This window comes from Centroberyx gerrardi, chromosome 1 (assembly GCF_048128805.1).
Source record: "Centroberyx gerrardi isolate f3 chromosome 1, fCenGer3.hap1.cur.20231027, whole genome shotgun sequence".
Lineage (NCBI taxonomy): Eukaryota > Metazoa > Chordata > Actinopteri > Beryciformes > Berycidae > Centroberyx > Centroberyx gerrardi.
In genome coordinates, this window is record NC_135997.1 from 11,217,269 (window position 1) to 11,339,164 (window position 121,896).

A 121,896-nucleotide genomic window follows, 5' to 3' on the forward strand; every position below is an offset into this window, starting at 1 on the left:
AACTCAGAGATCACGGCCCATCCTAATGTTTGACAGCAAGGTTAGAGTTTTGAGACCTCTGCTGGCAGGTTTTCATCTTGCCAACTTATTGATATTCAACAGCGGCAATGCTGTTTCTCACCATTGTTTTCATGAGTCACAGTTAATAACACTTAAACTGCAAAGAAAATCATTAGAAATATTTAGCACATGTAATGAATCAAGAATTGGCAGCAGGAATAAGGTCCCTCCTTTAATGTCATCAAATTTAAATCGTCAGAACTTAAAACCAAAATGACCAAAGTCTTCCTAATGTCTGTCTGATGTAAACTAATAAGTGCAACAGGATAATCAACTCTGCATAATGATGAGAATCATGTCCTTTTTAGCCTCTAAGAGACAGCCAAAGGATACGGTGTGGAAAAATTAGCATGTCACTGTTGTGAGATGGGAGGGGGGACATAATTTAGGCAGTTGAGTTGATTCATTTTTGAAAGATGACACTAGGCCCCTCAAGAGGAATGCAGCCAGGGAGTATAAGTGATATCTGCTCCATGGTTAATTCAGTGCGATTTTCCAAGCACAAGGTCACTCATTGTCAGTATCTGACAGAGGCCCATTCAGAAGAGTGAGATGAGCTCAGAGAGCTTTCTCATTCTCAGGCCGCTGCTCTCGACTCATAATTATCTGGATGGCGCAGGCCTGCGTGACATTGTCAAGGAATACAAAGCTGTGATCTCTGCCTGGTCCTTCTGTAATGAATTAATGCCAATAGCGGTGAAACAGTAATGCATCACAGGCACAGATAGATTTCATTTCAGAGTGTTATCAGCGGTTCTATCATCAGACTGGTTCCAGCAACATTGACTATTTAGCGTGGAATGACATTTTTACCATTAAGGTGTGTGTGTCTCGTGAATAGTTAACCTTTCATTCAAACCCACAGGTGCACTGTCAGATTCTCTCACACAGGGTCTGACATCCATGGCATCTTGATGAGTTCACCTTAGATCCCGAAGCCATAGGCCAGATGAGACTGAAAGCAACGGATGTTGTTTCCGCATAGCAGGACAGTAGTAAAGTACAGACTCTACCTACCTGTATAACCTGGAATCCAGAGGGGGAGTTTTTCTGCAAAAGATGAGCATAAAAGCCTGTAAAAAGTAAACAACACCATTTTCTTGGCTCAATAATGTTCTGACCAGAGGCATTTGCCCTGGGGAAAAAAAGTGTAAGAACCTTTTCGTTTTTTGTCATGTCAGTTTAATGGTTAATATCACTGTGTTATGCACATTGTTATAATGATGCGTTTTCTGCAGAGTAAGACCTACATGGCAATACTGAAGTAGACTCCTGACTGCTCCTGCTGTGGCTCCACACTCCAGCAGAGTTTCTACTGTCTTCCAGGCGAGGGTTTAGGAATTATTTCTCGGTCCCAGGGTAAATTTCATGCGCTAATTTCAATGCGCTCTTCCTTTCCCTGCACATATAAAAATCTACAAGATCTCAGCCAATCATTGTACATGCAGTATTTAGCTGCCAGAGGATCTGGATTTTCTTGTTTTCAAATGCTGCGAAGGGGATGTTCTGTGTTTTAGAAATGTATAATATAAATGTGTGTGTGTGTGTGTGTGAGTGGAGTAAAGAGAGATGGATGGGGGATGACAGAGAGCTTCTCTGCAGCATATTACCGACCCTTGTGATTATTGAATAAAACACAAAAGCTTTTACTTCTTTCCAGGGATTACTGTTTAGTTATAGCTCATTAAAATAACACATTGGCTGCAGCTTTTGTTTTTTTCCTGATTACTTTAAACCATTAATTCACTTCGGTAAAAGAGATCTGGGATGTCAGGTCATTTTAATTATTCAAACAAAAACATGAGACCTTGCGTTGGGTCTGTGATGGCACTTAGTGATATCAAACACATTGCACACTACGCTGAACTGTTTTATTGATAGCGGTGGACAAAACCAGAGAAGATTTGGTTATATAGTGTCAAGAGTTAGTTTGCTCAGAACGCGACTCAAAAGAAAACTGACTCTCCTCTCTCCAGAGCGCTGACCTTTTTTATTGCAAGGTTTTTCTTTTTGTTGTTTTGTTGGTGTGTCTCTTTGAAGACCCACACATAAGACACGCTTTGAGTCTACAATAAATTTTGCACAAATATTACAACAACAATAGGCATTGTACTTCAAGTGGCGTTATGAAAGTTAATGTCGGGTTGCCATTTCACGTTACACTACAGCAACGAAAATGGAGAGGGCGTTCTTTCATCTTTACCATGATCATCTGCATGACAGTGATGCGGCGATGTACGAGGCGTTTGTGCTGAGCACCATCAGAATCACAGTCGCAGTGAGGAACATCCTCTTGGGTATTATGGCTTTCATGTAGTGGTTGCCAATGCACGTGTGCTGTCTGAAAAGTTTTGTTTAAAGTGTTGCACATGCAGATGAGTCAAAAACCAGCAAAAAGCAAGAAACATGGCTATCTCCCTAGCCAGTACACGGGTTAGTATAGAAACCAATTTAATTTCATCATGGTTACAGCTGTGCTTTATAGGAATATTACCATGGCTGGAACGCCTCTCAGACAAATTGCTTGGACAGAACTACTTAAAATATGATGTATTCTATCGGATATAAGGTACATGAGGTCACACAATTATATAAATATGTTAGTCTTTCAACAACTAAAGTATAATGTAATTCAAAGTTTTACCAAAATCCCTTAGAAGTGAATTTATCTACTGCCTTAAATTGATGGCTCTGAGCTCATATCTACACCGAAAACCCTCACACCTCATTCCAGCTCCTTGTCTGAAACTACCTTCCTTCCTGATGTATAATTCATATGGGAAGATGTTCAGGGGACACAACTCTGGTAATTAAGTTGTGTAAATGACAAGGTCATTAACAAAGTTTATATGGTAATGCTGTGCCCCAAATGGAGATCGGCAGCAGGACCTGTCGTGTCGCGGATGCTGACCTCAGCAGGCTGCCCAACAGGGGCTGACGAGGCTTCCAGTGTTGCATTAGTAAGGGAAATGTTAAACAGCGGTATGGAGATATTTACATAGACGCCATCAAGTCATGATGACTCGGACTGTGATCTCTAATGTATTTATGAAGCATCTTTATTTTGAATAGGAATGATGTAGTGATCGTTTTTAATTTATTATTAATGGACGGATTGGACTATTACAAGACACTGGTTTGATGCTCTTTTTCCCGTCTCCCTTCACTCTTCTCTCTCTCTTTTTGAATAGTGAGACACATCCAGCCAGGAGACGACGTCTGGGCTATAAGACTGTGTTTTCAACAGTGACCAAGTCAAGGGTAGTAACAAAAAATAACAGACTTTAAAAATGTCAGCAATACACCAGGAAGAGCCTTTTTTTTGTTGAAGTACAACCAGCAAGGCTCTTTCTCACAACTTCAGTCAAAACGACATGAGAATGCACACCTTGCGAACCGTCCCTTGATGTACAAACACAATTCGATACAGAGAAACACTAGCTGTGCAGCTCACAGAGAGAGGTAATGCTCCTGGATATTGATGATTACACTCTTAATTCACAGGTCTAGTTCCCTCATCCCTTTCCTTCTTCCTGGCACTGATGGCCTCGCTTTGACAAATCTGGAGCAACAGAGGGGCGACAGAAGAGCAGATACTGCAGTTAAGTGGATGTAAGTCAACCTGCCAATGAAGGACGTCCCTTAATTGCAGCACTTGTGCGACAAATCAACATAAATGGCCCCGGAAATGTGGCCTTGGAAATCAAAGTGGCGTCATTGAATCACACCTCTAAACACAGGTTCAACAAATGAGAACTGTGCTGTGTGTATTTAACTTGACTTGATTTTGTCACTTTGATCACTGAGGCTTTGGAACAAACTGTAGGTCTCAGGGTGTAGAAGTATATAGAAGACTTCTGATGCCCTTACTCTATCCGACTTCTAGCTTCTATCGTACTTCTTGTGAATATTCATTTTTATTATCATGCATATTTTTAAACAAGCAGCTCAATTCTCTTCTCAAGCTCAAAGGACTGGGAACATGGGCAGGTTTGTGTCATAGGAAAATGTGCTTGGTGCTTGGCGGAGCCTCCTAAATCGAGTTCTATCCATTCTTGCAATTGTTTTCGGTTAATGTAACAAAATGAGACATTAATGAAGACTAATGGTTTACCTCATTTGGTTAAATATGAAATTCATTTTGATTACTCTCCCGCTCTGCAAAGATTTTATAATCTCTCTAAATTAGCCATTGCCTGTAATGTTCCTAATGATGAAAATATCAGTCAAAGCCCACACCTTTGTTGCATAAATTGGGTTAAGTGTGACTAACCACATTTCTTCAATTATTTCACATTGGGAAGAAAAAAAAACTGTGATACGTTATCAAAAAGGACTTTATTTTTTTTTTCTCACAATTTCTGTGGCATTTAATTTACCAAGTTTTTCTATATTTTTTTCTGACCTAGGATTTGTAAACTCATTGGCGAATTAAAAAAATAAATAAAACACTTCATGCTGAAGGCACATAAGCAGTTTTAACTATTTCATATTGCATATTGAGAATTTGCTTTGTTGACTCGTAAGTACTCTCCCTTTGCATTGAAGATCATTGTTTGTCCCAGTCTTTGATTGTGTCCATCTTGCACAACCTTTTAGTGAATACTAATTACTAGTATTTACACTTGTCAGATTTATGCTAAAACCCCTTTAATCCCTGCCTCCTTTCTGACAAGCTCTACACAACTCAGAGAGAGAGAGAGAGAGAGAGAGACACGCTTCTAAATGTGTCCACACACATATGCAACCTCACACACACACACACACATGCACACACAGTCAGTCTATGGTTTAACCAGCATAGGTTAAAATGAGTCAAGGACAACTAGATCAAAGCCTTAGTCATGCTTGACCAAGTATTATCAATCTGTCTGTGGGATCAAGATGAGCCGATTATTTTGGTATCTGAATCTTTGGGGGGACAAAATTCAATAATGTTCAGACATCTTTAAACCCCCTTTTTGTTAATTCTGTTTTCAAGCCTGTGCCTCCCGTAACACAGTCATGAAGCATCATGGGAATCAGCAGAACTGATTCTATACAGTATCAACCCCAGAATGCCATTTCCCCGCTCCTACTCCCTGAACGCCTAGCAGTAGGTCTTATAGTAGCAGTTATAGGGAGAGAAAGTGTCAACTTACGCCACCTGGTGGTTGCATCCAAAGGAAAAAAAAAATCACCATTAATTTTCCCATTGGACAATTTTTTATAATTGATTATACATTAGTAACAGCTTCAACTTTCATACAGTATATCAAACATTTTGTGACACTAAAGGCACATCAGCTATGAGATGAAACAACCTGATTGTATGATTGCGTCGCATCTCTAAAATGAATGAGAGCAATCAAGATGGTGCAGTGCATAAACTCCTCTACATGCCCTGCCTCATGGAGGTTTTCACCACACTGGACGCTTTTTTGATCAAATCCACAGTATTGATCAGCCAGCTAATGGATATAGGCATCTTTGCCAATTGGAATTTGTAAATGCCTGGAGCGGACTGTGGCAGCGACATCATCAGTGTGTCAGGCTTTGTGGTCCATTTTGGAAAAAACTCAATGAAAACTACTGCATTTTAATGCAACCAGAGCATTGGAAACACCGAGGTAACAATCAATTTCACAGAAAAGGAGGTGTCTCTTGGTATGCAATATGAAACGTGCAAACCATCCAATTCATTTTGATGGACAGTTTTGAATGCAAACAGCAGGGGGCGACATGATGACTTTCTCTCCCTGTAAAGTGCGGAAAAAATTGGGGAATTGTGGAAAAAAATAAATTTCATGGTAACAAAGTATTAACTCTTATGCACAGCATGTGTGCGCATGATATATAAAACATGCACTCGAATTGAATAAAAAAAAGTGCAAATAGGTATAAAACGTGCGCATGTAATAAATTGATATTGTAGCGTCCCGGGGAATAAGGGCGGGGAGAAGCCTCCCAGCATGCCCCGGGGGGCATTAGAATTGTTAGTTTGTTGTCACGTTGTTGTGTTGCCACATTACTTAGTGTTGCTAGTTATTCCTTGTTATTCCTTGTTCCTTTTCTTGTCGGCTGAAACTTTTATGTTGTATTTCATTTCACACATTGTTAAACCATGACGAAGGGTGTGTGTGAGTTTAGTGACCTGCCCTCAGTACGAGGATGGAGGTGCTCTGTTCTAAATGGTGAATTGTGTGTAGCTCGCCAATGAAGTCACATGTTTGAGTGACGACGACATCTCTACGCCCGTTCTTTTAAGTAGCAACCCACGGTTTGCTACAATGGTGTTAGAAGTGGGATCGCGATGGCGTCTACCATCACTGATATAGAAGAGCCCTTCTCACGTGTTGAAGCGAGGGAGATCATCACGCGCCTCGAAGCAAGAGAGAGCAGCGGTGAGAGAAGTCGCTAGAGCCAGTGCAACCGTGCCAACCTCTTTTCTGAGACTTTGTGTTGGAGGACTTGGTGACTCACAGGCTTATTGCATATTGACAATGGCATCGCCCATCAGCTCTCAATATCCTTATCAGTTGTTGACACCTTGCATGGCATGCAGTGTCAGTAGGTAATGCCTTGATAACTCAAGTAAAACTTAATCAACAAATCAATGCAAAATAGGCTACCTTATACCTCATTCAACTAAATATGTCTTTATTCAACTAATATCATGCTAATTGAACAAAATAAATCAATACAATCATGTAAATTCAACTAATTATGGCTTGAAACCATTTGAATCTTGCTGAAGGTGATAAATTGAGCACACACTTTAAAAAAAAATGCATATTTTATTAACTTGTGGGCAGGAAATTGGAAATAAGGAAATTGTGCACACAAAATAATGAAAACGAGGGTATGAATTAACCAAAATGAGAGAACGATATGTATCTTGTGCACTCAAAATATTCAAAACAAGGGGCATGAGGTCTGTCTAATGAGCATGCAATACCGTCTTGTACCTTTGAAATTGTATTCTTCTGCAGCCACACCCAGGCTTCAGACCTTTTAAAAAAATAAACTTTGCTGTCATCACAGTCAGTGAGCAAACCCCTGGTTCTGTAGACGGGAAGGATTCCTTCTCCCTGAATTACTGCCAGATATAAAGTCATCATTAGGACTGAGAATGAAAAAACTCACATACATAGCTCTCCTGGCACACTCTGTGTCTGTCTGTGCGTACGTGCGTGTTTGAATGATAAGTCTTGGAAAAGTGTTGATGGTGCCACACAATATCTTAATTGTTGTAGAAATTATTATTGATTAAATAAGAAAGCAAGAAAGAAAGAAAGAAACAGAAAACTAGTTTTTCATTCATACTTTCTTGGCTTCTTTGTTTCTTCTGGATTTAAGACAGAAGAAAACCGGTCTTCACTTGAAAAATACTTCAATAGCAGCAATTAAAAGTTGTTTGCACTCTCAGCCTGCTTGCATTTGTAATGCTTGTCTAGTATGAATTTTCAAACTAGCAAGTCCTTTTGGCTTTTGGGTATGTGCTGTCTGTGAGAGGGTAAGGGCGAGAGAGAGAGAGAGAGAGAGAGAGAGTGAGAGAGAGATGATGAGCTGTGAATAGAGTTCAACAGAGCAAACATCAGCAGGAGACACTCTGTCCCCTAGTGGACATCAGTGGTCATTTTCTCCTTTAGTCACTGAGGAGCAGAATTTATCACATTTATCAAGGGAAATATATTTTGAAGAACAGGTGTGAGTCATATCAGCTCTGTACAGGAATTACATAATTTAATTACATAATTTGTTACACCTCTTGCACATTACACATGTGCTGTGTAGGACTGTCTGTGCAACCAGACATTTCAGTTTGCACTAGCATTTGTCACTCATTCGGTTGTTGACATTTATTTATCATGTGTTATATCATTATACACTGTATAAAAGTTGTTAATCACAGAAATGAATGATGAAACAACGACAGGCAAGAGGTAAAATCCTCAGTGAATTTAGAGGTTGAACAGATATTCTATTGTTCGTTTTACTGTCTTCAATCTATTGCACAGACCATTGGTTCTAAATCTATGTGCTGTGTTGATATTTTGCTCACATGTAAGGAAAATAAATGTAAAAAACATTACATTAGTGTCATTACTATTCATGAATTCACAAGCATGTAAGCAAGGGACAGAGGCAAGGTTGTAGCGTGGAGGGAGTGAAATCAGAAAGCCTCGCTCAGCCAGACCATTCTCCACACCCATTTTTGAGCTCAGATAGGGCAAAAAAAAACAGTTGGGCACTCAGCCCATGACACAGTGATGGTGCCCTTCCAAAATAGTGTTGGGGGAAATGTGGTTGTGGAACTATGGACACTATTAATGGTAGTGCACAGGCAAGTGAGCAATGGAGAAAGCTCCACAAAAAAACTACAAAAGTCTAAGTTTGTCGTCTCTGTGACATCAGTTATACCAATAAAAGAAATAACCACAATCTATTTCCATCGTAAACTTGCTGGCGTTCTGCTGCTAGCTGGACGGCTAGCTTCCTCGTTGTTGCGCAATGTAGTGGGATTTTGAAAGAGCGATTTTGAACATTGAAAGAGAGAGAGAGAGAGAGAGAGAGAGAGAGAGAGAGAGAGAGAGAGCTGTGTTTAAAATTGATTTTGAACACAGCGCAGAGTGGAAGGGGAGAGAGCCAGCCAACAATCACCGGAGCCAATGGGAGGATTAACTAATCGGCCAATTAAATGCGTCACAACAACTGGTATCAACAACAAATTTCATAATGAATGAATGAAAATGAACATTTGCAAAAGGGACTCTACAAGACACATTGCTCCTCCCCATTGCCCTACGAACCCCCAACTCCAATAACAAAATAAACTCAGAATCACACAAATTTCTGCCAGGTTAGGCTTTTTACATATGACCCCATGCCAATAAAGCATGGGATTACTGTACATCAGAGTCTATAGATAATCAATATCTGGGGTTAGGGTTAATCTTAGGTTAGGCTAAAGTCAGAGTTAGGGTTACAAAAAAGCATGTGACATTTTATTGAATATCTACTTTTTGTCACCTGCTGACAGCTAAAGGAAAAATCCACCCTAAAACATTTTAACACTGTTGAAAAAAACAGATAGGCCTACTGGCAATGTACCTTGCATTTTTGGGTCCATTTCAGTGGTATATTTTTCTTATTCCTATAGATAACTGGCCAAATGTAGACAACATGACATCACATCCAGATATTTCCAGCGCAGCTACAATGGAATTCAATATGAGAAAAATTGTCAAAAATCCAAAATATTAACAGTAAATGTCAAGTTTTGCGGTCAGACCCTCAGAATTAATGATAAAGGGCTTCATTGTAGACTCACCATTTTGCACCGACGTTCAACAATCATACAGGGAGAAATCCATTGTAGAAGAGATACCAAATCCATTGTAGAAGAGATACCAAATCCATTGTAGAAGAGATACCAAATTCTCCACCAACAGTAGCCTCAATAATCCATAATGCAACGCAGCTGTAAGACATGTTGTATTCGCCTTCTCTCGTTCTGTTGCCATTACGAACACTATAACCATCGTTATTCCTCTACCCACCTACAGTAAAACCAATGACTGGATGCAACAAGTCCATAATAACAGTGTAAGGTGGGTAAGTATATACAGTATACATATATAGCATATATAACATTGGACTATCCAAATAAAGTGTTTCCAATTCCTTTTTGCAAAGCCTGCTTCAATTTTGACATTAAGAAATCACCCACATAGATAACACTGAACAAAGCAGTGGGAAGGCTGCAACAACCCAAAGTGCCTGCAAATACCACCTTGAGTTATAAGCCATTATTTGATAGGCTACAACACCAATCAAAACCAAACTTTAGATTTTGACTCATAAATAACTTCAGACCCATCTCCAAACTGCCATTTCTGTCCAAAGTAGATTTGTACCCAGTTATTCCCGTTCCTGAACAAAAACAATATTTTTGAGAGTTTTCAGTCTTGTTTTGGGCCACTCTACATTACTGAGTCTGCCCTTCTGAAGGTGACCTCCTTCTAGCAGCAGATGCGGGAGACTGCTCAATTTTAATTCTTTTAGACCTCAGTGCCGCTTTTTATACAGTCAACCACACTGTTCTGATTTACCTTGTCTAAAGGAGGAGTGTCAAACTCCAGTCCTCCAGGGCCGGCGTCCTGCAGGTTTTTGATCCTCCTTGACAGTTAATGAGCCACACCTGGTCTGTTTGAGGATACCCCCCCCACACACACACACACTCTCTCTCACACACACACACACACACACACACACATACACACACTGTGACCAGACTCTTATCCTGATCCAAAAAAAAACTTCTACACACAGAACTTCAATGGATAGAACAGTCCTTCCACTGTTTGACATGTAATTTGGCTAGTATAGCATAAAATGGGGACTGTAGAATTTTAAGGGTTAGTTGCTATGGTGACAACGCAAGCCTGGGCATTAAGGCCGTAAACTGTGTCACTGGCCTAAGAACTGTGCAGATGTGTTTGTTACACGAGTGCTTATTTATTTCTTTATTGCAAGAAAAGTTAGCATTTTCTAACTTCAAAACAGCTAACGAACATCAACTGAAACAGATTAACTGAACTAACAACTTCCACTAATTGTGCACAGATGTCAAAACTTTTGAGCTACTTAAAAAGAAAGCAGCAACTGGTAAAAGTCCATCACCTAGTGTTGACTATCCAGTTTTCCACTGCTTTGGTCCTTGCTGCAAAACCTCTCACCTCAGTGACTTGCTGTAAGTCGGTTTATATGGACGCTAGCCCAATGGTACACACAAAAATGTCCGCCGCTCCAACCATCCAGCAACATTGATTTGAATGGGAAAGACCATTCTATCCATTCAAGTTCTGTGTTCCACATTACTCCTGCTCTGGCATTTTTGCACTGTCTTCATGTCAGTTACAGAATTGACTTCAAAATCCCTCTGTTTTGCATGGTGTTGCTCCTGGGTGTATTTCTGAACTTCTGTCACCACACACTGCCAGATCCCTCAGGTCCTCTAATCAGGGGCTTCTGGCAGTCCCAAGGCCCCAGTGAATGACCAATGGGTGGGAAGACTGATGGGTGATAGGACTTCTGCCAGAGCTGCACTGGGACTGTGGAATAGCCCTCCCCAAGGCATCAGATCAGCCAAATCAGTCAGAATTTTTAAAACTCGTCTTGAAGCCTATTTTTATTCATTGACTTTTCACTGTGTCTGACATGTTCTTTTATGCTCTATTGCTCTTATCCATGCTTATAACCATGTTCTTATTTCCCTTATGTCTTAATTTTGGTGATGTTCCATGCTCTGCCTTTTTCCCTGTTTTTCAACCCCTCTATTTTGTAAAGCGTTTTGGTACATATACTGTTTTTTTTGTTTTTTTAAAGCGTTACATAAATAAGCATGTGTACCAGTGTTAGAGATAAAAATGTGCTTTTTATCATTTATAATTTGCCTTTTACTTTGCTGAAATGGTTCCTTACCTCTGTGTACCATATAAATACAGGGGGTGGACAAAATAACGGAAATGCCAAGTGAGGAGTAGGATCACTGTTTTTCAAGAAGAAAAGCTTCCAGTTCTTTGAGGGATGAAGGAGGTGGGAATCTACTTCTCCCTCTATAGAGGGAGAAGTAGATTATGAATAGTATCTTCCTAGTATCTCCCTAGTATAGGGAGATACTATGAATACAGAATATTCATAATATTCTGTTACAACACCACGCAGCCATCTTGGTAGGAAAATAACAGGTGATTGTAATAAATTAACAGGTGATTATAATCAAATGACAGTCACAGCCAATGAGCTATCTATACTGTAAGGCACTAAAATGCATGTGACATCATGAGAATACAATTCAATTAATGGGAACGATGTTTGCACCTGATCTTGTAAAATGGCCTCATGATCCCTTATTAGCCATTATTTTAGTTTTAGGTTTTAGTGAAGACTTGCACTAAATGCTAGTGTAAATATAGGTCTTTTGGACTCACAGTGCAATCATGTGGCTCACAGTGCAAACACTTGGATTATTCTGTTTGGAGTAATTCTATGGTCATTTTTGCCCTTTTTGGAACTCTAAAGAACCAATTCCCATTAGTTTAAATTGTTTTGGAGGCTGCCATGGAGCTGCTAACTACCTCGCTTTGTGTTGTGTGGACACAAACGTCTCCGGTGTTTTGACATGACGAAGAGTAAATAATGACAAAATGTAAATTTTGGGGTGAACTATTTCTTTTAGGCCCTTCAGCCATCCCTTCAAGCCAGTTGAGGTAAAGTCATGGATTGATTTTTGACCCAAAGCCTCATTGCGCATTCTGTTTGTTGATATACAGTCAGACGCAATCAAGATGTGGGATTTGATAATGAAACAAAGCTCATGCTAGTACTGGATGAACACTAGGAAATACATATCGGTATGCTACCCTCCTTATTTATGTGACATTTGTGAACAATCAGTGATTTGGTGAGTCATGAGTTTTTTGTGTTTGGTTGAATGTTGCAGCCCCAGAAAGGGGGAAGGGAAGGGAACTATCTCAGACCTATTCATATTTAAATGTGACAGATTAAAACATACATCCAACAAGCCTTGGAGGAAGTAACTCTTTTCACGTTAACATTCAACATGCTCTGTATTCTCTTCAGGATTCCTCTCCCATGTAGATCGCCCACAACCCTAACAAATAATTTATGAGAAGTAAACTCCATCAATTTGTTATTGTCATAGCATATGTATATCTAGAGAGCATAGTGTTTCTATTTTACCTCAGGCTATAGTAAGCACGCTTGTCAGTGTATCTTGGATGTTTTTGTCTGTGTGTGTGTGTGTGTGTGTGTGTCTGTGTGTGTGTGTGTGTGTGTGTGTGTGTGTGTGTGTGTACAGTGTGCTTTGCAGGAGGTGTATGGGTGAGCATGGGCGTATGTGTGTATGATGATACGTTTTAAAAATGCATGTACAGTAGAGATTCTATGTGATACCTACTCCCACACGTGCACTTTTACCATTTGGAGAATTTGTACAGGGTGCAGAAAACAGATTCTTAAAACGCAATTTGCATGGAAATCTGCATGGCTTAAGGATGGTAACAACTTGTGTGTGACTTTGAAAAGCAACGCTAAAACGGCAAAATCCATCCACTTAATTCACTCACGAGGAATGGTCTCATTCCATGGGCAAAGCTGTTCTGGTCCATTATGGTAGATGTGCCGCGCTTTCAGCAGCGCATAAAATAAACAGCAGCACCAGCACAGCCATAGTGTTTTGCTGAGGGAGTTTTCATTTTTGGCAAGTCCTCTGGCATACTGGCAATGCCACACATCGGCAAGCAGAATCTTTCCTCATTTGCTAGGAGATGGCGAGGGATCTGGAGAGATGTGGAAATAAGCCTCGACTTCCCTATGAGTATTCCACTCACAGCTCCCTGACCTTGAGGTGAGCTTATCCCTGGCCGCCGTGCAAAGCTGCATGAATTATAATATCCACCTATAGCTCCAGCCCCAGCCCCCCGCCCTGACCAAACAGCACCAGGCCTCGCTCAGCCTTCCCTCGCCTGAGACCAGCACAGGGAGCTTTCCACCGCAGTAAAACTCTGCCCAGTCAAGTATGAAGTCCTGGCCAGTCAGGACCACTTCCAGAATACAGAGCGAGCGCTAGGACTGTAGAACAGCTGGAAGAGACTTTCTTTATATACTCATGAAGAATATTATTTATCTAGAATATATAGCTCTATAATATTTATATAAATAGTTAGATATAATAGAGCTCTAGATGTCCAGGAGGAATTAATGATGCAAGATGGATATTGGATATTATTTTATTTATTTGTGCAGAGACTTGCTGAATGTTTACTCAGAGGTTAAGTGACATCAAACAATCTGATAATATTGCCTGCGGACGTGATGTGTAATAAGTTGTACAGTGTTTCAGCCATAATTTTTATCACCACCTTGGTAATTGTATCAAGATATTAGAAGAGACAACCTGCTGTACTGCTTCACTACAATACGTGTGTTCCAGTATTGTTTTAGAGAACCCCCAGTAGCATTTTATAATGGCCTTATTCCAGTGTTGTGTATTAGCCAAGTGCACACTGATATTGTGTAAGTACTTAATCAAAATCTCCCTAATATGTCATGTACTTATAAGGGTGCATGAACAAACTCAATGTTAGTACGAAGAGTACAAATATAATTGTTTGTACAATTTGCTGTACGGAAATGTAGCGTAGCTGTGTTGTTACACCCTGGTAAGTAAGTACATTGTGTATTTTCAAAACCCATGATTCATACCTTAGTCATCAGATAGTGCTGACTGAGACACACACACACACACACCAACACACACACACACAAACAGTCAATCACCTCATAATCTATTCTTGTGCTAGAACATACGTACGTACATATACAGAGAACACAACCTCAGCCCATACCAAATTAGTCATCCTCTGTCAAGGGTATAAACTCATTTGGGGGTCCACACTCTGGTGGCTCCACAGCTGTGTTCTAATTAAGTATAAATGATGACCCGCTGATATCAGAGAGCATCAAAAAATGGCCTCCACACAAATGTGAGTGGAGCACTTCTAATGCCTATGCACCTCATGCGGCCTGAGCAGCACTTTGTAATGGTCTGACTGTTGAGCCAACTTTTGTCCCGCTAAGACTGTCTCTACACCCCGCGCTTGGTGTAGCAGACCTAAATCCCGGGGCATTTGCCCATCCAACATAATCTCCGTTATGTCCCTCCCTCCTGTTATTTAAACTTGTAAATATAATCAAATTTGGAGTATTGAACATTTGATATCTCTCTGTTGGGCCAGGCCATGTGGTCAAACAAAGGAAAGGCCTACATGTAAGATTGAAAGCCTAAAACACCGGCCTAACAAGGGAATCAGAAACCTGAACTCTAGCCCACCCGCTGGGCTAGGACCTTAAACAAAGGAAAGCAGCGCTAAAATTCCAACAGGCCCTGAAGTTCACACCTAGGTGCGAACTGGCTGAAACCCAACCTCTGGTCTCTCATTGGACGAGACTCGGGAGAACCCCGGGATGTCCCCATGACGTCACCAAGAGTATAAATTCCAGAGATACCTTTCCTCATGGCCCCTTATTGCGACCCCGTTGCTAAACAAGGTGGTACCTGAAACGTTCGAACTATTCTTTTGTTTAGCCGAGGCGCAGTCTTCAACTCGCGGGACGAGACCAGACTGTTTAGTGTTAGCCATAACACTGTTGGATCCAGAAGGATTAGATTAGCTGTTTGTGCATCCGGCATTCTAACTCCTTACACGCACTGCCGTGTGTAGCAGACCTGCAGAAGTGGACTGGAAGAGAATACAGCTAAGGACACTCCTTCCCTCCAAGAAGACAACGTAAGGATACGTTTCTTCAACCAGGTCGACTCCTGGCTGACATCTTCGCTGCCTACGAGGAAAGCCAGCTGGCCGTTGTTCCGTGCACGGAGAGATAACGGTCCCGCAGATATCCTGGGAAACCCCCTGGAATCGATAAGACGGACTCAAACACACACCAATCACTCGAGAGTGAATCCCAAGTAAGAGGCTTTGGTTCTGGGCAGAGACTAGAATAGGTGTGTTGAATAAGCTTACTGATCAGAAGCTGTATTTGTGCGTATTGGGAAGCACATCGGACCGCCGCGTCCATATTATGCTGTATGAATAATACCTCAATCATTATGCTTGCTGCTTAATTTGATTGTGTTAATGTGAAGCTGATTTGTGTTCAATTGCATGCCGCTGAGCTTGCATCCATGTTGGTAGCCACCGTATAAAGCCAATATACTGCCTTTTACCAGTTCAAAGACCAGTAACCCGGCGTACTATTTCCAAGTCGTACCCCGAGTTCCTGTGTGGTAAAAGGCTATTGTTGTGTCTCTAGACGGCGAGTAGAACCTCTAGGTTTACCCTGAGTGTTTCCCCCTTTCTCTCTCTCTCTCTCTCTCTCTCTCTCCCTTACTAACCCACACACACACACACCCACATCTCATTACACATTCATTGCTACTTTAGAATTAGATGGTGTTGGTTTAGCTGCCTAACTCCAACTCCATCTTGGTTCCAAAACCCCCTTTGTTCAAACTGCGCGGTCACAGCCGCCATCTTGAACTCTCGCGAGACGTCCCACTCACGTGGTCACGTCCGCCATCTTGCGCTCTCTCTCTCTCTCTCTCTCTCTCTCTCTCTCTCTCTCTCTCTCTCTCTCTCTCTCTCTCTCTCTCTCTCTCTCTCTCTCTCTCTCTCTCACACACACACACACACACACACACACACACACACACACACGCACGCCTCCATACGTGCCATATGCTGTTTGTGCCTTTATGCTTGTTAGTTAGACTGATAGTTATAGTTGTGTAATAAGTTGTTGATTAACTGCAGTGTTATTGATTATTGATTGATATTGCTAAAGTTAAATAAAACTCCATTATACTTTTAAAGAGAAGTTGTCTGTGATTCCTTGTGCATATGTGTTGCAATAACTGCTGGTTGTGAGGGCCTGTGTACGAATTCACCCTTCACTGTTCACTCATAAATGTACAGTGGTCCTTAAAAACTGTCATTTGGGGGTGAACAGCCATTCTGAGACTGTATTGAAGGTTCGGTTATTGGTCCCTGATTCCAGGGTGGTGCCCCGTTTATATTGACTCCCGTCAATAATTTTATGAATATTAATAATTTCACAATTATTAATTATTAATTGCTAATAACCAAACCTGCCCCTATCAAAGCCCAACAAATGGTGCCCCGTGTGAGGTTTTCTAATACCAGTATTATTGCAATATTTATGCATAATAATCCAGAATTTTGAATTTTGAAATTTTAATTTTTTGGAATTTTAAAAATTTTTGAAATTTTTGAAATTTTAATTTTTTGGAATTTTAAAAAATTTTGAAATTTTTATTTTTGGAAATTAACATTTTGTGTGACTTGCCAAGCATATAGCCAGTTGTGGTTTGTGGATTGCTTCAGTGTGTACAAGTGGTTGGTAATTGATAAATTACTTGATAATTATTGAGTTGTCAGATTGAGCTTGAGTTGGACATACTCTAACACTAACATAGCTGTTACTTATCAGAGCTACTGAGGTCACCTCATTAACGTCCTAATAGGATAGACAGCAGAGAGTAACTAGCTTTAACATTTCAGCTTACAAACCACAGGTCTAAAGCCTCTCCCCTGTGTGTTTGTTGGTATCACAGCGACACTCCTTGTCATAACAAAGGAGTGGGCTACTAAACGTGTTGATCAGGAAAGATAACAATGAGTAGCCAAGACCCCTCCGCGTCTGGAGCTGCAGCTCCCTGGGAGGTAGACAATCCAGAACTGCTGGATGTGGTCACCGGTCTTATTTCCCTCACCCTTGAGGAAAGGAACAACCTCAAGAGCTATACGCTTAGCGAGTGTGAGGAGGAGCTAAAGAAGCTCATAGGTTATGTTAACCACCCAACAGCGAGGTCACCTCCGCTCACCAAGCAGGAAGTGCTTGGGCGGATAAACCTCCTTCACCAGCGTAAAGTACAGCTACAGGCTGTAGCGCGTGAAGAGATGTTTGCCCACATAAGGCAAGACTATCATCACCTGCGTCAACGATTAGAAAACACAAAATCAGATAACTCTCGGATGAGGAGGCACAGTGAGGATCTGGTCAAGCAGCTCCAGGCTGCCCTACGGCCAGCAGAGACCAGAAGCGAAGAACCTCAGGTCGGTCAAGTAAGTACATTTGCCGACGCCCCTGGTCAGGAAACACCTGTCACCACCTCTGGTTCCCCAACGGGTTCTCTCTTCGACCCACCTGGTCCAAACCCGGTCAGAGGAAACCCAGACGACCCAGCTGAGACCAGCCGGCTGCGTCAAGAACCTCAGGCCGCTCAAAAACGAGAAATGGTTCTTACCCAACGGCTTGAAAGTGGCCAACCAAGCAACCAGGCCACCCCCGCCAATCCGGAGACCATGCCCAAGAGCCTGGGAGCTCCTGAAAGCGCAGTCTCTGAGTTCATCACATTGGATAACTATAGAGCACCTCCACCGGCAAGCCGCCAGGTGGAGCTAAGCGCCATACCCCCCTGGGACGTACCCCGGCCCAGCCTCTGCCATGCCGTTCCGTGCCTTGACCGGACTCCTTCCCCACCGCGAAGGGGGGAGGAACGCACTCAACTCCTGAGTGGACAAAGTGGTTTCGAGCCCTTGCCCACTAGTGAGCCCTACGTGTCACGCAGTTTGCGACTGCGCCGTGATCAAACTCCATCCCCCCCGCGGAGGGAGGAGGAGTACATGCGACTACCGAGTGGTCGAAGGGACTTGGAGTCCCCGACAACCGGTGAGCCTTACGCGTCGCACCTTTCACGCCCACACCGTGACCGAGCTCCCTCCCCACCAAGAAGGGGAAGAATTAGTCCTCATCGCTATGGCGACCTGAGTGACTCGGGAGCTCCGGATGACTCGGACGGCCGACGGCCGCCCCGAGAACCAGAACCAAAGCCCAGGGCTCTCCCCAGTGCAACCACTCCAAACGTCCCTCATCCACCTTTCTTAACCTTCTTGGGCGACCTTGTCCGCAAGGGCAACGCCCGACACATATACACCTCCGTGGAAATAGAAAGGTGTGTAAGCACCCTCGCCTTGCTCGATTCCGGTTCCGAGATCAGCTTGATGTGTTCCAACACCTTTGCGAAGGTCGCCAGAGCGATGTGTTCCCTCGGCAAACCACTCCCAGTCGAGTCCTGCAACGTTAGCATCACCAGCTACACTCAGAACAAGTCGCCCATCACCAAAGGCTTGCCGATGCTCATGCCTCTTTCGGAGCCTGATCCTGGCTCCGAGTCTTCTAGGCCGCCCGTGAGCCCACGTCCGCCGCAGGCTGGCAACCTGAACCTGTTTCACAATCACAGGTCTTTCTTGTGCTCGTTGAAGAACACTAATGCAGCACTGTACAGCCCCCGTGTGGTCGGAGGTGTACACCTCAACGGTCTCACGACCCCGGACGCGCTCCTAGCGCCCTGGTCCGAGAAATCCGCCATCAGTCAGGACCTGCACAATGACCTGTGCCGACCGAACCCTCCGCCAGCCTTCGCACCGCAAAGCCACCGCCTCCTTTCAGCAGAGTCACCACAGACTCTCTGTAAGGCGATTGGAGTATGCGCCCTCTCTATCCAGATTGGGAGAAAACAGGTCGAATGCTTTGTGAGCGTGGTTCCTCAGCTCCGTCCCCCATTCTTCTTAGGGGCGGACCCTCTTGTCAGGTTCGGCGCCCAGCGGGACACAGTCAACCAGGTCCTGTGGTCCCAAGCTGACGCTGTAAGCTATCCCCTGACCACTGAACCAGAACATATAACATCAGGGCAGACCATTCCCCAGGTGTGTCAAGTTGCCAGCGAGCTTGATGTGATGATCCCCGCGCGAACAGCAGGTGTCCCCATCCGCCTCGTGACTCTTAAAGGGCAGAAGATGCCTGGCACACAGGCATTCTTTCAACCTTTGCCCCATTTCTGGGAACTCCACTTGACAGTCTGCGGCACGCCCCTTCTTGAGTTGAACAGTCGTTCAACCTACCTTCTGGTCCAGATCCTGGTCAAACCCTACAAGCCGTTCTTACTCCCAGGAGGAGGGGCAGGCTCTACACCTGAAAGGGGGGAGCTGGCTCCACTCCAATAGGAGGAGGCCGCACCCCAGTAGGACCACAAGGGGGAGTCGCATGCCCCAACTCACTCCGCCGGCATGCACTAGCTCCTAACCTTATCCCCCTCCCCCTGGTAATAATCTTTGGTAAAACCCTGCAGGGTACCATAGTCGCGGCGAACCTCCACTCCGCTCTCCTCAACAACACCTTGCATGCCTTAGAGACTCTGTCAAAAGTTGTCCAGGAAGACATAACCTATTGGTAGTTAGAGATTTGATGCAGGACCTCACTAGGGAAGTAAGCTCCTCAGCCAACAGTCTGAGTGGTGGAAGGATTCCATCCTATCTGGTCTCCCTAGACCTTGTTGAACAAATCTTAAAATCAGCTACTACCACTGTTGTGCAACCCTCACAGGTACATCTGGCATATAGTCTTGGCAGTGCAATTTCCTATTTTTCATAGGCCCTAGGAACTTCAACGGCAATCAACAACGCCCTTCAGCAGCAGCTTCTGGCTGAAGGGACTAAATTGGTGCAGTTCAGTCTCAAACCGACTGGACTCACTACCACATCCTCCTTAGTGGTTGAATCATCACTGCTATTGTCGCACACTTCATGTATAAATACATCCGGAAGCTACAAGCCAGACTGGACTGTTCGTGTCACCACGATTCGCACACCAGTCTGAGACCATCACACTGGCCAGCTCCAATACTTTCAAGGAGTAAGCCTACTAACCACTAACCACCTTTCCTTTTTCCTTTTCCTCCCTTTTCTTAGAATTCCTTACAGGGATCAAAAGCAGCAAAGGATTGTGTTGGGGTTAATATATATTGCTTACTTAGGATGTGGATGCCTGTGTTTGATGTGTTTGTTCATTGTAGTTAGAAAAGTAAAAACTCTGCCCAGACCTTGCCTCACTGTCTGCCCAGACACCAGAGCCCTCTGTGAACTTGTGAACTCTATGAACTGTATGGACTGTTCCCATTTTCTCCTATCCTCAGGAACATATGGATTGCGTAACCCTCAGGATTACACCTATATGAACTGTCCGGCCCTTGAGTTGCTCTAAAGACTGCGGCCAGCACCCCACTCTTCAGACCAAAGGGGGGATGTTGGGTCAGGCCATGTGGTCAAACAAAGGAAAGGCCTACATGTAAGATTGAAAGCCTAAAACACCGGCCTAACAAGGGAATCAGAAACCTGAACTCTAGCCCACCCGCTGGGCTAGGACCTTAAACAAAGGAAAGCAGCGCTAAAATTCCAACAGGCCCTGAAGTTCACACCTAGGTGCGAACTGGCTGAAACCCAACCTCTGGTCTCTCATTGGACGAGACTCGGGAGAACCCCGGGATGTCCCCATGACGTCACCAAGAGTATAAATTCCAGAGATACCTTTCCTCATGGCCCCTTATTGCGACCCCGTTGCTAAACAAGGTGGTACCTGAAACGTTCGAACTATTCTTTTGTTTAGCCGAGGCGCAGTCTTCAACTCGCGGGACGAGACCAGACTGTTTAGTGTTAGCCATAACACTGTTGGATCCAGAAGGATTAGATTAGCTGTTTGTGCATCCGGCATTCTAACTCCTTACACGCACTGCCGTGTGTAGCAGACCTGCAGAAGTGGACTGGAAGAGAATACAGCTAAGGACACTCCTTCCCTCCAAGAAGACAACGTAAGGATACGTTTCTTCAACCAGGTCGACTCCTGGCTGACATCTTCGCTGCCTACGAGGAAAGCCAGCTGGCCGTTGTTCCATGCACGGAGAGATAACGGTCCCGCAGATATCCTGGGAAACCCCCTGGAATCGATAAGACGGACTCAAACACACACCAATCACTCGAGAGTGAATCCCAAGTAAGAGGCTTTGGTTCTGGGCAGAGACTAGAATAGGTGTGTTGAATAAGCTTACTGATCAGAAGCTGTATTTGTGCGTATTGGGAAGCACATCGGACCGCCGCGTCCATATTATGCTGTATGAATAATACCTCAATCATTATGCTTGCTGCTTAATTTGATTGTGTTAATGTGAAGCTGATTTGTGTTCAATTGCATGCCGCTGAGCTTGCATCCATGTTGGTAGCCACCGTATAAAGCCAATATACTGCCTTTTACCAGTTCAAAGACCAGTAACCCGGCGTACTATTTCCAAGTCGTACCCCGAGTTCCTGTGTGGTAAAAGGCTATTGTTGTGTCTCTAGACGGCGAGTAGAACCTCTAGGTTTACCCTGAGTGTTTCCCCCTTTCTCTCTCTCTCTCTCTCTCTCTCTCTCCCTTACTAACCCACACACACACACACCCACATCTCATTACACATTCATTGCTACTTTAGAATTAGATGGTGTTGGTTTAGCTGCCTAACTCCAACTCCATCTTGGTTCCAAAACCCCCTTTGTTCAAACTGCGCGGTCACAGCCGCCATCTTGAACTCTCGCGAGACGTCCCACTCACGTGGTCACGTCCGCCATCTTGCGCTCTCTCTCTCTCTCTCTCTCTCTCTCTCTCTCTCTCTCTCTCTCTCTCTCTCTCTCTCTCTCTCTCTCTCTCTCTCTCTCTCTCTCTCTCTCACACACACACACACACACACACACACACACACACACACGCACGCCTCCATACGTGCCATATGCTGTTTGTGCCTTTATGCTTGTTAGTTAGACTGATAGTTATAGTTGTGTAATAAGTTGTTGATTAACTGCAGTGTTATTGATTATTGATTGATATTGCTAAAGTTAAATAAAACTCCATTATACTTTTAAAGAGAAGTTGTCTGTGATTCCTTGTGCATATGTGTTGCAATAACTGCTGGTTGTGAGGGCCTGTGTACGAATTCACCCTTCACTGTTCACTCATAAATGTACAGTGGTCCTTAAAAACTGTCATTTGGGGGTGAACAGCCATTCTGAGACTGTATTGAAGGTTCGGTTATTGGTCCCTGATTCCAGGGTGGTGCCCCGTTTATATTGACTCCCGTCAATAATTTTATGAATATTAATAATTTCACAATTATTAATTATTAATTGCTAATAACCAAACCTGCCCCTATCAAAGCCCAACATCTCTCATGTGGCTGTCAATAAATTAATGACCCCATAACCTAACTGAATCATCCCATAACCTCACGCCTCATAATCTTGATCTCCTTGGTTCACCTGAAACATGGCTCAAACCTGATGACTACATTGCAGTATACAGTAGGAATTCACTGCAGCTTTTTTTTTTTTTTTTTACACAGGAACTCATGTTCCTGCACCTCAGGTAGGGGAGGGGGCGTAGTTGTCATTCACAACTCAGCACTCGCCTTCCACATCCTATATAGGAAATAAATTTAAAGTTCTGGTCTGTGTAGACTTGGTGAAATCAGTCCATCTACAAGCTCCTCCCTCTTACAAATCAATCTGCCCACAACCAGTTGATTTCCTAAATCCTATCACCTTAGAATAACTGTCCAAGCTTGTATCATCCAATATTTGACACCCAAACCCAATTAGTAAAGGAAATCCACCTTGTACTGACTGTAAAATGATTTCCTCTGACTACATCTGAGACAAACATTGACTTGGCTTTAGAGGTTTCCTCTAATGTGGATTTCTTTATTTGTTGAGGTGGATGAGATGGATTATGATCAGTTTTTTTTTCAGCTGCAATGAAAAAAAGCAAAACTTGCTAGCCATAACCTAGTTTATCATTCCAGCATTTGTCCATAACATCACCTGTTGCTGTGTGTGCATGACACCAGCATCTGTTTCACCGCATATATTCTCTCCTAGTTTGCTAGCAGTGAGCGAGAAGGCTGTATCTATTGTTGACCAGACATGTTTTATTAAAAGATCTAAAATTTAAATTATTTTTATTTTATTTTTTTGGCAGACAGCTGCAAACCCAAAGTGCAGAATGCACGCTTTCGTAGCTGTGTGACGTGAATAATGCAACATCCACACCATAGTTGTTAGAGCATTTTTTTAAGAAATAGATTAAGTCGATAAAACATCTTTGTCCTGTGTCATTTCTATTGACATGATTTCACTCATTTCAAAGATGGAACTCTTGGTAAACGGGAACCAGTAAATAAAAAAAAGTCTGTTTTTTGCTCTTCCTGTCCTGCGCTGCCTCTGTATCGCTCCATCCTCATCTCTACTGCCAACTACAGTGCTTCAGCTTAACACTTTGAGTCAAGTCAGCACTGTACCTGAAAGCTTTTGAACAAGCTTTCACAGACTCCAGGTATGTCCCTACTACCACTGCTGCACAAATAACCCAGTGCATAATGCAGACTTTGGTCAATTATAGACTATTTACAGATGGACTGTACACATGTTCACATTCACAGTGTGCCCAATCACTCACAAGCATGTGCACACACACTTTGCACACACACTGCACTGTTGTGTCGGATGTTGCTACCTGTTTTGTTCCGTTGTCTGTCCTGTATTGTGCTGGTATTTGTTCTGTTTGTGCGCTCTATTGGTTTGTGATGGTGTGTATTACTTTAACCTCTTTGCTTGCCCCCTTTATTGTTTTCTGTCTGTGTAAAGTGTATTGTGATACTTCTCAGTAAGGTGTACTTAATAAATCTGATTGGATTGGTTGGAGGACAGGAGGAATAGACAGTGAATGACAGAAAGGCAAAATGAAAGCGAGAGAGATAGACAAACTCAGATGGGGCAATATGTTGAATCACGCTGCAATGAGCAATCGTTGCCATGTCTATTTGGTATTTGGAAATCTCTCTCCATCTTTCTCTCTCTGTCCATCTCTTTCCATCCTGCCTTCCCCTTCTACCTTAACTCCCCCTTGTAACCCAACTCTCTCTCTCTCTCTCTCTCTCTCTCTCCCTCTCTCTCTTATCTCTATTCCCAGACAAGGCTCCCTGTTTGAGCTGTCATTATAACCACTTTGAATAGCCTAACTTCATGGTGAACGAGGAAAGCCATGCTGTGCCCAATCACACAACACTTTCTCCCTGTCCAATAGAAGCATCTCGTATTCCATAGTGGGCAATCTAATAGGTATTGAAGGTATTTGATTCCAAAAACCTGGAGTGGCTGAACACAGCTCAGAGTTTTTGTGGTTAACGCTCCCAGTCAAGGCCGGCGACAGACTTTCAGCGGCCCTAAGCAAGATTTGTTTGGATGCCCGCCTCTTCCCCAAAGGTGCAGCAATTTCTGAGCCCTCAAGGAAGGTAATCAGGTAAGTACCTTAGGTAAGTGCATACTGCATTGGTAATCTTGCAGTAATTCACAGGGGGAGGTAGTGTAGGCATACATTATTTCATCAACCATGACTCATATCTTAGAGCAGTGGTTCTCAAAACAATGGCAATTCGCGACGCACATCACATTACTTCATTTGATTTGATTATCAGAGGGTTAGAGGCTGAAAACTATTCAGTATTTCACAAGAAAAAAGAAAAAATTTGAGAAAAATCCTAAAAAATACACATAATAATACATTTGCATAGTAGAATTTTTTCCGATTCCATAAGTCATCTCGCGACCCCCCAAAATTACCTTGTGACCCTCTGGGGAGTCCCGACCCCCAGTTTGAGAACCACTGAGAACACCTCACCAGACAACCACTAGGCAGTGTAACAGACATATTATACTATACCATATTATATGACTGAACACTTGAACAAAAATACAAAAATAAATAAATAATGTACAGTCCTGCTCTGATATTACCAAACAATTTAACAAAATGACAAAAGTAATTATTAACACCATAAACATCCTTCTACAAAATAAATATATACACATCATAAAATAAAGTGTTAAATACTGTGCAGTCAGCACTGTTATTGAATTTAATCATCATAAATGAACAAATTAAAATAAAGTACAGGCTACATCACAATTTAAGTTAGCCTAAATATCCATTATTTTCTACTGCCTATGTTTCTGATGGGATAATGATTGTTTAATATTGTGAAAAATGCGGGACTTGATAAGCCGTTGCAAGACCCGGAGTAAATTGTTAATTAAGAAATATTAACAAAAATAATAATGTTATTGTCGCATGTGGAATTGCCAATTTTGTACAGATTGATATCCAGCAGAGAGCCTGGCTGTCTGAGCTACACTACTGTAGAAATTATTCCCTTCTTGGCAGCCAGCATCAGCTGTCTGGTAAACATTACACACATTCAAAGGAAAGGCTTTTTTCAACAGCTTATCAATATGACCAAAATCAAACCAAAGTGATGCATGAAGAAGAGAGTTTTTGAGGTGCCCACGGGGGAAAAACTACACATCTTTATTGCTACCATGCATTTGCTGGAAAAAAAAAACACACAAGGCAGAGCTTCAGTTGCTATATTTGTCGAGTTTTTCAGCTGCGAGGTTTCAACTTGTTTCCTTGTGTAAATATAATTTACACTCTCCCCATAAGCACCATCAACCTCCCAGTACGCGTTCACCTCATAGTGATAATACAAATAAGACTCTGAGCATTAGGAAATGTCACATTAAAGTTATGCCACTGTCACTCCTTTGATGTTTTTAAGATAGAATTATCGATTGGTGTAAAGTGCGATAATAAATCAGGGCACATCTTCTTCCATTGGCTTCTGTCGTCATCTCCTCATACACACACACACTAATACTGAAGCCACATCTTCTCTGTCCTACTGCCACTGCTGCTTTTAACCCATGATTGCTGGCTGATGAATTAACATAAAAGCCTAGTTACTTCCCTGGCAACATCAAATCTACCCCCTCCAACCCCCCACTCCACACCCACACCCACACACACACACACACACACACACACACACACCACCACCACCACCACCACCTCTCATCCGGTTTTGCAGAACAGACGCCATTCTGATGAGGGATGTTTGTCTAGCAGATGAACACACAGAAGGCACAAACAGCCATTCAGCATAATGATCTATGGATGGCCATACCAGTGTGATTTGCTTCTAGTTAAAATGCTACATCCAACCGGGAGACAGAAAGGAGGTATTTAGAGTCACAGACAAAACAACAATGTGTGTTGAGGAAAAAGTTCTGGAGTCAGAGGTTCGTCTTACTTGAGTATATATTTATTAAAAGGAGTCTCATGAGAGGAAGAGATGCACACAGCACATAGGCTACATACACTTCTTCAAAGGAGAATAGATTTGAGCTGGTCTTTATGTATCTTCCAAGGACGCACAGAATGTGCTGACATGGGAACAGGTCACAGAAAAGGGTTACAGCATCATATGTTATGTCTTAGTTTAGAGAATCTACAGATAGTCTGGGACATCCAGGAGCCACTTGTGACAAGAGACCTCTGGCCTAGTAAGTTATGGCCCAAAGGTTACAGTGAGGTAACCATTCATCATGAAACAGTGCATTCCCCTAGGGAGACCAGTTAAGTTGTTACATGTATGTTAAATTTTCTTCCACAACGTGTGACATGAGACAGAAGATGAGACAAAACGAGAGTGCACATATTAGATCTTTTAATGAAGAAGTTTTGCAAATTTTAGTGTATATTGATCGATAATTAGAGTGTGAAGTAACTAACAGCCCTTTTCAACCTATACAGGCCTTTTGACAGGGAGAGTAAACATGTTTTTTATGGAAATGTTTCACACGTGGACAGAATGGAGAACTCGATCGCAGTTTGCAGGCTCCATGACGCATCGTTAAGCATATACCTTGTACAGCGTGAGCGTACACCATGCCAGCAGACACACAGTAGATATGGAGAGAGCATTAGAGCTGCAAATCTCCTTCATACTTTCCACGCATACATAAACATAAACCCAGAAGTTTTCAGATACTGAATATTCCTCGGAAACTAACATTTAGCCTGTCACATTTTTTTGGCCCTCTGCTGAAAAAAAAGAAGACCAGATCACATAGTATCTGCTGATCAGTACGCTGTTTTAGAATTAAAGTTGCTTTGTTTTCAGGGGTTTTCAACATCATTATACTGGAAATTCCAGGATTTTATGCTATTTCCCAGGTTTGATTAAGTAGGAAAAATAATACTAAAAAAAATTATATGAATGATGGAAAATTAACCAATCAAGGTGGTAAAATGAACCAATAACAGAAAAAACAATAAGGCACCTGACACACATTAGTATTTGAGCTTCAGTAGAGTTTGAATGTAGTATGTTGAAAATCAAATGCATTGTGATATATGATATTGATATTTTTTACACACTCAATACTTCAGTATACAGCTCAGATAGTAGGGGTAGTGCCTCCTGTTAGAATTGTGTATGTAGTCAATGATTTTATGACACAACTGTGTTATGAAGCATTGTTGCAGAATTGCAAGTATTGAGTGAGACATTACATATAAACACATGGTAAAAAATGGATCTGGTTCAGGAAAAGCCAAAAAAAAAAAAAAACAGAAAAGACAGAGAAAAAAAGAGAAAACATACATGTGTACGTATTAAACTCCACTGGATTTGACTTTTTAGTCCGTTTTTACCCAGAAAGTATTTGATCATTCTTTAAAGCTTAATGTAGCATAATAAATAATAAATAAAACTTATTGTAGTATAATAAATTATATACAAGCACCATATCATTATATACATGTATCATATACAAAGGGCATGCTAGCCGAATACATGATAACATTTTAGAAATAATTATCATTGTATGTAATCATTTCTCCAGTTGCTGAAACAAACATATCCTGAAGGCCATTGAAAGTGGCATAGCTTTGATGTACAAAGCACAAAAATGCAATGGAGCCAAATTGCTTTGCACCAGGCCCAGAAAAAATGTGTTTTAGGGACAACGCTGGAATCAAATACAAGGTCAGCTCAGTGATTGACTCAGTGTCCAGGACATGAGCACGCAAAGTGGCCCATAATCATTGACCTAGATGCTTCATGTTCATAATGGGTCATTCATCAGTTGTAATTTGCTAAGCTAATCTTCCCATTGAGTTCTGTGAGAAAATTAACCTAGCCAATTCACACTGATGAATGACCCATTATCACCATTAATGATAGGTTGAGAGGTCAAATTAAGGTGGCGGCTGGAGGATCGAGGACCCTCCCATAAGTGAAAAGTGACACCCCTTACGACATGGTCCCATCAACTCCATCAAAATATATTAATAAGCGTTATTACACGGCTTTGTTGAAAATTATAGTCTAATTGGCCAATGAACACATTCTGAAGAGTGTTATTTCTAAATAACAGGCCACTGTTTCACATCTAATATTCTGCAGTCAAGAAGTCCGGTCTGTGTTGTTTATTATTAACTAGCAACACCTTATGACAAAAAGATGTTAACCTGGTTTAAGGCTACGGTTAAGGTTAGGGTTAGGCAACTGAAACAATTTGGTTAAGGTTAGGGAAAGGCTTTGGTTGTGGTCAAATAAGAAAAATGTTTAGCTAAAATGAAACTTTCAGTCACAGTAGAAATCTTCTTGGTATGAGTTGGGAATCAAACCCGGGTCATTGGAGTTGAAAGCAAATGTTTATGCCAATCCACTGCGCTATTTCTATATCAGACTACTACCTGTATCCAGCCGTGACTCCTTCATGTAATCCTTTCTTGGCAGGAAAATGTCTCTCATTTTTTGTGCAAGGAGCACGTATTTGCATTTTAAGACAAACATGTTCATTTCATGAAATTTCAGTAGACCAGGCTCATGTTGCTATGGTTGCAGTTCAGTTAGCAGTGTATGGTAGGCATCCATGCTAGCTACAGACGTTTCTATGGTTGCAGTCTTGCTGCGCTCGTAAAGCTTGTAAATTACTTCCGCTTGAAATAAAATCATTTTAAATCAATATTTCATGTCAAATGATTAATGTCTTTGGTAAGTAGCTGTGTATTAAGCGTGATAATGTTCAGGGCGATCAAGACCCCCTCCACTTTGCACCAAGGTCCTGATTCATCCTGTCGCGGCTTATTTTGCAGTAATGACCGGCTTGCTGTACTTCATCCCTTACATGATGACTAGTCTACTATTATGGCCTTAAAATTCCATTCTCATGACAGTTCTCAGTGTAGGATATTTGTTATGGGAAATACATTTCTGCAGTGCATAATTATGCTGTAAGCCATAAATTGGAGGCTATCTGGTGCATCACTTAATGCAAGGTCTTGCCACATGACAGCAGCGATAATGCAGACAATACTCAGCCAGCTGGACTCAACTCAGTTTCCAAAACTTCAAACTTGGTTTACAAACACACTTCACACTCAAAAATCCAAATCAAATTCATAAATAGGTGCTCTATGTAAACAAAATAATTGGACATTGTTCCATCTGTGAGAAATATCCATCATAACAAGTCATTTAACCTAGTACTGAGTCTTAAAATCGTATCTTTATTAAAACAAATGAAAAAACTGACATTTTCTTGATAACAAGCCATATTCTGCCTTGTTTGAACATATTGTATCTCAAAAATTCCTGAAAGACATGAAGTTGTAATGGAAATAAATGAAATCCCACCCCATGCTTTAAAAAACATCATATTTAAAGACTTCATATGAGACTAAATGACTTCTTGCAGTGTTGCACTTGAGGTGGATGCTTAAGAACGTCTTAAAACCGGTCCAGCACAGAGAAAGCCCAACACTATCCCAGCTAAAGCCAGCGAGTGGCTGTAGATAAGCAGTAAAATTATAGCACACTCTGGCACATGCACTGTGGAGAATAGGCTATAGGCTTCACGCTTCATGTACCCCGGCTTACACATCATCTATGTGATCATATAGCAATCCAGTGAGTGTCTGGTCCAAGTGTCTGGTCGATATGTTATTGTAACATGTCCAAGGTACAAAGTACAGAAAAGGGCTTACAGAGATATTAATAGACAGGATTTTTTATTGAATGATATGAAGCAGAAGGACAGCGTTCATATTATTGTCTTATACTGGCAGAGGTATTTATTTATTGTTGAATGTCGGTGACTGAACTTAACTACGTATCAGTGTTTTTAACATTCTAGAGCAAGTGTCAAACTGTAGTTTTAAAAAAATTGGAGAGAAAAAATGAGACTGGCTTGTTTCTAAAGTATCCTTCTGATCTACCCAACTGAGCTGCCATTCTCAGCACTCCACAAGAGTAAACACTCATAATCAGTGAACCACCGTCATTGACCTGCATCCACCCCAGCATAACAAAGACACTTCCCTCACTTGCTTGTTCAGACTAGGCTATTGATCCTGACAAACAACCCATCTGGGGTGTGTTGCAGTCATTCGACACATCTTCTCTCCTCTTGTCTCAGCCGTGTGTTACCTCTATCAACAGCTCCCTCCTTTGCGCTGCAATACAAACACACACCTGAGTTTACCTTCAATGAGCGCAGCCATAACAACTCGCTAAGTGTTTGTTCAAGCAGAAGGTAGGGAGTGGGAGGGAGGGAGGGAGGCAGCGAGGCTGAGGAAATGATAAATCACGAGCAAGGACTATGTGGAGCTGACAGTATTACATCCTTGGACTGTTCTTCAGTAGGCAAGGTTAGGCTGTCTATCGGTGGGCTGTGGCTCCCTCTGAGCCCGCAGGAAAGGCAAAATTAGGCAATTACAGGCAAATAAATCTTGTATCCCTTGACAGCAGCTTTCAGAGTCTGAGTGTAAAATGGTGTTAGGATTCAGACAGAGTGCCTCTGTGCACCAGGACTTATGAGTGTGTGATGTACTCTACACATTATGAAGAAAGGTGCTATTCTGGATACCAGGAGCTGGTGCAAATAGATTCCTAATGTAGCGTACGCATTTCAATGGAGCGTGGATTTGGAAAGCATATGGGTGCACAATCACAATCGTGGTCACTCAGTGTAGTTTATTCTGTGGTATGATGTTGCAGATTTTACATGCAGAAATCGGTGTGAGGTATGTTAATATATACATGGAACAAAGTGTTCTGCAAGCAACACAATCAGATCTCTACTGTATGTTTTCTCACCTGTTTCAGACAAGTTTAATGAGCCAAGCTGTGTGAAATCTGATTTTTTCCAAGTCAGGGTGTTAATCACACGTGTGGGGATTTAAATTCACTCCTTGGTCTAGAGAAGTATTACTGTAGTGAAGATGTACCAGTTGATATTTACTACGGGAAAAACACACCTAAGTGCCCCTGACTTTACTGGCAGGAGAGGTGCTACTAGAAATAGTAAAGATACATTTAATAATGGTGCAACAGTGGTATAGTTAGTATTCATGAAGAGACACGCCACTTCGCTGCCCATGCTGCTGTGGAGGGACATGGCTGGCCAAACACAGCAGCTTGAGGTAAATGCACGGAGGTAGTTTATTATGTTTGGGAGCAATAAACATTCTGCCCTTGGCTCTTCCCTAGCAGACGGACCATGGAGAATTTTACTACTGCCATAAAGCATGTTCATCTTCTGCCTCTCCTCTTGCCTCACCTCAGTCATACACACTTTGTGGCGCTCTCGCCCCAGCTACACACACACAAACAAGCATGCATACACAAACACACTCGCACACCTGTCTCTCTCACGTTTCACATGCACCTTATGCATTAAAAAGCAGGAGATTAAAGGAAATGCCCTCCGTAAACAGAACGGTCCACAGCATTCCTCAGTCATTACTACACTACCTGTCTCATTACAGTCTCAATGGAGAGCTTTCTAGATAGCACCAAAAAGTGGTTCTTTGCTCATAATGACTTAGATACTGCCTTTTTGATGTCTTTTTGGTTCTAGTACTTTAAAGTGTTCCCACCATGATTATGAGCAAAGGACCAATTATTGATGGTATGTAGCCATTTTAGTGAAGTCTCTTTTATATGTCATACAACTAAATGAAGGATTAGTAATAGAGGGAGCCCCACTCCCCCTCATCTACACGTACTAAACTGCTAATGCTAAATACCAACAATACTGACATACAACATATAATATGAAGGAATACGTGCATAATAAAAATCATCTAGACCTTTTGACCAGGTCAAAACATCTGTATCTAACTCAACAGGCCTTATCTACATTCGAGGAGAAAAGCTAGTTAGCTTTACAACACTCTAACTCCATGTAATGTTATAGCTAACTAGGTACATTGACTTTTTATATGTATATATATATATATATATATATGTATATATATATATATATATATATATAATGAACATGAATATAAATAATTTGGACAGAAGGATTTCTGTCCAAATTATTTATATTAAGTTTGAGTAATGAATGACAAACTTTCCAGCTGAATATAATATGCATGCTGAATAAAAGAAGCTACATGCCCTGCATTTTCAGCATATGATTTGTATTACCACAGTTTTCTGTGCACTGCATTATCATTTATTAGAAGAGTTAGAAGGAATATATTTACAAGAAATGTGATTGGGAACTTGAGCTATAATTTGGGCAAAAAAATTGGGCCCTGTTACTGGATAACAGCACATCTATATGTATAGAGCCGCTGCTTGTTTGTAAACACAGGCGGTCCGGTGGCCACGCAACCCCGGGGCACAAAGTGTGTGTGCTCAGTGTCTCCGTCTGTGAGAAGCTGAAACTACGTTTCACATTGTTTTGTGTCCAACGGTATAATGTAACTGCATTCAATTATTTTCCTGAGGCTTACTATGCCGGTGTTATCGTTCTACCTTCATGTTTGCAAAGATAAGTTAAGTTAAGATACGTTTTACAACCTTTACGTTAGCATTGCTAGCTGATAGCAACTACAGTACAGTAACATTAGTAGCTTAAAATGTCAACATTGGCTTACTGTCTTAACTTAGCTATCTCTTTTATTATCTTTTGACTGATTTATCTCATTGTCATTGTGCTCAGATACTTACAAAGACGTTTATGGTAAATGGTAACTGCCTCTGATGACAGTCATGTTTGGAAACAAAATTTGATCAGTATTGTGATCTGATTGTTGTTACATAACGTATTGACTCACCCTTGGTTGAGCACTTGCTCACAGTCTAGTTTGGTCTATTTAGTACATATTAGGCATTTATAAGGAGGTTGGGGTGGGCAAGAGGGACTGGAACAGAAAATAGCTTAGTCCTTTGCTTTCCTCTGCCAATGAAAAAGCTTCACTGCTGATTCCCTTGTGTGATTACATAGAATAAAAACTCTACATCTGTAATACATATTTGTTGTTTATTTCATGTACACATGTTTACTTTATGATAATGTTAAGCTGGCAAGCATAAATCATGTCATAAAAAAGCCTAGATGTGAAATGACTAACACAAAGACAGTGAACATTGGGAACATCAATGAACATACTAAAATAATTTTGCCGTATGGCGCATATGATGAAAAACCAGGGGAGAAGAAATAAATATTTGATTATATTTCTGCTTTGAATCTCCTGCCCCAGGTCTGCGCGTGTACTTCGGCTGTGACGTTGCAGAGAAACCTATAGAATTGCAATAAAATCAATAGAATGTGATAGCTAAGGAAATAATTCTACATCTGTGTTAAAACGTGTTTATGTAGCCAGAGTGAGGTAAACCCCATGTCGGTATATTCAAGCTAATGTTAGCTGTTGGGAAGAAAAACAGAATAAACTGCTGATTATTTAATTTAATTTATTCATTACCTTTGTAATTCACCAAATTGTAACAATTCTTCATTTCAGTTGTAGTGATTGTGAAATGAATTGATAAATGTTAAATGAGACATTCTGTTTAGCAGCAGACAGCTGCTAGCACACAGACGAAGCGCCTTCTGGACTCCTGTGGTAACTATGGTGACGATGCACTTCTGATATCACTTCCTGAAGTCTTCTGTATCCCTTCTAGTCACAACCCTGCAATAATGATTTGGGTGCAACTCTGCATCAAAGAATAAGGCCTGTACAAAAGGTGTAATTTACCCACACCTGATCACATGCACTTGTAAAATCACTTTGCCACCTTGTGTCAAGTAAGTGATGAGAGGGATTTCTTGCACTTGATTAGAACAACATTATTTTGTATAACAAAATATAAGCCTTTTAGCTTTTACTTTCGGCAAAATGTTTCCTTCAAGGACAGTGTAAACATGTATGGGAGGATACTTGTTTGAAATTTGCTTTGATATAGCTAAATATACTGTATGTGCGATTCTTTAGAATCTCATTAGACTTGGCCTGATTCAGCTTAAGTCATATCAAACAGTTCTTCATTTGAACTTTTGAACTCCCTCAATTCTCCACTTCCTACGCTCTTAGAAATAACAGTTCTAACTAAAACCATATAAGGTTCTTCAACTTGTCTTCATAGAACCCTTCGTGGTTCTAGGTCAGCATACCTTCAACCAGAGAGGAGGATCTAACCAGTGAAATTAGTTGGTGTAGCATCCCCACATATTTTAAAGGTTTTTTGTATTTTTTGTAATCCCATTTTGCTGTATTTTTGTTGTTTTTTTGTTTTTACATTATCTATGTAGCAATTACCAATAATATAGTCAAAATCGGTTTTATTTGAGAAATTCTGTGAGCAGTGACAGAGAACGTGGAGAGGCTCGCTGAAGACGAGCCAGCTGGATCAGAATGGCTCTGTAGAGCTTTTGGAAACTTCTGACGCTCCTCACTGTGTCATAAGCACAGGAGCAGCTGAAGCAGCAGCATAACTGAGTCCACTAAAGCTCAGCAGGTTGTCCTCATCTGGAGACTTCATGTCGTCTCCTGCTTTGGTGACGTAGCAAACAGCGAGACAAACAGATGGCTAATGGCTGCATATCAAGGTTTACATCAGGTCAATAAATTAAATTAACTATGTTGCTCTGTATGAAAGTTCTCTATATTAATTTAAGTGGTGGAAATTCACAAAAAGTAAGTCCTATTACTATGCAAATGTCCCTCGGTAATTGCTGTTGCTCTCAGATTATTTAATAATGCCTGGCGTTGACATTTATGTTGTTTTAAAACAATGCTCTTTCAAAATAAATTCAGCAAAGAGTAGAAAATAATTAAGACCCAAATTGTTGCTGTCTATCTCGCCTTGCATGAACTCTATTAAAGGATACCTGAAAAAAAGGGTTCTTCAAATGAAAAAAGGTTCTGTCTGACAAAGAACTGGTTCCAGATCATCGCCCCTCCAAGAAGAACCCCTCTGGAACCCTGATTTCTAAGAGTGTACCGCCATCCAACATAACAATCCTCTCTTTGCTCAGAGTGACTGACCCCATCCTATCACACATTCACATCCCATTGGAAGGCACACTGTGGCTGCTGGCCATTAATGTCCCTGTTTGTAGCGGCTTCTGAGGCTCGGGCCGATGCTTTGTAGAGACGTCCCACCCTTTGAAGCCCGCTTATTCTGCCACTGTTCTGAGGGCGGCGTCCGCGGCGGCGACTTGGCTGCAGGGCCGCTGCAGTTAGGCTAGCTGAGAAAGGTTAATGCCAGTTCAACTACTGGCAGACCATAATGGCAATCTAAAGAGACTCCTTCAGTACCGTCATACTTTTACAAAAGATGCTGGAAATAATGAAGTTATTCCTATATGAATATGTTAAATATTATTTTTGGATTAATGACTTACCAATGTATTTTGTCAGTCACTTGCCACACATCCACATCTTGCAAGAGTTTTTTTAAAACTCTTGCTTTTTTTAAACTAAATATTTATTCACTCTTCCCTTAACCTTAAAAGGAAAATCCATCTTAAAGTGGAACTCACCTATTATTCTTATGTTATATTGCCTGGGAGAAATTAATTCAGATCAGCTGCAGGATGTCTATTGAATTCATTGTTGAATTTGATGTACAGCACAACTGGACACCGCTGATGCAACTATTTCAGCATTCAACTTAAGCCATAAACTTGTTCTCAATGGCATGAATGAGTATGTTTTCAAATTTCAGTCAGCCATAAAGTATCGTGCAAACAGTAGTTTCAAAATTAACATTGTTCAATCCATATTAGGGATGCCGCGATCAATCGGCCAGCAATCGGAATCGGCCGATAATCAGTATAAATATCGGAGAATTCCGATAATGCTTTATAGTCGCCGATTGCAAAAACCGATCGATGACGCAAAACACGTGAGCCATGTGCGTTTGTTTACATAATGGTCTGCACTCTGCACCGCTGTCCGCGGCACTGAACTGGACGACGGTCGAGACCAGAGGTTTGATTCTCTGCCCGAACCTGGCCGGGTCGGTCTTGTGGTCAGAGATATAGCGTCTTTTTTTTCTTTTTTTTATAATTGGGGTGGCGAGTAAGCTATTTGGTGTGATAATTAGAATGTTATATGTATTATAACATTGTAACCTTAAACCTTATGTATCAATCACTGTGATCGATACATATTCACATCTCAGTCAGCAGCGGCACAGCGTCTCCTCCTCTCCTCTGGCGCCGTGCGCATGCAGGCAGGTTGATTTCCATGGATCCCGTGCGTAATTCTGAACAGATTTCTGTCATTCAAATTTCTCTGTAATCCGTAAAGTCTGATTGTTAATTCCTTGTGTCAATTATGTTTTTATCACCAGTCAATCAAAGGTTATGATTTGAAATGTAAGTGTCGGGTTTTCGCTGCCTACGGCACCACACTCGCTTTGCGAGTCCTTTGCGAGAGGAAGTAGCCTATAGGCTATTCAGTAAGATCCCGCACGTAATTCTGAACAGATTTTTGTCATTCAAACAACTCGGAATTAGTTTACTTATAAACAGCCAATTTACTAAACCGGGCTCGGGCCCATAAATGCAGCCAATGGGACGGGCCGTGCCGGGCTCAGACAGAGCGTGCACGGGCTCGGGTAGGGTCGGGCTTGTTTTTTTGGGCCTGATCTAAGGTCTGGTCGAGATCCTAACAGCGGAGAGGCAACTGAAGAGTCTAATTTCTCTCCCTCTTAAGAACATTCACTTATACAAAAACGAAGACTGAAAAGGATATATATCTTCGGAGGGTGCCTCCATTTATTTAACTTGACTCAACAACACAGGCAAGTGGCAACAGTCTTGTGCTTCGTTATCTCACTAAATCATGTTGCACTACCTAGAACCACATGGTTTTGTTTACATAATGATCAAGTAAATATTGAGGTAGAAAAAAAGAAAATGTGGATACTTTTTAACCAGGACTCAATTTGATGGATGAAATGTATGTAAAATGGAAACTGTTAGACCTATAATACTGCTATACCAGCTGCTATAACAAAACAAAAAAACTATCGGCATGGCCGATCGGTATCGGCAGATATGGCTCATAGACGATCGGCAATCGGCGATCGGCGGCAAAAAACGTTATCGGGGCATCCCTAATCCATATGTTACAATATAACATATGACATCATCACTCTCCCAGCTCACTGTGTCGCCGCTAGCTTGAAATTCATGTAAAGTTCACAACTGTGACTAAATGTCTGTATGGATTTTTTTTTCCAGCAAATATCAGCAAGAAAGAGCTAACAGAGCCGTTTTAAGTTTAGATGTGTGGCATTGTGTATGGGAAGGCCCACGGTATTTGGGCTGTAAAAAGCATTAACTCATCAGTAGGAAGGCTGTAGACAGCAGCAGGTATGTGTCTGTTGCTAAGCAGCCACAGAAACTTTCAAATGGACTATCTTTGTCAACAAAGCCCAAATAGCATTTCACTATATGACAATAACACTATAACAATGATCACTTTTACTGGTTGGCAAGTGTCCACGGTATAAAAGGGATAATGCCCTTTGAGGTGTATGTTAAAGAGTAACTCCACACTAAAACACTTTTTTTAGTTGTACTGGTACTTACTGGTATTTAGTATTGTGTAGTTATAGAAAGAACGCTGGTCTTATTGTCAACATTTGAGCCCAAATGTGCCGGTGCCGTATTTTTCTCACTAAACCTGGTTCAGTTCGCCCTCCAGTGGTTAAAATGAGCAGCCGGTGTTCAGCGGGAGGTACAGCCGTGACAATTGTCCCAAGATGTTACCGCCTCCAGTATAAAAGTAGATTTGAGCCCCTCCATCCCGTTCCTCTTCTCACCAACCTGGCCAAACCCCAAACTGCCTCTCCTCTCCCGAGCTCTTCACACCCACTTTTTTGCATTTTTCAAAATCACGCAGTAGGCAGAGAGAAGCTCAAACTGGGTGCAAAATTACTCTTTAAAACATTTTGAATGGACAACACAGAGGCGAAGAACCACCCGATGCAAAGCAGCTGTAATCCCTTAAATTCTAGGACAGTTCAGTGTTAGATTTGTGAAAATGAACCAGGCCCTCCTGTGGTTAGAATCAAGGTCATGTTTGTATCCTTTCCTTCATTCTAGCACTTATTTACCGCCAACAGATGCTGAAAATTTAGTCTTTCTGGCCTGCCAGCTCACCGAGAGCAATGACGCAGTTAATTACGTTAGACTGTTTGTGAAACCAGCAATGGCTTAGCTTTAGTTAACTGTCAGCCAATTAGTACTCCACATTTTAAAATTGAGCTAAATATTAATGGCATTATCTTGTATTTTTATGACAATATTGCTCAATTAGAATGTGCACAATGAAGAGTGGCAGCAAACAAGAAAGAGAGAGAGAAAATATGCAACAGATTTTGTGAACCAGATACAAATTAAGGCACAACACCACAAGTAAATTGGCATCTTAGTTCACTGAGCCACGAGGATGCCCAGATACTTGTTAATTTTATTCTTTCACTCTTTCTCCTAATATACTTTCAGCCTATGAAGAAAAATGTGCCCTTTTTTGTGGGGTACAAAACATAAAAAAGGCCAGTTCATCAAAAATGGCCACACAGTGCCAATACCAATATATACAGTAACTCAGGGATGACTCATGTCCAATGGAGGGTTTTTGAAATGCAGGACTGATTATCAAATTCAAGAACGCCAAGTCGATACTTGTGTCCTTGGGGAGAACAATCTTCTCATGAAAGTAAAGACAGAGAAGCTTCCTTACAGTTTGAGATGGACTGTGTGCTTCACGTCGAACGCGTGATTAATTAAGACTACAGCGCTGCTCGGATGTGGTGCGTCATTGTCGCAATGAATCTTGGGGCTTTCCATTCGTTCTCGTCGGTCAAGTCATCATCCGATGCATCCTCGGTATTTTGAGGTTGGCAAGGAAACTTCCAGGTTTTCTGTCCGTCCTCCGTCTGGTCGTTCTTATGTTTTGGAATTGTGCTTCGGCGGTTAGATATTATGTAAAACGCGTCATGGGGGACACAAGACACACATATTGATAGTCAGCCCAGGTTTTCATTTCAACTAAACACTACACCAGGTGATTTCATTAATTAGTTCCCCTCTCTAATCAGTGAAATCAGCTGCTGTACTGTTAGGCTGGAATGAAAACCTGCAGTCTCTCCTCCATAGAACATAATTGCCTATACCTGCTGTAACTGAATGGCAGCATGGTAAACATTATATGACTAATATGGACTAAAACAAAATAATACTTGATTAGAGATAAAAGATTAAAAGTGAAAATGCATGTTTTGTGTTGTTAAGCAATGCACCTAACCACCAGGTGCTACGATGAAATGATACAGGGCCAAAAAACAGAAAAGAAAAAAAAAACTATGAAATTATAACAACCAGAAATTTGCACTGAAAACAGCCCAATCATTCTTGCTGTGAATTACTGGATGCTCAGCCTGCACTCGGAGGTCTCACATTTTGATTGACATCTCTTAGAGAGCTCTGTGCTGGGGGCTCGTTTCCAAGATAAAGTATAAAGTTCTGTTAGTTTGTCCTTACAACAGATTAGCACTCTATCTCTTTCAAACAAGTCACAGTGATCCCCGTGAGTTACAGCATGTACGGTGATGAGATCTAACTGCAATTATGTTTAATCACTACATTTTTTATCGCCACCTCCTCAAACACCATGTAATCAGTTGCTGCCATTGAGCATTTGGCTAGCGTAGTCACAAACACAATGCTCACTCCAACTGTTCGCTGCAGACCTAACTCCCATATTAACTTTTTTTTTTTTTTTCAGAGCCACACTTAATGAATTTCGCTCTGATCATTCTGTGATTAAAGTAATTCTTTCATTTATTTGGCTCCGATTCATTTGTATTGACTGAGTTAGAGGGTTAGGCTACAGATATTGAAATATTGCAGATACACCATGTCGGTTTGGATTCCATGTCAAGTGAAAATGGGCCACAGTGAGGGTAAAGCCAGCAAATCAAATGATACTTATCAAATCAAATCTGGCTGTTGCTGATGACTAGAATAGTTACAGTGATAGCAATATATGAATACTCTCAGATTCATATATTGTGCTGCCAGCTAAATGCTTAAAATGCATTCAGATCACAGTGAGTTCAGTTCACCCTACTACAACGTGTTCGCACTGCACACCTGCCAAGAACAAATCAAATACACACCTATGTACACACACACACACACACACACACACACACACACACACACACACACACACAGCAGCAGTAACAGAAGTGGTCCAAGTGAACAACAGATGACTATCGGTGTGTGTCCCGCAACCCCTTTCTCTACCTGCTGTGGCTTCTCACTTCATCATATAGTGCTCAACTTTGTGGGAATATTGCTTTTTTGATATCTCGCAAACTGTGACCTTGCTCACAAACACACTTACTCACCCACTCTGAACCAGTGATGGCAATCAAACACACACACACACACATACACACACAGATGAATACAGACCACAAACACACTTACTCACCCACTCTGAACCAGTGATGGCAATCAAACACACACACACACACACATACACACACAGATGAATACAGATATCTGCCTGCCATGTCAGATATACTGTATGCCCTCGATGGGCCTCTAGTCTAACTCAAAAATCCATTATCAGTTTCATTTTGTCATCAGTCATAATAGGCCTAAAACTGAGATCAATGTATCAGTCATTTACATGGTGAGTTAATAAATGACTGGAGCTATAAAAATTGGCTGATGGCTATTATCATGATTATGTAATATTCTCACTCAACAAGGATCTTTTTTATGATACTGACTCTGCTGGCGTTCCAGGATCGCATTCGCCACTCGAAGAGCCAGCGCACGATGACACTCACGATTGTTTTGCCTGAACGCATTGTTACTGATGCAGCATTTCAAAATGCAAAGAGCCCTCCATTCGTTCAGATCCTCCTCTAAGTAAGAGGATCTTACTGCCATCTTTGGTGGATTCAGTGCCCCTTAACAGTGCCTCTAGGTACGTATCTAGTACCAAAACGGATTATGCAAAGGTGTGATATCAGAGAAGGTGCAGAACGCACTGTAACAGTTGAGAGCAAGATATAGTTTAAAAACTTGCGGCTGTTTTTTTTTTTTTTCATCAGACAGAGGGGTCAGGTGAAGTTTGACATGTTTTCCTCAGTTTTTGTTCACCTCTGTTTGGACTTTGTTTCTGGTTTCTACCACTTTCAGTATTTTTGCTTCCCTTTAATTCATCACTTGAAAAGGTGCAGCACAGCAGCACTGTCATATCTTACCTGCACTGCCCATTTATACTACAGTGTCAACCAGGAGTAAATCTTCAGAAAGCTTATTGCCCCACCATATCTCCCAGTGTATTATACACCGTGGACAAAGTAGGATCCGCTGTATGTGCAACAGACATTGATAAACTTGATGAATCCTCTGAAACGACCCAGCTGTTGTGTGTATTTTAAGACTATTATTATCTAGAGTTTATGTTCAATCCCATTAAACTGAACACGCTGTTAGAGATTTGACCTTCAGTTCCTCTGGCATGAGCTGGAAATCCAAAGTTAAAGTGACATCTTGTTGGCATTCGCTGACAGCAGATGAGGAGGAGGTTGAGATGTGCGCATAGGAAAGAGATATTAAACCCTAAGAACCCCTGGTGTGACTGACAGCTCATCCACTTCTCTTGTTCCCTGTTCTTCCTCGTAGCCCTCCTCTCCTCCCTTGTTGTTTTTCGTTTCTCACTCTGTCATCTGACAGTTAACTGCACAACAGCAGGCTTTTCACAGTGGAGGTTATGCTTAAAGTGCTTTTTTTTTCACCAACTGTCTGTGGTCTGTGGAATGAAAGTATGCAAATTGAAATTAAACTGGCCTCATATTAGTTTCTTACAAAACTTATAGTTGATCACAGACAGGGATGTAGTGGAGGGTAAACCCCCTTAAATCCAGTTTGCCTACCTTTTTATTTGCAGAACAGAGTTTAAACACCTTTTTAGGTTTTTTTGGTTTTTTTGACATATTTTTTTATGAGGTGAATTCATAGTATATATTATAGTAAGTAGTATAAAACTGATATTAAGTTATGTAATGTATTGAGAGTCGCTGGGTTATAGTATATGAATGGCCCAGTTGCTGGATCTGTTCATTTTGCGGCTGTTCTTTTTGCTGGGTTATTTTTAATGTGGTGGAAACATTCTGCCTGTGATGGGACAGTGAGGTGACGGGATGAACCCAGAGCCTGTCATCAGTTCTTTGGGTCAATACTCTCCTCTCACCGCTGACAGGACCGCAGACAGGAAGGAAGTAAGACTAGCACAATGTCTCGCTTCCTTCCTGTAAGTGACAAACATCTAGTTATCTTCAAACGATAATTTTGTCCTGTCCTGTCTTGTCCTGTCATGTTATGTCTTGTGTTGGTTTGTCCTCTCTTGTCCTGTCCTGTCATATATTGCTTTATATTGCTTGTTTGGATGGTCTACCACTGCACATACCACAGTCCTGTGTTATATGGCGTTGGTGTAGTTTCAACAAAAAACACTCATTTTATGTTCCCTCACATTATTGTCGACTTTTTAAATTCAATCAATTACACTAGCTGACACCTGGAATTTTAGTCCTGTTTTCCTGTGTTTTCCTTGTATGTGTGCGGTTAACATTAGCTTAGCTATTCAAACATGCTAGCTCTAATTAGCTAAACTTTATGCTACATTAGCTTCCATAATTTATTACCAAAACTCTGTCTGTGGTGATGTTCGATATGGTTTACTAGACATCTTCTCCATCAATTGGATAATGTTAGCCTTCTCCCCCGGTTACCGAACATCATATTCGATGCTTAGCCTGTGACTGGGCAGAATAATACTTGACTAGCTACGACAGTGTGTTCAATCTGAAACAAAACCTACATCCAGCAATAATTTAAATGAAAGCAATCCAACAAACAATATGCACCTCGCTACTATAAAAAACCTACATCAAGCAAACTAATGTTGCAGAATCAATTCAGTTACATTCTCCCATTGTTGCCAACTTGGTGACATTGTTGCTAGATTTAGCGACTTTTCAGACCCCATTGGTGACTTTATTTCTAAAAAGAGACTAGCGACAAATCTGGCAACTTTTTTCCGACCATGGGGAACAATGTTAATGTGTTGAATCCTAAAATATTTTGCAACAAATTATCACAGCTGATGCTGATTTGTGCTGCTGGTTTGTCTAAACCAAAGAGCTCTAATGACCACAGCACTGTTCATACACTGTGCAGCCCCCGCCCCCGCCCCCTCAACTGAGAGTGGGGACTGTGGGTAATATATTGATATGCAAATTATTATATGACATCATCTGCCAACTTCTAGTGACTTTTTGAGCAGCCAATAGCTACTTTCCTTGGAAAAGAGTTGGCAACTTGGCATTCTCCAAGAACACTTCCACCTGGAAAAATGTCCTGGTATAGTGAAGTTTACACTTGCACAGGACCTTAAGAAAAGGAGAGAAAAAGTGTAACAAACCACAAAACCTGTTTCTAGAAGCTTGCCGCAGTAGTGCCATCTGATAAAATGAAACTTCACATTGCCATTTAAGATGGTCAAAGAAAAGAAAGAGGTCTGACGTACAATTTTGAAGACATATAGGTGATAGAGACAGTTTCCCGTTAAGTTTCCCATTTGTGTGGGTGTCAGTGTGTGTGCATGCGCGTGAACGTGCACGGATGTTTGTGTGTGCACATGTGTGTGTGTGTGTGTGTGTGTGTGTGTGTGTGTGTGAGTGACTGATCACATCACTCCCATACAGGGGTTTTCACACACCCCTATTTGGCCCTTCACAAAGGCATACACTTCAAAGGCGAGGGGTTTGGATCAAACGCAGTTGACGGTGCGGGTAGGTGGTGAATGTAGCCTACACAACTCTCCATGGCACCGCTCCCTTCATCCACAGCTCTTTTCATGTCTATGCTTGCAGCAGCCATATTCAGTACAACACTTGAATCTTAATGTGAATAAATGAACTAGAATCAAATAAAATAGAGGTTCAATTAAAACAGACGTTGGAACCCAAGTTAAAACAGCGCAGTATTATCACTCCTGGCAGTGTATAGCACCATCCTCCCTCAGTGTAGTCTGTCCCTCTACCTTCTGTTACAAAATCAATTGATTTCAAGGACTGAGCCGGACAAACTATGCAAAAACTCTGCAGACCTTCGAAGCTGGCAGCCTTTCGATGCTGTACAATGACAGCAGTCTTTATTCAGCACCATGAATCTGTTTTCTTGACATCACAAGACAGAAATTGTAGTTGAGCGTGCCGCGGCCACACTGATCCGTTGTGTCTGTCCGTCTCCATTCATTTCAATTTATTTTCAATGAGAGCTGTCTGTTGTCCAGACAGAGATGATGGCGCGTCCGTCTCCGTCAGATTTCCATCCGTTTTGACGGACAGAAAGTTCAACCTAGTTGTTGTATTTCTCGACAGACGGATTCGTCACCGTCCGTTTAGCCAATCAGAGGCGTTCCTACGTTTGTTTTGGAAAAATTAGCGGCAAACACAGAGACGGAGAAAGCCGGTATAACGTTGGGGTGACTGTAGGTTTTCCAGGTCAGTTTCTTATTTAATTTATACTGTATAGTCTGTTTCTTCTGTTTTTCTATGAAGTAGCTCCATTTTAAGAAAAGATTTACTTTCCTGTACTTCTGCCTCTCCCATCATGTTGACGTTCCAAAACAGCCCAACGGACAGAAATCTATCCGTCAATAATTCTGTCCGTTGTTTGATGGATCAGTGTGGCCGCCGCCTGAGTCTTCATTAATGATGGCTTGTGATTCGGTAAAACTTTGTAGTTAACCTGTCAAGAAAACCTTTCTGTAAACATTGTTCTGGCAAGGAACATTTTGAAGTTAACCAAAGCTCATGCTACATCTGATTCTTATTCAGCAAGAAATTATCCACATCTGGTACTTGACCATCAGTTCAAGATAGGCCTGAGACCGGCGAGTGAAGTGCTTCCTAAGACCCTGTGTGAAGTGCCCACTTATAGACTCCTACTTAAGGCTGTTGCTGGCTATCACCGGGGCTGCTCTCTTACCCAAGTCACACACCTCTCCTCCTCCAACTTTATTCCCGAAGTTTGACTCGTGTCCCTTTGGGACCTCAAGGTCGTGGGCAGTAAGGTGAGCGTCTCCTCTCCTGTCCTTCTCTTCCTTCCCCTCCTCCACCTCACCACCGCTCCTCTCCCCCTTCTGTCTTCTGACTCTGCCCATGGGACACAGGGAAGGTGAAGGAGGGTCACACAACTCAAACGCATGGCCAACTCTATGTCCATTCACAAGGACCCATGGTGCTCCAGTGTGCATATCAAGAGCCTTTCTCCTCAACTCAACTTTAGCTCCATGACCACCGGTTGAATGGTGAATGAAAGCAATAATTATGTTGAAATTGAGCCCTTAACAAAGAAATTATGTTTTCTGTGGTCTTTTGAGGTGATACTGATTAAAGTCACAATGAAACAGCATCTTGCTTCCTTAATTTGATATATTTCCTGTTTAAACAGGATATTAGTGGCGGGACATAACGCAGAGAGGGATCAATCAAAAGTGTAAACCAATGGGATATCAATTAGGGAGAGAAAGGCAGTTTTATTTGATGGGAGGGGCAGAGGGGCCGGTCTGTTCAAAAATCTGTGATGGTTTTATTGGTTGGAATTTTTATGAACTCCTCCTGGTACACAATGAGGTCATCATTAAAGATGCACTGTTTTCCAGGAAATAAAAATAATGGAATTTTTTACACAAAAATACAAGAAAATATATTTTTTAAACATGTATATATTATGACATGGAAAATTAGGTAACAAGGTGAAACAGTTTTCATTTCATTGTGCCTTTAAATTCTCAATGTGTTTCCTCACTACAGATGTGTACATGCGTCTTTCAAAAAGTAATACTGCATGTAAATTACTTAATTTCTTTTTTTGTTGACATTTTTATTGAGTTTGGTTTCATTATAATCTGTAACACTAAGATGTATTAGTGTATATTGAGATGAGACAGTTGAAAGTCAGGAAGTTTATGGTGACATCTTAATAACCAAAACAACATTAATCGCTGTTACCTGATAACATTCATAAAACTCCCTGCCCGACCCTGCAGATTCCTCCCCATCATCTCCTCAGATTCTGTCTTTATCTTATTAAAGGCTTGATGGAATGTGATTGATGACAAAATTTACAGTGATTAAAAAAGAGCTGTTACAGAGATGGTTATGTTTTAGGGAGAATGGGAAAGCGTCGTGATGACGCCTTTAATGGGTTATTTTCAAATCGCCTCCGTGATTTACAGGATTGCAAATAATTTAATATGCCAGGCCAGTAACGTTGTTGTAATAAGCCATCTAAAACAATTTATTGGATGTTCTCTCACAATAATTCATGAGGGTCATGCATGTTTTATGGGCAATCAATCAAACTCAAACACCAGCAGGCTGTATAATGAGGAACTATTGAGAGGAATAAGGCCTATTCAACCTCAGAGATGGAGTAGGACAAACACTGTCCTCTACGGACTGCGTCTAAGACTGCATAGTCGTCATTTTGACTCTGTGTGTATGTGTGTGTGTGTGAGAGAGAGAGAGAGGGAGAGAGAGAGACCATTTGCATGTATTCATTTCCTAAAAACATATACCCTGACATTGGTGGCATTTGTGACGAGGTCTTCAATTCAAGATGTCTTCATGTATCCTGTATGTGTGAGGTTACTCTTGGGCTACTTTCAAAATTAAATCCATCACAGTTTATTGAATACATCCTGAAATCTAGTAATAAGTAATGTAAACCATTAGACTATTCATACTGCCTCTAAAATTCATTGAATGGGATGTTGAATTGGCAATGTAGTACGATTTACATAATCATCATCCACAACCACAATCAATTCAAATCAAAATTTCATGAAGTTCTGTATTCTTAATCTTGCAATATGAATGCCTTTGTCTGTCCAACAAGCCACTTCTGTCATTTTTCAACTGAAAAGTATCTAAAACTGTTGAGTAACTAAAGAATTACAGTTACATTTTGTCTCAGAAGTGTAATTCTATTACATGTAATCTGTTACTCCCCGGCCTTGTACTTAATATGGGACATGGGACACTAATCTTCCCCTGGGACATTGTACAGGCACTTGCTCTATTACCTGCCCATTATTGGGCAAGCTTCCAGATGTATGTGGCTCTGTGTGGCCGAGCTATAGGTACAGCTAATCCTATAGTGACACAGACAGTTAATTGATTACAGCCTGATTTCTATCCACTATCCTGTCCTGCAAGGTAGAAATGGTGGAGTGTGAAAAGAGAACATTAGCTCCTATCAGTCAAGTGACTGAGAGAGAGACTGAGCAAGAAACATTCAAATCCCTGCTAGCTCCTGAAAGGATAAAGAGCTGGAGGCAGTTAGTGACATGAAACTTTGTCATGGACACTGCACTGTTGAACCGTCATCCCAGTGAAGATCATGCCCTTTAGAGAACATGCAGCGAGGCAGCGAGACTTTTCAAGAAATGCACTCCTGTCACGAAACAAATGAATCGCCATTCGCATGAGAAATCCATTCTCAATTTCTGTTTTATATTCATTTTTAGTTTCATGTAGCAATGCTTATGATGCAAGGTTGTGCAACTCCTTGCTTTAAGGTAGTAAATCTAATTCCTGATCATTTGTTAAAGCCGCACTAGACACCATTTTTAAGTCAAGGAATTCTGTGAGTGATGTGGATCACTTACAGAATTTTTTTGCTTTTGACTGTCTGTCGAATAGTCAAGAGGCGGGACGGGATGCCCTAAAATGATTCAGTTGGACAGAAGGAACATCATCTATCAAGCGAAGGCAAAGACACTCAATTTGCACTGCTCAAAAACACAAAGTTCAAGTGATTAATGTTTGATAAAGGTAGAAATTAATAGGTCAGAAATCATTTGGATCCAGCCATAAGATACATCAGGAACATGAGACTAGACTAGGCACTCCAACAGAAGCTGATGTGAGTAGAATTGAATCTAATGACATATTACCCATTTATAAACTCATGCAGAAGGGAAGATTTGAAAACATGAGGTGCACCACTTGGGAGCGTGAGCTGCTGAACAGACTTTCTACCTAGTGTTGCTATGCTACCACAGGAAACCCAGTCACATTTTGAGCACTGGTACACATTGAACATGATGACTGGAAGAGCAAGCTTTTAACCAGAACATCACGAGAATAAATCCCCAATCATCTGGGGAAATCTTGGTTAGATTGAAACACTCTTTCCCCTGTACTAAGTACCATAAACACCAACATTATAATGGAGCTGCTCGGTGACCAATAGTCGAACACTCTTAAATATAATGTGTGTTGTGCCACCTATCTTCTTTGTTATGGGAAAATGGGAATCCAAACTGCTCCACATCAGTTTAAAAGGCATTCATTCTATTGACTTGTCTTGGAGAATTGGAGAATCTCCAAGACTATATTTAAATTTTAATGAATTTATTTATAGGTGATACACCAGTAACATACAAGCTAAAACTGACTCTGGATTCCCATTTTTTTCAGATCGTTTATCAGCCAATAGATGTTTCTTGGGCTGTGCTGTGATTAACAATGGGTCCACCATGGGTTAGTTCAAGAATAACAGATGAGAGATGTTGGTTTACTCCAATGTAAACTGTGAGGGTTCAAAAGGAGACTAATTAACACTGAACCAAGCCTCCCTAGGTTGCTATGCTGCTATGAACATGATTGACAGATGGGTGAGCAATAGAAAGGTTAGAAGGGCTTTGGAGATAGTGGGGAATGATGGGGTGGGAGAGGCGGCGGTGGTTGGAAGGGGATGGGCGCAGATCAGATCATGTTATCCATACAAATAGGCTCATGCACTGACATCACCATACTACACTTCAGTTCAATAATTCAGTAAACACATGGACACACTCACACGGGCGCATTTACACACGCACGCACACATCAACGCATGTACAAGAGGAAAAACGTTCTGCTATTATTTTCCCTTCTGCACATAGAGAATAAGCAAACACATGCATACACACGTATACTCAAACGCACACAGGCACACACACACACACATGCAGGATCATAGGTTAGAGGAGCCGAGTGTGTCCCTAGCTAGAGAGCAGCTGGACAGGGTCATTATCATCTGTGAACCGCGGCTCATGCTGACATTGTCTGGATGGTCAACTATGATGGGGTAGCATGCTGCGACAAGCTCCAGGTGAGAGAGAAACTAGAATGGCAGGGGATGGGTGTTTATAAGAAAAGGAGAGGGGAAAAGGAGGAAATTGGGGAGAGCAAACAAGATCGTCTAAGAATTAGGGAAAGCCAAGATATTGCAAAAGAGATGAGGACAGCGGGTGCAGAATTTAGAGAAAGAAGAGAGGCAGCAGAAAGAAACAGTAGGAAAGATGAGATACTGTGGAAAAAATAGAGACTAAGGTGGAGCAACAGAGAGAGCGAGAGAGAGAGAGACTGAGGAGAAAAAGGTAGAAGGAACTATTCATTCTGAATAAGAATGTCAAGATGGGTTGAATAGTGAGCCGCAGTCTTGTCATCATGTCCTTTTTTCCTCCGAGAACAACTTGTTTGATGTGCACAGAGTAATATGGTGAACAGTGGGGGGTGTCCACAGCATCAAAGAGAATTTATACCACACACTGGCCCATTACAGTCTGCTTGTGTGTGTGGGTGGGTGTGTTCATGTCTGTGTGTGTGTGTGTGTCTGTGTGTGTTTGAATGGACACAATAATGCATGTGTGTCAATGTATGCAGGCAGCACGTCACACCATACGATTGCATTGTCATATTTTGACAATTATCACCCAGCATGTGTTCTTAGCATGATATGTCTTGCCTACCAATTACAACCAACCTGTTTGTTGTTCCATCATCGAGCGCAACATTGGAAGTAATAACAATGAACTCCTCTTTATGATCCATGACAGAATAGTCCAGGCTGGGGACACCAATGATTTCCTATGGGGTTCGATCATGGCTACTACATACATGCATCAGTAAACATGCTCTGCTCTCTGGTGGAAGGAAGAGGTGTTGAACAGTGGCAAATAATGCTCCCGAATGCACATAGTAAGGGACATGATTTTCTCTTGAGAAGAAAGTCAATTCCATTTGGAGTGTGTTGATTGATGGTCCACTTGGTTTGGCTGAGAGCTCACATAAATAAACATGCAGGGCCAGTGTTTTGGGTAGTTACTCCAAACCTGCAAACTGCAAACCTTTGATTATGTAATCAGATAACAAAAAAAAGTAATTGAAAAACTGTGTAATCTGATTATGGCTACTGCTAGAAGGGGTTTCAGTCATATCTGAATTATTAATATGAATTTTTGAAGGTTACAATTCTGAACCATAGATTTTTTGCCTGAACTTCCCTAAAGGGAGCTTTTGAAAGAGCAAAAGCAACTGAAAGCCACATACGACTATCCCCTATTCGCTTTCTTAAAGCACAAAAAGCCTGTCGTGTATTGTGGGGATTGTGGGGATTAAATAGGTATGAAATATATGTAATCACCTAGTCAATAGTTACAACTGTCGTCTCTGCAATACCTTCTCTGACCTTGTTACAATTTCTTGCAGCTATGCTCAGTGAATCATTAACATGAATTTTCAGTTATAATTATGAAACATAGATTTGTTGGTTTAGCCTCTCTCAGTCTCCCTAAGGCAAGGCACATGCTGTAACCCTCATTTGCTCAAGTATAGCTACTCATTGGCCAACAGTAAAAGACTGTGGTTGTGCTGGGCAGCTTTCAAGGGTGGATTTGTATAAGTGTATGAATGTGAAGCATTGCTGCAAATGAGCATATGGGCATGGTAATATTCCATGGATAAATAAAAGTTAATAAAGTCCTCTGAGACAGCATACAAATTGAATATCACATGTGGCTGCCCTCTTGTTCCCTTTGAAGCCATACATGCCAAATTGGGCATGTATTGCAGGGGCTGAATGGGCATGAAAAGTATATTATCACCTATTTAAAAAGAACAATAGCTTGGATTCACTTCCTTTAGCTTTTCTGACCTTATTACCATTTCTTGCTGCTACTAACAGTCATGTAGAGAAAAGAGACTTGTGCAGCACTTTTGTTTTTGCCATGTGTGCTGGGATTTTTTTCTGTAAACCGCACTATTTTTGCAAATTGTGCGTTTTCATTTTGATTTATCTATTTATTTCCTTTTTTATATCCCGCCACCCTGGTACATGGTATGCGGACTGTCTGTCTGTTTGTTTGTCTGTCTGTCTGTCTGTCTGTTGGACTGTCTGTCTGTCTGTCTGTGTGTCTATCTGTCTGTATGTCTGTCTGTCTGTCTGTCTGTAGACACATTCTTGTGAACACAATAACTCAAGAACAATACAGGATAGAAACGTCATACTTACACCACAGTATAGAGTAGATGATTGGATTAGAATTTGGAGCACCTTGCTGCACACATTTGTATACTAATGAGGAAAAATTGATTCTCTTGAAACTGCTATAACTCCTTAATGCTTTAAGCGTTGCTACTTGGTCGCATGCCAGCAGGGTTAAAGGTAGGGGACCCATCCTAATCTCTAGGCTAAGGGCGAAACATATTTTTGCCTGGTTAGCTAGACTGAATCGATTTTAAAATCATAAGCATTTGCATTTAGGTAGGCCCTTACCTAACTCACTTTGCTTGCATCAGCCCTACAGTGATCTAAAAAGTAATCACTAAGCAGTAACTCACTGCGCTCAAATTTTAGTAATCAGTGACCGATTGCTTTTCATTGACAGATAATCTGTCCAGATTACAGTTTCAGAATAACCCAGTCAACACTGCGTAGGGCTAATGCAATATTACACAATGTTCATTTTGAGAGGTGTAACACCACCCCTTAACTACATATTGATCCTGTCTGCAATTTAGTACTGCCTCTCTTCCCTCCAGCTCTTATCCCTGGAGGATAAGCAACACAGCCTTATCATACACACAGAGACACACACACATAAACAATAACACTGACACACACACACAAACAAAACACATGCATATGTACTGCATGTGGGTGGAGGATAGGGAAGCGTGTGTGTGTGTGTGTGTGTGTGTGTGTGTGTGTGTGGAGGGAGGGAGGGTCACACTCGAATACATGACTAATAGACTGTCGACATAGATAAATGACTTTTTAAGTAACAGAAAATTGCTCTGTATTCAATTCACTGAACGGGTAGCTTCCTCTTTTCTCTCTATCTGTCTTTCCCTCTTCCTTCCCTTGTCCTCCACTCATTCTTTCTCTTCATCATGTCTCCATCCTACCGCCCTCTCATTCACCCACTTGCACCACTGAGTGTTTTCCCTGCTTCCTTTTCTCTTGTTCGTGCCCTACATCTCTTGCCTTTCCGCTCCTGTTCTCCAAAGCAACAAGTAGCGCTGGTTTGAGATTTCTTGCCGTGCGATGATGCCGGGCAAAGGAGGAGACAGGAAAAGATCTGGGACTCCACAATAGTGGAATTATGCAAATTAATCCACCCAGTGACAATGGATTAGAGCAAGCTCTCTCACAGCTGACAGAAGGGGCTTAGAATGAGCTGTGAGAGTCACTTTAAATGATTCATGCCTCACAAATCAGATCCTTATTCACACCAGCTCTGTGTCCACCCACTGCCTTTCTCCAGCCTGGTGGTTTGAATAGTTAGTGTATGCACCAAGTAAACAGACCTGACATCAACTTTTTTTTTTTTTTTTATCAGCTTCTACAGTGAAAACAAAGTAGATTAAAAAATTACACTGGATAAGAAGAGTTTGCTATTACATCTTGATGCCTCAGCAATCAGTAGATATATCTTAATTAAATATGTGTGTTTTGGTGCATGGTGTGTGTGAAGATGTGAGGGAGCGAATGACACATGGATCACTCCTGCATGTCATAATACTCCAAGGCCTCTTTACACCTTGCATTAACATGTGTCTCGCATCTGGATATTATCGATGTATGAATTATCCATATTTATCTTACACCACGCACTAAAAATGCATCTCACCTATCCGGAGTCAGATTACTCTTTCCTTTGCCAAATGTAAATGCGCATAATTGCCAACCTGTCAACTTTTTCTGACAGCAATTGCAAAATGATTAATTTTGTGTTAAACATAATCTTGCAGGCTCTAGGGAGGTTATAACACTGCCAGCATTTTTTCTTTTACTTCAAAACTTGTCTTTGTCAGTTAACACAATGCAGCCACCAGCTATTTCAATCAAGCTAATCACAAGTTGACATTATTGTTGTTCTCTGCAAGTCTGAATATCTTTTTATTGCAACAAGGACAAACACAAAACAAGTGAAAACTAACTTAGTGCTAGTTTCAGGCTCGCAACAATAAAAGCAAGACGTGCTGCAAGCCTGCTGTGTGGATTTGAGAAGCATTTTTATTTAGGGCGGGGACTCACATGAACAATGGTGAGCGGTGTCTATAAGCTAGGCTAACGTTAGTTAAGTTAGCCTAGGTTGTAGACACCGTTCAGTGTTTACACTGCTTCGAATCATTGAAATCACACTTGAAATCATTCACCAGCCCACCGCCATGCTTACAGTCTGCCAGGCTCACCTTTTTACATTCGGGTTGTAATAGACTAATCCTTGTGACAAACCGCAAGGATGAGCTTTTCCTATGTTTGTTTTGCAGTCACTCTGTTTATCATCGATGTTGATTGGTCCGACGTTCCACGCTCCCAACACTCACTCTGTGCGTAAGTAGAAGCAGTTACTATGGTGCGCACATAAAAACGCGCCCACTTTGGCAGAGAAGAGTGCCTATCCTGTGCAGCTTCATAGAAAACAATGACAAGGAGCAAGCTTAAATATGTGCAAAAGGCGTTGTCTGAACACAGCATAATACATTTTCACTGGGGCGTCATTGGCCGTTTGACGGGCATGCCACTTAAATAACATAGGCAGTGTGCCGATATGATTGACAAGTACACTCTTTCCCTGAAACATAAACACATGCATTTACCTAGCCTAGTTACTTTAATAGGTAATTATTATAATAATTATTTTATCATTTTATTTATAATTATTTTAATCTGCCATGGACCTAACACTGCACTTGATTGGACGAACGCACCACTTTGAAACAAACGTAACTTTCTCTTCACCTGAACAGTCCACCGAAATTTGTTTCTGAAAATATATGCAGTGAGAAATAGGCCATGCAGTTGCTGAATCTTGATTCATTTTAGGTACAACAACTAGTTTAAAAGTTTGTTCACGAAGTTTGTGAGTTTTGAGAGGAGTTGGATGCCCCTGATTTGCATGAAGTAGACTAGACCAAAACGTATCATAACGCTTCCACCTTCCATGCCACAGTATCAACACAGTAACAATAATAGCTTGCTAGCTAACATTGCACCTTAAGCAAACGCAACGCTTGCATTAGATGCAGATTGTGGAAATAAGCTCTTACACTAAACCAGGCGTAACCGTAACAATACAGTCACCATGCTGCATAGACAGTCATGTTGTTGAGTTAAAACTAAAAGGTCAAACTCTGAGTAACCTTGAAATTAAACAAAGGTGAACCGAAAACAATAGCTAGCAGACCAATCAACAAATCACAAGGCAAACAACAAGAAAAGAGAATAGGCACATACCAAGTTTTGATTAACAACCTAAATTATAGTGAAATTAATTGCTCAGAAGCGTCAGCCAATTTACACAAAATCAGAAAATATATCAAAGTACACAACAACAGAATATACAGAATTATGTGAGCATTTATTTCAGCTTACATATTAGCAGGTAACATTGTGGCCCGATGCATCTCTGACCACCTCCTGAGGTGATTTGGGCAATTGGATCACTATCTCCTTTATGCATATCAGAGGCATTTGCACCTTGGCTTTTATGTGGTTAAGCTCTATAAAGATAAAAATCCAAATACCCAAGACGCATGGTAATGACAGGTGCAAAGAGGTTCTAATTCACAAAACTCCTGTGCGTTTTAAAATGAAACGCCATCTAACAAAGGCATACACATGAAAGTGAAGTAACTTGAATGCTTGTCTTTTGTTGCTGTACACTGTGGATACACTCAAGAGAAGATCAATGATTTTTTTCGCTGCAATAAACCTGAGCATTTTTATTTGATCTCTGGCTTCTGTTTATATTATAGGTGCATATATACCCATACTAGACAAATTCCTGTTACCATTCTAATGCTTGACCACTTTATCTGAATGTGTGTTTGAATGTGTTTGTGTGTTTGCACAAAGGTAAAATGTGTTGTCATTGATTTCATGGAATGATTAGTGGCTGTGGATCCTAAAGCTTTCCCACTACTCCGCCTTTCGTCCCTTCCCTCACTACCACTCCTCTCCTACCAGAAAGTAACTTGGAGGAGATGAGGGGAGGAATGGAGTGGAGGATAGGAGGGAGCGAAGGAAAGTGGAGGCCATTTAGTTCAGTTTATTTGCTACTCCATCATCAAAAATAGATGTCTGCTCTTGATGAAGTGGCCCTATCATAACTGATGTAGCGCAAGCTCACAATATGTCTTATAGCCAATCAAAGTAAAATATGGATGTCATACTCATATTATTCTGACAATGTTCATTTGATGATTAACATACAGTACAGCTATATATGGGGCTATACAGTAGGTCTGTGTAGTCTTAACATGCATTCATGGATGAACCTTTGTCCACAGCCTATATTGGTGAATGAATTTTCTTAGTGGGCCCAATTCCACAAATTTGACTCAAGCAATATTGCTTTTGTGAGATATTGGAATTAAAATAGCCCCATCCCACATATAATAATGCTGCTGTCGGGTGTAAATGTCATATCTCCAAAATGTCAACTTTTCACAAACTAAGAAAATCAGCCTTGTTTTTAGTTTGAATGGCTTTGAAAAGGTTTCATCAGCCTAAGGGTTGCAGAATTTTCTCATCCAATAGAGGACCATGTGATCCTTCAACTGAATTTAAAACATGAAAATCCCTGAAATTCAAGAGACGAGGTCTTACACTCTTGTGTATTGTTTCCTTATGTTTTTCAGGGTTTTTCAAAGACAATATTCTGGACATGGTCACAGTGAGGTCAGTTCCCCCCAAAACACCTGTGCATCCTCCGCTTAAGGAGATATCAGGAGCGGCTCCTCTTGTCTCCTCCACTATTGGGACGGCAAGCAAATGGCGGCACCAACATCAATTTCCGCCTCACGGAGGCAAGGAGGCGGTAGTGGAGGAAAGGAGTGATTTTTGGAGCTTTGGGATGCAGCCAGACATAGTGTGAAAAATTTGAGAGCTTTCTGACACCAAGTTATGGTGTCATGATGTAGTGCATTCTGCTTGCCTTGAGGTGTACGTGTTCATGAAATAAAAGACAAACAAGATTAGTGTCCTTTCTGATCTGATAAAGCAATTCCTTCTTGCAAGCATGCAGGGAGACCGTAGGCTGTGTGTTGACTGAAAAATAGGTGGTACGATACTGAAGGGGGTGTGTGTGTTTGTGTGTTAGAGAGGGGGGGAAAGGGAGAGGGTTGATGAGCGGAAGCTATAGGAAGGCAGAAGAGAGTCAACATGTATTTTGCATTGCATCTGGCTATTTCACCCCCACCCCTCCCACCCCTCCTCGCCTTGGCGAAGGTCTGATGGGGAGCAGATTTCATAGCAGCCTAATAACAACCTCCAGGGGTTCCCAGGATGCTGCTCTAGTATCTCTGCAAGAGCTGTCATCATCTTTACCTCAACAATCCAGCCCCCGCCAACCCCTACAACCCCTGAGCCGGCTGATATTGACAATAAAACAGGAAGCGGAATAAGCCGGTTGGTGTGTGCGTGTGTGTGTGTGTGTGTGTGTGTGTGTGTGTGTATGTGTGTGCAGGCCTGCACGTTTGTGTGTTGGTGAAGGGTCCAAGGGTGGATATACTGTCCAACAACACCACCCAGAGCAAAAATGGGTGGGCACCTGTATTCAGCCGTGGCAGTTACACTACTACATTGTGGACCATTTTGAATGACAAGGACATTTGCCTGAGTGCAAGGATTTTATGGAAACACGGAGAGGAATACAGAGAACCGGTCACATAGAAAGAAAAATGTATATTGATCTCCATTGTCACAGCCATGACTTTTGGACAGCTCTGGTTACTTGCAGCATGCTGCAGAGGAGATGGAAAATTGTATGCCTTGTCATGCATCATAAATGCAATACCATATGGGAATGTACCTCACACACAGTGGAGAATATGAAAATTGGTGCTCACCATAAAGAAGAATGTATAGGTTTTTACGAGGTAGCGCAGGGCATATTGTATGGCAGGCGCCATAAACACACACACGTTTCCCATATGAGGTTTGCTAGGATCTGAGGGAAGGTTGTACAGAATGAGAGAGGAGGATTAAATAGAGGCAGATAAGCATAGACACTATTTACATTGAAATGGCTGGACTGCTTCTGAAGGAAGAGGATGAAGAGGAGTTGAAATGAAAAAAGATGAGAATGAGGCGCCGTGATCTGGGATGCATGTGAATAGGAAGGAGGGTGAAAGTGGAGAGAAAAAATAATCATGTATAGGATGTTTGTGCTGATAGATACAAGATCAGCATGCATACCATTTCATTCACCCATGCCCCAGAAGGGCTCTTCCTCGGCAATCTCATATCTGCTATTTTTCTTATATTCGCTACAGTGGTGTCAGACAAAGAGAGGATCTTGAGAGCGTGGTCGGGTTTTCATCTCCCTGCCTGTGATGGCATTGTTAAAGCAGAGAACGTCTACAGATCTTTGGGGGTCACAGCATTCAGAAACCTCCATTTGGTGGTGCCATCATCCCCTTGGTAACTATAAAGGACAATCAGTGTGTGTGAATCAGCTCGTGGCAAGGATCTGGACCCCTGCACCTCAGGGGTGGAGATTCTATCATCATCTTTGCTTGCAGCACAGCTCAGCCGAGGGAGCAGCAGAGCTTAAGACATCATGTCCAGATGTGGCGGTGGTAACATACAGTATTTCTGGCAGTTTCTCTGTCCTTTCCCTGTGACCTAGCTGTATCAGCTATGTGCCTGATCAATACAATGGACCAACAAGAGGTCTCTTGGCCAATTAGGCCAGGCAGGCTGGGCCGGAGCCAAGTTGGTGTCAGGCTACATGTCAATACTGAAGCTTGTCTGCCCTTAGGAACAACGGATAAGGAATAGAGGCAGATAGATATGTTATTGGTTTGTGTGTGTGTGTGTGTGTCTACCTGTGTCTGAGTCAGTGCATATGTGTCTGAATTGTTGTGTGTGGTTGTTTGCCTTTACCACAAATTCCCTGTGACAGCCACTGTGACATTCACTTATGACAATCCTCTCCTATCAGTTGCTGATTTACACCAAATGTTCATCAGCCCATTCCCAAAAGTTCTAGCGCCTCTAAAGCCCTCGACCGCACCCCATTTTTATTCTCCGCACTCTGGCAACACTGAGTATCATCTTCACTGACACAGTAAATGCCTCCTCCACTGTTTGCTCCTACATACCAAATAGAGCAGAGAAGTGTGATGAAGGGTGGATGATCAAATGTCATTGTCCTGCTTTCATCCACGATGCTTTAGCACCCTCTGTTGTTGTATTGGATTACAGCACGGTTTTCCAAGCATTTCACATCATCTGGGTCATATTTATTTGTTATTTGAGGGTTGCACAGGGACTTGTTTATGCACCACATTTAAGGCTGACGATCTTAAGTGCGCAAGATAGCTTGGACATGTACAATCTTTTCCTGACACAAAACGATTGTCATTCCTTACAACTAACATCTTACAATGTCAGTTTAATTTCCCCTTGCCTTTAGCAATTTTCACAGCCAGAGCCAATCCTGAAATATAATTAATCAAATCTGTGTTTGATACCTATCTTGCATTAATCATGAAGGTGAATTCATTAACCTTAATTGCAAGCTTTATATGGTGAAAGGGCAAGGTGTGGTAAGGGGTTCATGGACAGGGGGATCCAATCCAATTCATTTTGTATTGATTTGCAAAAGATCTCTGGCCGAGCAATAACTGAGGATAAGTATTCTCTCTATACCTCGCTCTCCCTCGCTCTCTCTCCCCACGACAATCAAGTTAATTAAAGTAGTTGAACAATCAGGTACTCCAAGTAAAGACAGAATTAGTCGCCCTCAGGCCAAGCACTTTAAATCTTAATCAGACATACACTAATTAAACTTCATTTCAGCAACTACCCCGAAAATGTAGTGGTATTTTTAGTCACAAATGCTTGTATATGAGGTTGGATATTAACATCAAATGTTCGGTTATAATTATGCACAAAAAAGAAAATTCCCACATTCAGAGTGCACGGACACTGTGACCTGTGTGTGTCCGTGCATGTGTTTCTTTGCATATGTCTATGTATGTATGCATGTTTGTGTCCGTGTGTGTGTGTGTGTGTGTGTGTGTGTGTGTGTGTCTGTGTCTTATATGTGTTAGGAGCCATAATTTCAGATCAGTCTACAAAAAACCTACAAACACATCCTCTTGCCTTAGCGACCAGTTGCGGCTTGCGACTAGTAATTCTATATGCACAAATGAGCTGTGTACACAATTTTCAATGCAAATTTTGGGATTTATGAAAAGCCAACTTGACATGAGTTATTGCACGAAGCATATGCATATTTTGTAGAGGATTTCTGTGAGGAGATATAGTGACACCAATTGATAAAGGTAGGAGGCAAGAAAAAGCAAATATGACAAATAGTGATGGCATCAGTAAAAAAAAGAAAGTTCTGAAGTGCGCACATCATAAGGGCCAGAAAATCAGCATGACCTGTTAACACACTTTTTACCAAAGCACAAAAGAGCAGCGGGGCAACCTAGTTGTTAGCGAGACTGTCCTGTAACCAAAAGGTCACAGGTTTGATCTCTGCAATAGCCAATATTTCAGTCAACTTCCATCTATCTGCCTTAGGTGTCCTGCATGGAGTAATGTGGCTATTGGTCATACTCTGCTTAAATTATCATTCGAGTTACGCTGTTGACATGCGCCTTTGATACCCTGAAATTGAGGATCCCTGTAGCCATGAATAAATCAATGAACAGAATATTCCTGTCAACTTGTTGTGTCCCATCCACAGATTGAACAGTCTGCCCGCAAAAACGTTTGAAAAGATGTCAGCTACCCTCTTACTTCTAATACAGGGGAAAGAAATGACGATCCCAGTAGTAATAGCAATAGTAAAAACTGCTTGCTGCCATGTTTTTTGTTGACATCAAAATGTACCCATAACACAATGTGAGTTTGCACAGATAGCGAAAAACCAAAAGTAAAAGGAGTAAGATGTTTACATGGCACAGTTACCTATTTAATATCGGAGTAAGCCAGGCATTTTAACTGGGTTTCTCAATTCTGAGTTGTGATGTTTACATGCATCAACCCAAAAGCAGGTTACTTGAGTGAGAACAGAACAGCCACTGTAGGCCACTGGTGTTCACTAAATGTTAATCTAATCAATCATAACCTACAATCTCATCCACTAGCACCAAATTAGTCACTGTGCATCACTCTGCACCAACATAATGCACCATGCTAACAGCAATTTCAGTGTTGTCATCACAATTCAATGAGGAAAAGTAGCTAAGTCATAATTCAAGGACTGACATCTCTACATACAGGATTACAACACTGAATGACTAATAAATTAAAGCCCGTCTCAAACACGTTATGCAACAGCCAAGAATTTGTCAGAGTTTGCAACGGGCAAAGACATATAATAAATCATTTTCTAATTCATTTTACCCCTTCCTGGTTAGTGTCTGCTTTGAATTTTAAGGCAGACCTGAAATACAATGGTTAGGGTGTGTTGACAAACTACAGAACACCTATTTCAAACCTCAAACATTATAATCACGAAACTCTTTCAACCAGTTATAATGACAACTCTAAATGAGATGTAATTATGTGTAGGCTACCATGAAATGAAAAGAGAGGGACATTATATGGACAAGATTTTTCTTTGCATTACACTATCTTTACTATTCAATTCACCTTTAAAACGAGCATGCATAGAGGCATGCACATCAAGATTGTTTCACTGCAAAACAAACTTGCATGCAAAGATGAGTACACCCATGCCTGAGGCGTATAGATGGTATGCCAAAGCTTGACTAGCAAACAGTCATGTTGTAATCAATCCTGCAGGATTGCTGCTGTGGCATCCTAACTGCTACGCATGTCAGTACAGGCCAGTCAGAGCAATCCAACCACTCTCCACCTGAGGGATTCCTAACTAGGAGCTCAGCTTTCTTCTTCGCGAGTCATGCAGACCCCGGGCTCTACCACGAAATTGCTCATTTGTTCCATTTTCCAAGGACTGAAAAAGTTGGACGGTTATGCCGGAAGCTGTTGGGGATTTTTCTACATCGTAATGCTTTCAGGAACTATCCACCTCACTCAGATTCTGTGAATAGAGAGGAGACTGCAACCAGGAGTATGAGGGAAAGGACTAGAATATGAATATGGAAGCAAAGTACAGTCCACCCCCTTAGAAATAGTTTTACGTTCTATGTGACCTCACTTCCTGGAGAGAGCCCGGCTCACAGACCTCTGGTAACCAGGTGCTTTTCTGTGTTATCAGCGTTGTAAAGTTTTACAGCATCTAGGTCCTGGGGGTATAAAGTTCACCACACCTTCACTATTGTTGCAAAGCCTTCTCTATTTTTGGATATTTTACCAATTACAAGGCAAGATTCCATTCCCATGAGTCACATTAAAGATCAGGAGTGACAATTTGAACTTAACCAGGTAAGCCTCTATGATCAGTAATGCATATCTACCCAGGGATAACGTCATTCACTATCATAGCTCACAACATAGTTAAAGAAGAAGTTTTATGGTTATAGTTTAGTATTCTTTAATGCATGCTCTGTCGGCTCTTTTGATCTAGACACACAACAGACACACATCGATCAGAGGCTTTACCCTTGATCAAAATTAACTATTTTTTCTGTCTGTCGACCGGTCTGCCAATCTTTTCTCTGTCAGTCAACCTGTGTGTCAGTCTAGTAAGTGTGTGCAGGAAATTATTTAAATACTAGGAGACATGTTAACGGCAGAAACAGGGACAGGGTAATGCCATGGGATTTTGCTGGCACAGCAAAGATGTCGGCATTTCTGTGCACACGACAAAAAAAGAGAGCTCAAACTCCTGGAAGGCACGTGCGCATGTGGGAATATCAGGATATCTCCTTAAAAAATGTCTCTACATGCCTGCCGAACGACTCTTTACTCAAACGATCACATATTGCAGAGCGGAAACTTCATAACTAAGAAACAAGATAAAAAACAACCACAGTAGATTTTGAATTTCTGAGTTTTTGCAGGATAAGCATTCTTAGGGAAGTTCCCAATGAGAAGCCATTCATTTTCCTTTTCTCTGAGCTGTGATCAGGCAGAAACACTCCTTCACTGTCTCCTCCATAACTTGTTGCATGATTTCATAGAGAGTGAATGACATGTACAGCAGTGCCACGATCCTTTTTCTAAGTTCTACCAAAGTGTCTTTTTTTCTCCTGTTGCTATCTGAATGTTGACTTAGGCAAATATATTGCTGGGTGAACTTCACTGCAATAGGATGCACTGTGTAGGCTAAGCCATTATGAGATTGACCAGTTAGAGAAAACAAATAGACCAATACAGGAACTAAATGGATCAGCATCTCCCTTGTGTCAAGAGGCTGCTGTGACTGTCTGACTTAAACTTTGCATTCACAGCTAGGCAATGCCAGATACTAAGTCTAGGCTAAATGAGTGCAGGGTTTTTTATTGCAAAGACAAAATATAAAACATATTACAAGAATAGTGCAATTACAAATGTAGATCTGAATTGACAATATAAGGCAGTATAGAGGTAAAATAATAAAGATAATGAACAAAACAGAATGGTAATAAACTTAAAGGTAAACAGATAGGAAATAATAAATAATATTAAATAAATAAATAAAATGACGGATCATGTTGTGTTAAAAATTTCATTGAAGTACGCTACTTCACAGTCAACAGACCTTTTGTGTTACTATGTAGTTTCAAAGAGTCTATAAATGAGGAAAATTCACACTTAAAAGCATGGAATTCAGATAAAGCCTCTGAAAATGTACATTTGTGTATGTCAACTTTACTAATTAGTGTCATTGCAATGAATGAACAATGAATTCCAAGCTCTTGTTTTTGCTATCAAAATAAAAAATGATATCTTTGGAGTTCAGCATGAACTGATGACTAGTACTGTATGTCTTACAAAGTGACCTTTAAAGTCTTCCCAAAATGTTGTGGTCAAACTTATTTATTTAATAAACCTCAGTTTTATTCAATACTTATTTTACTTAACTGATGGATGGTGAATGTTTTTCCTGAAGCAAAAAATGCATTTGGTCGTATTTTGAACACCAACATTGGTGAGCCCCTCTTGTGGCTGAAAACATGAATGGATGATCAAACTGCATCAGGATACAAACACAGAACTGGTAGAATTTAGAAAAAGAATTGTGGCAAAAAAAGAACTCATTTGTTGCTAGGTCAATATATTGACCTAGCAACAGGGGGGAAAAAAACATTTTGGTAAAACTTCACCTGTTTTCACCAATTTTTCTTCACCTGTTGGTAAGTCAATATATTGAGATAAACATAGGAGAAAAAACTAATTAGACAAACCTTTGGGATTTAGATCTATAGATATTGAACAGGGGGGTAGGCTATTTCACAAAGCAGGATTAGAAAGTTAGCCAGGTAACTGTGAAAATCATTATGCTATCCTGGTGAAAAGATATTGATTTGAATACGTGTAAAACAAAAGTTGAATATCAGGTTTAGGTTTAGGATTATGATTCAGTCATGCATGTTGATAATTGCTAATAATATAGATATTACATAACATGTTTTGAAGTTATCTGGTTAACTTGCTAAACCTGCTTAGCTGTTTGGATCCACCAAAAGACTCTGCACTTGTTTTTATCTTGCCTATCTGAGCTTCCGAACTGAACAAGTGCTCTGATGCATCCTCATATGCACATACACACACACACACACACACACACACACACACACACACACACACACACACACACACACAAAATAAAGACGCACACACACCTCCACTACTTGACTGTAATGTAGTTTTTCCTATTCTTCACAGGTAAAAAGGAGGGATTTCCATTTCTTCTGAAGGCTGCCCGACACAGTCATCATGGTTGCAAAAGGTGAGATATCTGCAGTAAGATAATAATGGCAGACAGGAATGCAATGCTTTCTCCGTTCATATTCAGAATGGCTCCATTTTCACTTTCGATTTTCCGCTCTAAATCATAGTTGGGGGTAATCACATTACAATGTAATGCATAATCGCATTACTTTTTTCTGTAATGGAGAAAGGCATTACTGTTCCAATTTCAGTAATCAAACTGAAATGATGAAACAGGTCGTTACTTGCATTACATTAAGCATTTTAACCTCTTCCTTCCTTCAAGTCATGTCGGAAATATAGTGCACATGAAGGAGCCAATTACTTACTACTACAATTATTTGCCATGTTAAATACGACGGAAAGTCAGAATTTAATGCTGCAGGCTTTATCTTTATTAAAAACCTTAAAAGACATATTTTGTGTCTGTCATTAGACTAGACTACTTCTGCTGCTGTGGGCTTATGGACAATATTTCTTGGTCCAATGAATGCAAGTAAGCCTAGCACAATAGTTTAGGGTGTAACGCAGTAATGTAATGAGTAGTGTAACTAATTACTCTTCTGGGGGAGTAAAAAGGAAAGTACTTCAATACTCTCAAGAAAAGTAGTGAATAATGTGTAATTTATTACTTTTTTTCCAGTAGGCTAACGACCCAACACTGACACTCACAGTCTCTGTCTTCTGTTACTTTACATTTTCTTGAACTAGTGTAACTGCACACCTGTGTTGAATGAGCCCCTGTCATGTAAAGGCACTTAAAGGTTACATAACTGTACACTTCAGTTCAGCATTATTGAGCTGAAATAAGACAAACACTGCTTTTAATCAAGGACCTTGTTGGTAACAATTAATCCTGTGAATAGGTCTACCTGAGGTCCTGAAACTGTTTCTTTTCTCTGTTTGGAATTGCAATAATCATTTGAATAGCTTGCACAATTAATTGTGTCAATTAATCCATATGGTTGCTTGTAATGTTTTAGATCTAGGAACTGAGGTTTATTAAGACAGAAAGTAAAATGAGTAGGCTAATCCATGCCATTTTTTTGTGTTGTAAATCTTCTTTCAGATGATATTTGTGCTTATGCCCTGTCCAAGACCCTTACCAAAGTTTCATCACCTGCAACTGTGGGACTCTACTCCTCATGTCAGAATCGAATGCACATGATCCTCCAAAAAATAGAGGGTATGTTTATAGTCTGTCCATCTGCCTCCCTGCCTGTCAGTCTGTGTGTCTGCTGTATGACTCTTACATTTAGTTAACCTCTTAAAGCCTGGTCACAGTGTCCAGAGTCTGTGCATAGGAAGGACTCTGGAGATATGCTTTGGGGTCTTGCCGATTGTTTAGTCTGCACCAAACGTAAACTAAGCACAAGGTAAAGTATGTGCCACCAGTGCCTAAGTCACTGTTTCTCCTTTTAGGGTTGAGTCCACAGCCTTTAAAAAGGGCGCTAGTGCTTTGTAGGTGCTCAGGTGGAGGGGCGGCAGGGTATGCATGATTGGAGTGAGTGAAACTACGTTGACTTAAAAAACTGGAGGTTATGGATATAACCAATGTTCCCTAAAGGAGGGAAATGCGGCACAACACATTAGTATGGGGATTGCATCCTCGCGAGGCCAACCTGAAGAACCTTTTTAATCACACCTGTCAAGGCCAATGAGACCGTAGCAGGCAAGGGAGGTCCTGCCCCCTCCTATGAGTATAATTGCCCCTGCACGGTCTCATCTCCTCAATCTAAAACTGCACTTCACCGAGCCTCATAGGCGGTGAGGGGCTGCCTAGTGTTGTACCTCGTTTTCCTCCTTTAGGGAACATTGGTTATATCCATAACCACCAGTTCCCTTTCAGTCGGTACACTCGGTACAACACAGTATGGGGATATAGAATCACGCCCCGAGACGCCCTAGCAGATATTAGATGACTATTCCAGCCTTGTCTGACTTCCTCTATTGCTGTTGGCATAACTACTATGATTTACTGCCCCGCTGATAGAACAGCATGAGTCACATTATGAGCCGTCACATCCAGATAGTAAAAACTCACAAAAGTGTGTGGTGATGCCCAGCTAGCAGCTGAGCAAACATCTTCCACCGAGGCCCCTTTAAACAGTGCCCATGAAGTGGCTATGCCCCTCGTGGAATGAGCGCGCACACCGTCGGGCATGTCAACGCCTTTGCTGGCATAAGCGGGTGAGATAGCCTCTACAATCCAACGCGAGAGGCGCTGCTTTGAAAGTGCCCGTCCCCTTACTGGTTTGGCGAAGCAGACAAAGAGCTGGTCAGACAAGCACACAGCGCAAGTTCTATCAATATAGATGTGTAAAGCTCATACTGGGCACAGGCTGTGTAAACGCCGTTACTCGTCAGATACAGACGGAGGGGGCGAGTAGGAAGTCAGTTCAAATGTCAATGCCTTGTAGGACAATGTAGGCTGGGTTAGGGCGCAAAGTCACCTTGGACCTGTCCAGCGCAAACTGGGTGCAGGCGGGATGAACCGACAATGCATGGATGTCTCTTATGCGCTTCGCCGAACACAGGGCCAGCAATAGCGTTGTTTTGTAGGAGAGAACATCAAGCCCAATGGACTCCATCGGTTCAAATGGCGCACTGCAAAAAGCATCCAAAACCAATGAAAGGTCCCATTGTGGAACTGTGGTTTTACGCATTGGTCTCTTACGTAGCACACCTTTTATAAAATGCACAACCAAAGAATGTGAGCCTGGTGTTTTCCCGTCAAACCCAACGTGATATGCCGATATAGCTGACAGATAAACTTTTATTGTGGAAAAAGAGAGAGACCCCTCTCTAATAAGTCCTGCAGGAACATTAAAATATCCACAACAGAGCTCTGAAAAGGAATAATCATCCTTTCCTTGCACATCGCATAGGGAGACACCAGGGCTTCCTGTTCAACAGTGCTACAATTTCTGTGAACCACGCCTTCTTGGGCCAGCGGGGAGCCACCAGAATCATGGCCAGTCCCTCTAGACGTATTCGCTGTAGCGTGGACTGAATCAGCTCCACGGGGGGAATGCGTAAAGCAGTGTCAAGGATGAGCCAATGCGTCTAGTCCGAGGGGTGCGCTCCTGTACGTTTCTGTGTAAATCCAGAAGCATCTCTGCCTGGTAGGTCTGAAGCAACAACGCAGTGTTAAGTGCACGAGCAGTCAGCCCCTGCGTGATACACAAAAACGGCACTGTTTACTCGGCAGAGTAGGCTTATTAGCCCTGGGTGCTAAATGGCTGGTGAGACCAGCAGAGTCTATGCCCTCCAGGTCCAGGAACTGGGTGAGTGGAAGGGAAAGCGAAGCCTTGGGGGATGGCCAAGTGCGCGTAAGTTCCATCACAAAGTCGGAAAACACCAGTAGTTTGTGTCTCACCGTGGTGTGTTGCTGCGGGAGGAAATAATGCCCTGTCAGCCTGGTCTGCTGTTGGCACGGAGGAGGAGCAGACCACGGCATCTCCAAACGGCTTGCTGCACGGTGCCGCAGGTCGAAAAGTGCCGGGGTGGTACTGTCAGGCTCCATAGGGACATCCAGGGTATAAGGGCTTGAGGTGTCTCTTACCCCTCCTTATCATCTGACACGGAAATAGACATCCCGTTGTCAGACAACAACACATTGCTCGCCCCATGACAGCCCTCCTCCCACGTTGTCCTCGGGCTCAGCCTCTGCTGAAGCCATGGTGTCGGAGTGAAGGGGGTCCTGCTGTATTGCGGAGCTTCCTAGAACCTGTCACGACCTGGCTCTGGAGCCATGACAAAAGAGAGGAAATCAAAATAATGAGTAATTTATTTAAATAAAGTGTATAACAATAAACACAAACTAAACTAAGGATACGATGAGGTGTGATCGTCAGTAAAATCAGTGGTGAGGGTGCGTGTGTGCATGTGTGCAATGTGTCGTGTGAGGAAAAGATGTTGGATGGCTGCAAACAAAACAACAATGCGCGATCGAGGAAGAAAGAGAAGGACCTCTCGGCCAGAAAGGCGGGGTCTTATAGTATGAGAGCACCGGGCCCAGGTGCTTCCAACTAGAATGATCAGCACTCCACCCTCCAGGTACCTGCTGCATTATAGAAACAAGAGACATAGAATGTGAAAACAAGCCAGGGGACCGTCACAAACCTTCAACAAAAATGCCACACGCCTCTCCAGGGCCGACCTACGGAGCCGGCTACAGTGCGCATATATCTCCAGGTTAGCAAGTGCCGCTTTGGCGTGCAACATGCTAAGACACACTGGGCAGGCCTCGTGAGTGTCCATCTCGGAAAAGAAAAATCCGCATGCACTGGGGCATGGGCGAGATTTGGCTTGGCTAGCTTTGCTAGACCCATCGGTTGTCTTCTTCCTCTCAGTAGCCATCCCACTGCAGGTTAGCCTACCTAAAAAGTTAGCAAAGCTAAACAAAAAAACACACATTAGCGGAGCTAAACAGTAGAGCAAAAAAAAATGCAGCTAGTTAGCGAGGCTAAACAAGTGCAAATGCAGAAACAGCTCAGATAACAACGCCCTAGGTAGGTAGCTCACTCACCTCCGGTTGGACGGTTAAATCGCTAGCTAAGTGTTCTGCAAAATTCTGATTGAGGAGATGAGACCGTGCAGGGGCAATTATACTCATAGAAGGGGGCGGAACCTCCCTTGCCTGCTACAGTCTCATTGGCCTTGACAGGCGTGATTAAAAAGGTTCTTCAGGTTGGTCTCACGAGCACGCAATCCCCATACTAATGTGTTGTACCGAGTGTACCGACTGAAAGGGAACTCCACTTGTTAACACCAAAGTGCTGTGGTAGCACAGTGTTGCTGCAACTAAGAATTGCTGAACAAAATATTTAATTAATGCGGTGACTTAGCCACAGTTAGAAAATCAACAAGCAACCTCCTGGTATGTGAATGTGCCGCGCACCAACATAGAGCCGGCTCACACTTGTGTGAACTCTAACGTACCACTGGGTGTACATGCACTCAGCGACATGCGCGAGGGCGCTTCAGCAGAGTTGGTGAGAACCGAAGATGTAGTAACCAGTGTTGGGAATAACGCGTTACAAAGTAACGCATTACTGTAATTCCACTACTTTTGGCAGTAACTAGTAATGTAACTAATTACTTTTTCAAATTAAATAGTGCAATTACAATTACTGAAATTTAAATAGGCTTGTTACTCGTTACTGGATTATCCGGTTTATGACCATCCGACTTTACGGTGGCGTAAGTGAATCAAAAGACTACCAACCTCCCTGGCGACTTTATTTCTCAAAAGCAACTAGCGACAAATCTGCCGACTTTTTCTGACCATGGGAAGCAATGTCAATGTGTTGAATCCCAAAGCATTTGGCAATAAATTGGTACGGCTGATGCCGGTTTTCTCTACTTGCTTGTCTCATCCAGAGAGGTCTGATGATCACAGCGCTTCCCACACACAGTGTAGCCCCCTCCCTCTGCTGAGAGCAGGGACTGTAGGATAGGGTCCACTTGTAATTGTTACCGGCGTATGCCGAATCTGGCCCGGGTGGGCGGAGTCAGCATTTATATTAAAACGGGCTACGCCGCGGCATTATATATTGATATGCAAATTATCGTATGACATCATCTGGTGACTTCTAGCGACTTTCTGAGCAGCCAATAGCTACTTTCCTTGGAAAAGAGTTGGCAACACTGTTACTGGTCCGGTAACTTAGTCCACACAGTGTACTTGCTTGATTTGAAGGCCTGTCGAGGCTACAATAAATACGCCTATCAAAACATATCTATTGTGTTTTATTGTTCCACTATTTACTTTTCATCATAGTGATAATGGGTACAATGACAGATAAAATTTGACAGTTGTCTTGTCCCACACTGTGCCACAGCAACACTAAAATAATATAGCTATGTGTAATAAGAGAATTGAAGCAGACTTAAAAGTAATGCAAAAGTTACTTTCCCTAGTAACTAATTACTTTTATTATGCAGTAAAGTAAATCAATTACTTTTTGAGAGAAGTAACTAGTAACTGTAACTAATTACTAATTTTCAGTAACTTGCCCAACACTGGTAGTAACAGACACTCTCAGCTAAAAGTGGCCAACTCTCAGCTAAAATACTCCCACATATCAGTTTCAGGGATCCAACTAACATCCTTTTTGTTAGCCTGAACCTCTGTGCCAGCCAGCCAACTCAGGTTGCTTTATCTTCTCATCTGCCCTGATTTATATTCATTCCATTCATCCTTATGTGTGTCCCAGACAGTTAGCTTTCTCATCCTAAATGTAAATATTATCAATGTCTTTATTCAGAGCACATGGAGGTGGAAGCTGGGAAGATGGAGCAGGATTATAGGAGAAGACCCAGGCCTCGCTCAGTTAAGCCCTCCCTCACTGGCTTTCTAGCACTCCTTGGCCGACTACTCTTCTACAGACCTGTTTGGACTGTGAAGAACCAGCAGCACCATAATATCAGGTTCATTTATGTGCATTTCAGTGCCTGGCATTTTGCAGGCAGTGACCTGCTGTGGGCAGGGCTGGCAATACGCCTGTTTCAGGCCATGCAGGTGAACTTTGGGAAATTCCCACTAGTACTCTACCGCGTGGCACAGCATGATGAAGAGGACGAAATTAGGAAGAAGGTAGTTGATTTCCCTTTACTTGAGATCTTTTATCTTCCTAACAATTCTCTCAGTTACCAGAGAGATGGATGGGGTTTTGGTGTCTGACCTGCTTCTCTTTTGTTCTATTGTTTTTTTTTTTTATGGAAATGTATCAGATAATAGAGGATCATCCAAATGACTGGAGGTCCAAGAAGCTTTGCTGCTGCCCTCTGTGGCTTCTCTTCCTGTCCATTCTTCTGGCAGCAGTGATCATCGTGGTATTCCTGGTAACATTTGGCTTTCCCAAGACAGAGGTGAAACCAAGTCAGGGAGGAAATGGAACAAGTGCAGCCCAGGTAGGTGTGATAGAGGGCCTGGCCATTGCTGCATTAGGAGTCCCTGCAGCAGGCGCAGTGAGGTTTATCTTTCTGATGGGTAAAAACCTCATCTTCAATCAGGATCTGAACATCACGAGGGGGATGGACAACGAGCGGGTCAGCAACCAGCTGGGCTTCATGAACGAGGTGAGAAAGGAGATGTGGCTTCTGTCCAGCTTCATCCATTTTATGGAGGTGTTTGAGAGGAGAAGGATTCGTGTGGTGCTGAAGATCACCAACCTGGATCGCTGCTCCCCCAAGAAAATTGTTGCGGTCCTAGATGCCATCAACATTCTGCTTTCAGACGTGGAAAGTCCCTTTATTTCCATTCTGGCAGTCAACCCAGAAGTTCTTGTACAGAAAGTGAACTTTGCAGACGGCTGCTTCAGTAAAGAGGACAGAGCTTATGCATTTCTGAACCGCATTGTTACTTTGGCTTTCACAATCCCACCGCTGTGTGATGAATGGAAGTCCAATTTATTTCTCAGCCTCAGTGGACAATCAAAAGTCACTGACAGGAACATGAAGAGAGGTAAACAAAGAACTGAGAACTGCGACAAGACATCTCTTGCCCTAGATGAATCTTCAATGGAGAATGCATGGGAAGAGTCCAATATCCCACTGATGGCTAAAACTACAGCAGTACTGGAGCTGAGAGAGGAGGAAATAGAGAATTTGATCAACTCTGCTTTTAAGAGCATCTGCCAGGAAGGGAAACTAAAAAACTACATCTTAGATGATGCCATGTCTATGAGGAGGGTGATCAACTCCATTCGAGTGACTGTGATAATCATGATGGCCTGGAAGACTGAGCTTCCCCCAGCAGAAGACATTGCATCCTGGGTGGTCTTGGCCAATCAATGGCCCTGCCGCCTCAGCTGGATCTTCCAGTGTTTGGAAGATGATCAGCAGAGAGCAAAAATTGCTGATACGAATGCGCCCGTCATTGACAATTCAAAGACCTTATGGGACTTCTTCAGTGAGTCCAGAGGAGAACTCTATGTGATGAGGATGAAGATAGAGGACCTCCTAGAGCAGGATGGAGATCCTGAAATGTTTGAAATGTTTCTCAAAGTAGATTTCCCATTCACGATAAAGGACATGGAGAAGTTTAAACTCGCAACGGTCAACCTGGACCACACAATTAGGAAGGAGCTGGGGCAGATCCGAGGGACAACCAGGCTGAAACATTCTGGTTGGGTGAGGGATCTAGATCCTCTGCCAGTCAGAACTACAATAAACATGAGTGCAGAGGATGTCTGTAAAGAGGTAAGAGGCTTCTGTAATTTATTTATGGTCAAACTGATATTTATATAAGGTAATTTATTCATTGACTTAACACCATGTTGCAAATAAATACCATGTTCTTAATCTTGATGCAAATGTAACTGAAAATGTTTTATAACGATGCAGTCTTATTAGTGAATATAGGGAATAAACCCTGTTAGTATCCTATGTTATGTTTCCCATTTTTCCTAGCTGGAGAGGCTGGAGTACCCTGCTAAGTATGCTGATATTGTGAGAAGCAATGACCTCAGTGGCTCAGCATTGGTCTTTGGTGATGCAGATGACCTCAAATTGCTCCTTCAAATGACCTATAGTGAATGGACAAAGTTCAGACTGCACTTCCTGGGTTTCCCGTCACATCTCCACCCACAAAACAAGACTCTGCAACTGACCCCTCATCTACAGAACCAACTGTCCAGATCCCCCTACCTTGTTCCCCATCATCACTCTTCCACTCTCAGCCTGGCTGTCATTTGAATGTGGTTTGAATGTGTCCAAAACATGTAGCCATCGTATGTCATATTTATTTTTTCTTAAAATGGCTTTGTAGGAATGTTTTTATGTTATGATTTGGATGTGCTAATTGCATGTTTAATTTACTGGAACTGTTAGCTTCTGAAGCTTGCTAGTTTGAAGTTAATAAGCAAGCTAACTTGACGTGAATTATGATTATGGTTAGCCTATAGAGTTTGCTGTGTGAACATCAGCATGCATGTACAACAGTCCTGCAGTGATCTTATGTGAGCATAACGATAACGAATTTAATTTCTGCTTTAAAGGAAAAATAATATTTATGATTGTAGTAAGTGGCTAGTATTTAGTAAGCTAAATTAATGTTGGGCTGGCTTTCTATGTGTAATTCATCCCAGTCTGCGATAGCGACTGCAAGACGGAATATCCAGAGTAAACCTTGATAGCTATAGTGTTACCTGTGTCCTATTTATGATTCAACTGTCCTTGGCATTACTGTATCTTGTGTTTTTCATGCATCACATTTTCTCTTATTAACCAAGATGCCAAATTGTTGTTTTGCTGTGCAAATACTGACCCTCAACTCAACAGTGATTACAACATGAGTTGCAAAGTTGAAGTGTAGTTCCCATTAGAACTTGCTCTTTGATGACACGCGTGCAGAAATAGTGGGTGCAGATTTTTTTGCCATACACTTTCCCTCTTTTGTACGCATGGAATCTGCCAGAGTTTTATATACAAGGCCTGTGATGTAGGATATACGCTTCTAGTTGAACCCGTCATGCATGCATCCAGAATGTAGCCTGTTTTACCTAAACCCTTGAATGGAAGAAGCTCATAGTTCAAAGATATTTAGTTGTAAGCTTGTAAGATCTGGAGACGACTTGAATGCAGGGTAAACATCTTTTGATCAAAGCACCAGGGCAAAATTTAACTGGCACTAACAGGATATTTATGGGAATTCATAGGAAGAATGAGATTCACTGCAATGTGATTGTGAATACTTTATTGAACACTGACAAGTGAAAAAACAAAACGCATGTGCAGCAGTAAACTGTGATTCTTTGATTCTTTCAGTCAATAAAGTGGTAATTCTGTGATAAATTCATGTTACAGAAGTATGTCAATGCAAAATGTTCCATAATGATAATGCTCTAAATAATTTTGCAAGCTTATCCCATGAAACCAGATCTAGCATTACGCTGACTCGTTTATATTATTTGTATATCAAAGTGTTCCCTTATGTAAAATAATCAGTGTAAGTCTCACATTTCATCTGAACTCCTCTGAACCATTTCCCTCGGAAAGCTGCAAGCAATGATTTGGCCAAAAATATAAGAGCAACAAACTCGAGACATTTACAGATATTACACTACTATACAAGGCTACTGTAAAATCTGAAGATCTTAAAGCAATAGTTCACTTTAATAGAACATTTACATTTTTAACATGTATTATTTAATGACTTCAACAGTCAATCTCCAACATTTGCTAGCAAAACGTATTGATTTTTTTTTAATGGGATAAAAAAAAAAAAGGTTCACATTACAGCGGTCTTTGTGTTAAATGTATAGCTGCATTCATGGCAATTCAGAAATGAGGTGTTATCGACTAAAGAATTTTCTACAGCTCTCATATCTCCAAACTGAAATCCAATTTGTGTGAAAACAGTGATTTGTAGTTTCAGGTTTAAAACACAGTTGAGTGCGCTGAACACTTGAAGCTGTTTGCACTTGTAGTAGAGTGGAAAGGAACCACAGAGGTGAAACTAGTAAACAGCTTACTATGCTATTGTGTCAAAGGAAAAATCCACCCTATAACACCTTCACATGTAAAAAAAGACAGCTATTAGAGATGTACCTTGTATTTCTGGGTCCATTTTGTTGTTTGGTAGCGCATTTTTCTTATTCCCTCAAATAACTGACCAAGCACAGACAACATGACATCAAGATATTTCCTGGGCAGCTACAATGGAGTTTGACAGAAAAAAAAATCAGTTATCTAAAACATCAACAGTGAGGTTTAGATGTCAGCCCCTCAAAGAGCAAGAGCCACCACCAACGTTCATCATACTGTGAGCATCACAGAAGAGGCAGAGATACCAATTTCTCCTGTGACAGCAGTCTGTAACACAATGCAGCCACTAGACACGCTGCGTTTTGAGTAAGGGGCGCAACTCTCGCTTTGTCTTGTAAAGAAAAACTCTCACTCCATTTGCATGTATAACCAACAGCTGAATGCAACAAGTTCACGCCCGGTCTCTGGGGCTTGTCGAAAATCATTCTGGGAAAATGTAGGAAATCGCTAACAGGTTGAGGGAAAGCCGGTACAACAAAAATGGAAATCACAATAAAGCTCTGGGGTCTCTTTGCCTCCTAGAATTCACTGAACATCACAGATTGATGACATAACAGTGTTAAGAGTATTCAAGAGTGGATTTTTCCTTACCTTTAGCCTTGGAGCAACTAGCTACTACTCATAGCTTAGATTTTGTTTTTCTGACAGCTTTCTTCAACACACTTCTTGGTTGGAAATTTCCATGTTCTGAGACTGAGTTGTCAAGAGTCCACAGTGTTATTGTTATTTCTTGTCAGCAAACAAGTGGCATCACTACAGCAACCGCACAGAGACAATACTGGTTGCTGACTGCACATGAACTCACTGCTTTCAGTACATTCTTTGCATAATGTATTAAGGCAAATTCATTCAATGCAAGATACAATGGCATAACTGTATATTAGAAAATAGTTAGAATTTACACATCAATTGCATATTAAGACACATAGTTCATATACTCAAGGCACAAGACAAGTATCATTCAAAAATACTACAAACACAACACTCTTTCAAATCAAAGTTGTTGTATGCATAACTTTAGACAGCAGTTATGTTAGCTGCTTATGGTGAAGTTATAATAATACATGAGCATTCACTACGCTAACAGGGGTATTACATTTCTTGGTAAGGGGAAAAATACAATTTCAGACACTTTTGGAATGTAAAAATAATGAAACATTTACATTTTTTAAAGAACTCGTAACCTTAAGCATCTGCTAACATGACAGTTTTATGACATGACAACTGTAAGTGACGTTTTATAAAGCAAGGGAACCAAGATTTAAATAACTGTAATGATATACTGGTACAATGCTGGGCCCTTCTTAAGATCTGATTCAGCAGTTCTCACATAGAGGTTTTAACATCAAACACATAGACGGGATATCTCCAGGTTGTTTGGCATGCCGACGTTTACTTGCGTCCAATGGCCTCAGCCAGCTTCTTAAGCCTTTTCTTCAGCTCCAGAGGAAACTTCTCATAACATTTCTTACACACAGGCTTCATGTCAAACTCAACAAATTTGTTCCTGCAAAGAAGGAAAACAAGGAAGACCATGTGAACACTTGACTTGTGATCTAATGGCCTGTCTCTTGCCCACTGTAACATCTCACATTTTAACAACCAGCTATTCCTTCTCGTTTTTCCCCAACACAGTGCTGCTCAAAGTATCACTACATTGCCTCAAATATAAACAGGTTTAAAGCGATTAGAAGTGCCAGGAAAACTTATCAAAGCTTAATTAATATCCTCAAAAGTATTCTCATAAACATCAATCTAGACAACCTCATGATGAATCTATACTGCTCAGGGATTTTTACATGAATGCCATTCATACAAAAAACTGCAAGGTGAAGGCATAACCTCAGAAAATAAAAACATGAAAAGAATGGCACCATGCCGTCATGCCAAAGGAGGTAAATGAGGAGCACCACAGAAAAAGGGAAAGGCAGAGATGGTACCAACCAACCGATGGAAAAAACGAGGTGAAGGAGTGCGGAGGTGAAAAGAAAAAGAACTCTACAGACAGACAGCGGGTTTTTTCTTGCGGTCTTTGGCGTCGCGTTCACGTCGGGCCAGGCGACGTTTCAGCTCCTCAGGCATGTGCTCATAGCAGTGCTTGCACACTAGCTTCAGGTCAATTTCAACAAACTTATCTCTGAGTTACCACAGGTGTAGTGAAGGAGGCATGTTGGAAGAGAAATTGGAGAGACAAAAGGGAAGAGGAAAGGAGCCACAGAGGGAAGGAGGCGGAAGAGGAGAATGAAATACAGAAAGGCAATAGTTAGACTAAACTAGTGACGTAGGAGTGTTATAGGAAACAGACAGGACAATTACAATCTAAGGAGGCTTGGACCAACTGGTAGTATAGACAGAATCAGTTAGTAAAAGAAACTGAATAATGCCCAGTGTAACTTACTTGAGGGTGAGTTTTGTGTTGCAGGTGGAGCAAGAGAAACAACTGACACACCAGGCCTTGTTCAGAGCCGACACCACTAAGGGGGAGACAGGACACAAATGGAGGAAAATGATGAATGCTCAACTAATATACAGTATGTGTGTGGATGAATATAACTCCAAGCAACAGTTTTATGTAGTGACTCAATAAAAATACTGTAATAAATATATGCTTTGTCATATTGATTCTCACCATCGCCTTCAATCACACGGTTGCAGTGATAGCACACGTCGCCAAAGAGCTGGACAATTGAGAAGCAAATGTTAGGTATTTATACAGCAAACAACTTGGCAGATATCATAATATGCGGCTATTAAAAATAAGCAGATATCACAATATGAGGCTATTAAAAACAAGTGTAAATCAGTTTATCTGGCCAAACAATGAATGGTTGGTGTTATTTGTTTAGTCTTAGCAATCATATGATACAAATGTTTACCAAAGCCACAAATCCAATCAGTTATCTGGATGGGTCACATTTATTTAATTAAACACTTTTTTTACCTGGTTATAGTGAGTCTCACAGTAAGCCAGTCCCTTCCTCTCATAATGGCGGTGACCAAGGAAAGGCTTCTCACACTTCGCACACACAAAATGCTGCAAACACACACAACCTGTATTAACCATGGCTAGCACTCTCTAGGCACTTACCATAGACTACTGAAGGAAAGGAGACAAACACTAACTCCTTTCCAAGCAGATACCAACTTGCCACAAGACACTGCTCTCCAACAGTTTAGGTTTCACACACAGTAAACAGATCACACAACAGTCCCTAAAGGAAAAAACTAGGCCTCAAACAGCAACACAGACGTTATATGTTGCTTGAAATTACATCAAAGCAAGAACGAATCTGCAAGAGAATCAATTTCTTAAGTTCTACGGTGAATAAAAATCATTTAGCACATGAACATATAAATCCTAGTTACTATGTGGATATGCATTCCATTCTCATATCAAACAGACACAGTAAGCTTAACAACTATAGTCATAAGGGTGACAAAATAAATCCGCTTCTCACTTGTTCAGCACACAAAGTGCTGACTAGAATGAGCAGAAAATAAAGAAATAGAGAAATGTATCCATTTATGAGTAAGTAAATGTAAGCAGGTCAGATATTCTCGTCTTATCCTCTCCAACAAACCTCCACATGCCACTGCTTGCCCATGGCGTTGACAACACGTCCCTCGATGGGTCTCCTACAGGCACCGCAGATCGGCACACCCATCTTGTCATGGCAGGGCAGACAGAAGAGCTCTCCCTTCAGCTCCCTGGCATCGGCTGTCAGCTCCTTCCTACAGAGAGAAAAACAGTTAGTTGCACTCTGCAGGGGAGACAAGCTGGCTCTTGAGCGCAGCTTCCACCTCATAAAGTGGCATAAAAAAAGGGGAGGAACACAGCGTTTGACCCCAGTCTCATGCTTAAATTTTTATGTGGAACTGAGATATATTCTGAAGTTAAAGCAGTGCTGTTCTCTGTAGTAAGGAGTGGAGGAGTGGAGCAGTAAGACTGACCCACAGTTGTTGCAGTTGAAGTGGTCAGGGTGGTAGGGGTCATTCTTAAAGATGAGTGGCTGCTCTTCAATGATGGCGTGGCACTTCTGGCAGATGTACTTGCCCAGGCCGCGGGCTTTCTCGCGGTTATGGCACGGGCGGCACAGGTGCCTGAGGTAAATGGGGGAGAACAAAATACAGCCGTGGGAGGCGTGTAAAGATATAGACTGCAGCCTCAAATGACTTTTTGACATATGTAACAGTGCCTCTAAAATCCAATCTTCTTTAAAATCCTAAAATCAGTGAGTCACTCAGTGAGTCTGACCTGTCTGTACCCCACTATTTAATGGGTTGCCATGTTATTTCAGCAATATCACACGAGTGGGAGTGCTGTTATACTATATCAGCAAGGCTGTGATACTGATTATACAACAGTTCTATTAGCAAAGCTATTCATCAAGTAATGGTAATTTGAGACAACAGATTATGATTTGTGTCTTTTATTCGTCTCTCAGGATTCTCTCAGTTCTCTCAGGATTCCACTACCAAGTGTTGCCAAGCAACACATAAACTGTTTATATTAGAACACCTGTAAAGCGGAGGGGTACAACGTCCCAGTGCTGTTATACTGTGCATCAGCACTCAGGGAATGCCTCCTGTCCAATCAAATTACTCGACCGGAAGGAACTGTTGTATAAATAAAATTAACAATGTAATAGGACGGGATACCAACCTGCCAGCGTTTTTGACAAATCCCACGTCGGCAAGCACAGCCTGGCAAATGTCACAGCAGAAGCAGTCAGGGTGCCAGCTATTGTTCATGGCCTTAATCACACGACCAATGATGAACTCCCCTTGGGGCAACAATAATTGGGAAATTAGCTTGAGGCAGGTGTAAGTGTGACTTCACTACACTTTGTTATTTGTTGGGTCTGAATGGTGTAGTAGTTGCATTTTTTTGTTCTGTACTGTGCAGTAGTTTTTTATGTGCGCTCCATTATGGAGTCAATGATTGTTATTACAATACGCTCCATGCTTTCTTGTTCTCAGATTGAAACTTGTGTGTAGAATGCATTTTAAATGTTAGTAAACTTGAGTATGTGTGTGTTCCCCAGGACAAAGGCAGGTACTATTTGATTGAAGCATACGACTTTACAGGAAAGAGCGTATGTGTGAGTTCCTGTAATACTCACCACATTGGTGACAGCAAGGAGCAAAGAGCATCTGGAAGTCATGCTCACAGTACTTCCTGCCTTCAAACTGCAAAGGAAAGACAGATATTCCACCAATGAAGACAAAAATTCACTTCATATATTTGCAAGGACTAACACACAAATGCACACGCGCACACACAGCGTGGCTTGACATATATATTTCATATATTTCAGTGAGCTACCTCGTAGAAGAGTCCCTCTGGAAACTGCTGGAAGCACTGAGCACACACAAAACACTGCTCATGGTACAGCTCTCCATTACTGTTGACAATCTTCTCAGCAGGAGCAAAGCCGCTCTTACAGCGCTCACAGGCCGCGTTGGCCAGGGCGTTTGCCATGCTGCACGTGAAAAGTAAATACATTATTTACAATCAGAGATTCACCAAAGTGGCACCAAGTCTCATGATTCAATTCCAAACAGCTGAACCAAGGTCTCTTGTGTGGATCCATGATGGCATGTCGACTCACTGGCTCTTGTTACTCACCACATAGTCATTACCTAATTTAGTAGTAAGGGAATATAAGCACTGAATCTTATTTGAGAGGCAGTGCAGCCACCCCCCACACTCACACACAAAGTGGTGAGGACATCTTCAAGGAATAAATGGGTCCAGATCACATCCTAGTTATCAATACATTGATGGATACTATGCCCTTGCAAATACAATTTTCTGTCAATTACCAAATAAGTCAATAATGCCTGTCTTGAGGCACGTTTTAAATTAGTTTGGTAACTAAAAATATTAGTGACCCAACCAACGTGTTTACTTGAATTAGGTGAACTTTTACCTCATCCATGTACTTCATAGTCCATACTGTCTCTGGGCAATTTCAAGCCAAGCATTGTCAGAACTGGTAAATTCGGCATGGTTTAATATTGCAAGTAACGTTAGAATGTGGGAGCAAGAGACCAGACAAGGGGAAATGTTATTGATGTAAGGGCTGATTAGAGAATGTATGCTAAATTGACGAGTGGATCACAAACATTCAAAATGGTTTAAGTTACGTTTTAACAAGTGAGTAGCAAGGTGGCATTATTTTGCTGCATCAAGTGGATTCAATGGACTGTTGCATCCTGTGCTCTCCATACAAACGACAACGGGACTTAACGGGGCTAGCTAGCTAACTACTTAACGTTATACGCACTAGCATGTGAAGCTTAGCTGAAAAGAGACAGGCAACTATGTTTAACGTTAACTGTTAGCTTAGCTGGTGACGTGACCAACTGTTAAACTACACAACAGCATGCAAACCGTTGCTCAGGACACTTTTGCTGGTCAAAAATGGTGTGCTAACGTAGCTAATGTTACACGATAAGTTCAGCTAGGTTTAGCTTAGATGACGATAGCTGCCCCTCACAGCTAAATTAGTTAGGTTAACGTTAACGTTAACGTCGGTGTAGGTTAGTTACTACGCTAGTGAAAAATCTTACCTGCCCGTCATTCCAGCCACCCCCAGCATCACCTCTCACCACCACTATTTTGGAAATGTTGTACGTGCAAATCCTTTCGTTGAGCTGGCAAAGTTTACAATCAAGCAAAGCGTATTCGCCTTGCGCCGTCCCACTCCCTTCTGGGCCGGGCTGGGCTGGGCTGGGCTTTATCCGCCCACTCGGGGAGTGTCTGAAGAGATACTGTACATACTGTCTGTATCTATGGTCTGGATCATAAGTCTGGTCTGGTGTGTTATCTAGATGCCTGCTTCCAGTAGTAAGCGAACCCGTATCTTTGGCTCTTTTGGATTTCAAAGAGCCTGAGCTGACTTTAGTAAAAAATATTTAATGTAGCTAAAACAGGAACATATTGCTGAAGTTTTGCAACCGGCTATGGGATATGACAAGCTAAAAGCTTAATATCTCATAATTACTGTGAAGTTACAACGCAGATGTAACTTTACATGTCCAAGCTGTCAAAAGTGGCACATGAAATAGATGAAGGACACTTTTCAGTACAGTGAATTTAACTAAACTGCAGTGACATGATCCCAGCTGAAGAGCTTGTCTTTCAATGTGTCATGTCATTCATGGTATCAAGAACAATTTGGATGCTGGATCTGCTTTCTAAGGAGAGCTCTATGACTAGAAATTTGAGTTTTGCTAATTCAAAAACACTCTTGATTTAGACAGAGGATACGTGTCTTTTCTACATTGTGTTATTTTACATAGAACTCCATCTGACAAAGTAACCAACTAACTATCAACCCCCAGCAAACATATTATGGTCATTTTGTGTTATGGGGCAGTAAATATACCACGTATTGCCCCTTTAATTTCTAAGAATTAAAGGAACAAATGTCATTAAGATCCTTAAAATGAAGCTCTGTAGCTTTGGGTGGAATTTGTGTCGTTTGTTTTCTTTTATCTGATTTCACTTTATGGATCTATTCTTTTAGTGTATTTTCTCTTCCTTGGGCTTATTATCTCCTCATTATGTATTTTACTATTCATGTTTTTATACCTTCTTGTAAAGCACTCTGCTCTTAGGCAAGTGCTGTATAAATAACGTTTATTATTATTAAATCCTACTCTTGCTGCTGTAATGACCCAATTTCCCCACAGGGATCACTAAGCTTAATCTTATCTTCTCAGCTGACTTACATGGTACAATTAAAATAAGTGCACTGAAAGTGTGGCCTATGTTTTTTCACACAAATCAATTTGGAAAGGAAATTGTTGTTCAAAACCCCTATCTATAACATAAATAGAGTGTCTGTGTATTTATAGTCTGTATAATTTATCCCTAATGAAACAAGGGATTGAACACTTTTACAATCTAGTTTTTGTTAATGCCCATTTTATAATGTATATTTTTATCAAAGTGCAGTTTATATCAATGCTTGATTCATGTGCGATCAATCAACAATGGAGTTAATTTCAAATGTCAAGAGACACCTTCAGCAAACATGGCAGAGAGGATTCCTGATAAATGCACCACTAACAATGAATGGGAGAGCAGCTTTGTGGACTAAAGGAGTACCCAGTGTGATTTTACAGGGGTATAAATGTTATTTCTTGTTTGCATTACAATGAAATGAAATGTTACTCCAACTTATTATCAGTCAAGCAACTAAGCACATTTTATGACAGAAAGCTTTCATGTTCACAAATATTGACTGAATCGTTTAAGACCATAGTAATGACATTTGATCTCAGTTTTGGCATAGCTTTGCTGAACAACTTCACCAGCACAGCTTTCACCATGTGCCTTTGTTATGAGCTGGAGGCAAGTAGCCGTCCTTTTCAGCTTCGTATCTTCCAAGTCCCAATTCCTCATCCACTTTACGGCTCTGAAGGCTGTGGCAAGAGCATGTTTGGTACAACTTTCCTCTCATCCATTACTAACAAAACCTTACAATTTAGTTCAAAGTAAGATGATTTATTGATCTGTTTTTTTTTTGGCATTTCTAATAGAGTTTTTGTGCAAATAATTACCCGTTCAGTGTTTTACAATCATATTTTCTTAGCTATTGGTCCTTGAGACACATAACTAAAGGTTCACAAATCATGATACTATTCACCAATTTTATTTGTAAAGGCAAATTAGATTGTCCTTAAGCTACACAGGATTGGAGAATAAATGTGACTTGCAGTACGTGCAGTTTCTGAACAGTTATGGAGTGGGCAATTCACAATTCACTGAAATATAAACAGAAAAAAAGACAGTTGATCTGAGGGTTTTCTTGGTTATATGAAATATAATTCTATTTAAAGTGCACAGGGCCTTGTGAGACAAGTCCAGACCTTTGTTTTGACGTGTAGCATTTACCCAAACTACAGAGATACTGGACTAATTTCATTAAGTTTGACTGTTAGTGGTACTGAGAGCGTCTCAGCACCAATAATTAAATAGGAAAAGTACCCTTTATTTTTAATGATCACGTATGAGAATTCTTATTTCTAGAAGAGTTTGTCTAAAAGGATATTTGCATTACTAAACGTAGTGTTTGGATCATCTTGGGACAGACAGGTCAAACTTGGATCAGCTCTCTTTAGGCCTGTGTTATCTTGAGACAAATTAACTACTAGAAAAGCTTTAACATCAGGATGAAAACAACACCACTACAAGCTCATTAAAGCAACCCTGTTGTCTAGTGCAGACATGGAATATAAAATGTATTCAATTAGGCATTATAATATGGCTATTAACTTCACCCAAATGCTAGGTTTCTTTGGGAAAGGTACAAGAGGTTGATTTGCAATAAATGTTTTGCAACATTGCATCTTCTCTGTTCAATGCCGCCTTAATTAGCAAAGATAAAAACACCACACCGTATACTCTATACAAACTGTAGCTCTTATTCTCCCACTCTGAAGATTACAACAACCATCTATACGCAATGAATACAAATGCAGTCAATATTAACCAATAGATAGCATGGGTTTATAAATATACAATAAACTGTAAATCAAACAAGGGTTAAGTCCATTACCAGGCCTTGCCGACGTTGATCAACAGAGAAAAGATAATTAAGACAACACAATGGCTCCCTATCAGAGGGAAACTACTGTAGAAATATTACATAAGTGACATAAGTGAACATTAGCCCTGCTAAAGAATTATCAGTTTTCTTAACAGAACATTATGATTTCTCTCTTTCATAGCACAGTAAAAGGGTGACATAATGTTTTAGCATGTCCATAGGAAATGTCCTTGATTAGTCCACCTTAAGACATATCCCCACCAATCTTTCACTATTGCAAAAAACACCCCATTAGTATATACTTTTATTTTTCAGGCTTACACATTCAGGCAAACATTCGGTTGCATCAACATTCAGCTGCCACACTGTCTTGTCTTTAGGGCTGCACAATTATTCACATACAACACTCTCCCTCCCAACAATTAAGGCTATTATCTTCACATTTTAATAAATATTCTTCAGTTAGCACAGTTGCCACATCCAAGTAAGCGCTACCCTTCCTGGATGATATGCCCATACTGGTTTAATTTTACATAATGCTTTATTGATTGCTATGTATGACCACAGGAACATTCTTCTGCCAACATCAATGTGTATAAAAATTCAACCAAATTCCATTGTTCTTGGTCAGCCTATGGCTTCTGTCTGGCCTCAGAATAATTGGAAAAAAATTATTGCAATTAGCCCAGTATTGATCATAATTGTGCAGCCCCGCACTGGTCTTTAAGTACATTTACTTCTTTCTATTTTGAACACCACACAGATAGAATAGTTCTTTTATCTTTTTAAGCAAACTATTGTCTGTATGGACTGATAGCATGGCTGATTGTGCTGTAAAGTAGGATAAGTTTGTCCCTTCCCAGTAGCTATTCCTCTGGAGATAAATGTTATGGTACAAACAACTAACTGGCAAACAATCTAACAATGATGACAGGGCATGAATTTTTTGTCAACTGTCCATAGTGACTAGTAAATTCAGACCTTCACCTGCCAATTTAATTTCCTAGAAGCCAAATTTGTTTTTAGAAGATAATAAACCCAGCTACCCGCCAAAGTGACTCATAGAACTGACAGAATTACCAACACAAATAATAACCACAGCCACATTTTACCATCATTTGGCTGGGACTTGTGTTAATTTCCTGCCCTACTGACATTGCAGCTCAAGCTACTAAAAGTATGATCCTTCAATAAGGGAAAAGTGCATGAGTAGGATTCAGTAAACTATAAAGATATATCGTATACATGACATGTCTACAATAAAAAAAAAATCCCCCCCCCTATTTGTTTTGTATCAACACCTTTGACATTTACAATTATAGATAGGAACATGGGTCAAGCGACACAGAAATGTAGCTAATGTATATTACACAGGAAAAATATGTTCAAACATTACTCTCATAGATTAACATGATTATGGCCAAAGTCTCTCAAGAGCACCAACTTCACACATAACTCTCCTCGGAAAATTGGGAGCTGAAACCATCTGCAGTCTAGTCCACATCAAGTCAGAGGAGAGGGAAACACACACAGCTCCACTCTTCCGAATGAGATGTAGTGATGTTGTAAATGTCTACATACCAAAAACAAAGCCTCCTCTGAACAATTCAGAGACATCAAATGATGACACGGGGAGGAAGGAAGGAAGGAGTGGATGACACATGTAGACAATAAAAAAAAAAAAAATCTGGTTATGCATTCATTGCTTTAGCTTTCAAGTGACCGACATGCCAATCTATAACAATCTTCACACCCGGGCTAATTGTCCCTTTATAATGTTTATCATTCTTGTGGAGTCATCTCATAAGGTGTGGCATAAACACACCTGCTGGGTATTACGGCCCTTTCCAAAGGGCTCGGAGAACAAAGTGCTTAATATTATAGGCGGGACCAAAATAAATGTATTTACATATATATACACAAAGACTTCAAAAATCCACGTAAGTGTAGAGTGGTGGGGTAGGGTTGAAATCAGTGTTCCATGTCTTTTTAAAAGAAATGTTATCAAATTCTGTCAATGTTATGATATCAACCACAAATCCAAACTTATGATTGTCATTTCTGTATGTATTCAGGGAGAACAGTATGAGTGGTGGTTGGGAAAGGGCCCGTCTCAGAAAGAGGAGCTAGATGAGCGAAGTTTCCAAAACCGTAGCTCTCCGAACCCTTGTATACACTCAAACTCTCCCTCTCCCTCTCCCTCTCTCTCTCACACAAACTCATACACAACCTAAATCTACGCCTCCACCCGAAGCTCTACCAGGTGGGCATCATGTCTGGGAACCACACCCGGCCCAAATGCTTGGACACCTCCCAGTGGATGTCATCCAGCCCATAGCGGTGATCTGGAACCAGTACCTCCTCCATGATGGATAGCTGTGTCAGCCTGTCACCACACATCTTGACAAACTCCACAAAGGCGCTGCAGGACACCTCGCACTCTCCCAGCCCGATGGCCGACAGCTGGGTGCAGCGCTGGGCGATGCGGATCAGCTCTTCATCCAGCGGCCGCAGCCCGTTGGCGCACACCACCAGCTCCACCAGACGGGGGCAGTTGAGCCCGACGCGGCCCAGAACGTCTTTACTGACGGAGCGGCCGAAGTACAGGTGCGTGACGGGGATTTCATCACGGAAGAAAGGGCTGAACTCATCCTCGTACAGGAAGAAGTACATGACCAGGTTGAACTTAGGCGAGTGGCGCACCATGGCGTCCCAGCTGCTCTTCTTGATGGTGTGGAAATGCTGGCCAGGATTCTCACTCACCACATCAATGCGAAGGTGCTCTAGGTGAACATGCTTCTCCGAGGAGAGGGAGATGAGTAGCTCATCACTCAGCAGATGATAGTTCAGAGCTAGTTCTCTCAGGCCGTGGCACTGATCTGCCACACACAGGATACCTGGGATGGAGAGAAAATATAAGTGAATTTCAGGGGTAGAGGAAAATGTACACCTTCACTCAAACTACAGTTGAGCACAGACACTAAGGAGAACAGTGTTGGGCAATGTTGTTGTCTCCCTAGAGACAAACAGAGTTTGCATACAGTTTACTTTTGTTTTCACTCTCACACTTAAGAGAAAACATGTTTTCTTAAATTGCTGTATACTTGAAAACCTGGAATACCAATACACAGCAAAGATGACAAATCTTTTTCACTTATAAGTGCACTTGACAAACCATCCAGTAGCTAGCATAACACTTCACTTTTTTGGCATGTTAAAGCGATAAGTGGAGAGATGGTAGAGGACAGGCGGGGCTCTTGGCTGCAGCTCAAACAGCAGGTCCTTCTCTGCCTCTTGAAACTGAAAGCATTTCTGCACGTGTCTGTACAGCAAACAAGTCTGTTTGCTGTACAGGCAGCGCTCCTGCTGTTTCAGGAAATCATTTTCAAGACATTTGGAAAAATGACTGTACAGGGACATATTCAAGTCTCTTGTTTCAATGTGCACACAATGGCACCATTCAAAGAAAACGCAAACGCAGCACTACTTTGTTGGGGTAAAGAGGCAGCACATAATATAATAATGCTACTTAATATATTTAAGGCCGTAGATCAAATAGACCATGTGCGGAGATAAAGGCCTCCTTCATATAGGCCTCTTTAAGACTTACTATCATTTTCAAATAGCTTTTAACAGTACAAAACTTCATTAGGACCCTGTAATAATAGGTTCTCATTAACACATGTACACATTGGAAATATATATAGCTGGAATTCAGGAACTGGAATTCTGGAATAGGAACACACAATCCAAAGTGAAAAAATTCACTCCGTTCTGAGGTTTGGGAGCAGGAGTTTGGGGCTTAATTCAACTTACTTCCACTTAAGAACCCCAATGACATACCTGCTCTCACCCACCACTCTTTCCTTAACATCCATCTATTATCTACAAAAGTTGCTCACCCAAAAATAGCACAATGGAGAGTTACATCAGATCCTGTGTATGGCAAATGAAAACTCAAGTACACACAATCCAAAGTGAATCCAATGTTTCTATTAGATCTGTCATTCCCCTTTTTGCCCCCCGCTCCTCCTCCATGTTCTTCCCAGAATCTCCCTCTCTCTTGCCTCCCTCTACTCGTCAGTACCTGCGGGTGAAACGTGAGGACAGCTGCTCATTTTTAGCAGTTTGAGTGTGTCACTGTTGTTGGCCACCAGGACTTTGAGGGAGGGGTCATCCACGGGCGTGTCATCGATCTTCAGGGAGGATAGGGACTTGGAGTTAACGAAAACCACCGTCAGCGCTGAGATGAAGTGAGACTGTTGAACAGGAGCGAAAGAAAAACATGTACAGTATGTACCTTGTGATTTAAGTATTGTGTTTCATTCACATTTATGAGGTACTGTAAACCTGACCTTAGAAAATGTTAAATCATGCCACATCTTCATATGCTGCATGTGATCGCTGAATGTGATATTTTGTCCCTCGGGTATTATCATATAAAGTGTCACGCATCCATCTATTGTGATACTTTAGTGATCCCCAGAGAGATATTCTCTTTTCACTGGCCAGTCAGAGTACAGGGTAAGCTACAAAACAAGTCAACTTTACTATACTATACTATAGCGCCTTAAACACAAAACACTTTGTTACAAAGCAGTTGACAAGATCAGTTTCAATCAGATTTTCCTCATCAATATGCAGCAAGTTTATGCAGCAAAGCACTCCTAATCTAATCAGATCATCTACTCTATAGGGGCAACCTGCAGTGTAAGTTTCTATCATGTATTGTGTTCACATAATGTGTCTACATATAGACAGACACGCCATAAAGACATAATGTCCTACATACCATGTCCCACGGTGGTGGCACATAAAAATCTGATCAGTCGCACTGAAAGCCCATAGAGTAGAAGTGGGTGTTTAAGAGACCAGGAGAGGAGTGATATGGGCCGTCTTTTTGCGCCTCTCTGGATTAAGCTGCTGTATTTTGAATTCTGAATGCAGCTTACCTTGGGCAGCTCCATGAAGCTGGGCCGGGCCGTGGAGATGAGCCCCAAAGTCTTCAAAGAACAATTCACCAGCTGGGAGAGGATGTCACATGCTGCCTCAGCAGACTCTGTGCTGCTGTCCACCTAAACAGTACAAACACAAACACACAGAAAATGAGTAATGCACTGTGACAGTTAAGCTTGAACAAGACAAAGGAATTCCCTTTAACCCAGCAATCACTTCACCACACACTCCTCTAAGCCATTTCTCTTCCTTCATCACTTTATCCATCCCACCCCCAAACCGCTCCTCTCCCTCCTGTCATCAATCCCACCCACCTCCACCTCTCTTCTTACCTTGAAGCTGACATATTGCAGGTGGTTGGAGTGCCTCTTGATGATCTGTTTGATGAGGTCTGGGTGTGTGGCCTTCAGGTACGAGCTGGCTGGCTGGTTCAACTCAAACTCAAAGCAGCGCCACAGCTCTGGCATGTGAAAAGCATGGTTCCAGCCACGGCACACCTATGGTGAAATCATGTTAGGACCAATATGATCTAAATCTGATCCGATGATTTTTTTCTTCTCTGACATGACCCCTATTCTGTAAAGCTGAATAGGAGATTTCTTATTATATTATTATGAACAGAGTGAAGAAAAGAACACAAGTGGGATTAGAGTGCCTTAGTTACTGTAAAATGAATTACTTTTCTATACATTTTGCTTTGGTGTGACAATTGTAGCTTGGAGAAAACAGCAAATATCCAAGCATGTGTAACCAATCTGACCTGCTAGTAGGAAACTGAATACATAGAGGATATACTGTTTTAGGAAAATCCATTAACATTAAATCTCATTTTGCTAGGGTGACAACAAGCCATGTTTTCTGCAGCTGGCTCAAGGTTACAACAACAGGCTTGTGGCTTGGAGATTGCTTGGAGATTGCTTGTTTGAATCCCCAGACCAGCTGAGAAAATATGACTGGGAATTAGGACAGAAACCACTATCGTAGCCTTAGGCAAGTGGCCTTGAGCCAGGCTCGACTGCTAAGTCAACACTACGAGACTGTGACTGTAGTAGGCAACACCCAGGTATGAGTGTACATGTCTGTGTGTGTGTCTGTGTGTGTGATGACTGAGATTTACAAAATGTAACACTGCATGAACACCACAAAAGCAGGTTTTTATAAATCTGGAAAAAAAGACTGTATGCCTGTTTCCAATTTTGTACATATACATATTTTTAGTCTTGAATCTATGAGTTTTACACATCTGGCCCCAGCTATTTGTCACCGGCCCCGACAGTAAAATTTAAAAAAAAAAACAACACACACAATCACAGCTGCTTGTCAAAAAAACAAGTAAGTTTTGTCTTACTTAAAAGTAAGACAAAACAAGAGAGTTAGGGGACAATAACAAGCAAAACGGATAAGGGGAATATGCACAGATGGCACAGATTCCCAGAAAGCTACAAATTGCCAGTTACCAAGCAGGTCTTATTTGATACTATACTTTATAGCACAGTATCAAATAAGTGTGTGCTGAATGTTGAAATAAGTGTTGTCTGCTGTAACTGTTTTTAAGCTGCAAAACAAATTGTCTCAATGAGGACATTAAAGTTTTCTATTCTATTCTAGCCAGTTGTCACAGTGGTTAACTGGGGCTTATTAGCTATTTGTCCACTGCAGGGCTATAATGGGTCACCTGGGCTTACTCACTATCTGTTTCTGAAGTTTGTTTTATATTTTGTTGCCAACATAGATCATTTTAATGTGTTCCACAGTTTCAATTAAACAATGCTCATGCTTTGATACCGAATTGTTGTAGAGAGTGAAGAGAATGCTGAGCTGAACGACTGAATCTATGTATCCTGTTCTGTCAGACCGTGTTTCTGTCTGTTGTCTAATCTAGTCGAGTCTTAATCTGTTGTCTAGCCTGCTGGCTTTTTAGTGAAACTGGCTGGTTTAATAGGATGCAAGCTACATTAAATTGCAGTTCTGGCCATCATCTTTACTGTTAATAAGTGAGAAAAAAGAATGCATACGACAAGGTGCAGACCATAAGCAGTAAAGACAAAATTACAAAATGATGATAAAGACTATACAGATAAAACTCTGTCATTATGTTCTGTTTAGTTATTTTCTTTACCTCTGAGCGTTATGGTTTCAACACTTTTACATTGGATATGTTTTCTGTAATTTTCCAATTTGGACAAGATAATCTGGAAAAATCATGCCACAAATGTGTCAAGTGTCTTTGTTTGAAATGACCCAAGCTGCTAGCTGTAACTGCAATGATGTATCCTCTAATGGAGCGGATAACAAGTGATGTCTACTCTGTTCCTACAAGCTGCCATCTGACCACTGAGATTGAGGTACAAGCTGTTGGTTAGGCAAAACAAGTAATGTTTGCTGGAAATTATTTTCCATGGAGCCCTTCAAAGTGGTGATTGATGGCACATTATTACAAGGGTACCTGAGAGGCATAGGCCCTATCCAGCAGAGGCAAGTACTGAAAGATGTGAAGCAGGATCTCCTGCGGTAGACACTCCCAGCGGACTCCTTCCTCCTGCCACTCCTCCTCCTTCCTCTGCTTGTGGGAGCGTTTAAGACCCTCCTGAGGCCCACTGCTGGTGCCACCTCCGTCTTCCTCCTCGCTCCCTTGAAGACCTCTTTTCATCCTGGAGAAAACGAAAGATGGGTACCGGTAGTCAAAATCCAGATGGGCTGGCCTATTTTCTTGTGTGGGAAAAACTCTGGGGGCCTATTCAACAGACTTCAAAGGCACGCTTGGCAAAGAAAATCTTATTCTAATTACTCAGCTATAACAAGCTTGCAGTCCATGAAGTGTGTTTAATATGTTGACATCTTACTTTTAAAGCACCAGGCTTCTTATGACTGTCCAAGAATACAACGTTGCTGGATGGAAAAGTTAAAGTCAACTACAGGGATAAAAACAATGTACCTACCACCACGCTACTCATTAACCTGCCTACCCATACTAGTATTAGGCCTAAACCTGCAGCAGAAGGGAAAAGCTTTCCTGTCAAAGTCAAGTGTCTAGTAAACTAGGCAGCTGTTTTGAGTTGCAGTAGCGGTTACAGTGGCATTGCTCAGCTCACCTGAGCAGAGTAAAGAGACACGCCTCCCATTCAAGATACGATCATATGATGTAGCTAGCTACCAGTTTCACATTATTCACCTGATATAAAGCTACTAAAGCTACCTTGTGCTAGCCAAAACGGTCTTTTGGCGTGTTGGCGCTGTTTCATGATAAAATGAACGTTACTTTCTCAGGCAAGATTAACACACCGAACCAATCAAAAGAAGCTCTGTACAATAATACGAGCTAGCTTAGCCACGTTAACAGGAAAGACAAACGTGGCTAACGTTAACGAGAAAACAAGTTGTAGCTAGCTAACGCAGACCAGTAGATTAGCAAAGGCAATAGTGAGTTAACGCCAGCTTCTCATGAGTTACCGACCCCCCCACCTCCTCTTCTTACCTGGCCTTCAGCTTCAATCGTTGTTTGCGAAAAAGGCGATCACTCTCACGTCAACCGGGACCGACACAAGAAAACTGCGTTCGAGCTGGCCAACCGATCAAACACATTGGACGACAAAAGACAACACGGTGTGTCGGTTAGGTTGCCAAATCTCAATTCGAGGCAGCGAGCTGAGATTTTCTAAAGTGTTTAGTTTGCAAACGCTTGACCTACTTTCTTGCCACAACTCTGCCTCAGTAGTTTCCCTGTCAGCTAAAGATGGCGTTGTGTCGAGGGAAGCGGCTGTAGTTGGAGTAAAATGTCGGTAGGGGGGAGTCATGCAGACTCAACTATAATGAGACTGAGGTTTAAATCTCTGGAGACTGTGATAGTGCTCGCAGTTTCATTTATGAATGTAGTGATTTGTCTGTCTCTCAGAGAGGACCATTCATTGTATTCAAACACATTTATATGCATATATCTCCGTATATTGTTATAATCTATAATATACTGTTCATATTGCTACATTGATATTATAATCTTAGTGCAGTACTTAGATTATTAGGGTAACATTTATAGCAGTAAAAACAGATTGTGCTATCTTTTTAATGAGAGATAGTTTTAATGGCATTTAGAGCAATAAGCGCGGAAGTCAGATATAAGTTCAAAGGTCAAATCTTGTTTCAGGTGACCTTGTACCACACACAGCAAAATGAAATATCCCTACAATAAAGCAACTTTGCAACATTTCTTCAACTTATCCTGTCTCTCCTCTAATTATCTCCGTTTATAATAACTGTCTCCTTTTATAATTTCTATTTATCTCGCAAAATACATTCTCACTCTTTCATTATAGACTGTGCATGGCAGTAAATGAATAAGTGTTGTGTCTTGAATGCACCTCTAACAAAGCCATAACAGAGCACACACAAGGATTCACATCATTTAAAGTAATGCTCTCATCCAGAGCAATTTAATGAGTGAGCAGATACTGTGACAGGACACATTAGCTGTTGTTGGAATCAAACCTGTCACCTTTTATTTACAGGACAGTCTGTACCACCACTGCTTAAAGGATAATGCCAGTTATTTTCAGTCTGGTTATTTTCAAACTGTGGGTATATAATGATTAATCGGTGAGTTTTAAGACAAGTTTTAAAGATGAAGGCTTTGCAATTCCATTATCTGGACAAGCAGACCATTTCACAACAGTAATGCTCTTTTTACCATTCCCTCTAAACACTCTCTCTACAACCATTTTTCTTTCTCTTTTGATCTCTCTTTCTCTCTATGAGGGGTGTTACTGCCCCCTAGGGGACTTACATACAGGAGACAGAATGTGGGGTCACGGGCGGCCCTCCACTGTTAAGAGCTGTTTTGAGAAAAAAAAAAAAAGACTGTTTTAGCTGTGAAGTATAAAATGTCAACTCCATGGGTTGTTAGCATACAGTTCATGTTTATTAAAATGGGACGGCTTTACAGTTTGTACACTCCATCCACATTGGCATTGATTTACAAAGCAACAAACAGGTACAAATACAGTATATACATACCAGTATACATATATTTATAAAATACAGTGAGATTTTTTTCCACACAAATGTCCTTTTTTTTAAAATTATTTTAAGTCATGGTTGTATTTGTTAGCGGGGCTTTTAAGCAAGCTACATTTACAATGTTCAGACAGAAATGTGTTGTGCATAAGCTGTCATGTTGAATGAACCGTGAGTCAGACCTATCTACAACAATCTGAACTCCATCTTAGAAAAATAATCCAAAATTTGCGCAAAGTTCCCTACAGACAGGGATAGCATTTACAGAAAGGCTAGCATCAACAGCACAGGCACCACAGAAACAAGTAAAACCTGCGACAGAGAGGTGTTAAAAAACAAGGGCTGGAATTGAATTGCAGTTTTGTTAAAAGATGAACAACTGAGCAGATACTTCTTTCTCCCCATGTTTTTGTTATTTCTGTTATTCAGAATCAGTGACCCATTTCATCCAGCTTTCAAGCGACATTGTGCACCAATTGTATGATTCTTTAAACCTTTAATTGCATATGTAGAGTTGATTTGTGTATCCTCACTGATTTTCAAGATTGGGTTGAGTCTGCGTTGACTCACAGTTTGTAGTGTGTAAGAGTTCAGGACTCACTTTCTCCTGCCGCCAGAGAACAGTTGGATTATTTTTCCCATGTTTGATTTTTCAAAATTCAAACCTGTATGGGCTCCTTTAATGAGAGACACAACTATCAGACCAGAGACTGGAAACAGCCAATGAGAGTTGAATGTGCAAAACAAAACAAAAAAAAAGACAAACTGAAGTACAAACCCATTCAACTTGATAGAGGAAAGGTGATTCTATAGAAAACTATTCTGCCACAATGCTGATATTACACTGATACCCCCACTTTACATATTTTGTTTCTTAATCCAACTGAAACGGGAAAATCCTCTTCATTACAGAATTCATGGTTCTCCCACTATCTTGGACAGCTCAGTTTTTCTGCTGTTTTTCCCAGTTCAATAGTTACGACATAAACAACTTTTTAGTAAAGCATCACCTCCAGTAGACATTTGGGAAAACAACCCCCCTGATTTTGCCAATTAGACTGCTGATCATGTTCTGGCTGAACAACCTAGCTACACACAAGTTATGCAACTGCCATTACCCATTTCCCTGTGGGAGAGAGATTTATGAGGTTCAAGCTGCACTTTTTGGTTGTCTGACACAGACACCAAAGCACTAAAAGGACAAAACGGTGTTCTATGATGACAAGCCTTTAAAGATTTTTAGGGGTTCACTATGATAGAATATGGTTGACTTCCGTTTCATAAGAAATATTTCCTGAGAGGGGCGTTATGATTAAAAGGTCAAAGCCATAGCTCCAGCGCTGTTCGTGCCTTAGTCATGAAATCTGGAAGACGTTTCCAGCTAGACATTTTTCATAGACTATCAAAGACCAGCAGGATGGGTTTTCCACTATTTTCAATCGTTTGAAAAACAATTTTTAACGTCTCCCCCAGTACCACAAGACCTGTTACAATTAAACTTGTCATGCAGTATGTGATGACCTGTCTCTTAAACAGTGTTATATTATTACTTGGTAATTTTATCCGATCATCATGAAAATTGGTACAAAATGTATCAGAGCTTAACCACTATGCGTGTAGATTTATTTTCAATTTGACCAATAATGGGCTTGGCATAAATTTTGAAAATTCATCTGAATTTCACTGGCCAATTATTAAATGTATTAGTCAGTATACTGGTATGAAGTCTGTTGTGACTGGTGCATGTAGTCATGGCAGATCACATAATAGTTTAGGCTGTCAGTAAGAAATGTTTTTGACCATCACTGTTTAACAGGTATCCATGTCAGGAGCTCCTTCTGGAGGTTTCAGTTTAACAGAAATCTGATCAAATTTGCATAAACAGGAACAATGAGTGTATAGCTATATCCAGTCACAGTACAACTAATGCAACAATGAATGCAAACAGATTAGAATTTTTATAATCTCTAGGTAAAGATTTCCATTCTACTGAGATACTTCTGTCAACACTGTTCCTTTTAACGCAGCTCCTGGGTAGCTAAACCAATTTAAAACATATTTTATTACTGGGTAGCATAGTGGTGAGTGGAAGGAAAGGTGGGAGAAAAAGAGAGGGAATGAAACGTGACACAGGTTAGGAGCAGAACTCAGAATTAATAACTTCTCTAACACAGTGTTTGTGCTCCATCCAGATTCACTAAATGGATCTATGACGACGGGCAGAGGAGCTTCATTTATCGATCCGTATTGATTCACGACAAGAAAGATGCGTCAATTGCATTTGCTACTCAAATCCAGACAATTTATAAAGCTTAATCTCACATGATCGGATGATACTTTCAATATCTGGCGCCATAAATGCTGTAACATTTCCCATTATGTTTCATACTACTATAAAAGTCTTTGCATGTTTTACAGAGTGAGTCCGATTCCTTTGTTTGTTTGCAATGACCCATGATGCAATTTGAGTATTTAACTGAATTCCCAATTAGACTTAATCATGATTAGTGGAACAATGTAGGATTTAATATAGCGTTGTACACTATTGTTGCTGCTCATACTTTTACACCGAGACACAGCTAGCTTCCATCCTCGACAGCAGGACATTCAAAGCAAAATGGGCTCGGCTCTGTTTGCTGCCAGTAAGTCAACCGCTGAAACACAGTGAAAACAATATCCATTGCTTTTAGGGCGGTGTGGAAACAAAGTAGCAGACTTGGGTAGAAGAGTGAAACCAGATCTCAGAGAGTCAAAGACAGACAAAGAAGAGACTCCGCTTCCATGAACGCTGACGAGTCTTTCCAATATTTCACATTAATACGTAAAAGGTAGGGCAATATGACGACAATACCAATATGAGTTAGACCAGAACCATAGTATGATGAGAGTGGTAATAATAATCATGCTTGAGAAGTATTTCCAACAGGATCCATGTATGTGTGTATGCATGTCCTGTAGTCCGAAGAGTTTCTCTAAATACAAATTCAGGTTTAGAACTGTACCAGTGCAGACAAGGACGGGTATCGTACTGAACCCACAGAAACCTATCTTAGATTTACTTTTCTGTTTGAATGGATTAAAGGGGATTGCAAATGACTTGTTTTTGTTACTTCTGTCAGAATTCACAGTCTGGCACTGGAGCGGCACTGGAATAAATAGCTGAAATCATATTTCTCTCTCTTGCTCTCTCTCAAACACACACACAGACACACAGAGCTTTCTTTGTGTTTCTCATTAACCTCCATAGCTGATTCTACAAGGGTAATGGGTGTTCTGTGCTTTTTGTTACCCCCATGATCCTCAGCCATCCACAAACTCAACTTGTCCTGCTTTTGTTTGGTGCCTCCAATCACAGCAGCCCGCGGCGGAGCTTGGACGGTGGAGTCTCATGTATGGTTACTGCTATTGGTTAACTGTCTCTTCGTAGGAGAGTCTCTTACTCTCTGGGCAACACAGTGTGTATGGACAGGCACTCCACCTGGCATACATACCACGTCAGGCTCACTGAAGGTGTTGTGGCACAGGTGGCATCCCTTCTTTTCAGACACAATGATTGGGTTTTTCCGCTCTTTCAACTGCGGGAGAAAAGACAAGAGAATAGAGTTATACTGACTCGGTCACGGCTAAGCAGTAATAGGCACTAATATATAAGACAAAAGCAGGAGAAAGGCTTAGAATTAGCAGCAAATTCAATGAGAAAAGGGAATAATCCAATAAATTATGGCAACATAATCAAGCCTGTTAAAACAATGATTAAACAAGTAATCCCATTAGAGGAGGAAGTAAATGTCCATTTTGATTGCAGAAGAATAATGAAACTCATCCCTAATTTATGCTTGCACAGTGTTTTCGCTATGTGGCACTCACCCTGTCATGCAGTAGTTGAAGGTTTTCAGAGCGGGCTAGGCCTAGAGCGAGCTGAGAGGTGCGGCAGGCGTGCATGCTGGCCCTGACGGCACGACCCAGAAAGGGCCTCAACAGCTGCAGTGACCAGCCTTCAGGGAGCATGCTCAGTACGCGGACTGCGTCGAACACCTCGCCATGCCGATTCAGCAGGTCCACTGCTGCCATCTCCAGCTCTCCACCACCACCACCTATCTGGGCTGTTGCTGGGAGGCTCCTGTCTAGATAAACCCCCAAGAGAAGGTGAAACAGCCTCTGTTGGTAAGCAGAGTCCCGAGACGAAGAGGCCCATAAACAGTAGGCCTCAGCAGAGGGGAAGTCTCTGAGCTGGTGCACCAATATGTGCAGTGCTTTATCATGCTCCTCCAGTTTTCCATGTAGTGTCGCACGCTCTAGCAGCAGCTGTTCGGAGTTCTCTATCTTACCTAAATAGAGCAGAGGGATATGAAATATTAATGGTTGGAAACCTGCACATCGATCTCCCCAGCCATTTTGGAACAAGGTCCAAATCTTGAGAACAGGGATTGGATCTTCAGTCATCGGTAAGCCCAGGATCGCACTTAATCCGTATTACATTTAGGTTGCTGCAATCTATGTGCAGAATACAAGGATCCCATGGCTCAAACGTATGGAGTTGAAACTGACTGAACAATTGCAGTATTAAAACACAAACTTTCATTGCAACTTTAATTCGCTGACTAAATAGTTTCATCATGAAAACGTCAGACAGCTAGTGAAAAGTGCAGCAAAACAACATTCATTGTAGTTTACACATAACTAAAACATAAGCTGAATGATTCAGATGCAATGCAAATGAGTTTCTCATTTGAAATCAACTTCCATCTGAGAGTAATGCATTAGATGCATTAAGTGTAATCATGGCTTAAGACAAGTATCTCACCCAAGAGTAACTGTACACGGTATAGACTGGACTCCCTGAGCAGAGCTTGGAGCTTCTCTCTGGCTCTGGTCACCCGCTCTTCATCTGTAGGAGACTGGGACAGCAATGACAAGACCCTCTCCAGGTACAACACAGCCAGGTGTGTGTGGAACTTCTCCTTCTGCATCCACAAAGATGGAAAAAACAATTAGTAGAATTCAATCAACTTTGCACGAGGAAGGTTCCTGGCTGCAAAACAATATTTATTACAGCTTCTTGTTTTGAAGGGAGTCTACAAACCCTTTACACTGAACATAAGACAATTTCCTTATACTAATAATAATGCAATGAGATACTTCAGGGAACTGATACTGTAGGGAAATTCCTCTCCTTTTACTTGTTCCCCTCCAAGTAGGCTCAGTGTGCAGGTTCGCTACAGAACAGCATTGTGGAGCTGGGAGGGATTCAGTGTCTTGCTCAAGGATACATCAGCAGAGCCGGGGCTTACTGATTTGGGTGACTCAACCCAGTGGTTCTCAACATGGGATCCAGGGACCACCAGGGGTCCTTGAGGGGGTTCCAGGGGGTCCCCAGCAAATTGATGAATTGTTAAACTTAAACATTATTTCATTTGCAAGAAGTTAACACAATTAGAGAATGTAGAAGAATGACTATTTTGATCATAGTTTCACTGTTATCTCTACCTACAATACAGATAGTCTTGGAATTCTGGACAAAATCACATCTAACAATAAAAATATTCTCAGATTTAGGGTCCGGGACACAAAATCTCATCAAATGGGGTCCGTGGCTGTAAGGTGTACTAAATTAGGGGTCCTTGATATTAAAAAGTTTGAGAATCACCAGGATCTCTAACCACAACGCCACTCTGCCACCGTTGTCAATATTGTTTGAAGATTGCATCTGCTGCCCGTACCTGTGTTCGTCTTTCCAGCACCAGGTGTTCCAAGTAGAGAAGCAGGGCCTGGTTGTGCTTTTCCAGGTAAGTGATGACATCATCAGGGTTCAACACACCTGACTGATCTTTACTGGCAGGCCTCTTGGTAAAGATTTGGACACCTATCTATGAACACAAAAAAGATAGACTAGATTAATACTATAGCTTTACCATTTCATGCAAAGTATGTGCAAATGAGGTGCGAACAATCTGTAAAATGTAAAATGTAGAATATAGGATACTGAATGCAGGAAAAAAATATTTGAGCGCAAACTACCATTTATATTGTTAATGAACCAACAGGGTGCTATAAAATCAACTTGTAAAATTTGACAAGTTGATACAATCCACTACTTATTTCCATTTCAATGTTCGCTGACATTTTCAACACCATTAAGGTCGTGGGAACCTACAGTGGGATCTTTCCGTAAGGCCCAGTCTGCATACTTCCACACTAGGTCCGGATTTGAGCAGAAGCTAAGGAAGTCCACAATGTACTCATATAGGTCCGATCTCGTGGAGTCCTGCAGCTCCCCATCCACCACGCGAATCCACAACTATCAGAGGAAAAGAACAGGGAATACAGGTAATTCCAAAATGTCACTTTGGTGCTGAAGCTTCAGTGGGAACCGATAAGACTATAGATTTTATATCTACATACCTGTAGTGCTGCCGAGTCCTGGCCATTATAACGGTACAGAAGCCCAAGTGCAAAATATCTAAAGTGGAGTGAGGAAAAAAAAACGAAAAGATCAAATAAAACAAAGCCTCTACCTTGGGATTCTATTTTTGTTCAAATAGAAAAAAACCATAATTGACTTGACTAAACTGGAAGACGTATTGATCCCATTCCAGGGGGATATTTAACAGTGGTGGCAGAGAAAAGCATTTACCAAAGTATTTACCAAAGAAAGACTAATTTCAATCAGTCCCTTCAGGAATGTGCGATTTTGTGGCCACAGTAATGAATGCAAATTGAACCAATCCCGCAATGTTTGCAAGAACTTGCAATTTTGCAAATTGCCGCAATTTTAACCATAAAATGGCCAAATGAACAGGGGTAATCAGTAGGTTGTAATTTGGGGTAATCACACCTTTTTGCATAAAATGGTCAAATAAAACCATACATTAACAAATTATGTCTACCAAGGTGTTCTTATTCTACAACCAACGACGACGGGGGAGATGACATCAGGATTATGCAGAGGACAATGAGGAGTAGTTTCATATGTGAATTTTATTCACCCCTACAGCTGGAAGAAGTTGAGTGCACTTTGTTTTTTGATTTAACCTACACTATTGTAGTTTGAATTTATCCCGATCCTTTAGTTTGTATACTCACAGACATCCTCTGAGCTGAATATAACACTACCAAATGTTCTATCCACCAGCCTGTCACAGAAAAGTCATTAATATGAGTAGGCTCTCAGTACTATAAAATGAGTTTCACTTTGTCTTTATGCGTTGAAATGCACCAAATTGCCCAATTTTCCCATATTGTGATAACTGAGCTTATTCTTACAAGAAACATCTCAAATAAACAAGCCTGTTAGAAATAGGGAGATTGACAAATAATGAACAAATGCAAGTGAAAGTACAGTACAAAAATAGTACAAAAGGCATTGAATGTGAAGTAGCCTGCTGATCTTGATTCATCATGTTGGTCCACAGTCAGTAACACAGGCTGAACTGCAGGTATAATTACCGGTCTTTAATTATAGTGTGCCTTCAGACAGTATTCAAGTTCCTTGACTTTTTTCGCATTTTGTGGTGTTGAAGCCTGAATTCAAAATGAATTCAAAACAAACAATCTACACAATCTACACAAAGAACGCATAGTAATAGTATAGTAGTATTTTGCTAATCACTGAAAATTAAACACAGAAATCTTTCATTTAAATAAGTATTCAACATCCTGAGTCAATACTTGGTGGAGGCACCTTTGGCAGCTATTACAGAGTCTTCTTGGATATGACTGCATCAGCTTGGATTTGGGGATTTTTCTCCCATTCTTCCTGTCAGATTTGCTCAAATTCAGTCAAGTTGGAGGGGTTAAGGTTTGTCTAGAGCTCAGGGAAACAGACTTTCAAAAGGATTCAAGTTTCTTTCATTTTTTCACATCCTGATGCTGATTTGACTGCAAGTCTCCCAGTTCCTGCCCTGAAAAGCACCCACAGCATGGTGCTGCCACCACCATGCTTCACAGCAGGGATGGTGTTAGATGAATGATCAGATGTGCACGATTTCCACTAGACAGACCACTTTGAATTACAGCTAAAGAGTTCAATTTTCATTATGTCAGCCCACACAATCTTTTGCCTCATGCTCTGAATCTTTCACATGCCTTTTTGCAAACTACAGGTGTGCCGTCATGTGCCTTTTTTCAAGCAGTCTGAGTGGTTCCATATATTTTCCATTTCCTAATGATGAAGTGTACTGTGCTCTAGAAAATTGTTTTACATCGTTCCCCAGATCTATGCCTCCTCATATTTCTGTCCCGGAAGTCTACAGATCATTCCTTGTATTTCATGGTAGAGTTGACAAGGCCACAGGTGGACTATAAATCACTGTAAAGGGGTTGAATACTTTGACTACAAAAGTTCAAGCTTTTAATTACTTTGTAAAAAAATGCTCTTTACCATTAAGGGTTTTGTGCGTATATCAGAGACTAAATAGAATTGAAACGATTTTGAATTCAGGCTGTAACACCACAAAATGTGGAGAAAAGTCAAGGAGGTTGAATACTCTCTGAAGGCTATGTAAGTCAGCCACGTTACACCTGCTCCCAACCAGGTTTGGCCATAATAATCTAACTGCTATTAATTCAAGCTTGGTTTGTGAAACAGAGTTATCTGAGAAGTTAACCAAACCTACTGAAATATGTCTGTCTTACTGCTTAATCTCACTTCATGAAATATCCCCAGGGAAAAAGCCTAATCTTAGAACTAGAGCCCCGAGCTGCAATACGCACTTGTGGTATTTCTCCAGCCAGGGGACGCTGTCTGCAAGCAGGCAGGAATTGTCTGAGGCTAGCAGGTCCAGTAGGCTCTCATGGTCCTGTTCAGCATACAGCTTTAACAGTGCAGTGTCCACGTCCTCTCTGCAGCCATTGGCCACCTCTGTGCTCCGAACCTGTGTGTGGAGATGGAGGAGAAAACTGTGTATATAATGTGCAGTAGGAGGTGAAATTCAGAGTTATGCTCCGACAATAACAGTTATTCCAAGAAGAGTTTCTGACAAGGGAATTTACTGCAAAAAAATCAATGTCAATAAAATCATTTTCTGCTCTGTTTACCTCTCCCAAATACGTGATAAGGAACTTCTTGCATCGCAGCACTTTTTCCTGGTCTCCCTGTGCCAGATGGTTGAGATCCGCAAACTCGTGGAGAGGAGGGTGGCAGCGTGTGAACGAAGAGGAAGTTGGCAGCAGCAACGGGTAGAGAGAGATCAGCTCCCGCACGTCCAACTGACCCTTCCTGCAAGTGTGATAGTTGGGTCACAAAAAATGCTAATGAATGAGCCAATCAATAACTAATTAACAATGAAGTATCTGGCTATGACTGTAAGGACTGGAAGATTGGCTTCAGCAAATTTAAAGTAGGTGAACTGATGGGTTACAGAACTGCATACTATCGATATACTTGTGCAGTTTTCCCCTATTGTTTAAATTAAACACCAAACCACCATAATCCTAAATATTTCGCTGATGTCTTTCAAAAACCTCAGGCAATAATGTGAAAAATCAACAGGTTTTCTCCATTGCTGTAAAGTTGACTTTTGTATAGACAAGGTTTGCTGCAGTACAGTTTTAGTACCTTGCTGGCTAGTTCAAACTGATGTCAGATCAGCAGAAAGAAATGGGACTATGAAAGTATTTATAGAAGAGGTAATTAAAGGCTTTCTAAATAAACCCTGGGCCTGAGTGGTATTGAGAATGTTTAATCACGGAATAGAATAGAATAGAATAGAATAGAAAATGATGATGCACTGACTACGACCCTTACCTAAAGTGTTCTTTTGCTTCTAGAAACTGAAGTTGGCCAAACTGTATGAAGCCAGCCTGCTGGAGGATTCTTTTGTGCAAAATCTGTGCATGGAGGAAAAGACAAATGCACGAGACAAATCATTCATATTTTAAAAATAATCACAGACATTGTTATTCAACTGAGACAAGTGCTATATTTGGTTGCACATGATGGATCTTAGTCCAGGCAAGATGAGGACAGAGTAGAATGGTAAGTTTGTACAGCCCATTTATCACCCACAACTTTATCTTTTCAAATATTTCAGCCATGACATTGAAAAAGTGAAAACGATACTACTCTGTGCACACACACACACACACACATAATCTGTTACCTGGAACTTGTCTTTGGGGATATTTCTCTGTGCTCCCTCTGTGAGCGTGAGCGCCTCCTCCACTCTGTGACTGGCCAGCAGGTCCTGGATCTGTCTCTCCAGAGGCAGCGGGACTAGGATGTACACCGCCTTAGTGGAAGCCAGAACCACTTTCCCTGAAACATACACTCACAGGTCAGAACTCCAACATCAATCTATAATAGCCACAAAAACACATAATGATATCACACTTTACCTGCCCCTAAACAATCATTTGAATCCCCCCTTTGTACAATAGCCTATAAGTCTTACATTGCAGCTGCACATTTTAAAAGGTCCCATATTCTACCCTTTGCAGTGTTTTATTTTATGTCTTGAGGTCCATTCAAAGCTGTTTGTGTGGTGCCATGTACCAAAAACACCGTCAATCCATTTTTACACGTTCATTTTCCAGCATCTCTCTGAGCCTTGCCAAGAACAGGCTGTTTCAGTTGCTGTGTCTTTACGGCTCATTAATATTAACAACCCCTCTGTTCTGATTGGCTAACCGTTTCAAGAGTGAAATGTGAGACAGCGACAGGAAGGAAAAACTCTCCTGTAAGAAACAATGACAACCGCTCAACCGCTTTGAAAAAAACACTTTGTTAGCCTATTATTTCTAACAAAAATGATAATGAGCGAACCTTTGTGACGCCACAAAGTTATGGAAGTCCAAATGACTCGTTTAGAGGCTCGCTTTTCTAATATGGATTGTGTGGATTTAGTTGGCTGGCTCGTGTGTTTTGATACTTTCGCAATGTTTAGATAGCACATCCAACTCCTTTATAATCAAAGAGGCAAGGGGGACCTTTAAACAATTGCTTGCAATTGCTTCATGAATTTCAACTTGGATGGATGCTCACTGCATTTCTTTTGCAAATTTTTTTTCCAATCCAATTTTTAGGATTTCTGTGCATCAAGAAAGCATTTTAGAATTAAAAGGTATATACATGCATAAAAATCACAAGTTTGTGCTATTTTGTATAAATTCATATTTTAGAGCACAAACGTCAGCCAATGCTGAACAATCCTCCACCTTGCAAAGTTGCAGCCTGAACGACTTGCAAATCTGCAGTCACAATGGTTTATGTTTATCATTTGTCTTCCGGGTTTGATTTACCCGGAGGACTTGAAAATAGCACTTGAATGCAACGCTGTTTAGCAGCCGACTTGGAAGTCCCAGATGTCCCACGAGCACATGAACACAGCATAATATTTCTTGCTAAAAAACAATAATTGTCTATTGGCGGAAACCCCAGATCACCACCAAAATCTAATCAACTGATCCATGGGCCAAGGACTATCTGTCAACCAAATTTCATCGAAATCCGTTGGTAACTTTCTGAGATATCTTGAAACAGACACACAGGCAGGGATTAAAACAAAACCTCCCTCCAACTTTGTTGGCAGAGGTAACCGTGCTGTAAAATTATATATAACCCGCTTTTTTGGATAAGGTTGGTTGGCAGTGCTGCTGCTGTTTATGTTGTCTACTTCTGTCAGCAAAAGAGCTGAAGAGCTGCCTGCCTGCCTGCCTGTCGTCTCAGCTTTTCCAATAGACAGGCTGGCAGTGGTTGGCAGTTCCTTTCTGGAGATGCATGGTCTGATCAGACAACATCAATAAGAAAGCATAAAATTGATGTGTGTAAAGATACCTTCAAAATCTTGTAGAATGTGTCCATCCCTGAATGAGAGGGTCTGTTTCAGCTGCTGATCCAGCATGCTGTGGATGGTGATGAATCCCTCATCCAGAGCCACTACGTAAGGGAAGCACACAGCCGCACCGATCACGCTCTCTGACCAGTTCACAGGGGCCCGCTGGGATACGCCTTCTGCATTGGCAAACATTCCTGAAGGGGTATGTGGAAGGGGTCCGAGAGACAGTTTTGGAGATGAAAAGGGAGGCATATGTCAAGAAAACATTCAGAACTTCCCAAATAAATAAAAAACAGCCAATAAAAAAAAAACAGCAGACACAGACAGGTTGTGCAACCCTTCAGTTTGGGCAGTTAAGTAACTTCTAAGAAAGAAATAGCTTCCTTGGACAGCAAGTTCAATGTTTTACTTTGTTGTGCCTACATGCTTACTACATGTGCTGCGAACGGCATGCTGCTTTAAGAGTTAAGTGCTGAAACATAGGGTGCGTCCCAAAGCTCCCAAAATCACTCCTACCCCTATCCTCCGTGACCCAGACATTGATGTTGATGCTGCCATGTTAGCCTACTTGCTGTCCAAATAGTGGAGGAGACAAGAGAAGCCGCTCCTGAAGCCTCCTTTGGTGGAGGATGCACAGGTGTATCCTCTGCCACAGGTGTGACCTCATTATGATCATGCCCAGAATATGACATCATTGACAAAACTTGAAAAACACGGCAGGGGGATTACCAGCTCATAAATGTGAGTAATAGTATAACAGCATACAGTTAATATTAGAGTCAGTGTTATTGTCTAACATAGTTAACATCGGCAGCTTTAGGTTAATGTGCGAGCAGTGCATAAAAACTTTGACTGGCTGTGCGGCTTATTGTGGGCTTGGGCTACGTCAGTTATGATAGAGCCACTTCATCAACAGCAGACATCTATTTTTGATGATGGGGTAGCAAATAAACTGTCCCAAGTGGCCTCTACTTTCCCTCGCTCCCTCCTCTCTATTCCTCCCATCTCCATCAAGTTACTTCCTGGTAGGAGAGGAGTGGTGGTGAGGGAGGGGAGGAAAGGAGGAGTGAAAAAGCTTGTGACGCACCCATATTGATTTACTAATGTTTGTACTAACTAATTTGTACAAAACATTCAAACATTTCTGTACTGTGGATATTCCTTTTGCTCCTAATTATGTCCACAAACCTGAACCCAGTCTCCTCTAAAATGTTTTGGAGTTTAATGTTCCTTTGCCATCCATCAATGCTGCCAGTATGAGGTAAGAACATTTTTTGTCATAAATGGAACATAAGCCAAATCTGAAAGTGAGATTTTAATGTAACAGTTGAAGGGTTTGCACAAGCGTATCCCATCCGTAAGTGAGAATGAGTGCAAACATTCACTTCCGCTGACTTGAGAACAATACAGAGTCAAGAAATTTAGAGTTACTGAGTACATTATAGGGTTTCAGTCCTCAACCCTAATCAGGTTAAACTGAGGGTGAATACATGATCAAATCTGAGCAGAGAACTGTCAAAGCTCACGTGTTTGTAGTGACTTACCAAGACCACCAGGCGCAGCCAAGAGGAACTCCTCCCTGCCAATCCTCTTGACGATGGGCCTCCTCTCTTCGTTGTTATAAGGGAAGAGATCTTGGGAGGCTCCTGTGTTGTAGTTCAGGATCATGTACTGCGTAGTGAGGGCCAGGCACAAGAAGTAACCGTCAAGACTGACAGCACAGGGTTGCTCGGGCGTGGTCACCTCTTTGACTAGTTGCACCCTGTCCTCGTACACCATGTAAATCTGCACCGTCCGTCGCTTGGATGAGATTACACCCATTTCCACACAGAATGGATCACCGTTCACTGGGTTCTCATTCATGCAGAACGCTGTCACACCTTTGATCTTGGCGCCACCCCCTGCCGCGGAGGGCACGGTCTCCAATGTGACCATGTCGACAAGCAACACTATTCCATCGCAGAGTACTATCAGACGCTCCAAAGCTGAAGCGGCCCGCAGCTCAGCAACCGGTTTCTTGAGGCCCAGGTATTTGTGCAGCAGCTTCTGAGCTGAGTAGGTCAATCTCCCTTTGGTGGAAGTGACCTCGTCTAGCAGGAAGTGGTGGATGAAGCAGTCGTTGGTTCCCACGTACAGGTGCTTTCCACAGCATTCTATACACTCTATGTTGATGCGAGCCTTGTCGCCCATCAGCAGATCTCGCTCTACCGCGGGGACCAGCTCAAAAGCCTTCACACTCATCTCCACCAAGGCATCTACACTGGAAGACAGTAAAACGTGCAGGCATCAACAAAAGGTCATGAAGAATATAGAAAACCAACAATAAACTAATATCTCATGAGTAACGCCTTCAAGATAGTCCTTTTTCCTAAACAGTACTCATGTTGAGTGTGCTTTTTCAACAATACTGGAAGATCACCCTCTTATGCTATACATAATTGCTGAAACTGATGGTTAATTTTCTATGGCTGGACTTGCTAAATATGCTCATCAAATGTTCTTTGCTTAGTTACCTATATAGTGTAACCGACCTATTTTGGCAATGCTAGCAGCTCTTCTCTGCCAGGCAATTCAGCTAGCAAAGGCTCACATTCATACTGACGTTAGCGTTAGCTACCCACATCATACAAGCTACCGGTGGTAGCCAACCAATGTAAAACAACTAGTTAACGCTAATTATTTTATCCAGAAATGCGTTAATTGGTTAATCAATTGAACATCTGAAGACAGGGAGAGCAATTTAAGTTTGAATTGATTATTGGGTTATCCAATAGTGCCTAAGTAGCAACCTAACAGACTAGCTAGGAAGCTAACGTTAGCGCATACAGACTGCCCTCTCGTGCTGCGAATGTTAGCAAGCTAGTTAGATCTTGGCTGTGGCTAAAGGAGGGCTGCTTGTTCATTTGCTTAAAGAAGCTGTGTCATTACGTTACCACAGTCACAGGTAGTCTGTCTGAAGAAGAAGACCCTAATTTTCAACCCGGCCTCCCCTCTCCTGAGAAGATGCTCTGCGCACCAACTCCTCCCTAGTTCTTCCCGAATCTGTTGCCGTTAGCGCATCAGCAAGCATACCTAGGCTGTGCACACAGGACAGCAGGCCAGATCGCCAGGAATGGGCGTGTCTTGCTACTTCAAAACCAGTGGCCAGAATAAATAGAACAAACATGAATTTAGCGAATTCATGATGTTCGGTCCCGACACAACACTGACAAGTGAAGCATATGGCTCAAATCTAGCAACTGTTTAGGCCTTGCTTGCCTAACAAGTCAAACACCGCCCATTTGGACGGAACTCCTTCTGGTTGCAGGTGATATAGGGGCACGTTCAAGAGTGTCCAGCAGCAAGGAAAGTTAATTTAGAAGTACGTTAAATGATCTCTCAATACATTAAAAACTGATTTCTGAAAATGTATAAATTATGTAGGCACGCATCATCAATGGCAAGGCTTTTCTTCTCTGTGAAATGAATTAAGCACATCGTGCATACGGGTTTGTTTATCTAACGATAAGAGTTCAAATTATCGCTGAACACAACTCAAATGCTGTTCACCCAAGATGCACCTGTCCAACTGAACTGTCTAGAGAAAAGCCATTTTGTTATGCTAGCTAGCTATGTGGCTAAAGCCACTAGTAATGTGGGTTTGCGATATTAACGTTACAACAAACGCTATGTTGTTTTTATTTTTTCCGTTGCCTACAGTAGAAATCTAATATTGAAAACGTTAATATTTGTCAGTAGTCTGGAGTGGAAAGGAATAATGAAGCTCTGACTTTAAGTGTGCTAGAGAAGAGGATAAATGGTAGCTAAAGTCAGCTACCGTAATAAGTAACATATCGTTAGCTAGCTATCTGTTTACTTAGCTAGCTATGTTATTTGGTTAATTAGTTAGCGGTTGCTTGTAAATGTGTTTTTAACTAGTGAATTTGTATATTACGTTCAACCAAAGACAGCGGTTTCAACAAAGTGACGCTGTTGCTGACAGTAACAGGCGACTGAACAATCTAGCAAAACACTTCAGCCAGATAACCCAAAGCAACCGCGGCGTTGGATAGAGCTAATATTTAGTTACAAAGCTAATCTCATAATGGCAGAAGATATACGACAGGACAAGAGAGCCAACTTCTCTGCTTTAACGGAGCACAATACCAATGGGGTGGCGAGGACCTCTGCTGTGGCCTCCAGCAAAACTGGCGCTTCAAAGAAATTAGTAATCAAAAATTTCAAAGGTAACGTTACTGACCAGTTTTCTCCAGTCTTAGCCTACATCATTTAATATTGACTGGCCAACTTATTTTATCACGACAGATGATAAGTATAATTTCGCTAACTAACGTTACAGCACAAAGTGGTTTGTCTCTGGGTCATTTTCCTTTTTTGATGTCCAACGTATACAATTAGCATCCTAACCTAGCGCAGATTAGTTTGTTGTTGAGATGGTTTCAGCAATAGCACATATCATATTTTATATGGGCTTATTTTCTTTACACATATGCCTATATCCCTTCAACATTCCCTTGTTAATGTATTCCTATTACTTGGTGCATTGATTTAATAGGCTGAAGGAGAGTATGACTGGTTTTTAGAGGTTCTCTCTTTCAGGATCTTAATAAGCCTGTCCCAATGGCACTCATCTCATGTCATATATGCTGTCTCACAAGACATCTGTTAGCAGTGCTGGTGTAAATTATTTGGTATTAAATACAGGCTAGCTAGTTCCAGAAGTAGGGGAGCCATTTGTTGTGGGGTTATTTGAAAGGTTCTGCACATATATTTAAATAGACATTGCTTAGATCCTGAAATTAACCTCACTCCTTCACTACAAGTTTTGTCAGAGGCCAATGGAAAAGTCACACTGGACCCTAATCCTTCAGAATTGATCATGTCCAACTTTCTCTTGTTTGATTTCAAATGTTTTCAATCCCATCAAATGCTAATGTTTCATTACAGCACTGAGTTCCTTTTCAGCTTGTTCAGAAGTTCTCAATGTGCAGGACCTATAAGTTAATGTTTTTGTTGGGCTTGTGTAACAGACAGGCCAAAACTAGCTGAGAACTACACTGAGGACACGTGGCTGAAGCTGCGAGATGCAGTGGGTGCCATCCAGAACAGCACCTCCATCAAGTACAATCTGGAAGAGCTCTATCAGGTTTGCTCTCCTTTTTTTGTACTTTAAGTGTATGATCTAAATTCTGAATGTGTGTTCGATTTGTGTCTTTGTAGGCCTTTGTTAGATGTAGTATTTCCCTATTTCTATTTGTGTCTGTGTTTTGCTTGTGGATGTTTTGTTAGTTCCTGGGCTGGGCTTGACAGATGGAAATTGTAGATGATGTGCTGAAATGATTTCTTTTGAAACTTTTTGATTCATACACATAGTAAATGTAGCCCTTTATTTTTGTCCTTGAACAAACCTTACAAAGCAGTGTGCCCTGCTTAACATAGCCTTGCAGTGTATTTTGCTTTCTCGTGTGATTTACTGTTCATCCTAGGCAGTGTTGGCTTGGAGGGCTGCCCTTACTATTTGTACATCATAATTTCAGGAATAGGTTTTGATTAATGTATTGAAATTCAGAAGTCATCTTACTCTTACTTACGTGCTCAGTCTGCTCTTTGTATTTTGCATATAAATTTCTAACCATCTGTATCTCTTGTGGTGTTGTCTTCCCTCTATGCCTTTGGCCCCCTCTCTCTTTCTGAAACACTCATAGGCGGTGGAGAACCTGTGTTCGTATAAAGTCTCCCCCACGCTCTACAAGCAGCTGCGGCAGGTCTGTGAAGACCATGTGCAGGCTCAGATCCACCAGTTCAGAGAATATCCATTTTCGTGTGTGACTGTGTCAGGCAAGTTATGTGTCGAATCTGTCGAAATATTAAGCGTGGACAGATGGAAGTGATGAGTGTCTACATATTTACATGTTTTTCACATTTTGAAACACGACACCTTGTGGGAAAGAGACTTGCATGACAGTAGATCTGACCTCATGACACCTCTGTCTTCACAAGCACTTAAACTGTTTAGGGGAATTCTAGATTCTGCTCGTTGCAAAATTCGATATTGATCAGCTGATGTTGCAGTCTTTTCTCACAAGGGGGCAATATAAATCAAGGGAGCAAATTGGCCTCTGTAGCTCAGAATTTTTTCCCCGTTTTAAATTGAGTTGTTACTTAAACTATGCATGCTGTTGGATGCATAGTTTGACACTTGGTAGCATATACATGTCCCCTAAAACTGCAACTTTACAATAGAGAAAATAAAGGCAGAGACTTACAAAGAACATTTACTTAACAAGAGCAACGGCTGTGCTGGCAGATTTTTATGGTTTGAGTTTTTATGCAACTGCCTCCTTAATAATAACCTTACTAGCCTTCATTAACAGCATGTGTAGAATGTGGTAATGCTAACCATGGAGGTAATGAGTGCCATATAAAGACCAGTCATTGATATGCATGTTTTTAACCAACTAATAGTGAGTTAAGTGTACCTTAATGTAAAGTGTGACCAAAGTGTTTAGATGGGCTGCCTGGCCACAGCAGTGCAGTGAACTGTGGTCATTCTAAGCTTTGCTTGAATAGAAATAAGTGAATGGAAGACTTTTCCTTAACATGGAGCTCACAGAGTCCTTGGACAGCCTCTCCTTCCTGAAGCGGATGAATCGCTGCTGGCAGGATCACTGCAGACAAACTGTAAGGTTTGATGTTTGTCAGATATACATATTCAAAACTGTGTTTCATTTATGTTTTGTTTTGTTCTGCCTCATGGTAACGACTAAGTGTGTACGTCTCACTTAAAGTGTTTTTTCTCCTATGTAGATTATGATCCGGAGTATCTTTCTTTTCCTGGATCGTACCTATGTGCTTCAGAACTCCCTACTCCCCTCCATCTGGTAAAATACCAGTTCATTCCATCTAATCTGTTTGGTTAGATGATCTTGACAGCCAGTTGGTCTGTTCAACTGCATTTCGAAGGCTAAAGTTATCTGTGTGTTGCAGGGACACGGGGTTGGAACTGTTTCGTACCCACATTGTGAGTGACAGCGCAGTTCAGAAGCGCACAGTGGATGGCATTTTGGAGCAGATCGAACTTGAGCGCAATGGAGAGACGGTCGACCGCAGTCTGCTCAGGAGCTTACTGGGCATGCTGTCAGACCTGCAGGTAACTGGATTGTGTCCAACAAAACTGCTTATTAGATGGGCTGAATGTATGCCATTGTTTTTACTTGCTGCGTTTCTCACTCTTTTCTAGGTTTATAAAGATTCGTTTGAGGAGAGATTTTTGACTGAGACCAATCGTCTGTACGCAGCAGAGGGACAGAGGCTGATGCAGGAGAGAGATGTGAGTGAGACCCGTCATTTATGGGCCTATAATTGTAGTGTATCTTCTTCTATGGTCACAGTTTTTCATCAGTACCTCAGTTATACACATGTCAAGGATAGGTTGCTTAATTTTGTGTGTATATGTGTGTTTTATATGTGTGTATGTGTCCAGGTGCCTGAGTACCTGCATCACGTGGCTCGTCGGTTGGAGGAGGAGAATGATCGCGTCATGAGCTACCTCGACCAGAGCACTCAGTAAAACTCTTCTTGACTCTTCTTGATTTTTATTGACCCCCATCTTTCAGAATGCCTTTGAGAACTCTCTTCACTTCTTTCACAAAAATCAACACTATGCTGGTGTTGACATAAGTCCACACCATCAGAGTTAATATAACACTTTTTTAGATCGTTTTGAACACCCGTCCCAGAGTCAGCTCTATGAACAAACAAATCTCTATTCAACACTTGTCAATTCCAAATAATTGTCAATGGAAAAACAACACTTATTAACACTGGAAAATGTTCTCTATTCTGTCAGTGAGGTTGCAGGCATATTACTGAAAAGGGGTCAGAGAGAGGATACAAGATGAAATGACAGACTTCTGTCCGTTTATACCAGCTTTTGGATGGTCACTTTGACTACTTTCTCATTTTCCTTTCATTATTTAACAGGAAACCTCTTATTACCTGCGTTGAGAAACAGCTTTTAGGGGAACACATGACAGCAATACTACAAAAGGGTAAGGCCGCTGAAAAGACTTTAATATGTCCTTAATATTAGTGTGGGTGTGTATACAGGCATGTGCATAAGAGAGAGATAGATGCATGAATACTGATTGTTTATACTAGAGCATGATTTGTGTTTGCATTGTTTGTGAGTTAGAAGGCTAGGAATTGACAAGGACCTGACAACACTGTAATGCTTTGTTACAAGGTGTATTATCTTTGACACTGTGATTCAGTTTCACATATTGTGACATACGTTACATATTGTTGAAATTTACCAGTACAGACAAGCTGTATTTTTTAAGCACTCTTAAGGGACAAATGGAGGCAAAAACCTAATTTACTTAAATAGTTACCTTTATTATTGCGTAATTACATGCAAATGATACATACTTGAAATAACATCAACACAACTTGCCATAGTGTACCGAAATTGCAATAAAATGTAAACGATGTAAACATTTACACACTAATGTGGCCTACTTTGTGCTTTAGAGAGTGAAATGGGGGGGGGGAAATCACTTTATGGTTGGATCTACAGTTTAGGGCTTTTGAATAGTCTAGTTGTGTCTCGTCAGCTGAGTTTATTTAGCTCTGACAGATGTTGTTTGCAGACAGAATTGCTTTTAGATTCCCCCTTGCCCTGTTTTGTTTACTTTTTGAAATCTGAATGGAGCCCAGATATCCGTTTTGATACTACGACTAAGACTCAGCAGACGTTTGTTTGGTGTCCATACAATCACAGGAGCAGCTGTGAAACGCTTGTGATCAAATTTAGAGCAGAGTCCATGACTAAAGCAAACACATTTTTTCTTCCTTTGTTTTTGCAGCTGTAAAGTGTCCAATTCATGCATTAATTTTAGGATTTGTAGTTTTGATTCAGTCATGAAAAATAAAATTGTGTGTTATGGGTGAATTGATTTGCTTGTTTGTTGGATACAGACACACACAGACTCTAATTTGTAATGTTTTTGTGTCAGGACTGAGCACCCTACTGGATGAGAATCGTGTGACTGAGCTCACCCTCCTTTACCAGCTGTTCAGTAAGGTGAAAGGAGGACTCCCCACGCTGCTGCAGTTCTGGAGGGATTACATCAAGGTATACACAAACACACATAAATACAACATACAGTATTATCCTCATGTATACAGGTACATACAGAGCCATGGCATTTGTTTGCCATGTCCTTTTATGTGTCAGAAATGCACATGTACACTATCATGAAACATTTTTCTGGTCTCAGTCCTTCGGAGGAGAGATTGTCGGCACACCAGAGAAAGACAAGGACATGGTGCAAGACCTGCTGGACTTTAAGGACAAGATGGACAATGTGGCACAGGGCTGCTTTACTCGCAGTGAGAGTTTCATCAACGCTATGAAGGAGGCCTTTGAGACCTTTATCAACAAGAGGCCCAACAAACCTGCTGAGCTCATCGGTAGGTCAGGAGAAAGAAATGTCCCATCATGGCAGTTGTGGCTCAGATGAGATTTTTTTTCCAGTATTACTCCATATCAACTCTTATGTAGAACTGCAAACAAAAACACTCTCTATACCTTTAAAATCCTTTTACACTGTGAATTCTTGTCGTGGCTTTTATTAGTCCCAGCGTGTGATAACAGCTTCCTTGGTTGTTTCTCCTTGTCCAGCTAAATATGTGGACTCTAAGCTAAGGGCAGGAAACAAGGAGGCTACAGAGGAAGAGCTGGAGAGAATTCTGGACAAGATAATGATAATCTTCCGCTTCATACATGGTCAGTTACACTTTTGTGTCTGTGTGTGCACAAAATTGTGCTGTGAATGCGTATGTGAGCATGTTTGCTTTATTATTACATAAGTGTTACTTACCAATATGTAGCTTGTTACATTTTGATTAAAGTTTTTGATTTCTCTTTCCTCCCCTAGGCAAGGATGTGTTTGAGGCATTTTATAAGAAGGACTTGGCCAAGCGCCTGCTGGTTGGCAAGAGCGCTTCTGTTGACGCTGAGAAGTCCATGCTTTCCAAGCTCAAGCACGGTGAATATCTACTTTTTTTTGTGATTGATATTTTTATTGGAAATTTTTATGAGCTACAAAAATAAGACAGCATACAATAAACACAAAATGCAAATCAGAATAGTACCAATGCACATAGACCATGATATAACAAGACATATACCATGGCACATACACTTATAACATACATATATAAAAGAAGAGACATATCTAGTTATCTAGCTCAATGTTTGTCATAACTCAAACTATTAATCAAAGCCTTCAGTGGTACCATATGCTATACTTCTCACACATGTGATGACATTGTATCCTCTGACACATGGATATATCATAAACATTTTTCAGAGGTTGATATGAACTCTCACCAGCAATTTGTAGGATTTCATATAGCTCAAGGTTGTCTTTGGCCTGTCATAAAAAGAGATTTCTCCAAAACCTCAACCTATGAGTGACTCTGGGCAGTGAGTTCAGCAGGGTTTGTGAAATAGAGAGAAGAGCAATCACTTCATGACAACTGCACGGATATGATATGTCAGCAATATGACAGGAAAACTCACAGTCTCTGATTGCATGCTTTGAATAAACTTTCAAATAAAAGTCTTTCCTTGATGCTCCCACTCAAACACCATATAGAGAAGATCTTTCTCTTGATGTTCCTGCCCCAAAACAGTATAGCAGTTGAAGCATTAAGCCTAAATGATTAATGAAAACCGACATAGACCATTATGGGTGCATATGGGGGTGTGAGAACAAGTGAGTTGTGATATTGATGTGGTTTTGACTTCCTTCAGAATGTGGAGCAGCGTTTACCAGTAAGCTAGAGGGGATGTTCAAGGACATGGAACTGTCCAAAGACATCATGATCCAGTTCAAACAGGTACATTCAGTTTCTGCACACGTACCGACATATACACAAGCAACTTAATTTGGAAATATTGATGTCATGTTCACGGTATACAAACATTGTACTGTGGTATCGTAGTGCATTTTTCATGCATAATTGTACAAGTTATAATAGTATTCTTAGTCACTGAACTGAGCAGCGAAGGCTGTGAGTTTGAGATAACCCAGTATGTTTTTCTCCCCAGTACACACAGAACCAGAGTGAGCCCAGCAACATAGAGCTGACTGTGAACATCCTCACTATGGGCTACTGGCCTTCATACATACCCATGGAGGTCCACTTGCCTCCAGAGGTAAGTGCTTGTTTATGTGTTTGTGTGCACTTTTCTGTATGTACTAGGCTTTGACCCTACTGACAAATACATTGGGAATAACGACCAGCACTTTATTTATACTAATGTTTTAGTACATTTAGCATATTAGCTTTTTATTTGTGGACAACAATGTGGCGTAGTGAATAAGGAAACCATCGGCTGTCTCATCTCAATGATGGCCATTTCTAAACTGAGCAGGGTGATCAGCTGTTCCATAACATAGTGTACACAATCTCAGTACAAATGTCCTCTCTTCATCTCTTGGTAGATGGTAAAGCTCCAGGAGGTGTTTAAGCTCTTCTACCTGGGGAAGCACAGTGGGAGGAAGCTGCAGTGGCAGCCCACACTGGGCCATGCTGTGCTCAAGACAGAGTTCAAAGAGGTGAGGGCATGCATCGTAACTGGGCATTGGGAGGGGAGGAGAGGCAAGTCGGCATGTTCATATTTCTTGTGCCTCACAAAGTGTGTCTAGTGAAAGCACCTGAACCGTTGATCATTTTATCCTGCAGGGCAAGAAGGAGCTGCAGGTGTCTCTGTTCCAGACACTGGTGCTGCTAATGTTCAATGAGGGAGAGGAATTCAGCGTGGAGGAGATTCGCACCGCCACTGGCATAGGTTAGACACTTTTATGTCTATGTCTCTTTGAACCTGTAATACTATTTTATCATGGGGGAATGTTGTAGAAAGTTGTATCGCAGTTGACTGTACAGCACATTATCATTTCCCTCTTGCCCCGTACAGAGGAGGGGGAGCTCAGGCGTACGCTGCAGTCCCTGGCCTGCGGGAAAGCACGTGTCCTCAATAAGAACCCTCGGGGGAAAGACGTGGAGGATGGAGACCGTTTCAATTTCAACAATGACTTCAAACACAAACTGTTTCGCATCAAGATCAACCAGATCCAGATGAAGGAAACGGTATGAATACTGGCATGGACTTCCCCATTCTTCACACTCTCCTTCTCTTCAACCTGGGCTTGCTTTAATGCGTTTCACTGCTGTAGACAGTAGCCTCACAATGTTTTTCCTTATGCAAAATCTGTGTCACATCCAGGGGAGACAGGCCTACGGAAGATAGAGAGGTTGATCTTCCCCAGTTTAAAAAAATAAAATAAAATCCCTAAAAAGTAGGTTGATTAGGCTTGGGTACGCAGGTTCCTACGCAGGTCTAGAAAGTCTGGAAATGTATGTTAAAAGAATTTGGTAATTTCCAGGTCTTGAAAAGTCTAGAAATTGCACAAAAAAGTTTGTAAAAGTGTGGAAAAAATAATGTACTGTCCCAATATACCTCCGTCATCTCACATGTTTTGATATTATCTGTAGAGTGAAATGGTAGAGTTAGTAGGAGCAAGGTGACTATCAAACTAAACACCAACCAAAATCTTCATATCAACAAATTAAGGTCTGGAAAAAGTCTGGAATTTTGTAATTGAAATTTTTGGGTGATACACTTTTGACCCAGCAATTTACTGAACCCTGTTCTGCTTTTGTATCGAGCTCTGCCCTCCTCACCTTCTTCAGTCACGAGCCTCCGCTGCTCACATTAGACAGTACTCGAAAGGATTCTTATAAACTCCTTGTCATTTTGGTGTGTGTGTGTTTGTGGGTGTGTTATCCCCCCACCAGGTGGAGGAGCAGGTGAGCACCACAGAGCGCGTATTCCAAGACCGGCAGTATCAGATTGATGCAGCTGTGGTGCGCATCATGAAGATGAGGAAGACGCTCAGCCACAACCTGCTGGTGTCGGAACTCTACAACCAGCTGAAATTCCCTGTCAAGGTAATTTAGACCTAGAGTACTTCTGTCACTCCTCCCATTCTTTTCTCATTCTTCTCTGTAGTTTATTTCATCTTTGACACACACACACACAAAGCATCTCACTTGCTCTTCTCTCCACAGCCGGGTGATCTAAAGAAGCGGATCGAGTCGCTCATAGACAGAGACTACATGGAGCGTGACAAGGAGACTCCTAACCAGTACCACTATGTTGCCTGAGGTGGCGCCGCTCTCTTGTCATGCTTTCCTCATGGCGAGCGTAGAGCTGGCCCCCGAAAACAGCATACAGCCCTTCAGCCACCCGACTCTCCTCTGGTGCCCATCTTTCCCTCCATCCAGGATCCTGGACCCGGTGTCCAGGTCAGACAAAAGCTCCAGAGAGACGAGAGACTTGGCTGCACTGTTCCCACTCGGCGTTATCTTCAGTGGGACTCTGAGTACGACTGGTCTGAGATGGGGTTGGAGGAGTGGCCCGGGTTGTTGACGGTCGGTTGATGTGACTTGCAAATCTGCTAACGCAAAACTCAACTGAAAATAACTAGCACTTTCCCATGTTTTTTTTTTTTTTTGTTGTTTTGTTTTTTCTTGGGATTTATTTTTTTGTCTCCATCACTTTGGTCTAAAATCAGTTATTTTCTGCTGTAGTTGGTTTGTCTTGAGTTTTAAGAAGGTTTTTTTTTTTTTGTAGTTCTCCATTTGGCCGCTTGCATTGATGATTTATAACCCTGGCTGGTAGTTATTGCCTGATTTGGCAAAGAAACAGTTGTTGAGAGCAAGGACACATGGACAAAGACACCAAGAGAGAGACTTCAGAGGGATGGAGCGGGGCAGAGCGGTTTGGGTCGGACGTGCGGGGTCTGAGGGAGGGTTAATTGTTTGGGATGCAGCAGCTAAAAAACACGCGGACAAGCCACTTGGGTATTCCTGTAGCTATCTCATATATTTTGACCAAAATGTCCAGTGTCATGTGCTGAATTTTTGTAGATCAGATTGTATTCTTTGTAAGAGTGAGAAAAGTGAACCTGAATAAATGGATATTTAATGAGTCAATGAATGACTGGCAGGTGATCAGTGAGTCGAGCATCAGTTGGTGCTAGGTTTATATTTTTTCTGTTTGAAAGAATGCCTGGCCCGTCAGTCCGTGTGAAGGATTTCCCCCACTGTGGCTTGTGTGCTTTAGTTCTTCAAGATGACAATGTGACGCCTTCACAGACTAATTTGATTTCATCCCATGAATCTGAGTAAATATTTAAAACAACAAATTATCGCCGGTTGGAACAAGAGCAGCTCGCACCACTGTGTAACAAAGGGAGGTCTTGTATGCAGCCGTTTTGTGAAGCTCAGGATCCAGCCGTGCAATGTGCAATTCAAACACAAAAAAAACATGTCATTTTTTTGTTTTTATTTCCTCGGATTTGATGATGAGGTATAAAAACATGTTCATTCAAGTTGGGATTTTTTGATTGATAATTTTTATTTCGAACATGTAAAAAATAAAAAAAACATAAAAACAAAACAAGAATAACAATAAAATGAAATAAACAATAAACCTATACCTTTAAAATAATCACTTGATCATCACTCTGCTGAAGACTGGTATTCATGAAGGGACTTACACATACATGTGTGTCTGCGTTCTTAAATGATCGTCCTCTCCTTGTATGTTATTTATTTGTTATTCTCCTTTGCTTGGCGTCACAGCTCCCTTCTGTCGCCATTTTGGCTCTCAGCAAAGACAACTGGGTCAGATGTCAAAGCCAAACCATGTAGCTGAAGGGAATGGTGTTCAATTCTTTACAGGTCTTTCCCTTGCATGACATTGACACAGGAGGTGATTTCGTGAGGGAATGTTACAAATATTGCATTGAGCAATATTGTTCCCTCCCCCACTTCCTTCATTGTCACATTAATTTCAACATATTGGAGCCACTGCATGGTGTTGTTATGGGCTGTGATAAGTATGTGGGACAACTTCTGGGCCTATGGGTAACATTTGCTCAATAGCGCACCTCCTAAATAATGTTTTACACTTGAGGTCAAACATCAGTCTGT

The 121,896-nt window shown here is 41.4% G+C and overlaps 5 protein-coding genes across 8 annotated transcripts; 2 read left to right on the plus strand and 3 right to left on the minus strand.

The window, feature by feature from the left end:
• The first annotated feature begins 62,456 nt into the window (after positions 1–62,456).
• Positions 62,457–74,703, plus strand: nkpd1 (NTPase, KAP family P-loop domain containing 1). The gene is made up of 6 exons (XM_071904469.2): positions 62,457–62,540; positions 64,926–64,989; positions 66,040–66,156; positions 71,243–71,571; positions 71,709–73,178; positions 73,389–74,703. Exons 2-6 carry the CDS (start codon positions 64,977–64,979, stop codon positions 73,671–73,673), a joined length of 2,214 nt encoding a protein of 737 aa, XP_071760570.2. The 5' UTR covers positions 62,457–62,540; positions 64,926–64,976; the 3' UTR covers positions 73,674–74,703.
• Positions 74,704–74,774: 71 nt separating this feature from the next.
• On the minus strand, positions 74,775–82,238 carry LOC139915783 (LIM and senescent cell antigen-like-containing domain protein 1). 3 transcript variants are annotated; one of them, XM_071904494.2, is made up of 10 exons: positions 82,101–82,238; positions 80,851–81,007; positions 80,648–80,714; positions 80,188–80,279; positions 79,476–79,625; positions 79,106–79,256; positions 78,466–78,558; positions 78,154–78,202; positions 77,923–77,998; positions 74,775–77,031 (listed from the first exon to the last, which is right to left on the minus strand). In XM_071904494.2, exons 2-10 carry the CDS (start codon positions 80,925–80,927, stop codon positions 76,917–76,919), a joined length of 870 nt encoding a protein of 289 aa, XP_071760595.1. In that variant the 5' UTR covers positions 80,928–81,007; positions 82,101–82,238; the 3' UTR covers positions 74,775–76,916. The 3 variants fall into 3 exon arrangements, with proteins under 3 accessions (XP_071760595.1, XP_071760593.1, XP_078139216.1); XM_071904492.2 differs by having other exon boundaries at positions 80,188–80,308; positions 82,101–82,233; XM_078283090.1 differs by lacking the exon at positions 74,775–77,031 and adding an exon at positions 77,395–77,661 and having other exon boundaries at positions 80,188–80,308; positions 82,101–82,233.
• Positions 82,239–85,374: 3,136 nt separating this feature from the next.
• LOC139915780 (F-box/LRR-repeat protein 3-like) lies at positions 85,375–93,767 on the minus strand. Its single transcript, XM_071904488.2, has 7 exons — positions 93,519–93,767; positions 92,490–92,694; positions 90,376–90,540; positions 90,040–90,162; positions 89,175–89,346; positions 87,318–87,984; positions 85,375–87,287 (listed from the first exon to the last, which is right to left on the minus strand). Exons 2-6 carry the CDS (start codon positions 92,691–92,693, stop codon positions 87,344–87,346), a joined length of 1,305 nt encoding a protein of 434 aa, XP_071760589.1. The 5' UTR covers position 92,694; positions 93,519–93,767; the 3' UTR covers positions 85,375–87,287; positions 87,318–87,343.
• Positions 93,768–94,933: 1,166 nt separating this feature from the next.
• tgfbrap1 (transforming growth factor, beta receptor associated protein 1) lies at positions 94,934–109,846 on the minus strand. 2 transcript variants are annotated; one of them, XM_071904478.2, is made up of 13 exons: positions 109,758–109,846; positions 108,369–109,079; positions 106,824–107,018; positions 105,151–105,305; positions 104,796–104,878; positions 104,087–104,267; positions 103,763–103,923; positions 101,453–101,510; positions 101,205–101,348; positions 100,771–100,917; positions 99,855–100,014; positions 98,918–99,378; positions 94,934–98,625 (listed from the first exon to the last, which is right to left on the minus strand). In XM_071904478.2, the coding sequence occupies exons 2-13, from the start codon at positions 109,063–109,065 to the stop codon at positions 98,437–98,439; spliced, it is 2,631 nt and encodes an 876-aa protein (XP_071760579.1). In that variant the 5' UTR covers positions 109,066–109,079; positions 109,758–109,846; the 3' UTR covers positions 94,934–98,436. The 2 variants fall into 2 exon arrangements, with proteins under 2 accessions (XP_071760579.1, XP_071760578.1); XM_071904477.2 differs by having other exon boundaries at positions 108,369–109,084; positions 109,758–109,809.
• Positions 109,847–110,452: 606 nt separating this feature from the next.
• On the plus strand, positions 110,453–120,907 carry cul4a (cullin 4A). Its single transcript, XM_078282833.1, has 20 exons — positions 110,453–111,050; positions 111,855–111,970; positions 112,530–112,633; positions 113,436–113,505; positions 113,632–113,705; positions 113,812–113,974; positions 114,065–114,154; positions 114,308–114,390; positions 114,808–114,875; positions 115,842–115,960; positions 116,106–116,298; positions 116,510–116,614; positions 116,766–116,876; positions 117,647–117,732; positions 117,944–118,051; positions 118,341–118,454; positions 118,582–118,687; positions 118,814–118,986; positions 119,695–119,847; positions 119,968–120,907. The coding sequence occupies exons 1-20, from the start codon at positions 110,909–110,911 to the stop codon at positions 120,061–120,063; spliced, it is 2,274 nt and encodes a 757-aa protein (XP_078138959.1). The 5' UTR covers positions 110,453–110,908; the 3' UTR covers positions 120,064–120,907.
• Positions 120,908–121,896: the final 989 nt, after the last annotated feature.

What these genes read in the sequence shown, in the direction of transcription:
- nkpd1 (XM_071904469.2), top strand. An exon ending in GATCCTCCAAAAAATAGAGG is followed by an intron (nt 66,157 to 71,242) that starts GTATGTTTATAG and finishes GTCTTTATTCAG; the next exon opens with AGCACATGGAGGTGGAAGCT. An exon ending in CAGAGGATGTCTGTAAAGAG is followed by an intron (nt 73,179 to 73,388) that starts GTAAGAGGCTTC and finishes CATTTTTCCTAG; the next exon opens with CTGGAGAGGCTGGAGTACCC.
- cul4a (XM_078282833.1), top strand. Translation starts at nt 110,909, where the DNA reads ATGGCAGAAGATATACGACAGGACAAGAGAGCCAACTTCTCTGCTTTA. An exon ending in AGTAATCAAAAATTTCAAAG is followed by an intron (nt 111,051 to 111,854) that starts GTAACGTTACTG and finishes CTTGTGTAACAG; the next exon opens with ACAGGCCAAAACTAGCTGAG. An exon ending in AGATCCAGATGAAGGAAACG is followed by an intron (nt 118,987 to 119,694) that starts GTATGAATACTG and finishes TCCCCCCACCAG; the next exon opens with GTGGAGGAGCAGGTGAGCAC.
- tgfbrap1 (XM_071904478.2), bottom strand. Translation starts at nt 109,065, where the DNA reads ATGAGTGTGAAGGCTTTTGAGCTGGTCCCCGCGGTAGAGCGAGATCTG. An exon ending in TGCTGGAAAGACGAACACAG is followed by an intron (nt 100,015 to 100,770) that starts GTACGGGCAGCA and finishes TTGTGGATGCAG; the next exon opens with AAGGAGAAGTTCCACACACA. An exon ending in CCGTGTACAGTTACTCTTGG is followed by an intron (nt 99,379 to 99,854) that starts GTGAGATACTTG and finishes TGCTCTATTTAG; the next exon opens with GTAAGATAGAGAACTCCGAA.
- LOC139915783 (XM_078283090.1), bottom strand. Translation starts at nt 82,129, where the DNA reads ATGCTGGGGGTGGCTGGAATGACGGGCAG. An exon ending in GTGGCTGGAATGACGGGCAG is followed by an intron (nt 81,008 to 82,100) that starts GTAAGATTTTTC and finishes TTTCACGTGCAG; the next exon opens with CATGGCAAACGCCCTGGCCA. An exon ending in TTCAACTGCAACAACTGTGG is followed by an intron (nt 79,257 to 79,475) that starts GTCAGTCTTACT and finishes TTCTCTCTGTAG; the next exon opens with GAAGGAGCTGACAGCCGATG.
- LOC139915780 (XM_071904488.2), bottom strand. Translation starts at nt 92,693, where the DNA reads ATGAAAAGAGGTCTTCAAGGGAGCGAGGAGGAAGACGGAGGTGGCACC. An exon ending in ATAGGGCCTATGCCTCTCAG is followed by an intron (nt 90,541 to 92,489) that starts GTACCCTTGTAA and finishes ATTTCACCATAG; the next exon opens with GTGTGCCGTGGCTGGAACCA. An exon ending in TCCTCACGTTTCACCCGCAG is followed by an intron (nt 87,985 to 89,174) that starts GTACTGACGAGT and finishes TCTCCATCCCAG; the next exon opens with GTATCCTGTGTGTGGCAGAT.